Raw genomic sequence first — 121,896 nt, forward strand, 5'->3', positions numbered from 1 at the left:
CTTTCGCACTGCATGGCTGTGCTCTCGCACTGCCCTACTTCGCCGTGCTTGCGCACTACTATGGCCGGGCTTTCGCCCTGCATGGCTGTGCTCTCGCACTGCCCTACTTTGCTGTGCTTGCACACTGCTATGGCCGGGCTTTTGCCATGCTTGGCCATGCTCTCGCACTGCCCTACTTCGCCATGCTTGCACACTCATGCCTCCCAATGGCAGAGGGTAAGCATCGATGCGAGTTACTTCATTCAATGCCCTAAAGTCTGTACTGTACCGGTATTTCAGCATCCCATCAGTTGTCTACTTCTTTACTAACACCACCGGCGCACTTCAAAGGCTTGTAGATGGAACAATTACACCTTTATCCAACACTAGCCGTCAGGCTCGCTTTGCTTGCCATATCCGTCTAGCCAGGGGGCTCCACCCCCTGGTCCCCCGACTGGATCGTCCAGGAATGAGATCAGCAGGCTCGCTTCGCTCGCCTGCATTTTTCATTTGAGCATTTTTATCATATGTTAGGACAATCCAGTCAGGGGTCCAGACTAAACGTCTGGCTAAATGGATATGGCGAGCGAAGCGAGCCTAACAGCTAATAATATAATATTCCCAGGATTGAAGTAGCAGTGCCCAATAATTTTTTCCGCGATAAATGCATTTAAATCTTCAACTTGGTGCCAACCTAACAAAGTAAACTCAACTTAATGCCAACCTGACAAAATTATTAATTTAGTTGCCAGTTAACAACTGTTTCGAAGAGGTACTCTATCTAGATTATAGTTCTATAGTAACATATGATATGGAAATTTCAATTATAATTAAGAGATTGGGAGAAGAAGAATATACATGATAAAAGACGAACTTTAAACCCTTAAAAATAACCCTTAAGAGTTGAAATATTGCCAAAAGATTTCTTAGTGCACCTCTAAAGGGCCAACTGAACATACCTACCAAATTTGAACGTGTTTGGTCCAGTAGATTTTTAGTTCTGTGAGTGAGTGAGTGAGTGAGTGAGTGAGTGAGTGAGTCAGTCAGTCAGTGAGTGAGTGCCATTTCGCTTTTATATATATAGATCTCTGCTAGGTGCTCTTCTATTACTGGTCTTAGGTGGTAGGGCACACGGTTGGGTCTCTTGGTGATAGGTTGTTCTGATGTGAGTGGGATTCGGTGTTCAACTGGTAGGTTGCAGCCATCTCAGCCAGGTTCTTCGAACACAGACAGGTGCTGTAGAAGCATTTTCCCTAGAAGTTGAGCTTCCTCACGAGGTAGGTGTTTTAACTTGTCCAGTACTTTCTTGGTCCTCAAGATCTTCTCGTTGTTCCTTTCTCTCAAGAGTGGCAATTCGTTTGTATTGACGGGTCTGTCAGGTCCTTGGTTTCTCAGGATTCGCCTGTGTGATGGGTTCGGCTGAGCCCACACACTGGTCACAGTAGATTATCTGAGGTGTGGTAGTTGCATTGATCACGCTCATCACCGTCTGTTCTTTTTGAGGACTACTGATGCTTCTTCCCAGTTGCAAACCAGAAAGATGTGCTCTGGGTTCAATCATAGCATTATTGCTCATGATTCTCCCTTGTAGACAAACTTTTATCAACATTTCAGATCTCACTGGTACCAGTGTTTCACTTACAGTTCTCACTTCCACTTCTTTGTTAGGGTGTGTTAACTGTAGCATGTTGAATTTTGCTTCACATCTTTTTCGACTTTTCTGTTCTCTTTCTGTTTTTTTTGGTTCCTCCCTCAACAGCATGCAAGTGTCTCTGGTTACTACTTCACGAATTTTGTTTCTCTGGATGTTCTGTGTCAGGTTTGTCATCAACTATTTCTTTCTGTGACTCCTTTGTTGTTGCTTGATCAATGTCCTTTGTGCTGGTATTCTTTTCCCTGTTACATTGACCATGAACTCTTGGGATCTCCATTTTCACTGGAGGAAACTCCACCTGGACCCCAACATCATGGAAAGCTGATGTTTGGGTACCACTTTCTTTTGTGGTCCTAGGTGAAGTACTTCACGGGGCAAGTTTCTCTTCCATGGCAGTCACGATTTCTCCTGAAATCGTTGGTTGGGCCATTTCCATATGGTCGCCACCTGCCTGCTTCTGAAGGTCATCACCCCTGTTTCTGCATCTATCACAGCCGAAAGTCACCTCAGTAGATCCATGCCTATCAATCCATCACCAGCCACTTCTATGTTGGCAACAACAAATTCATGCCTCAGATACAATCCTGATACCTGACACAACAGCTTCTGCACTCCAAGGATCCTCACGGCCTCACCTGTAACTCCCCTAGCATGCACGCCTCCTGCTGCTAGGTTTGTTGCTGATACTGCTTGCTTCAGTACACAAATTTCGGCACCAGTGTCAACTAGTAACTTCTTCTTCACTCCCATGAGGTTAACATAGATATACAGTCCCCTCTGGACTGCATCAACACTGGGCACAATCTTAATTTGATTTTCTAGTTCTATTGGCTGGCCCTGGAGGCGCCATCCAGCCCATTCTCGTTTGGGGACAGAGGTTGCTGATGAACTTTCGTTGTCAAGTTGTGATCTCCTTGTTGACAGGTCACCCTCCTGGGAGTTGTTTTCTGATCAGGACAGCTGAACGTTTGATGATCTGGGTCGCCACAAATGATGCAGAATGTTGGTCCAGATTGATCTCTCCGATGACTGTCTTGTTGTAAGCAATTGTTTCTCATCCCTTGTGTGTGTGCTTGACTATGATCCTCCTTTCCCCAATGAGTATTATTGGCTTGTTGTAGACGACATTCTCAAATGAAATGCCCTTTCTTTCCTCAGTAGAAACATCCTTGCTGATTATTTCTTCTGGTGGTTGTAGCCTGAGTAGTGGACGTCCTAGGCAAATGGTTCTCTTGTGAAGTTGGTTTTGGCCGATTAGCAGGTTGTACAGTGAATACATCAGTTGGTTGACTCACAGTTGCTTGTTCCACCCTTTTGGCTACTTGAATTGCTGATTCTAAATCCACTGGTGGATGTATTATAAGTGTGGTTGCAGCTGGGCCCTGCAAGCCTCTCAGGTAGGCAGCTAGAATGGTTCTGTCTAGCTGCATTCGAGCCCACACAGCTCCAGCTGGATCGACTGGTATGGGTATAGCTTTATACCCCAGTACACGACAACGATCAGCAAATGCACGAGGGCCTTCTCCAAGTTGTTGTTTCAAATTTCCCAATTCTAGCAGTGAGTCTTGTGGATTGATCGCCTTTCCAAATCGCTGAAGTAGCACTTGCTCTAGATCAGCAAATGTTGTGTTGGCTGCTTCCAGCTCAGTAGGGTATTTGTGCCGATTGAGCATCAATTTAACACCAAGGTCAAGGTCAAGGTCAAGGTCGAATTCAAGGTCAAATTCAAGGTCAAGGTCAAATTCAAATTCAAGGTCGAATTCAAGGTCGAGGTCGAATTCAAGGTCAAGGTCAGGTCAAGGTTGAGAGATGCTATCTCAACCACCGCCCCCCAACCACTGAATTCTCTGTTGGAATGAGCCCAGTATTTATAGTAATTTTATCCAGTTCCACAAACATGTTTGAACAGGTCTGTGAAAATCTAGAGAACTGATAACAGACATGTTTGAACAGGTCTGTGAGAAATGATAACATACATGTTTGAACAGGTCTGTGAAAATTGAGAGAATTGATAACAGACATGTTTGAACAGGTCTGTGAAAATTGAGAGAATTGATAACAGACATGTTTGAACAGATCTGTGGAAATTAATTGATAATGTTATACAGAACAGGATTGAGGTCAAATTTAAGGTCAAATTCAAGGTCAAGGTCGAATTCAAGGTCAAGGTCAAATTCAAGGTCAATGTAAAATTCAAGGTCACATTCAAGGTTAAGGTCGAATTCAAGGTCAAGGTCAAATTCAAGGTCAAGGTCAGGTCAAGGTCAAGGTTGAGAGATGTTATCTCAACCACCACCCCGCCCCAACTGAATTCTCTGTTGGAATGAGCTCTGTATTTATAGGCCAGGGAGGAGATGTTTACAGCAAGAATTTCTATTAAACACTGAGGAAAATATTTTTATTAGGGGGGGCGTGGCCTAATTCAATTCCCCCCCCCCCTAAGAGGTGTGGTTTAATTCAATCCCCCCCAGGGGGTGTGGCCTAATTCAATTGTTCCACTTTATATAATAATATGATTAAAACCAATTGATTTATTTATAATTTAATTATTTAACAACTATTTACATCAGTATTCTATTCAATTATTTAACAATAATTATGTTTATCATAATTATATTTGTGTAATATTGGATTTTCAAGTTACAGAAAAATTTCTCTAATCACTGGGATATGAACACAAGACTCCAGATTAGAGTTTGCAACGCTATCAACTACATCACTATTATTTGCTTGGGGAAATGTTGATCAAAACGAACTCATAAATTTGCTTCACAAGAATAGATAATAAGTTACAACTTCACCAAAATTAGTAATTATCATTATGTTGTGATAGATTACCAAGAGCTACTTTGAGTAATGTAGATATTTTAAATTAATCTCCCAATAAGGCATTGTGAATTTGATATTGTTTTCATTATTTTCAAATCTTCATTCTTGGCCCAACCAATTGCTTGTTATTGCATTGCTTGTTATTAATAGTTTGCAGTTATTGGATAATATTTTCATTGTCCAATTATTTATAAAATGATTTAAAGTGATGGATTTAGTGATAGCAAACTTATGAGTTTGTTTTGATCAACATGTTCTCAAGCAAGTTTTTGTGGTCCGATGCAGCTTATCAATTTGAAGCTCCAGGTTCGAGTCCCCACAGTATAAATAGTTTTTTGACTCTTTGAAACAACTTCTGAATTTCATTGAACAGTTGAACAAAACTACTCATCAAAATTCAAACTGAACTTATAGATTTTCTTGGTAAGAAAGAACTAACAGTTGATCTTTATAACCTTAGATTTCAGTAGGGAAAAATGTTTGTTTTATAATTGTATTATAATTTTGTAAATTACTATGACTAATTAAGATCAGTACTTTTTTTACAAGTTTTTTATTAATTTGAAAATGAATTTCAACCAAAATTTGTATTCTTGATTGGATTACAAATCTGAGAATTTTCCAGTTCCAGTTGATAATACATTTCAGAAGGAATAGAGGACTTACCTAGGTGTAAAAATTCTCTTAAACACTCTTATCGGTTGAATTCATACCAAAATTTGAATTTATTTGTTGAAGAGGGTGGAGTAAGTTTGAATCAGTTAAATACATCCATCGTTTCATATTATTTAGATCAGCATTCTGTGGTATAAAAATATTTTTGCTAAACTCAACTATATTCTGTAATATAATTCTTCAGCCTCTTGTTTTCTACTCAAATGACATCCAAATTTATCAACACTCATGCTTGTCCTATTAACATAGGTTCCAAAAATTGAGGTACCCTAATTTCAAGTTTTTAAGGAGTCCAAAAACATGATTTCTGGGTGTTGGTCTGTGAACTATTCATAATTAACCGATTGACTTGAGGTCCTTATACTATGAGGATCTGACAATAGAAATTCAATTCAAGATGGCGGATAATGACTAAAAAACCATGTTTTTCACGGTTTTCTCTAATTATTTTCTCCAAATTAATACCCTGAATAAGCCCTATCAACTGTCATGAGTCTCATTTCTGGGAAAATTGCAGGAGCTCTTGAGAAAAATGGACTTTGTAACCTACTTCTTGTGCATGATATAGGTAGGTAGAGTAGTTTATTCAAAATAACACATCATGGTCCTGTCACATGACACCCTCTAGTCTTTATCAACATCCAAATCCTGCTCCAACTAGTCTGTATGACATTATTGCTCCCTCACCACTGCAGGAGTGAGTGAGTGAGTCTGTATGACATTATTTCTTCCCCTCTCACCACAAAAATGTTCCACTGTAGGGGTGAGTGAGAGCCAAATGTAGACAGTCTAAGTAAACTTGAGTATAAAGCTGAGCTAATACATACCTCTCTTGTAGGCATTCATGCGAAAGTGGGGCTCACATCCTCTTGCACTGAGTTCATTTCTAAATAAATGATACTTGACTTTTAGAATTGAGTCTCAAATTTATCTTATCGAGAATTGGATAGGCATCACACAAGGTTGCAATAATTTTCTGTACTTTATAATTTATAATACAAACATCGATATCAATCAGATACAGAAAGTAACTCTTTCTTTGTTCCTACCGAGTGTATATTTTAAAACATCTAGATTGATTCTGATTTTATAATACAAATCTATGTTTGGGTTCTCTCTGGACACATACAATGCTTCCTGGTTCTCAAACCGATTTTTATTCCTATGTTTGATTGCAATTCTGTCCCTTCTTGTAGCTCTTCTAATCTTTGACTCACCTTTAATTTCCAACATTTTACTGCTCCACTTGTTTTTGTGTCTTCCATACATCTATTCAAGTGATTCTATTCTAGGAAATGAAGCTTGTCATACCATTAAGTGTAACTAGTAGTTCTGTGAACAGTAGACCTCACACAGTTTTCTCATCCATAAGTATCTGTTCTAGTTGAATCACAATTTACTCTAAAAAACTGTTATTTGTTTTCTCTAAGATCAAAAACTCACTTATGTTGATAAACTAAGTTCAATTTTAAATTTGTATCCCATATGATTAATGAATAATTCACTTGTCAGCTGATTGATTATGAATAATTCTATAGTCTGATTGATCCTATCTTCAAAGTAGATGATATAGTGATATCATAGTATGGAGGAATTCCTTTTCTTTTCATATTATCCTTAGAATGGAAAAATTCAAAAAGAAACCTTGTGTATACATCAATGCGCAGTTGAAAAATGAATATTTCTGCCAATTCTCATCGTATTCTATCAACTTGATCGCGTTACATACAGACAGACAAAAGCAAATCGAGTTGAAACATTGACCTCACTACGTTCGGTCAATTACACAAATGTCCTCTCCCCTTTTTCATTACTGAAAGGGATTACACTCTCATGAGCGTTTCTATAGCTTTGTATGCTTTAATAAAAACATTTTTATGGCACCCCTTTACAAAGTAAACGTTTTTCCTTCCCCAGAACTAGGAATTTTCCAGTCACATTATACACCCCACTAGGATCAGTGTGAATGGTTCAAGTTCCTCTCTCAAATTCTGCAAGTTGCTTATGTATGGCTTCCAAAAACTCTACTTTTCATCCAGTTCACTTCTTGGCAGATAGGGGACATCTCTACAATAGAGTATAGCTTAAAGACCACGTTTGCCCTTTTTCTTAAGACTTGTGGCTCAAAGGGCAGGGCGACCGGGGCGGTCGCCCCGGGCGCCGTGGCGTATAAGAATTACCACCCCGGCGCAAGTACCTTTATTTCACCTTCACGTTAAAAGTCTTATCAACCCATTTCTATGTATCACTTATTCATGTGAAGTGGTATATAAACAATAAAAACTTACTAAACTTAAATACATAGCATAGGCTTTTCCTGAAAAAGAGTATTCTTATACATATCTATCTGCAGTGTTCGTATTAATAGACTATTGTAGCCTATATTGTTCATTCAACAAAATTCCAGACCTTTTATTTTTCAGGCTGAATCCTATTTACTTTTAAATATTTCTAAATTTAAAATACTTTTTACACAGCCTTTGTTCCAAGTATAGTATGGTGATTTATTACCTATATGAAGATCATAAATATACATTTGGAGAAATACAGGGATAATTGATAATTCCAAATATTTTTTACAACTACACATCTACCTACCTACCTACATAAGTACCTACCTACCTACCTACGTACCTACCTACCTGCCTACCTACGTACCTACCTACCTACCTACCTGGCTTACCTACCTAGCTTGCAATGCTACATTGATGGAAGGAGCAGCTGAGGAAGGAGCACTTCTATCTTCTGTATTCAACAAGAATGGCTATCAAATAATCGTTTCTGCTTCCAAGAAGAATATAACAACAAAGCTGTTGGGATTGACTTGGGTTAATAGTAATGTGAATTTATGTCAAATCACAAGCTGTAAACAAGCAGTTAAGTAGACTTTCCAGATACAAGATTATGGGAAACTTTTACCTCTGATGCAGCCAAATGTACATGTTTAGCAACTGATCCTATTCTGTATAGCTTGAATTATTTCCAATTTATTCTGTGTCTTCAGCTAAAACTGACAGATTATCTAAAAAATAATTGTTATTCATCTCACGTAAAAATAATTGAAGATATTGCTCTTTGATGGCATCTCCTACATAGAAATTTCTCGGGAGTAAATTTAGAATATATATTATAGTAAGTACATAATTGTTCTAATTCCACAGAAGCTATGTTTTCTCTTTTTTTCACTTCCTTTACTGAAGAATAAAATTCATTTATTATATTTGTTTGGTCTCCTACTGGGGTAATAGCAAGAAATCGTATGGAGTGCAAGACCCGCAAGATAGAAAGAAAATAATTTCCTATGCATTTAGTTTCAATTTACTACCTACCAATTTCGATGATGCATCCATCAGTTTCTCATGAATGTGGTGAGACCAAGTCAAACACAGTTTTCTCCACAATATACAAAGTTACCCTTTCGTTCATGTATATTGGACGATGCTTTGAAGAGAGATTAATAGAGGTATTGGATATAACTACTATTCAGGCATACTGAATATATAAGTGTTTTCAAACACTCTGCATCAATTTTCATTTATTCTGGGTATAACTTAGCTGTAAAGAATCATGAAATATATTGGACAGTATGACTGAATGTTTAGAGGTGAAGCTTGCCTATAGAAACTTTGTGTAGACAATATAAGAGATGTTTGGTTTCTCGTGATGCAAGAATAGATTATTAATCATCAGATAATGGATAATGGATAATGATGGAATTGATAGTTTATTACTGCTTATGGAGAATTCTGATATTAAGTACTGATCACATCGTTTCTGCAAGACTCCCTTCACCACAGACAATCTCTATAAAAAATTATAATAGGTGATACTATTAGTAGGGATGAGTCAACTGAATGGTGTGTCAATAGCACTGTCACTATTGGGTCTAATTTCGTTGGTTCTGGGAAGAAAGATACCTGTCTTAGATAGGATAAAACATTCGAAATCATATAAATATTGCAATGAATTTTTGTTTTTCCAGTATAAGAATGATTTTTCTAGTTGTTTGAGCATAATAAGGGAATAGCAAGTTTACTATCTCAAAAATATTGATTTTATTGTATTACACTTGAGTCATGATGTCAAATATATTCCGTGAACCAGGAATGCTATCAACTTGTAACTTATGTCAAAAAATAAAAAAAATGATGTAAGTTATATTTGGAATGTGCATTAATTTTTTTTTCTGCTGATACAAAAAAAGCGTGACTGAAAGGCTCAACCTAGATGAGTTGGGTCTTGTAGAAACAGGTAACTTGATACCACAAGTCAGGACCGCCTAAGGTTAATGCGCCCAGGAAGCAGAAACGATTATTTGATAGCCATTCTTGTTGAATACAGAAGATAGAAGTGCTCCTTCCTCAGCTGCTCCTTCCATCAATGTAGCAATTGCAAGCTAGGTAGGTAAGCCAGGTAGGTAGGTAGGTAGGTACGTAGGTAGGCAGGTAGGTAGGTACGTAGGTAGGTAGGTAGGTACTTATGTAGGTAGGTAGGTAGATGTGTAGTTGTAAAAAATATTTGGAATTATCAATTATCCCTGTATTTCTCCAAATGTATATTTATGATCTTCATATAGGTAATAAATCACCATACTATACTTGGAACAAAGGCTGTGTAAAAAGTATTTTAAATTTAGAAATATTTAAAAGTAAATAGGATTCAGCCTGAAAAATAAAAGGTCTGGAATTTTGTTGAATGAACAATATAGGCTACAATAGTCTATTAATACGAACACTGCAGATAGATATGTAGGCATAAGAATACTCTTTTTCAGGAAAAGCCTATGCTATGTATTTAAGTTTAGTAAGTTTTTATTGTTTATATACCACTTCACATGAATAAGTGATACATAGAAATGGGTTGATAAGACTTTTAACGTGAAGGTGAAATAAAGGTACTTGCTCCGGGGTGGTAATTCTTATACGCCACGGCGCCCGGGGCGACCGCCCCGGTCGCCCTGCCCTTTGAGCCACAAGTCTTAAGAAAAAGAGCAAACGTGGTCTTTAAGCTATACCCTATTGTAGAGATGTCCCCTATCTGCCAAGAAGTGAACTGGATGAAAAGTAGAGTTTTTGGAAGCCATACATAAGCAACTTGCAGAATTTGAGAGAGGAACTTGAACCATTCACACTGATCCTAGTGGGGTGTATAATGTGACTGGAAAATTCCTAGTTCTGGGGAAGGAAAAACGTTTACTTTGTAAAGGGGTGCCATAAAAATGTTTTTATTAAAGCATACAAAGCTATAGAAACGCTCATGAGAGTGTAATCCCTTACAGTGATGAAAAAGGGGAGAGGACATTTGTGTAATTGACCGAACGTAGTGAGGTCAATGTTTCAACTCGATTTGCTTTTGTCTGTCTGTATGTAACGCGATCAAGTTGATAGAATTCGATGAGAATTGGCAGAAATATTCATTTTTCAACTGCGCATTGATGTATACACAAGGTTTCTTTTTGAAATTTTGCATTCTAAGGATAATATGAAAAGAAAAGGAATTCCTCCATACTATGATATCACTATATCATCTACTTTGAAGATAGGATCAATCAGACTATAGAATTATTCATAATCAATCAGCTGACAAGTGAATTATTCATTAATCATATGGGATACAAATTTAAAATTGAACTTAGTTTATCAACATAAGTGAGTTTTTGATCTTAGAGAAAACAAATAACAGTTTTTAAGAGTAAATTGTGATTCAACTAGAACAGATACTTATGGATGAGAAAACTGTGTGAGGTCTACTGTTCACAGAACTACTAGTTACACTTAATGGTATGACAAGCTTCATTTCCTAGAATAGAATCACTTGAATAGATGTATGGAAGACACAAAAAGAAGTGGAGCAGTAAAATGTTGGAAATTAAAGGTGAGTCAAAGATTAGAAGAGCTACAAGAAGGGACAGAATTGCAATCAAACATAGGAATAAAAATCGGTTTGAGAACCAGGAAGCATTGTATGTGTCCAGAGAGAACCCAAACATAGATTTGTATAATAAAATCAGAATCAAGCTAGATGTTTTAAAATATACACTCGGTAGGAACAAAGAAAGAGTTACTTTCTGTATCTGATTGATATCGATGTTTGTATTATAAATTATAAAGTACAGAAAATTATTGCAACCTTGTGTGATGCCTATCCAATTCTCGATAAGATAAATTTGAGACTCAATTCTAAAAGTCAAGTATCATTTATTTAGAAATGAACTCAGTGCAAGAGGATGTGAGCCCCACTTTCGCATGAATGCCTACAAGAGAGGTATGTATTAGCTCAGCTTTATACTCAAGTTTACTTAGACTGTCTACATTTGGCTCTCACTCACCCCTACAGTGGAACATTTTTGTGGTGAGAGGGGAAGAAATAATGTCATACAGACTCACTCACTCACTCCTGCAGTGGTGAGGGAGCAATAATGTCATACAGACTAGTTGGAGCAGGATTTGGATGTTGATAAAGACTAGAGGGTGTCATGTGACAGGACCATGATGTGTTATTTTGAATAAACTACTCTACCTACCTATATCATGCACAAGAAGTAGGTTACAAAGTCCATTTTTCTCAAGAGCTCCTGCAATTTTCCCAGAAATGAGACTCATGACAGTTGATAGGGCTTATTCAGGGTATTAATTTGGAGAAAATAATTAGAGAAAACCGTGAAAAACATGGTTTTTTAGTCATTATCCGCCATCTTGAATTGAATTTCTATTGTCAGATCCTCATAGTATAAGGACCTCAAGTCAATCGGTTAATTATGAATAGTTCACAGACCAACACCCAGAAATCATGTTTTTGGACTCCTTAAAAACTTGAAATTAGGGTACCTCAATTTTTGGAACCTATGTTAATAGGACAAGCATGAGTGTTGATAAATTTGGATGTCATTTGAGTAGAAAACAAGAGGCTGAAGAATTATATTACAGAATATAGTTGAGTTTAGCAAAAATATTTTTATACCACAGAATGCTGATCTAAATAATATGAAACGATGGATGTATTTAACTGATTCAAACTTACTCCACCCTCTTCAACAAATAAATTCAAATTTTGGTATGAATTCAACCGATAAGAGTGTTTAAGAGAATTTTTACACCTAGGTAAGTCCTCTATTCCTTCTGAAATGTATTATCAACTGGAACTGGAAAATTCTCAGATTTGTAATCCAATCAAGAATACAAATTTTTGGTTGAAATTCATTTTCAAATTAATAAAAAACTTGTAAAAAAAGTACTGATCTTAATTAGTCATAGTAGTTTACAAAATTATAATACAATTATAAAACAAACATTTTTCCCTACTGAAATCTAAGGTTATAAAGATCAACTGTTAGTTCTTTCTTACCAAGAAAATCAATAAGTTCAGTTTGAATTTTGATGAGTAGTTTTGTTCAACTGTTCAATGAAATTCAGAAGTTGTTTCAAAGAGTCAAAAAACTATTTATACTGTGGGGACTCGAACCTGGAGCTTCAAATTGATAAGCTGCATCAGACCACAAAAACTTGCTTGAGAACATGTTGATCAAAACAAACTCATAAGTTTGCTATCACTAAATCCATCACTTTAAATCATTTTATAAATAATTGGATTGAACTTACAATGAAAATATTATCCAATAACTGCAAACTATTAATAACAAGCAATGCAATAACAAGCAATTGGTTGGGCCAAGAATGAAGATTTGAAAATAATGAAAACAATATCAAATTCACAATGCCTTATTGGGAGATTAATTTAAAATATCTACATTACTCAAAGTAGCTCTTGGTAATCTATCACAACATAATGATAATTACTAATTTTGGTGAAGTTGTAACTTATTATCTATTCTTGTGAAGCAAATTTATGAGTTCGTTTTGATCAACATTTCCCCAAGCAAATAATAGTGATGTAGTTGATAGCGTTGCAAACTCTAATCTGGAGTCTTGTGTTCATATCCCAGTGATTAGAGAAATTTTTCTGTAACTTGAAAATCCAATATTACACAAATATAATTATGATAAACATAATTATTGTTAAATAATTGAATAGAATACTGATGTAAATAGTTGTTAAATAATTAAATTATAAATAAATCAATTGGTTTTAATCATATTATTATATAAAGTGGAACAATTGAATTAGGCCACACCCCCTGGGGGGGATTGAATTAAACCACACCTCTTAGGGGGGGGGGGAATTGAATTAGGCCACGCCCCCCCTAATAAAAATATTTTCCTCAGTGTTTAATAGAAATTCTTGCTGTAAACATCTCCTCCCTGGCCTATAAATACAGAGCTCATTCCAACAGAGAATTCAGTTGGGGCGGGGTGGTGGTTGAGATAACATCTCTCAACCTTGGTTGGGGGGCGGTGGTTGAGATAGCATCTCTCAACCTTGACCTGACCTTGACCTTGAATTCGACCTCGACCTTGAATTCGACCTTGACCTTGAATTTGAATTTGACCTTGACCTTGAATTTGACCTTGAATTCGACCTTGACCTTGGTGTTAAATTGATGCTCAATCAGCACAAATACCCTACTCAGCTCTGGATGCGATTCTAAGCAGGCAGCTGCTAAACCTGACACTTTTGTACGACAAAGCAGTTGTTGGTCTTCATCATCCCATCCACCAATTCAAGCTGCTAGCTCAAAACCTTGGAGGAATTGCTCAACAGACTGACTCCCAGCTGCACCTGAGAAGGGCTTCACAGTGGATGCAAAACCTAGATCCTTCCTTCTACCAGGAACTGGTGCAGCAGGAGTGACTGCTACTGCTGGTGCTGTAGGAGTTGGTTGATGATAGGGAGCTGAGAGTCCCAGTTCAGGAAGAAGGGTATGATTCACCTCCAATCGCGGTAATCGAGTTGGGGGAGCAGCCCGAACGGTTTCTAATTCAGCAATGACTGCATCCCTCTCCTTCTCTGCTGCTTTGGCTCGATTGAGTAGTTGTTGGATCCTGGCTTCCATCATCCTTCGTGTCTGATCTCTAATTGCTTCCAGGGACTGCTCATGTTCCCGGGCCACATCAGCTGCTGCTTGAGAGATCTATGATCTTGGAGCACCTGCCTCATCATGGTCGTCATCACTGAGACCCATCTTAGTCACCGAGAGACGTTAATCTGCGTAGGTAGATCCCGTAGGCGTTCTTGCAGCCTACCCCACACCTGACACCAATGTAATCAGCTGGGGTCGATGACTCCCAGAATTCTATTCTCTTCTGGTGGGGTTGGACTGTGCAGGACGCTGGTTGAATACAGTGAGGACGACCAGAAGATTTTAACACCGATTTATACCACAGAATCAAATAAGAGCAAGTGACAACCCGACAATATGAAAATATAAGTGTTCCTAAATCTCAACACAAAATATGGCAACAATATTATTAACTATTCTATCCCACAAAATTAAAGAGGAACAAGTGGCAACATGACAACCTCAAAATAAGAAAATAGTACGGTATTCTTAAATCTAAACACATATTATGGCAACAATAGTATCACCGATTTTATTCCACAAAATTAAAGAGGAACAAGTGGCAACACGATAAACTCAAAATAAAAATATTCTCAAATCTAAACAGAAAATACTAAGATCAATCTCGGGGCATTGGCCGTGCAGTATAGGACATATCAACGGTCTCGAAAATTGTAAAATGGTTGGCGAGTGGCTTTCCAACAATAATAGGTAATCTCTGAGCTTCGGACAACTCAATAGACTAGAGAAATGAATAAATTCAAAATAGTAATAAATTAAGTCTATAATAAAATCAACTTTATAATCAAAACTCCAGTTACTAGTGAAGTTCACTCAAACAAAACAAAATGGAAGATTAAAGACAAAGTTCGTAATTGAATTAATCATATAAATTAATGATTAAAGTTGAAGCCATTAAAATTAATAATTTAATGGGACACAAGTAAGGTAATCAAACCAATAACTAATTATTTCAGCTCAATAATTCAATCTGACACAAATAAATCAATAAATATTGGTCAAAAGAACTATGAATTTTGTGCATTTAGAAAGAAAAATAAATCTAGTTATGATATGATATTAGTATAAACAACAGTACCGGTACAAGGTTAAACTAGTAGTTTATGTAATAAATACTGAATGAATTTTTATGTAATAAAACTAGTAGCTCGAATGAATAAAGATTGGTCAATCAGAACTATGAATTTCGTGGGATCAGAAAGCAAAATAAATCTAATACACGTAGCAAATAAGATGATATTAGTATGAACAACATAAGGTTAAACAAGTAGCCCTTCCTGAGCGCTCTCTCCCCCAAAGGGCGAATAGGATCAATAATAATATTATTATATAATATAATATCAATAATAATACTCGATTAAGTTCAAAGTAGTAAATATACTGTGACAACAATCTTCTCAGGGAGTATCGGTATTACCTATCAAAATTAAAGTTTGTTTGTATTAATTGTTGACTGTCAGTAGACCGGGTTGTAAGGCCGATCTGCAAAGTAGTGGACTGTGTGAAAGTGTATAGATGAGATCTATATCTGATCTAGGCACTGACAGCTTTTCATTATTTGCTATGAGCGGATTTACAAACCTTGAATGTGTAGATCCGAAAAAATACCTCTGGTTTACTGTGCGTCTGAGCACAAGTAAAATGCACAAAAGTAGTGCAATAATGATGACTAATAATTAAAGAATAATAGATAATAAGTTTCTTATTATCCGTATGTAATGCTGATATTTGAATGTAACTATTGGAATGCTTAAAATTAATGTAGTTGTAATGAAAATAAAAAGAATTAGTAATGCACTCAAGTAGTTTATTGTACCTAGACTTTTTGCTAGTACGTTTAAGAATACTGATACAATGTTTCAAAACGATGTTACCTCTGTGAGCGCAAAAGATTGAGTAAAATACAAAGATAAGTTGGGATATCAATGTTAATGTTGAAATACACAAAAGAGTATATTGATGCTGAAACTAATAATAGAACAATAATGACAATGAGTACAAAATTTAGCAATGTTTAAAAATGAATACTTGAAAAAAGATCTTAAAGGTAAGAAAAAACAGAAATTATATGAATATGAACAATTACCTAATTTCACAACAAATGAAAACTAGGAATTCAGTTTAGGTAGAATCCAATCGTACCTGAAGCTTTCAAGCTGTTGACTATGTAACACTGAAAGAGGACAAATATAGCAACTTGGCTATAATGTAAGCAGAAGGAGCAGAAAGTCTGTCCAGAACTGAAGGTTCGATTAATAATTAAAAATAGAAAAGGTTGAAAAATACCAAATACAATATTGAAAGGAGACAAAGCTCAGCATATTGTATTACATAAGCGGGCTGGGAAATGACAGCTTAACGCATGTCAAGTTACATGGGGAATATTACTATATGTAGAACACATAAGTAATAATAATAATAGAAGATAAAAAATTGAATGATTGATCGTATTTAAATAGTTATTATTTAGGAATAAAAGTTAATCAGGAACAAAATTGATGGGATGAAGACTACCAGTAAACACAGTGCCTCTGAGAGGGTAAGTACAAAAATGTGAATAATAGAATAAGACTTCCCTGAATAATTAATGATGTGTTGCCAAAGTGATAGGCCTACGGTGACTCAAAATCCGAGGATGGAACTTGACTCCTGTCAAGTACATTGTAGTTGCAGACAGCTGCTGGGCTAATAGAAGTTGAACGATGAAGATATCTTGATTATATCCTGATAAACGATGACCGATGCGGAAGAGAACTTGATTTGAGTACGTTGAGATATTGAAAGTTGAGACTGTTCCAATATTAAAATTGATAATGAATATAACGACGAATGGGCACTTCACAAATTGAATGAGTTTCACTGGTTGAATGTTAATTGGAAAAAAGGTTCCACCATGAGTTAAGTAGAATAAATGTTTGAGGTTATGTCCTAAAGTTGATGTAATTGCAGTGAATAAATATTTGAAAAAAGAGATAAAATGTTCTTGACGAATGAAATCACTGGCATCAGTAAGAATTGAGATTGACAAAGTTCGACTAAATAACTGATGAGTAGCTAAGACTGAGTAGCTAAAAATGAGTAGCGGTTGACAATGAAAGGCAAACTGCACTTGCGCAAATTTCCTGAGTTGAAATATTGAATAAGGTAAGCTGCACTTGCACAAGACTTCCCAAGTTGAAAAATGTATCTCCTATGAGCATACAAGATGAATGAATGTAACCGCTAAAAAGTGTGTACTGATGCTCAGTAAAATTGAAGTGATAAATAATAAATCAAAAGTTCATATTGAGGATTGTTGAAAGTTCATGTGGAATTCATGTTGAAATTACTTACAGTTCATAATAATAATGTGATGAATAATTGAAAAACGTTGTACGCAGAAAGCATGGCGTGAATTGCAAAAAAGGACGCTTAGTAGAAAAGTCCCGAAAGGTAAGTTAAATTCATAGAAAATATGGTTGAAAAACGTTCACTGATGAAAAATGCGTTGAATGGTTCTTGAATAAGCACACAAACTAGGACATAATGAATGATGAAAATGGATAAAGTTTTCCAAAGATGGACGCGTTAAATTGAGATGTTACATCGTATGACTGTACAAAAGAAGTGACCCTTCTTGCTTGCTGGTTGAAGAAACAGGAACTGCCCAAAAAGCGGAAACATGACGTCCACGGCAGTCATGAGCACAAACTCTACGAATGAAGTGAACATATAAAATCGATATTAAGCGAACTGAAGGTGTTGAGGTTGAAGTGACTGTTGAAGTATACCAAAGGAGGTTCAAAAACAATGAAAATACAATTCAAAATACTTATAGACGAATATTAAACTAGAAAACATTGAAAGAAGCAGACGACAACTAGCGCTACTATCGATCAAGCGATCAATGAAACTGTGACGTCAGAGATCGCATGACACATGAGAAAGTTGTCGGCGGACTGTAGCAGCGGTAGATTCAAATGCTACAAAAACAAGATGGACGACCAAAAGACTGGCTAAAACATGAGACGAAATCTAACATAAAGCTCCCCCCTCGATGCAGGAACAAGTCTTGTCAACCAAGACGTAGCGAGTGCAAAAAAATGATGAGTACGAAAAAATACATATATGTTAGATGAGTCGAATAGAAATACACGAGCAATACGAATAATAGGTGGATAACATGATGAATAAATGCTAATACAAAAAGGACAAGTAGTGAAAGACTACCAAAATTAATCATCTTCAAGTGCTGGAAGCGGAGCGAGACTAGAGATTGCTCTCTTGAACCTACCATGTGCAGTCTGCACTGTAACAACACGAACTTTTCCATCGGCACCTGGATGGGTTTCAATGATGCGAGCTAACTTCCATGTGGAAGGAGCAGAATTGAGATCTTTCAGAAGAACCATGGTGTCAACTGTGAGATTGTCCGATTCAGTAAGCCATTTGTGCTTGCGTTGAAGTGTGACTAAGTACTCCTTAGACCATCTGTCCCAAAGTTCTTGAGTGATTTTTTGAAGAAGTTTCCAACGACACCTGTTATCGACATGGGTGGTGGGCGGGCAATGGAAAGGCAACGCAGTCAATGGGCGACCAACTAAGAAGTGACCTGGCGAGAGATACTGAAGATCTTGAGGGTCCTCTGTAAGAGGTACGAGTGGACGAGAGTTAAGGATAGCTTCAATTTGAGCTGCGAATGTAGTCATATCTTCAAAATTAAGAATATGATTGAATGTGACGACTTTGAAAATTTTCTTGAAGTTCTTGACAGCATTCTCCCATAGACCTCCAAAAGATGGGGCGCGAGGTGGAATGAAGTGCCACTTGATATTGAGAACCGACGTGTAGTTATGAATATCTTGTTGAGTTTTAGATGACTCAAAAAACTGATGTAGATCTTGTAGTTCATTGTTTGCACCTACAAACGTGGTTGCATTGTCCGAAAATATGGAGTGTGGAATACCACGACGTGATGAGAAGCGAATGAGTGCCGCAATAAAGGCTTTCGTTGTCAACTCTGAGACGACTTCTACGTGTACTGCTTTCGTGACCATGCAGACGAAGATAGCTAAATAAGCTTTTGAATATGTGCGTGATTTCTTGGAACCAACAAGTAATGAAAACGGTCCAGCATAATCTATGCCAGAGTTATAGAATGGAAAATCAGACTGTATTCTGACAGGAGGAAGTTGTCCCATGATTTGTTCCGAACGAAATTTGGCGAAGCGAAAACATAAATGGCAGGATTTCAAAACTGATTTGACTGTACGACGAGTAGATAGTATCCAATAACGCTGACGTAATGAAGTCATGGTGCTCTGAACTCCATCATGAGAAAGACGTCGATGATATGACATGATGAGCGCACGAGTGAAACGATGCTTAGAAGGCAAGATGATTTGATGTTTGTAGTCGTACGGCAAGTCCGATTGACTCAATCTGCCGCCAACTCTCAATAATGAGTCATTGTCAATGAATGGCGATAGCGCTTTCAAGGAACTAGATGGAAGCAATTCTCTGCCTTGATGGAGAAGACGAATCTCTTCTGAGAATGCTTCTGCTTGAACCGTGCGGATGATCGCAATTTCTGCTTCTTGAATTTCTTCTACTGTGAGTAGACCACATCTGCGCTGATCAGGATGATGACGTCGAGTGATGTTATGGATGAAACGACGAACGTATGCTGTTGAACGGGTGATGCGATGATAATCAGACAATTTATGAATGATATTGTTCAACACTGAAGTTGTGACTCTAGTGGCATGTGATGATATAGGACGGATGATTGCAACATTACAGGAGATGTCATTCCATGTAGCTTCTTGCTTGGACAACCAAGACGGGCCGTTCCACCAAAGTGAACTGTTGATGAGTGTTGTTGGAGTGCAGCCTCTCGAAATTAGGTCAGCAGGATTATGTTTCGTAGTGACATGTTTCCATGTAAAATCTGCTGTAAGATTCTGAATCGTAGAGACGCGAACCGAAACAAAGATATCTGCTCTGTTTGGCAAAGCCTTGAGCCAATCGCACACAACCTTGGAATCAGTCCACAAGATTACCCTGGAAAATTTGAGCTTGGAAGCACGAATTGTTTTCACAACTAATTTCGATGACAAATATGCTGCTTGGAGTTCCAAACGAGGAATTGTGAGCAATGGTTTTATGGACGCTACCTTGGACTTTGACGTAAGCAATCTAACTTGAACCCCGTCCGATGATGAGCTGCGAACATAAAGACAAGCACCAAATGCTGTTGCGCTGGCATCAGAAAATGCATGCAGTTCCAAATCGACCTCTGAAGAGGGTGGCAAAACACAACGTGGAATAGAAACATTCGCAATGTTTGGTAAATCATGAAGTATGGATAACCATTCTGTGAGAAGCTCAGATGGTAGCTTTTGGTCCCAATCAAGTTTATGGAGCCAAAGCTTTTGAAATAACAATTTGGGACGAATGACAATGGGTGAGATGAGTCCAAGCGGATCAAATATGCTAGAAATGCATGACAATAATTGACGTTTAGTGAAAGATGTTTGATGAACAACTTTTGAAATGTTGGATGAAATAGTGAGTTGATCAGCCGTAGAATTCCAAATGAGACCAAGTGCCTTAACAACACTGTCGTTTGAATCAGATAATGGTCGTGATGTAGCTGTCTCGATGAGATGAGCTGGGATCGTTGAAAGTAATTCTGACGAATTAGACAACCACTTCCTGAGTTCAAAATTTCCTTTATTAAGTGTAGTAAGCAATTGATGAGCCAACTCTATGGCTGATGAGAGTGAAGATGAACCACTGATAAGATCATCCACGTAAAAATCTTCCTTAATGGCTTGATGAACTGCTGATTGCAGTGAACATTCAACATCTGCTAAGTGATTGAGTGTGCGTGTAGCAAGGTATGGAGCTGAGGATGTGCCGTAAGTGACAGTATTCAAGTGATACTCTTGAATAGGTTGATTCTGATCAGATCTCCAAAAGATGCGTTGAAAATTTCTGTCATTTGGATGAACAAGAATCTGGCGGTACATTTTCGCTATATCAGCAATGAATGCGATACGATGCATACGAAATCTGAGCACTGTGTCAAACAACTCAGGCTGCACTGTTGGACCAATGTGAAGAACATCATTGAGTGATAATCCTGAAGTGGACTTCGCTGAAGCATCAAACACAACTCGAAGTTTGGTAGTCGTGGAATCTGGCTTGAAAACTGGATGATGAGGAATGTGATAATATGGATCATATGGAGATGAAGGTGGTGCAAGAGACATGTGACCTAAATCAATATATTCATCCATGAATTGTATATATTGTTTCTTGAGTTCAGGATGAGTATCAAGACGTTTCTCCAGCGAGTGAAAGCGAGTCAATGCTTGTCTGAAGGATTGACCTAACGAATGAAATGAATCCTTTTTCGGCAAGGCTACAGAAAATCTGCCATCATCTTGACGTTGAACATTCTCAATGTAGTGCTGCTCAATTTGTGCGTGTTCTGCTGGCGTGCTGGATTCAGTATCAATTTCTTCAATTCGCCAAAATTTTTCCAATTGCTTAGAGATGTCTGCGTTGGACACATGTTCAATGCTAGAAACGAAATTGGAAATGTGTTGATGGGTGACAGATGATTTATAAGCAGGAATGGAGCCCCAGACTATCCAACCTAACTTGGTATTCTGAAGAATACAGCTTTCGGACAGGCGAATTTGACCAGGTAAATGAAGCATGGCGTAGACATCAACGTTTAAGAGTATATCCACTCCTGAAATTCTGAAGAAGGTAGGATCGGCTAAAACAACATTGGGGGGAATATTGAAATCTGAAAAATTAAGTCCAGATGGTGGAACACTAGGAACAATTTTCTCTGTGACAATGCAATCAATGTGAGTTGACCAAGTTCGGTCAGGTGAGTGAATACTCAAAGATGACAAATTCAATAAGGTAGCATTACTGCCAGACACAGTGTGAACTGTGCTGCCAGTACAAATAGTGGGTAATTGAAGTTGAGTAGCTAATTGACGTGAAATAAAACAGCTGTCAGAGCCACTGTCGAGGAGTGCGCGGCAAATTACAGCTTGACCACTCTTGTCAAAGACGATCAGCTGGGCTGTAGGCATGATGCAAGTGCGTCTGCTATCAATGGATTTGATTTGTGGTGCGCTGTGGGCATAGCTGACTGTCTGATTGTGAGATTCAACCACATTTGTGGCAGGCTGCAAACTGGATTGAGATGAATCAAATTGACGACTTCCCTCAGAATTTGATGACTGAGGTCTAGAGGGAATTGAATTGACAACAACACTAGAAGTCGGCAACTGCTGGACAAGGCTAGTTGATATTTGCGGCGCAGGTGAAACCATGTGTGTCATTGGCACTGCTGAATTGGAGTTCATTGATGTTGGATGCACTGATGACATTTGCGATGGCTGGTTGTATTGATTATCATACCTTAATTGTTGTTGTGACTGATGAGGTATGTTATACTCACAGTACGGCATGCTCTGCGACAGATTTTTCACTGGATTGCGCGCATGGTTCGATGTTGTGACATAGTTGGACCTCTTAGGGACAGGACTTGACCCATGAAGTAGCGTGTGATGTCGTAAATTGCACGTCTTGCAGGAACCTTGACATTGGTGAGCTCGATCCCATGGCCGAATACAGTTGACACACAAGGATTTTTTCAATACAGCAGAGGTTCGCTCTGAAGTTGGAATTTTGAGAAGTTGATTACAATTGAAAATGTTGTGAGAGCCATTGCGACAAAAATAACACTCAGAAGTTGATGCTCTGTTGAAAACATTTGGTGAATTTGAAGTGTTGAAATTCATGATATTGGCTTTGGGCTGTGATGGTTGTCGACTGGTGCTAGGCTGGTTATTAGCCGGCGTATTGCGTTGCACTGATGTGTTGTTGAATGAGCTCGACATTGCTTGTGCGATTTTATGTTGCGACTCTAAAAAGTCCCAAAGGCAATCAATGGTAAGTTGAGATTTGGTAGAACAAAATCTCTCCCAATCTCTAATCGTAGCATTGTCAAATCGTGACACAGTGAGAAAAATAAAAATGAGATCTTTCACACTGATATTGAGCGCAAGGGCTTCAAGAGCAGAGATATTTGTCTTTTGATTGTCAATAAATAATCTCCACGATTGGGATGATCTACAGTCAAGTTTAGGAGGGTTGAGTATGGCTGAAATATGAGTTTCGGCAATCAATAATGAATTATCGTAACGTTGAGTCAAGAGTTCCCAGGCTAACTCAAAATCTCCAGAAGGAGAATTAGAAATTCTATTAAGTGCTTCTCCAGAAAGGACTTGACGCAGGTAATGAAATTTCAATGTATTATCAAGGTTACGGTTATTGATAACAAGACTTGTAAAGGTCGATTTGAAATTGAGCCAAGCGCTGAGACTACCGTCAAATTTTGGCAATGGAATGTCCGGTAGACGAGCGCTCACCATGTGAGGAGAATCAACGTGATTTGAGTGAGATGGGGAGCTGACTTCACTTACTCTTTTAGTTTTCAATTCATATTCATATATGGCATTGGAGAGTACAGAATTGACAGTACCAAAATTCTGGCGAATTTGGTGACACAATTCAATGTCAACAGGCAAACCTTTGTTGGAAAAATTTTCAGTAGTACTATGAAAATTTTTCTTAAGCATTAACATCTCTTGTTTGAGATCTTCAGCAAAAAAATAGTCATTACGATTTTGAATTTCTTTGATAACACCATCTTGAATTAATCGAATCAATTGCTGATTGATAGTGTCAAGATTGTTAGGAATGGTGGGAGACGGACATTGTCTGACCTCACCTTGAGAAACTTCACCTTCAAAGGTGACGAGCGAGTCGTTTGGATTCTCCATACTGAATTGTACAAAATATATAGACTTGAAAAAATTAATTAATATTTGAGTAATAAAACGATGTAACACAATAACTAGCGCAATAAGTACACAATGGTTGATTATAGAAATTGTCAATGAAACTAATCGGTTGATTGTTTGAAATAAATGAATGTCGTCAATGGTTTGTTGACTAATTGCGTAAAAATTAATGATAATTGCACAATGAAAATTGCTTGTCAAGATAGCACCAAATGCGTGGTAAGTATTAATATTTGCATGAATTCAATGCATTTAAAAATATTAAGTAAATTGATGAATAGATAAGTCTCTTGAAATAGCAAGAATTGATTAGTAATCCTAAAAAATTTATGACGCTCACAGAGAAAAGATATTACAAAAGGTATGTCGGTAAAATGAATTTACAGAGTTGATAAATGGTTCGGTCTTACAAATTGAATAGCCAGCGACTGATTCGGTCCCCAGATGAGTTGCCTTTAGACTTGGCAAGATGCGAGGTGCAGCAGTGTTCTGAATGCTTCTGTGCTTGGAATCGGCTCTCGCTCAGGTCTGGGTCCACGAACAGTTTACAGGTTGGCTGGTTCACTGCGCCGATACAACGTAGTGTACCTTTCTGGCCACAGTGCTGGTTCACCCTTCGATAACTGAAATATATACGAGTATTATCAGAATGATGTAAGACTAATGTATGCTAGAATGCAGTTGATAAACATGGACGATGACTGCTCTACCTGTATTGGGTATATTCAACTAACTACAGAGGACTTAAAAAGAATTAAGGTACCCAAAGAGAAACTTGAAAATTAGCAATCCAATAAAATAGTTACGAATCACCACAGGATGCCAGACGATCCGTGCCCGTACGAGGACCAAGAAATAATGTTGACTGTCAGTAGACCGGGTTGTAAGGCCGATCTGCAAAGTAGTGGACTGTGTGAAAGTGTATAGATGAGATCTATATCTGATCTAGGCACTGACAGCTTTTCATTATTTGCTATGAGCGGATTTACAAACCTTGAATGTGTAGATCCGAAAAAATACCTCTGGTTTACTGTGCGTCTGAGCACAAGTAAAATGCACAAAAGTAGTGCAATAATGATGACTAATAATTAAAGAATAATAGATAATAAGTTTCTTATTATCCGTATGTAATGCTGATATTTGAATGTAACTATTGGAATGCTTAAAATTAATGTAGTTGTAATTAAAATAAAAAGAATTAGGAATGCACTCAAGTAGTTTATTGTACCTAGACTTTTTGCTAGTACGTTTAAGAATACTGATACAATGTTTCAAAACGATGTTACCTCTGTGAGCGCAAAAGATTGAGTAAAATACAAAGATAAGTTGGGATATCAATGTTAATGTTGAAATACACAAAAGAGTATATTGATGCTGAAACTAATAATAGAACAATAATGACAATGAGTACAAAATTTAGCAATGTTTAAAAATGAATACTTGAAAAAAGATCTTAAAGGTAAGAAAAAACAGAAATTATATGAATATGAACAATTACCTAATTTCACAACAAATGAAAACTAGGAATTCAGTTTAGGTAGAATCCAATCGTACCTGAAGCTTTCAAGCTGTTGACTATGTAACACTGAAAGAGGACAAATATAGCAACTTGGCTATAATGTAAGCAGAAGGAGCAGAAAGTCTGTCCAGAACTGAAGGTTCGATTAATAATTAAAAATAGAAAAGGTTGAAAAATACCAAATACAATATTGAAAGGAGACAAAGCTCAGCATATTGTATTACATAAGCGGGCTGGGAAATGACAGCTTAACGCATGTCAAGTTACATGGGGAATATTACTATATGTAGAACACATAAGTAATAATAATAATAGAAGATAAAAAATTGAATGATTGATCGTATTTAAATAGTTATTATTTAGGAATAAAAGTTAATCAGGAACAAAATTGATGGGATGAAGACTACCAGTAAACACAGTGCCTCTGAGAGGGTAAGTACAAAAATGTGAATAATAGAATAAGACTTCCCTGAATAATTAATGATGTGTTGCCAAAGTGATAGGCCTACGGTGACTCAAAATCCGAGGATGGAACTTGACTCCTGTCAAGTACATTGTAGTTGCAGACAGCTGCTGGGCTAATAGAAGTTGAACGATGAAGATATCTTGATTATATCTTGATAAACGATGACCGATGCGGAAGAGAACTTGATTTGAGTACGTTGAGATATTGAAAGTTGAGACTGTTCCAATATTAAAATTGATAATGAATATAACGACGAATGGGCACTTCACAAATTGAATGAGTTTCACTGGTTGAATGTTAATTGGAAAAAAGGTTCCACCATGAGTTACGTAGAATAAATGTTTGAGGTTATGTCCTAAAGTTGATGTAATTGCAGTGAATAAATATTTAAAAAAAGAGATAAAATGTTCTTGACGAATGAAATCACTGGCATCAGTAAGAATTGAGATTGACAAAGTTCGACTAAATAACTGATGAGTAGCTAAGACTGAGTAGCTAAAAATGAGTAGCGGTTGACAATGAAAGGCAAACTGCACTTGCGCAAATTTCCTGAGTTGAAATATTGAATAAGGTAAGCTGCACTTGCACAAGACTTCCCAAGTTGAAAAATGTATCTCCTATGAGCATACAAGATGAATGAATGTAACCGCTAAAAAGTGTGTACTGATGCTCAGTAAAATTGAAGTGATAAATAATAAATCAAAAGTTCATATTGAGGATTGTTGAAAGTTCATGTGGAATTCATGTTGAAATTACTTACAGTTCATAATAATAATGTGATGAATAATTGAAAAACGTTGTACGCAGAAAGCATGGCGTGAATTGCAAAAAAGGACGCTTAGTAGAAAAGTCCCGAAAGGTAAGTTAAATTCATAGAAAATATGGTTGAAAAACGTTCACTGATGAAAAATGCGTTGAATGGTTCTTGAATAAGCACACAAACTAGGACATAATGAATGATGAAAATGGATAAAGTTTTCCAAAGATGGACGCGTTAAATTGAGATGTTACATCGTATGACTGTACAAAAGAAGTGACCCTTCTTGCTTGCTGGTTGAAGAAACAGGAACTGCCCAAAAAGCGGAAACATGACGTCCACGGCAGTCATGAGCACAAACTCTACGAATGAAGTGAACATATAAAATCGATATTAAGCGAACTGAAGGTGTTGAGGTTGAAGTGACTGTTGAAGTATACCAAAGGAGGTTCAAAAACAATGAAAATACAATTCAAAAATACTTATAGACGAATATTAAACTAGAAAACATTGAAAGAAGCAGACGACAACTAGCGCTACTATCGATCAAGCGATCAATGAAACTGTGACGTCAGAGATCGCATGACACATGAGAAAGTTGTCGGCGGACTGTAGCAGCGGTAGATTCAAATGCTACAAAAACAAGATGGACGACCAAAAGACTGGCTAAAACATGAGACGAAATCTAACAATTAATAATACTAATTCAATTTAATGATAATGAAGATAATGTCTATTCATTTATCAATCCGCTCTTTGCTTGACAAAGGACTACACACCAAGTCCCTAAATGAATCAATATCAAAGGTGAGACTTTACAAAATCCAACTAATGAATTAGCTTATGATTTAGAATGTCATCAACTACACAAAAGGAAAAAAATTTACTTATAATTTAGAGCATCATTAACATCACAAAATGGAAAGATAAATTAACTATCAATTTAGAACATCATTAACTACACAAAATGGGAAAATAAATTAACCTATGATTTAGGACGTCATTAACCACACAAGATGGAAAAATAAATCAACTATTAATAGAGAACATAATTAATTACACGAAATTGAAAAATGAATTAATTATTAATATAAGATGTCATTGACCACACAAAATGGAAATAGTTATTTGTGCAACTAGTGCGCAAAGTAACAGTTTGCTGCACCGAAAGAAACGTTTACGCCCGAGCCGTAGGCGAGGGTGGAATGGTTTGTTGAGTGCAGCAGAGGAACTTTGCGCATGTATTTCACATTAAATTTTTCCTACAGTTACCATTGAATATGAAAAGTGGGTAATTATGGGTAAAATTGCCTGAAATCCATCAAATGTTTTTCTGTGTAATTTTATTATTGATAAAAACCTTAATCCTAAAATCCTTAAGTCCTCAGTGTCCTTGGTTATAATATCTAATGAATAACGTGCTCGTTGTGCTTCGTTGCACCTCTGCTCACTATAGCAGCCCAGTCACTCTTACCAACTTCATTTTGATTTTGCTGCACTGTTGCTCCCATTGATATAGAGAATATATATTCTCTATATAAATATATATTCTCTATATATATTCTATATATATATATATTCTCTATATATATAGAGAATATATATTCTCTATATAAACTATATATATCAATGGTGTACCCAGTCATTATAGTTCCTTAGTTATCAATATTGCTATTTGAAACTCAATTCTAACCTCACCAACGAAAATTAGTGGAATGACTATCGAATAACTGATTATAATATGCTATTTATTCCAGCAATTTCTATTTTTGTTACTTTAAAACAAAACGCTCAAAGAAATTGCTTCTAAGTTTGTTGTAATATTGCAATAGCAATTTTTGGTTGGTACTCCTGAGTTGGCTGACATCAAGCAGCTGGGATAGATAAACAGTCATAGGTGTCGTACGGCTCTCTACGTTTCAATGTAAAATGTAGATTACGTTTACGTAGGTAATTACAAAAATGTAAGGTGTTGAGGGTTGTGATAGATGTAATGTGCTTTACTTCAAAATACTTTTTCAATTAGCAATGCTCAGTAAGAGCTAAGAAGTGTTGTGATCAATTTATTTTACTATGTAAAATGACAGTTACACGTTTAAGATGTGGCCAGATTACCATTCATACAATGGTTCTGTTCTAACAACTTTCAATTATTTTTCTTATCTTTAAACTCTACCTGCTAAAATGTTTGGTAAGAAAATACAGGTTGATGTGAAGAAATCTACTCAAAAAATCCAGGACCCAAAAAAGGATTCTCCAACTCGCTTTAAGCATTTGAGAATAGTGTTGGGTGAGTACAAACCAATACAATTTTACTTACTGTTTTAAACAGATTCTTCTTGCATATTTAAATCTTAAAATAGCACTACTATAACTTTCTTGTCAACTTTTTATGTTTACCGTTCTTATCTTTAAAATGGCTGTAATGTTAGGTATCAAATAGCTTATTAGCTTGGCCTACTTGAAAAGAAGGTATCTTATTTTAATGAATGTATGAGTAGGCTACATCAACTTGATGGTGAGAGAAGAACTTTTTTCAAAATGATTTTATTAATAATTCAAGGAGAACTTATAATGTAGGCTATCCAGTCCACATAATTAATAGCCTATGTCATTTATTACCGGTAAGTTTTGCCAGAGGTGATTCTTGTGTCGATTTAAAGTGAATGTGCTTCATGAGCATTTTCAATTTTAGACTTGAAAGACTGCCTAAGCTCCTCAAACGCACCCAATCTAATCTGCGTCACTGCTTTCCTACAGCTAAATCCAATTTGTGGAAATGCATAGGTCTAGAAATTATTCTGGTCGTTATAACGTCATAACAAATTTGTTGATGCCGATATCGTCAAAAATGCTGATTTCAATTCTCAAGTCAAAGTACAAATTATCAATACAAATAAAAATTACATAAGACAAATTTAAGTTCTTATAAATTGCATATTCAACAGTAGTTAGAAAATTAGGAGAGTAACTTGGTTAATTAAAATATTTCTTTCACAGTTTTTTTAACTGTTCAATTTAATTTTTCAATTCCTTTTCCAATTTAATCCAATGTTCTATTTTTAAGAGGCTTATTAATTTGCATCATCAAATATATTAAATTATTATATAATCCTAGTATTTTTATCAAATATTTTAAAGGATCTTGAGCCAAATTTTGTTAAAGATTTGATTTACTGTTAGAGCCGAGGACCTATTACGTATCAGATTACAAAATGTTTAAAGAAATATGATCTACATACTAGAGCCTTATTATACAGTGCCTATACAGAGCCTTATTACACAGATAGTAAGACTAGTTATGATCTATTGTTCGGAAACCATTTCCATTTCAAAGAAACAAGTAAGGTAAGGAAAATGGATGAGAAGTTGCGATGAATGTGTGGGGGGGGTTACAAGAAGAGTTCAGATAAGAAATGATCAAATTAGGGACACAATGAAGGTTGGTCCACTAGGTAAGGAGATAGATCCAGGAAGCGAGGATAACGTGGTTTGGTCATGTTCAGAGATGTGATGAGGAATATGTAGAAAGGAGAGTGCAGGATTTTGTTATGGATGGCGCGAGGGGACGAGGAAGAACAAGGTTTAGATGGAAGGATAGAATTAGGGATGATTCAAGGATAAGGGAAGATACTAGTGATAGGACAGGGTGCAGTGGAAGAATACAACATTACGGGATTGCTGACTCGATCGAAATTGGAAAAAGCATAGTGTGCCTGCACTTTTTAAAGGTGATAAAGAAGATAATTTTGAATAGAATTTAGAAATAGGCCGACACATCTAGAAAATACCTGAGTCTATACCTAATTCATGCAGGTGAACGGGCTAGAGTCAAGAAAACTTCAATTAATCTTGCCATGCCTGATTTAATAGGTTTATACTATAGAATAACACTACAATTTGAAATAATTGAAAAATACAAACAGCTTCAATAAACATTGGCAACTAAAATCGAACAACAGAAACAACAATTTCATGTTACTTTGTTGACATTCTTCATCTGATTCGGGGGCGCATTACTATCCCCTTTTAGATAGCAATACGTCACAAAACCAAACAATATCAGTCATCAAATAACAAGTTAATTTCAACATAAAATTACTCAAGAAAGAAAAGCCCGTTGAACCCAAGTTTCGTCGGTAGTAACCCATATAACCCATTTCATAATAATTTTGAATCCCCACTTTTGATTGACATTCTCGAATGAACCTTTGTTTCACTACACTGCACTTTCGTTGGTCTGTACGTTGCTTTATCGTCGGGGTTACAGTACCTTGTTTTTGGCGGTGAACTTTTACCGGTTGAATTTGGCTTGACGGCGACGTCCTCTTACGTCCCTAGACCTGTCGTCTGAACGGGTGCCTTGAAGCGGTGTTACATAAAGTTGCGGAACCAAAGGGGTGGTAGTACAAGAAGTTGGTTTGAGGACACACATGAACCACTGTAGATAAATGTATTACAGCATTAATTTCTAACTCTTCCTACAATTCATCAAAAGCTAAAACAGGAGTTTATTCAATTATTTAATTTAGATTTTATCTTGACGTTCTGATTTCATTCTCAAAATTGAATTAAAACGGATTTACTTGCCAGAGTGTCATTAATATACAATGCAACTTTATGAAAACACTCGTAATAAATTAATATAATGCTTTTAGAAAAATGAATACTTCATTAATTATGATTTTAACTTTTATATAAATTGATAAAATACTCTTAGGAAAGGAATAATTCAGATTGAAATGATGCTAACTTATATGATATTTTTCGTTTGGTTTGCAAAATCAAATATAATTTTTCATATAGTAGCTCGACTAGTATTGTTGGAAAGTTGTGCGCTAGCCAACATTTATTAATATTAATTTCATGGAAAAGAAAAACTTTATTCTTTGTCTATTAAGATTTCTATCATAAAAATTTACTAAATTATTCGAAAGCCTTAATGACATAAGAAAACAGAGTCTGAAAAAATATAAAATTATAAAATGTCATAAACTCAATATGAACATAATCTTAAAAATTTCATTCCAATTTAAAGGCTATCTTCCTGACTTTCAGCAATACTCTACGATAATATATTTCCAGAAACAATAACTCAAATGTAACGTAACTGAAAACTTTCTATACTTCTTTAGAAAAAAAAAATTATAATTATCTTCCATCACTAATAAAATCAAAAGGATTATTCTCAATCAATATTATTAACTTGAAAAATAACAGGCTTAATTAATTCAATACTCTTATGGAAGTTTCAATCAATTAAATTCCCTAAATTATATTTTAACCTTATTTTACGTACCTTAGCGGTTATTTGAAGAAACAATTATTCGTACATGAAGAAGAAACACAATTAAACCTTTCAGGACATGGCACTACTAGAAAATTTAAACTTTAATAAAAATAAAACTAGCTCCTACATTAACTAATGAAATAAACTTATAAACCTGCCCAAATAGGGCGAAACATAATGACTACATCTTTACTCTTGTAGTGCTCCTAGCAAAGTGTCCTCCGAAACGTAATCTGGTCTCGCGGTTGGGGAATCCCCCCACTACTGTATTTAGAAACAGGTCTCCTATTGGGCGAAGGGAATCAATTTGACCAATCGTCGCGTGGCTTCTAGAGCCTTTGGACCAAATAGTAACTGCAAAATCGGTAGTTTGTTATAATTTCATTGCTTGCTGTTTTCCAACTTATCGCACTCTATGTGGCGACATGAAGGCTAAGTTTTAGAGATAATTCCATAATCTACATTCCTCGACGACTCGGAGCCACAATTTTTAAATATCTATCATGGGAAACTCGAAGTCATGGCCGTTCATAATAGAGAGAGAAAATAATTTATTTCGCTAACTCACTTACAATAATGGCTCTAGTCTATTGCGTATTAAATTTACTATTATAACTTGGGAAAAGGGCTGAATTAAAAGGAGTGCTCGGCACAATAGTCCGAAAAGGTGGATAAATCCATAAGTTTTTAACCGATTAGATGGGTCGCTAATCCGGACACCGATGGGACACCAGCATTGGTGTCCCAGCTTGCTGGGATCATTATTGCTTCACATGAAAAAAATTGTGATTTTTAAATGTGGCATTGATGAAATTTCTTCATAGAAATAGTACAGTACTTTTTAATTAACCTTCTATCTCCTAAAGGAAATTAATTAATAAGATTCAAAATCTTTTCTCAATCGTATCTTAACTTAGTCTATTTCTTCTTCTTCTTTGGCTGTGCCTTATCCAATTTGAATGGGGTCGGCATTCCTTCCTCTTAGTCTGCCTCTCCACAAAGCCCTATCCAATGCTTCCTCTCTCCTCCAACCACTCTCCCGCAAGTCAGCCGCTATTCTATCTCCCCACCTCATCCTAGGTCTACTTCGTCCTCTCACACCATCCAAAACCAAATCCTGCACTCTTCGTCCAACATAATCCTCCTCCCGTCGCTGTACATGCCCAAACCACCTCATCCTTGTCTCCTGCATTTTCTTTCCCAGTGGTCCAACTTTTACAGTGCCACTGATCAATTCATTTCTTATTTTATCTCTTCTTGTAACCCCACACATCCATCTTAACATTCTCATCTCAGTCACTTCCATCTTTCGTTCCTGTTTCTTTGAAATGGGCCATGTTTCTGTTCCATAAAGCATAGCTGGCCTCACAACTGATCTATACACTTTTCCCTTCATTTGACAATCCACTCTCTTATCACAAAGAACACCACTCATTTTTCTCCAGTTCATCCATCAATTTCATCCACAATTTATTCTATGCTGTATTTCCACATCAAGCCCTCCATCTCTCTGTACACTTGAACCCAGGTACTTGAAACTTGCAACTGGTTGGAGTTGTTTTCCTTGAAGCTCTAAGGGTAGCCCATCATTGTTTCCCAATACCATGCACTCTGTTTTTGATCGGCTAATTTTCAGTCCCCTTCCCTCCAAAGTCTTCCTCCAGCTTTCCAGCCTTTCTTCCAATTTAGTCTATTTGATCCTTTCAAATTTTAAAACTGACAAATCAATGATAATTATTGTTCGTTTTGATTGTTCTCTGAATGATTGTCAGGTCTTCAGTATAAAATAAATTCAAATTCTATTCTTGTCCGTCTTTATTTGCAGAACATGTTGACGTCGAAGAGGGAAAACAACTTTTCGAAACCAACTACAGCCACATTTATTACATTTTCTACGATAATTTCATCAGCGCAGAAACAAATCTCAAACAAAAAGGTAAGCTAATTAAAAATAAAAATATAAATCTGAGTAAATTATTTCGTCACGATATGTTTCGGCTACTAATGCCACTATCAAGTGATTGGAAATAAATAAAAGACAGTAAGCTAATTATTTTCTCATCTTGAACTGCAATACTTTCAAGTTGAAGTTTCTTATTGTTTATGTAACTATTTTCCGATTCCGATGATTTTCTCACGCCAATTATTATTAAAGTCCAAATAATAATTTATTATCTATTGTGTACAATACTCAGATTTCTATGAGGTATATTTCAACCTTGGAAATTTTTCCCAGTACATCAGCTAATCGTGAAGTTGCATTTTTCCAGAAGAAACCACTAATTCCATTTAGTAGTGAGATTTTTTTGAAAATTCTATGGTAGGCTAGTAGAAAGCGGTTGGCTCCCGGAAAAAATTGCTTCCCGGAATCCACCTAAATCTGTATTTCCACTCATTCCACGTCATCCTTTCGATTAGATACTTACAAACCTTGAGACTTTGTGGAAAAATTGTAAAGAGTAAGAATCGTCACAATAAATGTTTTCCTAATTCATAAACCTATCCCCACTTCTCATCAAACACTTCAGTGATTTATAGTAGGTACCTTAGTTTTCATTGGCTAGTAACTTATTCTTTGAATTGTATAAATACCAGGTGGTTAGAAACCCATCTAAAAGAGGACTAATGTGTTCCTGAAGCTCTCTCTACCAATATACTCCAAACAAATATAACAAATGCATCGAAGTATTATATTTGATGAGCTTATTTTTCATAACCGCGGTGTTGACTCACTAATCTTGCTGCAGGAAGACTCAAATATTATAAACTATGTTTTCCAAGACTGGAAACTATTCCTATCATACAGTTTGGTTATATTAATATGTATTGTCATTCATGATTTTCCACCAAAGTCTAGTTAATAAATCAGGAATAATTTTATGTATTCTCCTCGATCCTCCGTATTTTGTAAACCCTTCAAAGTTACCCCGCGCTGTTCATATGGTTTATATCATTTTATGCTCGATATCAAGTATACCATCATCTGACTGTTTCTTATTCTGTAAAAATCTAGATCCTTATGTTTTAATTATATTCCTAGATCAAGGAAAAGAAACGAAGATACTGTCTAAAATTTCTCTCTCATCTCTCGTCTATTAATATACACACGCGCTCGCACCTACACGCACATGTGTTTCTTCTTCTTTGTGAAATTATAATGCAGTCGTTTTATCTTTCTATCTTTCCGCTCCACGCAATTAAACCGCTCTAGTTTCTAATCACATTCTTCTATCTCTTAATATGTTCTTCTTCCGTATCTAGAGGAAGTCTTCTCTGCGAAATCTCTGGGTCTTGCACGTAACATGTGTCTTTTTGTTTTATTGAAAGTCTAATTTTCAGTTTTCATTAATATATATATTTCAATGTGATCAACTTGCAGAAATTGTGAAGCTCTACAAAGTAAATAAGATTTAGTTGCAATTAGGACCAGTTGCACAAAACCATGTTAAATTTTAATCGTGATTAATTTCACGAGAACTAGTCAAAGAAGGCTATTTCGAAAAGAAAGATTTTTGATTGGTTCTCGTGGAATTAATCACGATTTAACCGGCTTTTGTGCAACCGACACTTAGTGTTGGAAAGACTGATACAATATGTACTAGCAATATATTATCATCTGCGAATTTGATTGATAACATATTTTTCTAAATCAAGAATGTTAACTGAATGCTGTTAAATTTCTTCTATCCACTTATTAATCATTATATTCTCTTGCAGAACTACCATTTCATTTGGGTAAGTTGTTATCTTTCTGTCGGCCTGCTAGTTGGGACATTAATTGCAGGTCTATTTCAGCTTAAATAATATGTTTTTGAGCATATTTTTATTGATATATCAATTCAAGTTATGTTTGTTGGCCTGTAATCTGGTTATATGCATGAGCTAATTTGAGTTTTCAGTTCATTTATTAATCAGAATCATCGACATGAATTACAATTGTTCCAGTTGTGGGACTCCATTTTGTTTTCGTTTTGCATGTAGAAGCAAGCTTCATCATGAACAGAGATGAAAATAGAGCATGCTAACCTTCCACAAAAAAGGATAGCATTATGTAATGCGATCATCAGTTGAATGCTATTTTGTTTCAAATGAAATTCTAGCTAAGGTATTGTCATTGTTGTCGTCCTAGCATCTTGTTAGAAATTCAAGATTTTAGTTTTTTAGAATGATTTATTTTGTTCTGCAATTATGTCGGGAAATCTCATGCTTGAAACCATGCATGAATATTTAGTTCTATTACCCTGCAGACATGCATCATGAATCACTTCCATCATTTTATAAAAACACATTTGAATCAGTTAAAGTTTTAGTTAGTGAGTTTGAGTTCTCTTAAAATGTATAGTATTTTTATCGATTGCCCCTAAAGGTCTCTTATTGAAATGTCAGTTAGGTCAATCATTCAACTATGACATTTATTCTACTTCTTTTAGTACTCATATTCCAGTAATAGTTATCAAATGTATATATGATCTAATAGTTATCAAATATATATGATCTAATAGTTATCAAATATATATGATCTACGATAATGTAGTTTGCCTTACTCAACTCATATGTGTCAAAAGTAGAAAATTGTAACAATGTTTCTATGATCTGAAAATTTAGTAATATGTATTGATATTGCGAACTTAACTAAGCATCGATATTCGAACTAAAAATAGGGTTTTAAGTTGTAAAAGTAAGTTTCGATTCCAAACATCACATAGGCCTACTTAATTGACCTTTATTATTTAAAGTATTTAGTTTCCAGAAGACAACAATAATTTGTCCCTTAATTCCTTGTTCAACTCTTTGTGCACTGATTATCAATTTAGATTCTATACTGCTGAACATGGTGAAATCACTGAGCCATATGAATTCAACCTTGATCTTGGGACACCTTGGAACGTTGTGTGCATTCATTATTCTATTTGCTATTATGTAGTCGTTGAACGTTAATTACTGTTGACATTTCCATTCTGATAAGTTTTATGACAGCATTTATATGAATGATTCATCGTGAAGCATTTTATCTGCGTATTCTGGGCTGATAACGAGATAATACCATAATGTGTTATAGGTAAAGATATTCTAATGAATACTTGAGCCAATTCAATTCTAATTACACATTTTTCTTTTGAATGTAAATTAAATATCAATCTTAATATTTTTTGATTTTGTTGAAATTGAAATAATATTTAGACTATTGATGATGTTCGAATAAGAATGGTTTGCGTGTTACAAGGTAAATTGTAATACAAATATATAAGGCTGGACGGTTTTATCTCACAACCCTATTAATTCCAAAATTCGATTCAAGGAAGGTCATTTCAGCATAACAAATATGGTACCTAACATATTAATAGCGAGCTCAAAAAAACTAGAAGAAAATTCTACTACAGTAGTATATCTAGTATTTAAAACTTTGTGGTAATCTCTGGAATTCAAACTTCAGATTTTATTCTAGTTTTAGATATTTCCTCAGTTTATTGCACTTCTTGCACATTTTATCCTTGGAACATACTCCCATCTAGTAAATGCAAATTATCATTTTGACAGTTTGTTCCATTGCAAGTGCTGTTGACGCGATCCATCTAGCCTAGACATTTCTGTTGTATTTCATATTAGCATCAGTCTCTTTTGTATTCTGCTTGTATAGTACCTTATCCTGTGATAGCTAGTTTTGAATAGCTAATGTCTACTTACCTCGAATTTTTTCGGTTTTTAGATTAACGCCTCGGTTGAATAATATTTTGCTTGTTTGACGTGCTCTTGAATTCAACAGAGATTCATTTCGTGTGAAATATCCTTCAATAGTATTAACTGGAAGTCAACTTCGTCATCTCTTATTAAAGCTTCTGATTCACATTAGATTGATAACGTCATAACTGTTCATAACGCTTAATAAAGAGGAAAGTAGGGATACTAAAAGTAGAAAAGGAAAGTAGTATATACTTTTTGTAGGATCTTCCTTTAGTTTCGCTCCGTACTAACTTAATAATTCATTGTACAGTTAATTCTATGATGCTGACACTTTTTCAGGATGTTGGAAAGTTATACTTATAAAGTTAGTGAGTTATAGATGGAATAATAGCACCAACATGATTTTTGTTCAATTTTATTACAATATATACTCAGTTACTCACTTACTCGCAGGGCCATCTATAACATATTTATTACAATGTAGTAAATTAAAATGTATCCATTTATTTATTGGATAAGGCAAACAAATACAATTTTCATAAATTATAGTTGAGAATTGCTAGATACATCAGGCATGGTTGAATGATTTAAGTCCGGTTGCACAACAGCCGGTTAAATTTTAACCGTGATTAATTTCACGAGAACCAATCAGAAAAGGCGTTTTTGAAAAGACGGTTTCTCTGATTGGTTCTCGTGGAATTAATCACGGTTAAAACTTAACCGTCTGTTGTGCAACCGGCACTTGGAGTTTGAGTACATTACAAAGTTATGAATAAGGATATACTAACAGTGAACCTCGCTTGAAATATTGAAGATATGAAGATTGCTTAGCATTCACTAGGAGGAATTGATATTATTGATTGCTTGGAGTATAATGGAAGATTTTAAGCTGAATATTAGCATTATTTTAAGCGTAAGGAATCGTATTCCTCTTGAGCAGTACATTTATCTACAACACATGAAAACATTTCCATGTAGCAACTCACAACATTTTTTGTCTAATGAGATTCATGATTAGACTGAGGGTGTCTGCGTCTGCTGAGTTGAAGCTCCACCTTAAATTTATATTCACCTAAAAAAATAAAAAAGGGTATTGTCAGGCAGGTCCACATAATAAATTATTTGGGCCAAAGTGATAATGAATGAAAATGAAATTCTTTATTCTCCAAAAAAGATTAACAATGCAATTATATTTGCATGTAAAAATAAAAATACATTTCATTGGAGGCTCATCTTATGGGCACATGCCAGTGAGAGAGGAGCGAGTTGTCTAGTAGCAACAATATACATAATCTTAAATTAAACTATTTATAGCTATGAAAAATATAACTAAATACAATAAAAAAATTGTTTAAGAGAGAATATACTAGAGTAACTAATAAAACAAAACTTATTGTGGAGAGAGGTATTATGACTATAGTGAGGTCCACGTTATAATGACAGTATTTGATCAACTTTGGTTTTGCTATCCTTGTCTATCATTCGACAAAGCCGGTGGTACTATCCTTTTCTAAGTCCACAACGATACCAGATATGTTTTTGACAGTGTTGAAATATAATTAATTAATGAAGAGAATAGGCATCGCTATTCTTCTATCTTTATCCACTGCCATTATAACGTGGACCTCACTATAAACAAATAAAATAAACCAAATCTGGAAAGAAGTTTCAAATCACTTCGTGCTTGTAACTTGTAGTAGTGTAAATTTTATTCAATTGCATTAGTGTTTCAAATTCAATTTATTTGCATCCAACCAAGGTCTATAAATACAGGTCATGACACTCGTGTTCCTTATGGAGCGGCCATTATGTGGGATCTTTATGGCGGTACCTTTGAAATATTCCAATTTTCTCATAACAAAATCATGCATTATGCTTTTTAAAAACAATATTCTAGTTCAGATAATATGTGAATTCAGGTTTTCAATCTTTTAATAATGAAATTTTAATAATTATCCATTTATTTATTATTAATACTTTTTCTTATTCTTGTAACTCAAAAGGCATTGGGACAAGACAGAAATATGCGAGGCCAATTTCAAAAAGAGTTTCAAGTTCCCGATCAATTAAATCTAAAAATCAACAATTCAGTTCCTAGTTGGAATCGAAATATTATTATTCTGTCGGAACAATTTATTTTACAATTCAAAGCCAAGCAATATCCCTTGAACAATATTAATAAATAAACAATAATTTTAATAACCTTGAACAATAATTTGAAAATTGGTGAACTAGTACCCCATAAAATGGCGATTTTGCAATGCATAAAGGGATTGTGTCATGACCTGTATTTATCGACCTTGCATCCATCAATACAAATTGAATAACAAGGCAAATGTGTTAAATTTAAAGTATATGTGTACTATACGAGGTAGATCTTCACCACAACATTTTCTGTTCAGCTATTATTTTATGTTCTTGGTCACTATTCTAAATTTTAATTTCTCAATTGAACGATGTTTTGCAGCTCACAAAGCGCACCGTGAAGAGCTGGAAGGCGTCCTCTATGTGCTAGACAGGATCCTCACCTTCTGTCCCGAGCTGTTGGCCAAACGATGGCAGTGTCACAGCTTGACGAGGCTCATCACCAAACTTCTGCATCCCGGAAATTCGTGGAAGTTACGTCGGGAAGCAATCAAGTGAGTTGAAATGTGACATTTTTTCAAAGATTATATCAAGTAAAATTATTCTTTTGAAAATACTTTATAAAGGAGAACATGTTCTCAAAATGGAATGGAATAAAATGAAAATATTCTTCATTAGGCAGAGTTAGGACTTTTAAGCCTACTCAACCTAGATTGCCAAATTTGTTTTGAAAACAGGTATTTAATCGTGAAGCTTTATTATAATTTTTAAAACGTTTTGTGACTGTTAGTATCACTGTAATACTAATGCCAGAATCAATAGGCTACATGGTGATAATGCCAGAATGAAACCTACCGAGACTGCAATGGATATGATGCAGAATTTCATCACTGGAGAAGAGAGGCCTACTTTTCAGTTTGCTGAAGTGACCAAGGATGATGTCCTGGATGCTCTGAATAGATTAAAATCATCTGACATTGTTGATATATAAGGCCTCACAAATAATCTACTTCGGAAATTGAGTGATTGCATAGCATGTCCTTTAGTTTATTGTATAAATAAATGCATAGAGCAAGGCGTTTTTCCTGATGCACTAAAACTATCGAGAGTGATACCTATTTATAAGAAAGGTGACAAGAATTGCCCTTCCAGTTACCGACCAATCTCATTAATTCCCATTTTTGCCAAAGTTTTTGAAATTATAATTCATAAGCAAATGTGTGAGTATTTAGAGAAACATAAAATTATATATAATGAAAAGTTTGGTTTTATTAAGAATAGGTCGACCACACAAGCTGTTGATTCACTCATCAATAAAATTCTTGAGGCTTTTGAGGATAAACGCTATTTTGGGACCTCTTCTTTTTATACTATATATAAATGATATTTCTTCTCTTGTACCTCAAAATAAGTTGACGCTATATGCTGACGATACATCTTTGATATTTGCGGACAGAAACTTGGAAGACCTAGAAATTGATTGTAATCTGGTGTGCAATAGAGTTGTTCAGTATTTTAATTCGCTCTCCCTGACAGTAAATTCAAAAAAAAGTAGTCTAATAAATTTTAGTCTGAGACACAGTGCGATTGAGCCACATTTGTTTATAGGAAATGATTGTATACGAAATACAGATTCTGTGAAATTACTTGGCCTAGAGCTAGATTTCAAGTTTGTGTGGGATGAGCATGTAAATGTAATAGTTAATAGAGTGAGTAGAGATCTTTTTGTGATAAGAAATATGGTAAAATTTGTACCATTATCTGTTTCAAAGATGGTTTACTTTGCATTGTTTCACTCCCATGTTGCTTATGGGATAGAGTTATGGGGAAGCACTGCAGATTTGCACTTCCAAAAAATATTTAAATTGCAAAAAAGAGCTATTCGCTATTTGGCTGGACTCAAATTTAATGAGTCATGTAGAGAGGCTTTCGTCTATTTGAACATTCTAACTCTACCCTCAATTTATATTTTCAAATTATTAGTCTTCACTCACGACCATATCTCAGATCTGGCCACAAACGCTGACATCCACAATCATAATACTAGAGGCAGAAATAAATTAGCTTTAAGACAGCACAGGCTTCAACTGTATGAGAAAATGCCTTCTTACATTGGTTCAAAGCTTTACAATAATTTACCAATTGAGCTGCAGTCCCTAACAAACAAGAATATATTCAAAAAGAAATTATACAGCTTTCTTGTTGCAAAAGCTTATTATAGTTTCAATGATTATTTCTGTAATACATGATTGAAGCATCTAGTAATAATAAATTTCTATGTCCTGCACTACTTTTAAAACCTACTTTATGTATCTGATGTCTTTGTACTGGTGCTTGTTTTATGTCCATTGATGTGATTATATTTTCAACAATTCCTCAAGGAATGACCTGTGACTAGACGATATTCAAATGTATATTGTATTATATGCTGTGTTGAATAAAGAGATTATCTTATCTTATCTTATCTTATCTTTGTTCAGGCCACCTTCTGTGACCTGAGCAAGGCTACGAAAGCGAAAACAGATAGTGTGTATTAAGGGATCAAGATCCAAGGTATCAGAAGTCAAGTATGGTGTACCACAGGGTTCCATGCTCGGGCCGCTGCTTTTTATACTAATGATAAATGACCTACCAAGCTTCGTAAAGAATCAGACAATATTGTATGCCGATGATACAACTTTTGTAAATGAGAGTAATGACATCCACAAACTTGAAACTTCGTCAGCAACATCTATGTCTAAAGCATCGGATTGGTTTAGAGCAAATGGGTTTCTACTGAATGAGAGCAAGACTCAGTCACTGCATTTTGGTTTGAGGGGAGCTACCTTGTTGAACTCTAAAAGTAGTAAATTTCTTGGTATTTTCCTGGATGAGAAGCTGACTTGGCGGCCACATATTGAATATTTGACTGGTAAACTCTCTAGAGTTATATATCTTTTACAAAACTTGAAAGAGCATATGACCTACATGTATTTTAGATCAGCTTACTATGCGTTTTTCCATAGTCTGCTATCATATGGAATTATTTTATGGGGAAACTGTAGTGATATACGGAGTGTGCTTGTTCTCCAAAAAAAAATCTGTTAGAATAATTTCTAGTGCACAATTCCTTGCCCATTGTAGACCGCTGTTCATGGACATGAAAATAATGACAGTAATAAATGTATATATTTTTAAGTTTATACTGTATACAATTGACAATATATCTCACCTTGAACGTAGGCAGGACATACATGAGCATTTCACTCGGCATCGTGAAATGATAAATGTACCTTTTAACCGACTGACGAAATCAACAAAGAGCTACGAAGTAATTGGGATCGAAAGCTACAATAAGCTATCAAGACAGGTAAAAGACTATCCCATCAGCGTTCTTAGACGTAAGCTTCAGGAGTGGCTGGTTGGACATCCCTTTTATGTTATTACTGAGTTCCTAGCTTTGAATGATGGTTCAATTCATTTCTAAGTTAAATGTATTGCGTATTTTATTATTGTAAAGTTCTGTTATTTATTGTTTACATTTTATATGTATATGTTGTATGTGTATGCAAGTAACGATTGTGACGTTGTCTATTGCTTTTTTTCAAAGTTTAATGACAATAAAAATATTATTATTATTATTATTAATAATAATTTACAAATTTCTGTACAAAATTTTATTATTAGTACACTAAGCGGCTGTCTTTCTATGAGTAGTATAAATTACGAAAATAATTAACAGGTTTAATACCAGTATCAGTAATCATTTACAAATTCCTGAACAACATTTTATAATTTTACACTTAGCGGCTGTCTTTCCATTAGTAGTATAAATGTACTAAAAGTAATTATCAGGTTTTGCATGACTATATAGCAAACACTATGTGCCGGTTGCACAGCAACCGGTTATATTTTAACCGTGATTGATTTAACTAGAACCAATCAGAGAAGGCCGTCTTTTCAAAAACGCCTTCTCTGATTGGTTCTTGTGAAATTAACCACGGGTAAAATTTAACCGGCTGTTGTGCAACCGGGCCTAATAGTCATTTACTGATCTGGATCAATCGGTCTCGTTCACTGCCGCGAGCCAATCAAAAGACAGGATTTTAACTTCTAACAAGATGGCGCAGTCACTTGACGTGTCTAGTTTTTTTGACATGTAAAAAGCATTGGTTGGATAGGCGTTTGATTGATAGTTTCCATTCTATATCTATTCTGTGCCTAGACCATCAGACCAATAGACCCATCTACCAACCAATAGATGGATTTGTTCTTTGATGATTTGGATCTAATTAATGTGAATTTGAATCATTAAATGTAGTTAGTATATGATTAAATCTTGAACAATTCATTTTTTTCATGATTAGATCTAGTATAAAATGAAGTCTTGAACAATGTGTATTGCAGATACTTGCTGCTATGGTACCAGGCTCTGGGCGAGAATGCACCCGAGTCAATTCATGCGCTGTTCGCCTCTCTGGTGCCTGGCTTCCCCTCCCCCTTCCCCCACCTCCCGGGCCTCACCGCTCTCAACAATCCCCCCTCCGCCACCATATTCCATGATGGCAGCCAAGGTAAGTCAATACTGATTCAACTATTTAAATAGTTAATAAATAATATTTTTCATGACTTGAATATTTCAACTGTAAATAATAATATTGCGAATTGTCTATGGGAATCATTAGCAGATAAAATTAACAGATAGATCAATTATAGATATTTATTATGGACGATTTTCAATAATATTATAATCGCTTCTGGAATGCATTTGTTGATTTATTTGAATAAAGAAAGGAAGACGTAACGAATCATTCTCACCCCTTGAGATGTATGTTTCCCATTTATCAAAAAACCTTGTTCGGGATTAATGCTAAAAGATTATTAGAGTCACTAAATCAATTTTAAGTTGCCTTGAGTCAATTTTTACGGAGTTTTAATTACATTTCAAAAACATAAAACCTGACATATAGAACCTGTAATCTTTGTTATGGCGCAAATTGCAAGTAAATTCGCTTTTTATTACGGTCACACGAGCTTTCATTAGCCTTTCAAATCTCTATCATAGATAGGGGTCATATTGTTTGTCTATTCATTTATCAAATCATCACCATAAAATGCAGAGTCGTCCATACTGATAAATAGTCTAAATGTTGGTTGATATTTAACGTTTTGAATTTCGTTATATTGTTGCCTCCAAATGAATCCTGAATGCGAGCATTGAAAACATGAGTATTGACTTGAGAATTTACTTGATATTTGTTAACTTGCAGGACCCGTGGCTCCAGTGGAACTGCAAGCAATATTCCCGCCACAATCGGGAGAAAAACAACCTGAAGATCCCATGAAATATTTCCTAGAAGCTCTTCTAGAATTCATGGTCACACAGGTAACTTACACTACCATATTATTAAACGTGTGGGTCACCATATTATTGGAATTAGATTAAACATTGAATTCATGGTCACACAGATATTTCATTGGAATTATTAGTTTTTATATTCGAACATATTTTCAACCATTTTAATTAATAGTGTTAATGATAATGCATTTATGATAATATGATTCAACTCGACCCACAAAAGGACAATGTTATACAATATTTATACATTTTCAAAGCTTCAATTAATTATTTGTTTCATTTTTTCCACAGGTCTCAAGAGTGGAATGGAGGGATAAATTTTTCAGACAGCAGAGATGTTTTAAATTTCTGTTTGATCGTTTCAAAGAATACTACCTCCCGCATATATTTCCGTCATTTTCTACTATAACCAGCCTTTACAAACCAGTTCTAGGTAAATGTGTCCGAAATGTATTCTTATTATTTTGTTTTAATGAATTTATAAAATGATTTTTCAATGAATAAAAAATTCTTGTTCTTGGAAATTATGAGCTTAAGAAGTCATGACTAAAGACTGATAGTAATGAACTCATCCATGATATTTCATCAAGTGTAATTATTTCATTCAACGTTTCCTTGAAAAATGAAAAATTATAGATTACTAAGCTTTGCGTTAAAAATTTCAAGTCAAATGTGAATACCAGAACTTACTATAGAGAGCTATTATGATATGGCTTCTTCAGTACTAATATAGCATTATATCTTCATAAAAGTTCGACATTATTGTGAGAAGAATAGTTTCGTTGTGTAATTTAGTCTATAAATAATTTGGAATTGATCAGTATATTCTATCATTTTATTTCTGCTGGAAGATTTCAGCATCTCAGGCTTTAAAAAAATGTATTCATGTTGTGTTATATTTGTTACAGATCTGCCCAATCTACGGTCTCAACCTCCCAGTGAGGATAAGAAACGGTTTACTTTGGATCCATTCATGAATTGCAGGGTGGCTGTTATAAAATGGGTCGCTAATTTTACTCATATTACAAAGACAAATAATAAGGAATTATTTCCTCTCTTTGGTCGCTCTGCTAGGTAATCAGTGGTTTCATTTTTAATTAATAATTTAGAGAACTAGATAATTAAGAATGAGTCACAGAAAACCTTTAAGCACTGAGTAGCTGAATTTTATTTCTGTTTATGGAGGGACGGGTTCAAGGATTCAAAGGTTCAAAGAACCTCACATGTCAACCGAAGCTTATTGTGTGTCTTATTTATGTTAGCTGGTATGCTTTTTAAAAGATTGGTTTCCATCCAATGACAAATAGTTCTTTATCAGTGAATATCAAACATAATGAAATTATTTCTGATATGTCTGATGAGTTTCTCTTTGTTTTTATTGCGGATGATGCCTACATCAGTTTTTATCTCGTGTTTGGGGAGATGACCAAACGCCCTCGCCTACAAGCGGGATTCGAACCCAGGACTAGTTAGTGCTAACAGACTGAAGGCTGCAATGTCTTAGTCGTCTCGGCTTACCTTGTCGGCATTTAATTTCATTCAACTCCCTCATGCCATACGCATGCTTGCTCATTTTGAAAGATATCTAGTAAGTTAAGCGGAGGCTTTCCATTCTGTATTGGATCAGTTGGGACCTTCCCGCAAGGGAGTCTCACCAACAGTCATACAAATATGTTATACAGGATGACCCAGAATGACGGGACTTTTAAAAACGCCATAAAACAAAAGTGGGAAGGGCAAAAATGATTTTATTCAAACTAATGTGAAGTTCAAGACTTGCCATTTGAGAATTATTAATAACATCTATCACTTTTTGACTATTACTTCATTTAAATTGCTTCCTTCTGAACTAATACATTGTTCAAATCTGTGTAGAGTTGTAGACGATTGCTCATTGATCGCTGCAATATCGCATTTTTTAGATTTTGGGACAATTTGGGATTTTTCAGATTTCATTTTGAATTTGTTTTAATTTTTAATTAATTCAAAATATTGATCAAATTGTGAGCGAAATCCACACTGCACGGCAATGAGTGAGTATTTATTGTTTGGTAACCTTGTAATCTCACGATTAGGTTGAGTTTCCTGGTCCCATGGATCTGTCCACCTGCGATTTTCTGTTTGTGGAGCTATCTTAAATGAAACATTTTCACAACTTGACCAATAACTGTGGTTGAATTATAACACACAATTCAGAATGAAATTAACAATATTCCAGTTGAAATGTTGCAGAAATCTCAACACAGATTTAAATAGTGTATTAATGCAGGAGGAAGCCATCTTAAAGAAGTAATTGTCAAAAAGTGATAGATGTTATTAATAATTCTCAAATGGCAAGTCTTGAACTTCACATTAGTTTAAATAAAATCATTTTTACCCTACCCACTTTTGTTTTATGGCGTTTTTAAAAGTTCCCGTTATTCTGGGTCACCCGGTATATACTTCGGTTCAACTTGGTTATTTTAATCCATATGATTGTAATTTATAGAATGTTATCTATTTTATAATGTATTTTATTTATTTATCAGCGTGACTCCGAGTGAGAGCGAGGGAGAACGATCTCCGTTGTCGGACCTGCGCCGTGTCAGTGTGGGTCAGGCGCCTTCTGCTCTGCTAACTGGATCCAGTGTCTCAGCTGATGATAACAGGGACAATGTGTCGCCATTCTCATCTCATGAACCTTCTCAAAGGTGTGTTTCAGTCTTTCTACAACCAGGCAATTTTGTACAATAGTGATAGAAAATTACTTGTAATTCTCTTCAATGTTTCTTTCCATTACGAACTGCTTGTTAATGATCACTTTCAAATACTTGAATTACAAAATAGCTTTCTGATTCTTAGTTTGCTCCACAAACGTGAGTGGAAGCCTTTAATCATAAAAATCAGACTGCTATTTCGTAATATGAGTATTTGAAAGTGATACTTGTAATTGCCACAATTGTGAACTTACAGGCTCTAAGAGAAAAACTAAGTACTTGGAATTGCCAAATCGCTTTTTCTAGGATTCACTATTAGTTTTAATAATTTTTGAATGAGTGGTTGTGATGGAGAAAGTGTAGTAAATGAGCTTCCTTAAAAATGATAACCTAGAAAGTTCATCGAAAGATCACCTGTTTGTTTGTTTCATACTGTAAACTTCACATTATCTCCAATAGTAGCCTATTGGCTACATCGAGATCTGGAGGTACTTGTTGTTCAGTGTTAACCTCTGCAAAACTATTTAGTACGTGATTGTCCATGGTTAAAAATAGGTGTATCCTTTTCGTTGATATCGATGAGTGCAGTACATGGACTTTTGTGTTCAAATTTCAAAATTAGTTTTTCTCAACTATCCTAGTTCACTGTTGGACATGTAGAATTTTGCCCCAGATGTCCAAAGAGTGTTCCCACCATAAAAGAAGAAAGACCATGAGGTTAGTTCTTTTAACTCGTACCTAAGAAATAAAAACAGAAACAAATAGAAAAGTCGATAAATCCAACTACCCTTATGCCGAATCAAGTTTTTGTTTCATCACAGTTATTCAGTTTCGTTGTCACAAAAGTCTTCAGTCTAGTTTGATGACATTTAGTAAGATTAAACATATTTTCTACAGTAGTTGTTAATTTAAGATGAATTATTTTCAACCTTGTTTCATGCTTATTCATTTTATTGCAGCGAGGATCCAAGTTTGACAGCATTCAACATTGTTCGCGAAGTGCTGTACGGCAGTCAGGAGAATGTCAACTTTGTTCATGAAATCTACAGGCAGGCATTCCTTTTGAACTTCGCCTATTCTCCCGCCATTCGCCGGGCGATCACTGTTTACAAGGATTGGATTCATATGAATGTGAGTAGTATTTAAAATAATGATTTATTCATTTATTAGAAAGAACAAATAATTCAATAGTCGGAAAAGAAAAAACAGGCTATTGCCCAAAACTTCTGAATTTTGTCTCAAATTGTCCAAATATTATGTAGGTTATGTCCATTTCAATACATTACATTATTATATTACATTTATTATCTTTTCTACTTGAAAAATCAATGACAGTGACTTCATGATAATTAACAAAGCTGTACAAGTTCAGTACTTGTACATTACTCATATTTAAGAATTAAAATTGTAATTATGGTGTTTTGGAGTGAAAATTAGATTCATAATTTTAGAAAAGTGGAAACAACCTTGATGTTTTGGAACATTTTTTCAATCAAAATTCGGAAGAGACAGTTTTGATCTCAGCCATTTGTCCTCTCGCGATTATATTGTATAATATTAGGATTTGTGGCTCTGTTAATAAATAAATATTGAGAAATTCATAACTCAACTTTTTATCTCTTCACTATAGTAAACGCAAATTAGAGAGGCAAGGTCTATAAATAGACCTTGGAGAGGCGAGTGATGGTGGCACCATCTCTGGCTGAAATTGGTAAATTTCAAGCAATAAGAAAAGTTGTCTGCTTTCTGTTTGTTTACATTTGAAATGTCATCATAATCTGAATTCTCATTAAAAAATCTGGTGTGGCGCACTCTCACAACTTTCCTTGCCGTTATGAAAATTGATTACCTGACGCTAGTGTTCACGCGCATCTCAAGTCTACTATTCAAAGATCTGAGCCAGCTGGTGACAGCAAATAACGCTGGAGACACACGAGGTCTGCTATCTCTTCATAGTGAATTATTTTATAGAATCAACAGTTGCCAACAGTTTGCAATTGAATAATCACATTTTCTCGAATTTCAAGCTTATTTTCAATTTTAGGTGAAAATGTTACTGAACATCAATTGTAGAGATTTTCATGCTCAATCTTTTCCAATTTAAATTGTATCTGAAGCCTGATAATTGGTAATTCATTGTAGAAAAACATCAATTGTAGAGATTTTCATGCTCAATCTTTTCCAATTTAAATTGTATCTGAAGCTTGATAATTATTGGGAATCTAAAATCGAACTTTGCATAGATGGGGCGGAGCTCCTGGAATTTTTACAGATATGGGACTAGTGGCAGTTGATAAAGCTTATCAATGACTATTTTAGGTATAAATTTGATCAAAATCATTGGAGTTGTTTTCGAGAAAATCGCGAAAAACCCTGTTTTTGACAACATTTTCGCCATTTTAGACGCCATCTTGAATTGTATTTGATCTAAATTGTTTGTGTCGGATCCTTATAGTGTAAATACCTTAAGTTCCAAATTTCAAGTTATTCCGTTCAGTATGAGATCGGAAACCGAGTTGTGAGCATTAACATTCGGCATAGCATAACAAGCCATAATCCACTTTTCATGAACAACATCATCAGCAACCTCCTGTCATTGTCACCAACAAACAAAACCATCTTATTTAGAATCATTTTTCGTCTCACTAACGTCTGTGAGACGATTCATCGTCTAAATTGCCTACTGCATATTCAATTTTTCCGTTAATTAATTATTAGAAAAGTTGTAATATATGTTAATATTGTGTATATTGAAAGTATGGGGACGATGGGGGGATGTAAAGGTACCTCCTTGAGAGACATTTATAAGTCCGGTGTCCCTGGAAATGTCTCTAGCACTTTCAATGAAAAAAATAATAGATGACATGGCTGAATCTTCACAATATACTGTACTTTCTAAATGGCCCTTCTCAATAATTTGAAAGTTGTATTCATGAGCGAGGTCTACTGTTCGCAGAACTACTAGTATGTTGTTACTATACTATAGTTTGTGTAAAATAACTTGAGACTTGGGCCTCCATCCGAAGTAATTCAGGGTTGCCAAATCGTGTAAAATTGCAAATTTCCAATTCAACGTAAGAATTGGATGTAGAATATCATCCCCGATATCCTAGTAGTGATAGAAAAGCTTCAGGATTGAAGGATTAAAAGGAAATTTAATTTTTATGATAAAATTGGAAACATCGCGAAGATTTGTTTTTATTTTGATTATCACTTCTCTCAGAATCATGAGGCGACTCATGAATCATAGAATGTCTCCTTTCTATTGGTGTGTAGATCCTTTTTATCCGACTTATAGTTATTTTTCAATTAATGATTATGTTCGTCAATGTCGAGATATTTTAAGCAGAAAACATGAGATTTTCGACATGCTAGAAACTTTTTTGTTTCAAAAGATAAGTAGGTGGTGAAAGCGAGAAAGTTTCCCACAAATAATTATTTTTCCAATTGTCAAACGTACTCGGAAGAGCGTTCGGATGGAGGGCCAAGTCTTAACTTATTTTGCACAAACTATAGAGAATCAATTCAACACAACGATTCCTCATATCTATCTTGTATATATCAAGTTATAACTGAGAATACAATTCAATCAAATCTTATAAATTATTTCACAAAGAAAAAATAATTAAGATAGATTGTAGATAATGAATCTGAAAGAGCTTTAAACTCTTCCTATCCACAATGCAATTCCCTTTAAACTCGATTTATTATTATCGAAAGACTGAAGGAAGGCTACAATGAAAATTTCTTGTTCAAATCATTAACTTTATAATATTACTGTATTCAATTAGTTATTTATGAACAAGCTACTACCTTGGATATTATCAATATTTTCAATCACATAAATAGGTCGGATAAAATAGAATCAAAATTTGAACATTTGTTGCAATACTAATGGAAACAAAATGGAGTCTATACAGTGACGTAATAGAACCAGCCAATCACAATCGTTTTGGGAGTGTTCTTGTTCTCGTCACCTAAAGGAAACTCGCACGAGAATAGTCGACGTTGTAATAGGCTTCCTCCAATAGAATTTTTGAGGGGCTCTTCGACATCTTACAACTTTCTGCTACTCCACTAAGCATACTACTTTCCAAAATTGGATTGTGTTTATTTTTCTTTTGAAATTTATTTATTTATCTATTCAGTCATGTACAATTATTACACTTATGTGAGAAGGCATAACAGGCTTATGCCCAAAACTTTCCCTTCTCAAATTTATACTACATTCCAAATTGAATTGTAGGTTAAGCTACTATCACTTATTAAAATAACAATTTACACTTCAAAAAACGAACAAATCTTCAATCAATAATAGATATCATGAATAACTGAATTTCACCGAATTCTAATATTCTTCCGATTACAAATTTACTGAGACATTTTTACGAAATAGGCCTATGTTTTAATTGTAGAAAACATGCATCTATTAAATAAATCGACTTTGTGAAAATACCTACTTGAGGACTGAAAATTTTGTGTATTAATGAACTACAAGACTTGAGCTATTTCGGACAATGTCTTGGGAGAGGAATAGCACAAGGTTACCTTATTTTTCCTTTCCCTATCATTTTGATCATGTAATTATTGTATAAAATTAATGAATGAATAAAAAATTAGATTTTTAGAAAAAATAGATTTTGGAAGACATGCAACATGAATACTTTTCCAATTTGCATAAGTTGATGAAATTGTTAGCTGACAAGTCTAGTCAAAAAAATTTCAATAATTTATCTTGAATTAAATAGAACACGAATAAATTTCAAGAATCCTGTAAGAATTTCATCATATTCATTTAAGACATTTTATTATTTCTTTGAAGTTTTAAATACACTTAGCAACAACATCAAATTCATCAACAGTATCTCAACTTCACTTCGATGATGAGGTTTATCAATGAACCTGTTCTGGTACCCATCTCTTTCTCGGCTTCCCCACATCTCTTTCTCCAGTAGATCTTTAATAGTGAAGAGCTTCCAGAAGCATTCCTCCCGAAGAAATTATATTCAAATAGAAATTGGTTTTGTGGTCGCGCTTATAAGCTATCGATAAAATAAGTTGAGCTGTATGCGCCTGGTATTCCCGTTGTAAGGGTGACCACTTCAAGGGCTGAACTCCTACAAATACCATAGATTAGTAAATTGGTTCCCAGTGGTTCAGAACCCACCTAAAGCTGTAGGTTAATTATTTTATCATCTTTTATATCATTCATCAATCATCATGCAATCATTAATTCGTATTTCACACGCACAAGCCTAGAGCTCATGTGGGCATCATAGTCAGCAAACAGAAATAGAAATCCAAGATCTTGGGATGAATAAAATTTCAGTGCAGAATAATTTTTTTTATTTTTACATTTCAACAATAACAACAACATGAATTCATTTTCCAAGAATGTCCGTACATGTTTAATGAGTTTGATAAAATATGGTAACTAATGACTAGAAAAGCCAGGCTGAATCGTGAATCGAACCCGAAACTGTCAACAAGGTCGGTGTCAGGTGCTCCAAACCGTGACAATCACTTGAAGAATTTGAAATAGTCCTGTAACCATCCTCGGTGAATTGAGAATCTATATGCAAAATTTCAAGTTAACCAGTCCAGTATTTCAGACGTGATGATGCGTCATTCGTGAATTTCCTATCCAGTATGTGTATGAGTAAAGCCGATTTTTTCCTTTAGTATAGTTGAACCACTTTAGAAATCTCCATGATTCGATATCTCAGAAAAGTATGTAAGTATTGAGTTTAGTATTAGTTGAAAGTATTCAAGCGCTTGTTGTTGGAAGAGGTTCATATGTAGGTGAAGCCTCTCCTTGTTTCCGACAGAAGCAGCCTGTTTTGATGGGTTGTTGCAGAGGTTTAGAGGTATTGGACATCTTGATGAAGATTGTGTTGGTGGCTTGCACGCATTCGTAGTCTCCCATGGTTTTGTTCTCAGGCTCAGCACAGCTGGAAAAAGAGATGAATAAAAAATTAGAAGCAGAAATTTGACATGGTTTGTACCCAAATGAATAGAATGAATGAATGAAATAGAATGATTTCAAACCAAATCTGGAAAGCTAGTAGGATATTATCAGAGTTAATAAGACTTCCAAATTCAACTTTACAATGTCGAAAAAAGCTACTCTCTGCGGTATTCTTAAATGATTGCCAACGTAGGGCCATATTATGCTAACACAACGTTTAATGCTAAACCACTTTCACTTGTAGATATGGTTGCATTTATCATAAAGTGTTCCATACTGGGTTTAAACAAACGGCTGACATTTCTACGTTTGAACCGAGTTTCTACATACGAGCATCAGATTGTCACATTAACATAATGTAATGTGCTACAAGTTTGAACGATCAAGTGTTTCGATTCAGTTTGAACTTGTAACTGTGCAAATGTTTTTGAAATATTAAGCATTATTTGACTTGATCAAAAGATTATTATATATGAAGAAAAATAAAAATTGAAGTATTCAAAAAGGGTACTGAGATTTTTATTTTTCTTTATATTTATATTACAAGTATAATATCAGCCCTATACAGAAAAGAGACAAAAGATTATTCTTTGAAACATCTACACAACTCAGACATTGATTTTCGATCGTACGATATTTTGCTGTCCTTGTAAATTCTATTAGATTAAACAGATGATGTTTGCCAAGTTCTGTTTAATCTGATAGAATGGATGGCAAAATATCGTACGAACGAAAATCGATGTGTGTGTGTGTGTGTGTGTGTGTGTGTGTGTGTGTGTGTGTGTGTGTGTGTGTGCAGGGCTTAAGATGGCCACATTCAACAAAATGTAATGTGTTACAAGTTTGAACCATCAAGTGTTTCTATTTAGTTTGAGCTTGAAACTGTGCAAATGATTTTGAACTCTTGAGAACTATTTGACTTGATCAAGAGATTATTCTTTGAAGCACATTCTGTAGCCTACCGTGTTGGACCGGTCCTCTCTCATCGACATCATTACAATCAACCATTCACAAGTCTCAAGTTGTCATCATCCTCTTTGTTCTTAATATTTTAATCATACTTTTTTCTATCTCATCTCTAACTGAATATAAAATTGTTCCAAGTGGTTTTGACCAATCTACAATACAATTGGCCATATGAATAAAGTTGAGCATTTGCTTATACTTCTGAAATATGAAGCATTTGCTTCATTTTCTGTGAATGAACGTGAGCAAAACCTTTTGCTCATGCTCATCAAAAAAATAGTTTGAGCATTTGCTCAAAAGTAAAAGCTTATACTGAAAATTGAATGAATAAAGTAGAGCATTTTCTCAACTTTTGAAACAAATGCTTCAAAAAAGGTGAGTCTAGTGTAGACAGCTTTTCACCTTTTGCTCATAGTAAAAACTAATTCGTATGAGGAAGAGGAAACAATACCAGATACGATCACAACCAATAGTTGAGAACTGTAAAACTCTTTTTAGATTCAACCATGATATATCACCATTATTCCTACAAAAGAATAAATACAAAAGATTATTTGATTTTAACCTGATATAAAGATACCTCACAAAAGATAAGATCAGAAAATAGGAAATAGGCATTTAAGAAGATGAGAGTGTAGAAGATCATAAGAAGGCTATTGATATTATAAGAGTATGCTAAAGATTATTATAGAGATGACATTTTTTCACGCTATTATTTCAAAATTCTAAACTCAACTAACCTAAAACTCAATTCATAAATAGAAAACAGAGCAGACGACGCAAACACAAGCGGTGTCTCCTACTTGCATATTTAGCGCTTACGTGAGCTATAAAAACAAAGTAAGGGCACAAAGGCCATTCAGCTGATGAAAAATATTTAAAATACATGAGCATTTGCTACAGAGTTTAGGAGCATAAAGTAAGAGTATACGGTAAAGCTTATTCATATAAAAATGAGCAAATGCTTATGCTTCTACCTAATGCTTATGAGCAAAACCTTATGCTCCATGCTCTTGCTCATGAGCATTTGCTCTGGTTTTATTCATATGGGCCATTGTATTCTAGGTACCTTTGTTTTGACAATTTCAAGTCTTTTTCCACTATAGTAGTTTCCTTTAAGATATTTAAATATTACCTTTATACTAATCTAAATAACTTTATTCATTGTTTCAAAACAATGCTTTCTATAAAATAATCCTCAACATAAATCAAAACAGTGGCTTCTTACTCACCTGTATTCATTCACAATTATGCTGATGGATGTTCCTGTGATTCCAATTTCGGTGAGTTTTTCGGTGAACGGGCAAATGGTCCCGTTGCCAGTCAAATTGTACATGGCATACTCCAGAGTTTCGTTTACGCTTTCCGTCAGCTCTACGATCGACGAGTTCGCGGCTGGAAAACTGAAAATGATTGATGGACTCACAAGTAGGATTGATAGAAGAAAAGAGCTGACAGTAATTGGGAACATCGTTGTAACGGAAATATTAGTCACGAAATTACAGTGAGTTTTGGAAAAGTTAGTAAAGTTTGAGAAAGTTATTTCAGAAAAGGTAACACTGTAATGAATATGAAAGGTAGTGATTGGAAGGAAGCTACTCTCAGAATGATCCTCTGCAGAGCTCCCTCCAGTTTCGCAAACGCAATTTGTCATGTGACCTCAACAATACATTCCATCCCTCCTAGGTAAATACACCCCCGTAAGAATCCCACGTTTGTAGATTTGATTAAACCAAATCCGGGTACATTTTACAAACCTTATTTTCGGTTAGTGACACGTCAACTATCAACTCCCAGGAGTGGTGTATCATTGGGGAATATTTCCTGGTAATTCAAAAATAGTAATTAATAATAGTTATCTAAAATAGTATCAACTTCCCACCAGATCTGACCCTTGAAAGCAAATGTAAAACGTAAACAATGACTAAAAAACGTCATCAGATTGGTAATCTAGTATCTAGTTCCGTGGCTATCTGTCATTCGAATAAATTTATCAACATAAATGGCTTGAAAACTATAATATGCACGTGAAAACTCCTCCTCATTTTCCCAATTGGAGTGAAAGCAGTAGGTTTATCACAATAACCGTTTCCTAATCTATCAGTCAACTATCAGACCTTATCTATTTCCAGATCTATAATTTATTTATATCATCATACTCTACGATCAAACTGGGTTTTCATGTCTGGAACACTTCTCTAATAGCAACTATATGATTATATCTTTATTATAATAAATTAAATAGGATATGAACGTCATATATTTGACAAAATAGTAGTATTTTCATGTTATTCACGTCACATGATTATAACCATAGAGAAACAATAGCGTAAGTCTCATGCTATATCCATCGGAATTATATGATAATTTGCTAGATAAATTTGAAAACTTATTCCAGTAGGAGGCTTTCACGCAATCAAAGGATTGTATAATGATCATGTAACAAGTTGAGTCTCTCGAAAATTTGAGAGCATCAGTATATTCTAAGATAGTATGTACTCAAACATGGGAATTTTATATGATTCATTTTTTCAATTAAGATTCTGGGTCCTAGCGTAGAACGAATCGAACTAGAAATATCAGAAAGCAACAATCGACCAGAAAGAGCTTTCATAGAAAGTCAAAAGATCTGGTGTGGCGCACTTACACAACTTTCCTTGCGTAATGAAAATTGATCACCTGACGCTAGTGTTCACGCGCATCTCAAGTTTACTATTCAAAGATCTGAGCCAGCTGGTAACAGGACAATAACGCTGGAGACACACCAGGTCTTCTATCTCTTCATAGTGAATGATTTAATAGAATTAACAGTTGCCAACAGTTTGCAATTGAATAATCACATTTTCTCGAATTTCAAGCTTATTTTCAATTTCAGGTGAAAATGTTACTGAACATCAATTGTAGAGATTTTCATGCTCAATCTTTTCCAATTTAAATTGTATCTGAAGCCTGATAATTGGGAATCTCAAATCAAACTTTGCATAGATGGTGCAGTGCTCCTGAAATTTTTACAGATATGAGACTTATGGCAGTTGATAGAACTTATCAATGACTTTTCTAGGTATGAATTTGATCAAAATCGTTGGAGCCGTTTTTGAGAAAATCACGAAAAACCCTGTTTTTGACAACATTTTTGCCATTTTAGCCGCCATCTTGAATTGTATTTGATCGAAAATGTTCGTGTCGGATCCTTATAGTGTAGAGACCTTAAGTTCCAAATTTCAAGTAATTCCGTTCATTGGTAGGTGAGATATCGTGTACTCAGACATAAATTAAATTGTCAGTCAATTGTTAAAAATTTGACTGGTGACAGAGGTTTATTTATTTATTCATTTCTTTATTTATTCTTTTTATGTTATATATTTATTGTATAGATGTTTAGGTACTTCAGGAAATTATATTTTATTTGTTTTTTTAAGGTTTTATTATTATTATTTCTTTTTTGTTTTTTGCTATTGCTCTAATTCTGTTTGTGTGAAATTACAAAAAGACTTTTTTTTAGTTACCAAAATCAAGTGACTGTCTCGTTCATATTATAATGTACAATAACAATGGTGTAGAACTTCAATCACAGCTGTTAAGCTACTGAAGTTCTTTTCTTTTTTTTCCATCATGATACTGTTTCTTTATAATGATTGCATTGTAAAAATATATTGTAAAATATGTCAGTGTTGTGAATAAATTTCAATATCAATTTCAAAAAAAAATTTCAATTTCACATACACTCATACATACACACACACACACACACACACACACACACACACACACACACACACACACACACACACACACACACACACACACACACACACATACATACCAATACCCAAAACCCACTTTTTTGGACTAGGGGATCTTGAAACGTATAGAAATTTGGAAATTGGGGTACCTACCTTAATTTTTTCGGAAAGCAATACTTTCCTTACCTATGGTAATAGGGCAAGGAAAGTAAAAAACCGCAGACCAACCTCCATCCAGAAAGTTACCTTTTCGTATCTAGTGCAGTTATCTTTGAAGATTAGGCAATTTTTATTCTTTTCAATATGAAAGATCCTCGGATTTACAATAAGTTATGAGTAAATCTTGCCCACAATAAATATAAGTAGAAAATTGGCTCTCATTTTTTAGAATAGAAATTGTGCCGCTCTAAAATGTGCTGCATTGAATGAATGGTATCGATGGAATGATGAAGGAATGCTATCGTTCTATTTTTTGACGTTCTAAATCATACTGTATTTATTGACCGAGCGAAGTGAGGTCTAAGATTCAAGTCGACGGTTTGGCATTTCTCTTAATGTTTAAATGTTTGAATGTTTATTACTTTCCTTGCCCTATTACCATACGTAAGGAAAGTATTGCTTTCCGAAAAAAATTAAGGTATCCCAATTTCGTCGATTGCCCAAAACTGTCCCTTCTCAAATTTATACTACATTCCAAATTGAATCGTAGGTTAAGCTACTATCACTTATTAAAATAACAATTTACACTTCAAAAAACGAACAAATCTTCAATCAATAATAGATATCATGAATAACTGAATTTCACAGAATTCTAATATTCTTCCGATTACAAATTTACTGAGACATTTTTACGAAATAGGCCTATGTTTTAATTGTAGAAAACATGCATCTATTAAATAAATCGACTTTGTGAAAATACCTACTTGAGGACTGAAAATTTTGTGTATTAATGAACTACAAGACTTGAGCTATTTCGGACAATGTCTTGGGAGAGGAATAGCACAAGGTTACCTTATTTTTCCTTTCCCTATCATTTTGATCATGTAATTATTGTATAAAATTAATGAATGAATAAAAAATTAGATTTTTAGAAAAAATAGATTTTGGAAGACATGCAACATGAATACTTTTCCAATTTGCATAAGTTGATGAAATTGTTAGCTGACAAGTCTAGTCAAAAACATTTCAATAATTTATCTTGAATTAAATAGAACACGAATAAATTTCAAGAATCCTGTAAGAATTTCATCATATTCATTTAAGACATTTTATTATTTCTTTGAAGTTTTAAATACACTTAACAACAACATCAAATTCATCAACAGTATCTCAACTTCACTTCGATGATGAGGTTTATCAATGAACCTGTTCTGGTACCCATCTCTTTCTCGGCTTCCCCACATCTCTTTCTCCAGTAGATCTTTAATAGTGAAGAGCTTCCAGAAGCATTCCTCCCGAAGAAATTATATTCAAATAGAAATTGGTTTTGTGGTCGCGCTTATAAGCTATCGATAAAATAAGTTGAGCTGTATGCGCCTGGTATTCCCGTTGTAAGGGTTACCACTTCAAGGGCTGAACTCCTACAAATACCATAGATTAGTAAATTGGTTCCCAGTGGTTCAGAACCCACCTAAAGCTGTAGGTTAATTATTTTATCATCTTTTATATCATTCATCAATCATCATGCAATCATTAATTCGTATTTCACATGCACAAGCCTAGAGCTCATGTGGGCATCATAGTCAGCAAACAGAAATAGAAATCCAAGATCTTAGGATGAATAAATTTTCAGTGCAGAATAATTTTTTTTATTTTTACATTTCAACAATAACAACAACATGAATTCATTTTCCAAGAATGTCCGTACAAGTTTAATGAGTTTGATAAAATATGGTAACTAATGACTAGAAAAGACAGGCTGAATCGTGAATCGAACCCGAAACTGTCAACAAGGTCGGTGTCAGGTGCTCCAAACCGTGACAATCACTTGAAGAATTTGAAATAATCCTATAACCATCCTCGGTGAATTGAGAATCTATATGCAAAATTTCAAGTTAACCAGTCCAGTATTTCAGACGTGATGATGCGTCATTCGTGAATTACCTATCCCGTATGTGTATGAGAAAGCCGATTTTTTCCTTTAGTATAGTTGAACCACTTTAGAAATCTCCATGATTCGATATCTCAGAAAAGTATGCAAGTATTGAGTTTAGTATTAGTTGAAAATATTCAAGCGCTTGTTGTTGGAAGAGGTTCATTTGTAGGTGAAGCCTCTCCTTGTTTCCGACAGAAGCAGCCTGTTTTGATGGGTTGTTGCAGAGGTTTAGAGGTATTGGACATCTTGATGAAGATTGTGTTGGTGGCTTGCACGCATTCGTAGTATCCCATGGTTTTGTTCTCAGGCTCAGCACAGCTGGAAAAAAAAAGATGAATAAAAAATTAGAAGCAGAAATTTGACATGGTTTGTACCCAAATGAATAGAATGAATGAATGAAATAGAATGATTTCAAACCAAATCTGGAAAGCTAGTAGATTGAGAATATTATCAGAGTTAATAAGACTTCCAAATTCAACTTTACAATGTCGAAAAAAGCTACTCTCTGCGGTATTCTTAAATGATTGCCAACGTAGGGCCATATTATGCTAACACAACGTTTAACGCTAAACCACGTTCACTTGTAGATATTGTTGCATTTATCATAATGTGTTCAATACGGGGTTTAAACAAACGGCTGACATTTTTTCTACGTTTGAACCGAGTTTCTACATACGAGCATTAGATTGTCACATTAACATAATGTAATGTGCTACAAGTTTGAACGATCAAGTGTTTCGATTCAGTTTGAACTTGAAACTGTGCAAATGTTTTTGAAATATTAAGCATTATTTGACTTGATCAAAAGATTATTATATATAAAGAAAAAGAAAATTGAAGTATTCAAAAAAGGTACTGAGATTTTTATTTTTCTTTATATTTATATTACAAGTATAATATCAGCCCTATACAGAAAAGAGACAAAAGATTATTCTTTGAAACATCTACACAACTCAGACATTGATTTTCGATCGTACGATATTTTGCTGTCCTTGTAAATTCTATTAGATTAAACAGATGATGTTTGCCAAGTTCTGTTTAATCTGATAGAATGGATGGCAAAATATCGTACGAACGAAAATCGATGTGTGTGTGTGTGTGTGTGTGTGTGTGGTGTGTGTGTGTGTGTGTGTGTGTGTGTGTGGTGTGTGGTGTGTGTGTGTGTGTGTGTGTGTGTGTGTGTGTGTGTGGTGTGTGTGTGTGTGTGTGGTGTGTGTGTGCGTGTGTGTGTGTGTGTGTGTGTGTGTGTGTGTGTGTGTGTGTGTGTGTGTGTGTGTGTGTGTGTGCAGGGCTTAAGATGGCCACATTCAACACAAAATGTAATGTGTTACAAGTTTGAACCATCAAGTGTTTTTATTTAGTTTGAGCTTGAAACTGTGCAAATGATTTTGAATTCTTGAGAACTATTTGACTTGATCAAGAGATTATTCTTTGAAGCACATTCTGTAGCCTACCGTGTTGGACCGGTCCTCTCTCATCGACATCATTACAATCAACCACTCACAAGTCTCAAGTTGTCATCATCCTCTTAGTTCTTAATATTTTAATCATACTTTTTCCAACTCATCTCTAACTGCATCTAAAATTGTCCCAAGTGGTTTTGACCAATGTACAATACAATGTATTCTAGGTACCTTTGTTTTGACAATCTCAAGTATTTTTCCACTTAGTAGTTTATTTTAAAATATTTTAATATTACCTTTATACTAATCCAAATAACTTTATAAAATGTACAATACAATGTATTCTAGGTACCTTTGTTTTGACAATATTAAGTCTTTTTTCCACTATAGTAATTTCCTTTAAAATATTTAAATATTACCTTTATACTAATCCAAATAACTTTATTCAATGTACAATAAAATGTATTCTAGGTACCTTTACTTTACCCAACTTTATTCATTGTTTCAAAACAATGCTTTCTATAAAATAATCCTCAACATAAATCAAAACAGTGGATTCTTACTCACCTGTATTCATTCACAATTATGCTGATGGATGTTCCCGTGATTCCAATTTCGGTGTGTTTTTCGGTGAACGGGCAAATGGTCCCGTTGCCAGTCAAATTGTACATGGCATACTCCGTAGTTTCATTTACGCTTTCCGTCAGCTCTACGATCGACGAGTTCGCGGCTGGAAAACTGAAAATGATTGATGGACTCACAAGTAGGATTGATAGAAGAAAAGAGCTGACAGTAATTGGGAACATCGTTGTAACGGAAATATTAGTCACGAAATTACAGTGAGTTTTGGAAAAGTTAGTAAAGTTTGAGAAAGTTGTTTCAGAAAAGGTAACACTGTAATGAATATGAAAGGTAGTGATTGGAAGGAAGCTACTCTCAGAATGTTCCTCTGCAGAGCTCCCTCCAGTTTCGCAAACGCAATTTGTCATGTGACCTCAACAATACATTCCATCCCTCCTAGGTAAATACACCCCCGTAAGAATCCCACGTTTGTAGATTTGATTAAACCAAATCCGGGTACATTTTACAAACCTTATTTTCGGTTAGTGACACGTCAACTATCAACTCCCAGGAGTGGTGTATCATTGGGGAATATTTCCTGGTAATTAAAAAATAGTAATTAATAATAATTATCTAAAATAGTATCAACTTCCCACCACATCTTCTGACCCTTGAAAGCGAATGTAAAACGTAAACAATGACTAAAAAACGTCAACAGATTGGTAATCTAGTATCTAGCTCCGTGGTTATCTGTCATTCGAATAAATTCATCAACATAAATGGCTTGAAAACTATAATATACACGTGAACTCCTCCTCATTTTCCCAATTGGGGTGAAAGGAGTGGGTTTATCACAATAACCGTTTCCTAATCTATCAGTCAACTATCAGACCTTATCTATTTCCAGATCTATAATTTATTTATATCATCATACTCTACGATCAAACTGGGTTTTCATGCCTGGAACACTTCTCTAATAGCAACTATTATATTTTTATTATAATAAATTAAATAGGATATGAACGTCATATATTCGACAAAATAGTAGTATTATCATGTTATTCACGTCACTTGATTATAACCATAGAGAAACAATAGCGTAAAAAACTTACGCTGTTGTTTCTCTATGTTATAGCGTACGTCTCATGCTATATCCATCGGAATTATATGATAATTTGCTAGATATATTTGAAAACTTATTCCAATAGGAGGCTTTCACGCAATCAAAGGATTGTATAATGATCATGTAACAAGTTGAGTCTCTCGAAAATTTGAGAGCATCAGTATATTCTAAGATAGTATGTACTCAGACATGGGAATTTTATATGATTCATTTTTGCAATTAAGATTCTGGGTTCTAGCGTAGAACGAATCGAACTAGAAATATCAGAAAGCAACAATCGACCAGAGAGAACTGTCATAGAAAGTCAAAAGATCTGGTGTGGCGCACTTACACAACTTTCCTTGCCGTTATGAAAATTGATCACCTGACGCTAGTGTTCACGCGCATCTCAAGTTTACTATTCAAAGATCTGAGCCAGCTGGTTACAGGACAATAACGCTGGAGACACACCAGGTCTTCTATCTCTTCATAGTGAATGATTTAATAGAATCAGCAGTTTGCAATTGAATAATCACATTTTCTCGAATTTAAAGCTTATTTTCAATTTTAGGTGAAAATGTGACTGAACATTAATAATTGTAGAAATTTTCATGCTCAATCTTTTCCACTTGAAATTTTTTTGTTTAAAATGTATCTGAAACCTGATAATTGATAATCTGAAATCAAACTTTGCATAGATGGGACTTGTGGCTATTGATAGATCTCATCAATGACTATTTTAGGTATAAATTTGATCAAAATCGTTGAAGCCGTTTTTGAAAAAAATCTAGAAAACCCCTGTTTTTTGACTATATTTTCGCCATTTCGAAATGCATTTGATCAAAATTGTTCGTGTCGGATCCTTCAAGTGTAAGGACCTTAAGTTCCAAATTTCAAGTCATTCCGTTAATTGGGAGATGAGATATCGTGTACACAGACACACATACACACACACACATACAGACCAATACCCAAAAACTACTTTTTTCGACTCAGGGGACCTTGAAACGTATAGAAATATGGAAATTGGGGTACCTTAATTTGTTTCGGAAAGCAATACTTTCCTCACCTTTTCCTCATCTTGTCTAGGGTAAGGAAAGTAAAAATATGTTTATTCAAGATTTTTCAAATTCAGTCATACATTTATGTAAATTTTACATTTTCACATTTAAGTAAATAAATATACCAAAAATAAGAAACGATTAGCATGTTATCCAAAATACCAGCCAACGAATATTCCTCATTACAAATAAAATTCGAAACAGGAACTTCATCATAGCTGTAGTTGTGGCGGCCATTGTTGTTACAACTTTTGCCGACAGATAGCGCTGTCGGTGGAGAACTGTGATTACAAGCCAGCTTTTTCTATTTACTTTTTAGATTATGTTGTAACACATTGTTTGGTCACGTACGTTTTAAAAAAAAAATTTTTTGCAGTTTTTATAAAAATGTAGGTGGAGGAAAAATGTTGTGTAAATCACGAGTGAAAAATGTCTTTTCTCCCTCAGGAAAATTGTTGCCCTCGGCTTCGCCTCGTGCTTCAAACTTTTCCCTCAGGGAGAAAAAACAGTACTTTTCACTCTAGGTATACAAATAAATATTGTTCTTCTTTAAAACATAAATAAAACCTGATTTTAAAATTGCCATATGATTGTCAGATCTCCAATATTTAGAATAACACATGCAATTTAAAGCATGAAATTTACCAATTTCACTCAGAGATGGTGCCACCATCACCCGCCTCTCAAGGTTGCCTTTCCAATTTGCGTTTACTATAGTGAATGAAAAACATATTAATTCAAGTTTACTAAAGTCTTGAGCAATTTTCAATCATCCAAGTTCAATATAGCCTTTTATTATTTTTTCAAATTACATCAATGTATCCCGAGCACGGTGTAAATCTTTTCCAATTATACTGTGTCAGATTACCTTCAAATACTTGATTTTCATTCCTATGTTAGCTGAATTGTTATCAGTTCAAATTCAGACTGTATGATTGGCTATATTTATTTTGAATTTATTCAAATGATCTATGTTTCAGGTAGTTGAAGTTCCACCCTTCATGTTGGAACCATTGGACGGTCACAGGTCGGGTCCATCATCTTCTGAGTACAATAGCATGGAATCTTCAAGTCAGGTGGGTGATAATTTCTCAAAAAAAATTAACTTATGTCAAATCAATTTGTAACCAATTTTGTTATTTTTAGAATACCGAATGACAATTTTCTCTATCGTTACCCATCGGCTTTACATTCAGTCTTACTGTTTTTATTCATCCATTGAAACATAAAACAAAATTTCAGACATATTTCATTGCTGTAGATGATAACCTGTCAGTCATTTCTTAAACTTTAACTTTATTCAAATTGTTTCCATATTACACATATATGACAGTTACTACAAATTGAAGCAATCATTATACAATAATACCTTATCCTATACCAATATACCTTATTTGTTTCTTATTTTATTGAGGGAATATACCATCATGTATGTGGAAAGAAAAAATATATATAATAATGTGAACAATAACTGCTCACAAAGTGCTTCATGAAGTCCTTCTACGTGAGCAGGAGTTGAGGTTTAATCGGATAGAGGAGGAGAAAAAAGTATATACATACACACACACACACACACACACACACACACACACACACACACACACACACACACACACACACACACACACACACACACACACACACACCATCATCAAATAATTTTGACTTCTGTTACTGTTTTTGGTTATATTTAACCAAATGAAGCATTAGAATATTGTCTCATCATCATACATCTGCAGTTTACAAAATAGGACAAAATGTTCACAATTAATACAATTAATTTTTATCGATGCTTTATAGATTGATAGATAAAATTACTAATTCTTAGTTATTCTCAATCTTAAATCATTATTTGATTGTCAACGAATCGTCAATTCAAACTCATGATGAAACATTAAAATATTGTCTAATAATATCACGCATTTATTGAAAAGTTACATATATTATTTGTTTCAAGACCTATACTGTCATCTTCATTGACAGTCTGAGGATGAAACCATAGGTGTTGAAATGTTTTAATAACTTTTCAATAAATGTGTGATATTATTAGACAGTATTCTTGCATTCTATCATAAGTTTGAATAATTGATGATTCGTTGACAATTCAAATAATGAATAGCTAAGAATTAGTAATTTTATCTATCAATCTATAAAGAAGTAATTCTCTAGTATTTGTATTAATTGTGAACATTTTGTCCTATTTTGAAAACTAGAAATGTATGATGATGATGATGGAATTAAGACTTTAATAATTTTTCAGAGCACCAATATGAGTGACGAAGGGAGAGTATTAAGGTTGCGGAACGACTCCTACATTGGTGCGATACAAAAAGAAAATTTGTCGGTTCGGGCCGGCATGCAGGTTTGTAGACTACAATTTTTACTTCAATTTCATACCACTCATTCTCATTAATTTAATTCAATTATTTTAATTCAATTAAATTATCATTTACAGACTAAACTTGAAATTTAAACTATAAATTGAATAATACTCTTTTCTAAGGTTTGATTAACGATATATTTATTATTATTGTAATCTTTGAGTAAAAGATAATGTAGTTGATTATACATTAGAAGCTGTAACCAGATCTATTCTATTCAGATGTCTAAAATTGAATTGGTAGAACATTTATATAAACAATATTCTGTTGCACTTTACGTTGAATTAGTAACTTGATTCAATTGAAAAAACAATTTGAATTCAACTTAACATGTGTACATGTTTGTTTTCAACTGTCGCAAAATAATAAGTTGGTACAGGAACATATTTGAACAAAATTCTGTTGCACTTTACGTTGATTTTTGTAACTTGACAGATTTAATAAACCAATTTAATTCAACTTGGAGCCTACTAATTAATCAAATTTTGATTTCCTATCGTTTCAGAATGTGTTACAAGTATTCATCACTCATGCAGCCAACGTATTTCTGCTAGAAGTTAGTGCTGAATATCCGGTGCTTCTTGATGAGCAAGTGGATATCTGTAAACGAGTTCTCAACATTTATCGATACATGGTTATGCACACTCACATGGAGGCCAGAACTTGGTATGATCATTTTTATTCTTTTATAATTTATTGTACAAAAATGTATTCTATATTATACTATTTATAATGAACACATTTTTAACGTATTTTCCATTATCTATTTATTGTATATACTCTTATCATTTGCTGAATTCTTATTGATATATTGTGCCGAAAAGCTATAATATACCTGAACTTGTTTTGACAATTTCTTCTCGAAAACAATTTTCAATCCGAATAGCTATTGCTAATTACAATAATTAATTGTATTTGTTTTAATATTCTTCAAATGTTACCAAATTCAATTCATTTTTCCGTAATTGTTTTGTATTTATGTATCTTGACAATTATCTTTTTGCATTTTTTTCGCTTTTTGTAGCCTATTCAAATAGGATAACCCATCCTCGGGTAATGATACTCTTCGACGATTTTCAACGTAAACCTGTTTTTCATTTTTCTATAGAATGTTTTTGATTTGCAGGGAGCAGCTATTGCTTGTTTTACTAAGAATCACGTCCCTAATTTTAACGAAAACGCCTCCACGACGTAAAGAAGAGACTCTTGGTGGCCGATTAGCCCCTGCTATTTTCCAGGTTTGTTTTAAATTAGGTAGTTATTTTAAAAAAAGAATTTATCCTATTTAAATCAATTATGCCAGTAATAATATTGTAATATTATACGAATAGCATGAATTCGTAATTTCAATATAGCTATTCATTTCTGCAACTTTCTATTAACTTTATTCAAATTCTAAGTTTGAATTGGAATTGTAAGAAGTTGCTAAATAAATTTTGGTTTAGCTAAAGGAATCCACGCAAGTGATTGGACTTCCTTGCCGAGGGACCATACATTTTTATCACGTATGATCAAATTTAATGAAACCGTTCACTTTTGGCTTGAGAAGTTCTGTTCGTATTTCAAAATGTAAACTATGTTTCTGTGCTTGGGGGCTGAATTATTCAACAGCTTCATTAGTATGGGTTACCTTGTTTCTCGTATTACATCTGTATAGATCAATAATTTATTATTCTATTTATTTATTTGCAGATGATCTTAAAACTTGAATCAGTTTTCAGAATCCTATAGAATTTTTGCTGTGTGTACTAATACCGTAATACAATTCTCCATGGAATTTTCATTTTTCAGACGTTGATTGTTACTTGGATCAAAGCAAACCTGAATGTTGTGATCAGCTCTGATTTATGGGAGCGATTTCTGGATGTGTTGAGTTCATTGACTCAATGGGAGGAACTTATCAGGGAATGGGCGGTAAGTGATGACTGTCCTCATCTATTGTCTTATTTGCCTAGAATCTTTTTGCGTTATCGAATTTGAAACCCCATTTATTCTTATAGTCTTTTTTACTAAGATTACAGTTTTGCAAATTTTATCCTCTCATAATCAATCATCATAATCATAATCAATAATATCAATCAGTCCATCGTCATATTTCCTACCTGATATGATGAGAATAAACGACTTGTTGAAAAGTAAATTGAAAATCATCAAGACTAGGCTAGTACTAAACTGTTTGTATATGATTGACTTTTCTTAAAATCATAGAAATATGATTCAAGTAATCCGTTATACCATAGCCACCTCTAATACAAGGCCCAGGCCTACGATATTGCAACGTCGCAGTGTAGGCCTATAGTGAGGTCCACGTTATAATGACAGTGGATAAAGATAGAAGAATAGCGATGCCGATTCTCTGCATTAATTAATCATATTTCTACACTGTCAAAAACATAATTGGCACCATTGTGGACCTAGAAAAGGATAGAGCCACCGGCTTTGTCGAATGATAGACAAGGAAAGCAAAACCAAAGTTGATCAAATACTGTCATTATAACGTGGAACTCACTATAGAATCCAATACATGATTGGTGAAAAAGATTTAAAAAAATACCAGCTGATCTTTTTCACCAATCATGTATTAGATTCTAGGCCTACGCTGCGACATTGCAATATCGTAGGCCGGGGCCTTGTATTAGAGGTGGTTATGGTTATACGCAATTAATTTTCATTTAAAAAACAGTTTTAGAAACTCTTGTCAAATTACTTCAAAGTGGTTCAGTTTCTTAATATTTCCAATAAAATTTCAAGCAATTTGAAACTACTTTTAGTATATTTCAAGTCACATAATAGCATTTTAAAATAAATTGAAAGTCTTATTAAATCGCGTCAAATATTGAGAAACTGTTCAACTGTAGTGTAATTCTAGCAGATAATTTGAAGGAAAATCGATCATGTATAACGGCACACCTGAATCAAATTCCAATTTATATTTCTCAATATTCTCATTGAATTGAATTCAATTCAATTCAAATTCATTTTATTTCCAGAAAGTACATTTTACAATATATTCCCTGAAAATTACTCCCTCTAATATGGAACAAGTCCGTGTTTAGAGGAGGAATCATTACAACATTAGACACAATACAAGAAAGAAAATGTTGACTTTTTACTGCTGTAGTTTACAAGCATAAGCTATTCAAACATATTTACATACAACAATACTAACACATAAAACAATTGAAAGAAATATAATCTCAAATTCTTAGCCAATAATAATAGAAATAGATTCAATAAACAAAAACTGATTGCTTCCTTTCTTTTGTCATAGTTTGTTCTGGAAACATTACCGATGTACTCAATGCACTCATTTACACATTTTGAAAACAATAATTTCTACAATAGGCTATATAATTATTAACATGAGTAGAAGAATAAGAATCATTTCTCATAACATATGATCCTATGGTACTTATTCAGGATCAATACTAAACTGAATTCAAAAACAATGCCAATTCTGAGCTAATGTCAGTAGAAAAAAGGAATTTTTTAAGCTCTAACTTGAAGCATTACTGATTGATTTTTTGTCTTAATTCTGGCGGCCATTTATTGAATAATAGAAATGTTGGGCCAGATAATAGAAATGTTGCTACCCTGTGGTCGTTTCCCTTCTTACTGAATATACTGAATATATTCCAGTGAATCAAACTCCCATTTATATTTTTAAAACAGATAAGAAACTGTCTCTAGTTTGTTGTTAGAGTGACAGACATAACATGATGACAATGTCTTAAATCCGAAACTATTCTCTCTGGTTTCTTGTCAACACATCCATTGATATGACTGGCATTCCTATTTGTAAAATGTAAAATGTTGCAGAAAACACTTGAAACGCTGACGCGGGTCCTGGCCCGACACGTGTACAACCTAGAACTGACCGATCTGCCGCTGGACCGGCTGAGCGAGCAGAAGTCGAAGAAGCAGAAGCGCATTGGTTCGGTGATGCGTGGATCGCAGGGCAGCCAGGCTCGTAGGGAGAGCGAATCGCCCCAGCAAACCAAAATACAAACTGATGTGTCTGTTGGTGAGTATTCACACTGACTGATCATCAATAATGATGTTTTAGAAAAAAAAACATCAAGGTATGAATAGAATAGAATTCTTCATTTTTCGTAGAGAGCGAAGTTAGGGCGCTGTCGGCCCTCTCTTAAACTCAACTCTCTATTACATATTATAAGAATATAAAAAATACAAATAGTATGATTAAAAAACAATAGGTGCTCCTTATTCAAAATAATGACAAATTTTAAATTATTGAAAAGAAAGAGAAAAAATTACATTGAATATAATACATAACAATGCTGAATAATAGTATTTTGTGATACTTCATCTCTGTAGTAAAAAAAAGAAGATAAACTTATATACTTGAAATACAATACAGTACATAACAAATGAAGTGTTACACACTTCATTTCCTACTTACTATTACTATAATATAAATATCGAAGTGGATAAATAAATTACATTTTGATTTATTTAAATAGTAATAGTTTATTTAAAAAGATTCATAGAATCTTCCTTCAATCAACAAATTTCCATATTAATACATTCACAAACCAAGAAGATATATTCATCAATGCAATGCTGCTATAAGTCGCCACAGCCAGCCCCCCTCACTCAATCCATGACAGCCGCACTGAACCACGGCAACCGGGATCGCCACTCGATTGTCCTCACCTCCATTGGTAGCGAGTTCCACAGTCGGCAGGCAGTCACATTAAAAGACCTGTTATACACGACAGTGTAATGATAGTGGGAAATTCAATGAGTTCAATTGTTAGTTCTATCATATTACTTATATTTATTTGTTTTATTATATTACTGAAAATTGATGTATTATATTGGAAAAATATTACTTCCATAACAAAACATAAGGGTCCGGTTACATAGTCTACTAAATTTAACTACAATAAACAGTTAATCAATCGGATTATCTTCCGATTCGTCCACAAGCCTTTTCCATGCATCTCTGTCCTGTGCTCGCTGTCTCCACCTTCTCACGCCCAATGATTGAAGGTCTGCCTCCACGTCGTCCAATCATCAATTGCGTGGTCGGCCTCGTTTCATTTGCCCCCCTGGTTGCTGATACAGAGACATACGTGCTGTACGGGGTTCCAGCATCCGTTCCACATGGCTCAACTAACGGCTTCTAGCTCTCCTAATTTCTGTAAGAATACTCGGTTGCCCTTAACCTAGCTCCGCAGTGCAGGCTGGATGCTTGTCTGACTCGGACTAGGCGCTGAGACAGCAAATAATAGCAGCGTTGGTGGGAATGCGAGCGACCGCAGTAACATCTTCCACCCAGCAATGTTCGGCGTAGTTCCGCCTAGCGGACAGACGAAAGATCAATCCATTCGGTTATTTGATCCCTCCAGCCAGGCTCAGCCAAGCAGCCGAGTCAATAGAACAATGGAGTGGCGGTATTATTCGCGTTCATCAGCAGTTTTCTTTCTCACGATTATTTTGATTTTTGTGTTACCTATAATCAATAATAACTCCAGTCACCAGTAAAAAGTTTCCAGAAACGTGGTGTACTACCATATTAATGACTTTTCATGATGATTTTTAATTATTTAAAAACAATGTTGACATTCTGAGCCTTCAGGCTAAACTTGGATTCGCTGAGAAAGAATCGGCAATCAGAATTTCTCTATCACAAAAAAACCTAGCTGTTGATCTTCCGGCAACCGTTAACAGTCATTTTGCAATGCGGCCGAAACACTTCCAATCCAGACACCCATCTCAAATGACAACAATGCCAAGCTGTGAGAAACCATCCTGCACTGCGGCGCTAGGTTTACAGATTACAGAGTTCATTTTTTCTGACTCGCCTCTAGTACTGGCCCATAAATCATTCTAAGGATCTTCTAGGAACTTCACTTACCAGTGGTTTAATTCAATAATGCACGTCGATAGATAAAAACTACTTAAATCTAAACATTACAGAATCCATTCCTACTGTTTAATAAATGAATGATATTTCATTTTCAGATGTTTCCGATCCTGTGGCGAGCCGAGATTGTGAGAGATGTCTGCCTTTGAGAAGAAGTCTCAGTGAAAATAATTTAAATTTGGGTCATCGGAGACATCAGCATAAACATCACCATCAACACCATCATCATCATCAACATAGCAATCATCATCAAAATCATCACACCAATCATCCTCGAGCCAGTCATCATCAACATCACCACAGCAACCATCATCATACTCATCATTCCAATCAAAACATTCCAGGTAAATAAGCACGATTGTTGTATTCTGTTTTCGATTTGATAATTTGATAAATTGAGTTGAAAATTGTTGATAAATTGCAATGTAGTAGAACTGATATCTTTCACTCACTTTCATAAGTAGTTGAGATAAGGTAAGAATATCGGGGTACCGAGCTTCGCTCGTTATTTTTATTTATTGATAAACAGAATACAATTCTCTAAGATTATCGGATTGTGTATTTCACAGCTGGCTATACGTCATCTTATGAATTTCGGGGATGCGATATTTTTCACATACTCACTCGCTCACTCACTTTTTTGCTATCCACAGCTGTTTCAGCCAAGGATGAATTATCCTTTTAATGTCGTTCAGCGAGTTTTCCCAAGGATTAGACCTAGTGCAATCGAATCTTTATATCATAAACCTACTTTTTTTCCAAATTTCGTTCAATCGTTAGAGCCGTTTTCGAGATCCGTTAAACATGAATAACCAGATATAAAAATAGCCAGATATAAAAATAACCAGATATATAAATACAGAAATTGCTCGCTTAATATAATAGGATAAGATAATATTTTTATTCAACACAGTACATTTTACAATCTACAGAATAACGTCAAAACTATGTCAGGTCTTTTTTATAAGTAGCAATAATAAGGTGTTAATAAGTTCACAATAAACAAGCACACACAGAAGACAGTTATGAAAACTAGAGTACTTACAAACTACGCTACCTTCTACCACCTAAATTCTTCACACTGTAGTAGGCTTATGAAACAAGGAATTTATATACTTCACTCTTGAATATTCTGATATCTGACTAAGGACTGCAGCTCGGAATACAGGATTGCAGTTGACAACTATTAGATTTACTGTGTTGGCAAGCTTCTCTGCTCCTTGGGACAGGCTGGTCGAGTGGTTGAAACTGATGTGAAGTTGCTGGGTTATTCCTTGAATACCATAATAAGCTGGACAAGTCATATTGTCAATGTTTGCTCCAAGCTGTCCAGTGCGCTCTATCTTCTGCGAAAGTTGAAATCGGAAATTGGTGCCGGATACCTGCTTACTGTCTACTATGCCATGTTTCACAGCCATGTCTGTTATGGACTTCACCTGTGGGGTCACTCTGGACGACTTGGTGATGTGCTGCTTCTGCAGAAAAAGGCTGTGCGAGTGCTGACGGGCAGTGACTACATGGCTCATTGCAGACCACTCTTCAAGAGGCTAAAAATGCTTACTTTTGTAAATCAGTACATTCTTGAATGTCTGGTTCGCATCAGAAACAGAGCTAGGAGTGCTGATACTCGTGGTGAGATACATGACTATGGAACCCGTCAGACTCACCTTATCAGAATGCTAATATGTCGTTTAGCAAGGACTCAGAGGAGTTATCCTTTCATTGCCTTCAAGATGTTTAATAAGCTGCCAGAGTGGGTCAAGGATAGTGGAAGTGATAGACAGTTCCGAGCAGTTTTGAAATCACTCTTGGTGGAGCATCCTATTTTTATAGCCTGAGTGAATTTCTTGATAGTGAGATGACATTTTGAAACTTTTTTTTTGTGACATGTTTTATAAACCCTGACACAGTCTATCCAGCAGCGCTGGTCAATGACCTAGAATAAAACTAAACTAAACTAAACTATACATGGTGTAAGAGGTGTTGGAATCAATGTTCAAGAGGTTTCTATGAAACAGTTGATAGTTTTTATGAGGGGTGTTTTAAATTTAATAGAGCTCAGTTTTTCAGAAGTGTAAGGTGATATAATAAATAATAATGAATGAAGAAATTAATCAATCTATCAGATTTATTAAATAAAACTAAATTTATCACATTTACCAAGATGGTAATCTATATTTATCTATATAATTGAGATAAGATTTGGATTATACACATATGGGATAGGAAAGTCACGAAATTCACGGCTGATTAAGTTGAAATTTTAAATATTAATTCTTAATTTACCGTGGATGGTTAAATTTTCTGTTTGTCAAGTTTTCAATTAGACCCTTGCGGAGCTCGGGTCACCTGCTAGTATTTATTTATTTACATTTCATAATACACAAATCAAATACTTCATCAGAAAAGACCAACAGGCCTACCCCAAAACTTTTCCCTTTCCAAATTTTGGTAGAAGTAGGTTATGTTGCTTCACATGATAATAAAAATGACTGTAGGCCTAAAGAAGTTTCTAATTGAATTACATCTGTGTTGTTTATGCACTGTCATTGTATTGGATTGTCTTCAAAATTATATAAACAATTCCAAATCATACGTAGTTGGAGAAAACATAAATAGTTCTTCTCGATCGAATTACATATCCAATACTTATTACTCATTATTATATACTACACAGTATATATACTGTTCATTCTACAATACTGTTGGATACTTAATTTTCTGATTTCTAGAGAGCAAGATAAGTTCTGAGAATCTTATCCATTTTACCTTTTTCTGTCAATAGAAATAGAGCAAGAGGTGGCCAGAATATTGGCTGAACCATCAAGAATTCGACATCCCAGGAAGTCGAGGTCTATGGATTCTCTCAGTGACAGAAAAGGTTAGTTTATGAGTTAATATAATAATAATAATAATAAATCATTTTATTTGTACACGGTATAACCATACAAATGAGTTGAGCATAACAAATTCTAACAATGACTGAATTAAACCACATGAACAAAATGTTTGGCAATAGATCCAATTATAAATTTGCATACAACCACGAACAATGAAAGTCCCCTCATTACAATCAATAAACAATATTACTATAAATAATATAAAATATCTTTCCTATTCCTTAGTTTTAACGAATTGTACAATTATAGACAAATCACAGAATCACCAACTGGCAACAAGGTTCTGTTTGTTTTGACATTGAGAATTTTACTTGATTAAAGTAAGTAGTGATGAGACATCTGATGATTGAACTTAATGAGGCAATTAAAACTTGATTCTAAAATAATAGTATAGGGTTTCGTCAATAATTTGTATGTTATTCTAGAAACCCATGATGTGTGTCGATTGTATAACAACTAGAATCTGGTGACTTGTAACTAGTCATTAGCTCTACCTATACAAATAAGATTATACAGCTTGAAAATGACTTACAATTAGAGCCAAACCTCATGAAGCGTTTTTCAGTCGGCATGACTGGACAGGAAGCTCTCCGATTGGCTGTTTGGGTTGGCTCATCGAATGAGGTTCATGTCCTGTCGTGCCGACTGAATAAATGCCTTATGTGGCTTGGGCCGTAGCAATTGCAAGCTTTTATCAATCCGCCTTTAAGTAGCTCATCATATTAACCGCATTATCTTACCTATTATCATTTGAATCATACTTTTTTTAGCTATTAACGAATAAAATACATTTGAAATTTAAAATTATGTTATATGTTGTTGCAGCTCATTGTTCCACTGTGTACTGCGACTCAGAGCGACCATCACGATCCCCCTCCCCTGCTCCTTCGAGTGGCGTGGAGAGCAACTCCTTCAAAGAGTCTCCCATGCAGATCGATGTCCTTAGCACCGAAGGAACTAGCCTGGGTATGAGACCTCTGCATCAAATTTATTGTTCTCTGATTATTTTATGTGGCTTTACAGCTTTTATGACTTTAAAACAGCTATTAAATTGCTTCATTGAGAAGAATGTATAGTTTGATAATTTTATAATATCGGGGCACCGAGCTTCGCTCGTTATTGATAAACAGAACTCAATTCTTTAAAATGATTGGGGAAGGACTAACAGGCACAGCCAAAACTGTTTCTTCCCCAAATTTTGATTTATACACTATAAATATTCCAAAAAGTAGGTTATGTTCCATACACTTGAATTCAGGTCAAATTTTCAGTCCAATTATTTGAAAACATAAAAGTTCTAATTTAGATTGTTAACATACAAATTGAATAACAAAATAACACTCACTAATCACTTTAAACTGTAAAATAATGATTAACTTTGAATATTATGATATATACCATCTCATGTAAACAAATCAGATTATTTTGATCTAGTCAATTAAAATTTCTAGACTTCTCGCGAGATACGGTAAGCTAATTGATTATATAGCTGATCTCCCCCACACAGGCACACGCATCTTCTGTTATCGACAGACGACAAAATTATTATCTGTTTTACCAAGAATGAATTATCCTTTTCATGTCCTTCGGCGAGTTTTCCCAGGGATGAGACCTAGTGCAATCGAATTTTTATATCATAAACCTACTATGTTCCAATTTTTGTGAAAATCGTTAGAGCCGTTTTCGAGATCCGTTGAACATAAATAACCAGATATAAATATAAATAACCAGATATAAAAATACAGAAATTGCTCGCTTAATATAATAGGATAAGTGGAAACATTATTGTAGCAATAATTTCGAGTTCCTGAACTCGAAGTGTATTTTTCACTATTGAGTAACATTTTTCTCAAAATTTAAAATATCTGAGATATAAAAATCATGAATGTAAATTTGAAATTTTTCTGAAACAATCAAATTGACCTTTTTTCAATTTCATCGATCATTTTTTTAGTTTTACGGAAAGTGCTATCAGTTTAATGCGAGACTGTTGATATATTCACGTGGAATTAATATGCTATTTATCCTGTACATTCATTATGGATTAGGGTCCAGCCTGTTGCTTGATAAGTGAAATCATTGCTGATGAATCGTTGAGTAAATATGTAATATGAATGGCCCATATGAATAAAACCAGAGCAAATGCTCATGAGCAAGAGCATGGAGCATAAGGTTTTGCTCATGAACATTAGGTAGAAGCATAAGCATCAGGTAGAAGCATAAGCATTAGGTAGAAGCATAAGCATTTGCTCATTTTTATATGAATAAGCTTTACCTTATACTCTTACCGTATGCTCCTGAACTCTAGAGCAAATGCTCACGTATTTTAAAGAGTTTTCATCAGCTGATTCGCCTTTGTGGCCTTACTTTGTTTTTATAGCACACGTAAGCGCTAAAAATGCAAGTAGGGAGACACCGCTTGTGTTTGCGTCGTCAGCTCTGTTTTCTATTTATGAATTGAGTTTTAGGTTAGTTGAGTTTCGAATTTTGAAATAATAGCGTGAAATAATGATGATATATATCATGGTTGAACCTAAAAAGAGTTTTATAGTTCTCAACTCTTAGTTGTGATCGTATCTGGTTTAGTTTCCTCTTCCTCATACGAATTAGTTGAGCCATTTTACTATGAGCAAAAGGTGGATAAGCTGCTCTAGACTAGACTCACCTTTTTTGAAGCGTTTGCTTCAAAAGTTGAGCAAATGCTCTAGTTTACTCATACAATTTTGAGTATAAGCTTTTACTTTTGAGCAAATGCTCAAACTATTTTTTGATGAGCACGTTTATTCATAGAAAATGAAGCAAATGCTCCATATTTTAGAAGTATAAGCAAATGCTCAACTTTATTCATATGGCCCAATGTTTGATTGCAGAAGTGGGTGAAGGCGGTGGGGGCGGCTGGGGTGGAGCGGTTGCAGGGGGCGGGGGGCAGCGGTCGGTGATGTCGGGTGGGGGTGTGAAGGGGTGGCTGCCTGACGTGGCAGTGGTGCTGTGGCGACGTATGCTCGGTTCGCTCGGCGACATCAACCAGCTGCAAGACCCCGCCCTCCACACTCAGGTCTTTCACTACCTCGTCGAGTTGTTCGACACGCTGCATAAGGTTAGCTATCAACTCGTCTCAACTAATACAGTCACTAAAGTATTAAGTCGGATTCTATAGTTTAAAGGAAACGATTAACAGTATAAAGACATGGATTAATAGTGTGAAGGAAAGGACCCATCAGTATCAGAGATCGGTTCTGGTACAAAGAGAATTCAAACTCTTTTTATGTAATGCATAAATATCGGGGGACCGAGCTTTGCTCTGGAGTGTAAAAGCATAGAAAATCTGTTACGAAAGATTGAATTTATAGTTTATATTTATTTATTAATTTTCTCAGTCGTACAATTAGTTTTACAGTTATATGAAGAGGCACAACAGGCTTATGCCCAAAACTGTCCCTTTCCAAATTTATACTACAGTCCAAATCAAAATCTAAGTTAAGCTACTATCACTCATCAAAATAACAATTTATTGACACTTCAAAAAACAAACACATCATCAAATTACAAATAGATATACTATGAATTCGATTTAAAATGATATACTATGTTTGCTACAATGTTTGTTAATATACTATGTACTATTCTACACCAGTAGCATCTAGTTACTATTTTGGACTTCCTGAAGTAAACATGTTTTCTAAAAAAATAAAAATAAACGAAAATACGTTTTTCTTGCTGAATTTTTCTTCTTGTGAGATCAGCTGGATGACACATGCACTCGTTCACTCACTTCCACGGTATCGACAGACGACAAAATTTCCAGCTGTTTTTCCAAGGACGTATTTATCCTTCTAATGTCCTTCAGCGAGTTATCCCAGGGTTGAGACCTAGTGCAATCGAATTTTCATATCATAAACCTACTTTATTCCAAATTTCGTGAGAATCGTTAGATCCGTTTTAGAGATCCGGTCACATACATATATATAAACATATAGCTCAGATCGACTAGATTTCAATTTGTCCAAGTGAAAAGTTAGGAACATAATCTAAAAGGTTCTGTTTAATAATGTTTTAAAGGTAAAATGAAAGGTTAGGAAGGCTAGGCATTTGCTTTTAAATTGCAATATGTTGGTATTATTCGAAATGCTTCTACAATTTCAGATAATAAACACCAATAACGAAAAGTTATTTGATCTGGTGTTTCTAGCACATTTGAAATACGAGACAATATAAATGTCACCCGACTGTACCTCTTCTTAAAAAAAGTAAATGGTATAATTTTATCACATGATAACCATCAGTGATACAATATCTACAGACAAGATTAAAGCTGGGATCCCACATATCAGTATTAGGGAACGTGTCCAGTAGTGAGAATAGTTCCCATATGTTCAGCCCGGCCGAGCGATTATAAATAGTCCCAGTAGAATTCATGGGAAGAATATTTTCACTGAACTCTGATACTAAGGCCCGGTTGCACAATAGCCGGTTAAATTTTAACCGTGATTAATTCCACGAGAACCTATCAGAGAAGCTGTCTTTCCAAAACGCCTTCTCTGATTGGTTTTGGTGAATTAATCACGGTTAAAATTTAACCGGCTGTTGTGCAACCGGGCCTGAGACTGTTCAATCATTGCTTCCAATGTTGCTGAAAGGTTATATCTCAGTGCTTAGTGACGAAGGACATAGGTACTTCAATGTTTGGCAACCTATGTACGATACATAGTTATTTGTACATAGTACAATAAAGGTAGTTATTAAGATTTTTATTCCTTTGTTTCAAACATAAGAACATTCCTGATTGATTATTTTTGTTTTCTGATTTATAAACATTTAAATTGATTTCTGTTTGCAGATTCGATTGAATCAAGGTGTATCTCACGATGGACAAGGAACCCCGCCGTTGCCTGAACTAGTGCCTCCCCTCACCATTATTGCACCTTGGTGCTTTCAGGTAATATATTAAAAATGTATATCAGTTTTCACATGAATATGAGTAAATATTACTAATCTATTTCACTATCCATGACGAACTGCAAGAAATAATCAGTTTTGAACTATTATCGACGACACTACAGTCTAATTTTTGAATATTAGTTATTAAAACTAGTATTCACATGTGGACCGCTTTCGGATTTTTTAAATCCATTTTAAATTTCAACAATTGTTGAATTAATAATCATAAAACATCTATATAGTAAGAGAGAGAGTAGGGTTGTGTTTGTTCGCATCAAAACATGTCAACTTGTGGATTGCATACCGGAAAAACGGGAATGATTTAGATCTCCAAATTTTGCACATAGATTCTAAAAATATCAATCACGTGCACCTCGAAGCCCAAATTACAATTTTCCTTCTAGATTTTTCAGAATAAATTTTCAAATTTCATTCATTCTACATGAAGTTCCAATCGGCATACATTGTTGTAGGCCTAAAATGTGTTTTTATAAGGAGCTTATAATGTTGCTACAAGACATTCATTTTCGAACGGAGTCCGTAGCTTAATGGTAGGGCACTCGCTTTCGGAGCGAGGGTTTCTCGGTTCGAAACCCGATTCTTCCAACTTTTTTTTGTTCTTAATTTTTTCCTCGAAACGTATTATAAATTATTTTTTGAAGGAATTTGTTTTCATTACAATTGAACTTGGATTTCATCAAATAATTATTTAATGTAAAATTTTGCCACCAGTAAAAATGAACATAGATTTCATGTTGTATCATTGAAGTTCATAAAAAAAACATGAATAGATCTCAATAAAATTAGTCATAATTTATATTCTTCAGTTATAATATCAGACACAAACTCGGAGTGAAACGAATATTGTTGGTATTTTGTTTTGAATTGGGGAAACAAAAGGCTGCCTGATTAAAATTGAGGAGGATCTAATCGATACTAGAATAAAAAAAAATAAAATAAATTCGTATGGCTTTTGTTGGTGGGGAGTTCCTTGCGGGAATGTTCCACCGCCTGAATATATAATTTAAGCCGTCAATGGGCCTTACGACTGTCATACTTCAGCCGGGACCGACAATTTAACGTGCCCATCCGATAACACGGGAGTGATCTGTTTAAAAAACTTTTGGCTCTCAGTGGGGTTTGAACCCGGGATCTCTATGCTGCTACGCAAGCACTCTATCCACTAGACCACGGATTACTCCACGGATACTAGAATAATTGATGTATTGAAAAAAATCAATATGATACTAAGAGATTTTCAAGTATTATGTCTTCTTCACTTATCTATACTGTAATGAAGGAAAGAACTAGCTTATACATAAGGAATAGGAAAATTATGTTTGACGCATCATCACTTCTAAACTACTCAACTGATTAATTAGAAATTTTGAATATAGATTCTTAATTAATCGAGGATGGTTATAGGCCTATTTTCAATTCTCCAAAATTTCATCACGTCAAGTTTCCAATTTGTCATGCTTCCAGTTGTTGTATAGAAACAGCTGAACATTTCTTTCAAAAGGGAGATTAGATGATAGGCATGATTGGGGATCCTATTCGAATAAAAATAACTGATTTTCTGTCGCATCAAAATTCTTGGAACCGCCATTTTGAATTCAACTTCATTTATTTTTTAAATTGGAAGGTAGTCATTTGATACATGATTTCGATACTGAATTTTAAGAGAAAATGAATGGTGAAAACCGCACATCGATTTCTCAAACCGTTCAAAAGCTATTCTAATTCAAAGATACTGATAAATCATCCATCATCGATTAGGCCAGTTTCTTTATAACATTAAAATATATTATTTAAAAAGATTATTTTTACCATGTATTTTTGTACAATAAACTATTTGATTTGATGAATAAAGCTATGAGTTTTCCTTCCATAGAAAACCAGTTTTTTTGAATCTGAAATGTTTGTGTTGCAGGCTTTAACATTGCCAGACAATTTCCACCGTGGAAAGCTGTGCGCCTATCGGCTTCTCTGTCAGATGACGTTGATGAATCACGATGTGGCTCTACCTGCGGGCCACTTGACACAGTTCTACAAAGTACTGCATTATGGACTCATCTCTGGTGAACAGGTAATTATTACCACTGATCCAAACTAAAGAATCTTCGTTTTCCGCGATTGTAAATAATTATCTCTTCCAGAGTTAACAGTTTTATACAGGTACGCTAATTATTATTAGCACTGATCCACACTGGAAATCTTTGTTTTCAGCAATTGTAAATAATTATATCTTCCAGAGTTAACAGTTTCATAGGTAATTATTAGCACTGATCCAAACTAGAAATCCTCGTTTTCAGCTATAGTAAATAATTATCTCTTCCAGAGTTAACAGTTTCACATTTATCGTCACGACACCCACAATGGCCGTTTTCACACTTACCGGTTGTCGCCCATTTATCTTCACAACATCCAGAATGTTCTCCGATTTGCTAATTCTCACCAACAGCCAATCGAAGAAAATTCTGGATGTCGTGACACGATGCATGTCGGTCGACAATCAGTAAGTGTGAAAACAGCCATTCGATGATAGCTTACGGTCTGAGTAATATTAAAACGATCTGAGTAATATACATTTATTTGTATAAGAGAAATTGAGAAAATGAGCATGAGTTTCTTTTTTTGCGGATGATGCGCACATGAGCTTTTTGCTTGTGCGTGGGTGAATTATGAGATGATCAAACGTCCATGCCTATATCGATGGGATTCGGCGGGATTCGAACCCGCGTCCAGGTAGCACTAGCAGAATGAAGGGTGCAACGCCTTAGTCAACTCGGCTATCTATTATCATAGATATTTTGTACCATTACCCTATTTATTGTGAAAAAAAAACAAGTGAGGAGCCAACTGCTATTTTTTCGAAGCTTCCATTATTGTTAGGCCTTCATCTTCTAGCAGTAGGTCTACTCAAGTCACTTGATCTGTTAATATGTCGTTTCATTAAATGACATATATTTTTTAATAGTTATTTGTATATCTAGAGTGAAAAGTACGACTTTTTCTCCCTGAGGGGAAAGTTTGAAGCCCGAGGCGAAGCCGAGGGCAACAATTTTCCTGAGGGAGAAAAAGTATTTTTCACTCGTGATGTACACAACATTTTCCTCCACCTACATTTTTTTATAGAAACTGCAAATAAAATCATTTTAATAACTTACGTATTGGTGACAATGTTTCCTAACAACATAACCTAAAATCTAAAACCTAAAAACCGGCCATCTGGATCTGATTGGCACTGCCGATTGCGCTATCTAGCAAAAGTTGTAACAATTATATCAGCTGGGTGTCTACCAAAAATGGCTGACTCCAGATCACGCGGTTCAGATTTGAATTGCAGATCAAAAATATTATTGTTGGCTGGTATTCTGAATAGAATAAGATATTTTAAAAATTGTATAAATTTTTATCGTCTACTAATATTAAGAATATAATATCATACAAACATATATTTCATGAGTTGATCAAATTTCTGGTTGTGGTATTGAATTCAGTTGACTCAATGACAGACACCTCTTTATGCTTTCTCATCTGAGCTTAGGCCTTCTAACCTATTATAATGTAAGTTTTTAAAATAGAGATGCTTCCCATGTTATTTAAATGGAGTCACTTTTACTCCCTAGGGAGTTTTTCTGTTTTTTACTACCGAGAGCGAAAAAGTGACACTTTAGTATTATGTTTCAGGGAGTAAAGTAAGTACTTTAGCCAGTAGGTGCAGGAAAATTATATTTTCTCTTACGTATTCGTTTCACTTGAAGTTTGATAATATTGATCAAATTTTGAAATTGTTTGAAAGCTTGGAAGTGAACGTTTTTTAATATGTTTGTTACAGAGTGTAGTAAACACGCTGGTTCGCTTCTGTGGTCCGAGATTTCTATCGCTTCAGCTACCTGGTTTTTCTCTGCTATTGTTGGATTTTATTCACGCTGCGAATTCAGTTGTCTCATCGTCCGATCTGCGTGCTGTAAGTGAAATACAAAATAACTTCCTAGTAATAGAAATAGAAATTGTTTTATTGACATAAGACACTTTTTGAAAAATGCGTGGTCAACGTCATATATATACAAAATTTTAAGCAAACAAAATACAGTTTTGGAGAAAAACAGCACAATCAGTACTACTTGATCGCAATGTTTGAAAAACTCTGGTTCTATAGTAGTTGATTTTTAATGTAATGAAAATGATCTGTTCCAATCAATGTGATTTCTGTTCAAATAATGTTGATCGGATTAATAAATTAAAATCAATATATAATACTTATCAATATCAGTATTATTCAAAACTTTTCGTTGGATTTATTATCTTTCTCTGTCAATTAATTTTGTTATCGGCTCCACAAAGTATTATGCTAATGAGGAATGCTTTTGATTATTTTATATTTTGTAAATTATTGACTGTCGGAGAAAGGCATTAATTAAAGAACTATTGAGTTCAATAATAAATTCGGTAACCTACATTTATTCCTTCAGTTATTCACCATTATCAGACAAGTTTGTGACTTAGTATGGGTACGCATACTTAGGTGATATTTATAAGGGTAACGCATAATAGGGTTCCAATTGGCACTGAACTCAAATAAATATCTTGTCTATCTCAATGGCAATATTGGCTGCAATGTTGACTAGAGATAATTTATTCTACATTCTAAATTTTCATTTTTCTCCCCATCTGTATTCTAAATTCAATCTGATGATTATGTATAAATTAAATATGTTCGATGAACCAAATGTATTGCAATGAATCGTTCATTGTGAGACTTGTAACGTTCATTTTCAGACTCCCCGAACAGAAGCCATGTCGATATTGGGATCGATGCTCTGCTTCCCGCAGTCCCTCTGTCAAATGCCCATGCTGCAGCCAAACCACAGAGAGCTCATCGTTCACACCTGTCTTGACATCAAGGTTTGTTCGTTTGTTTGTCTGTTTGCTTGATCGGTTGTTTGTTTGAATCGTATGTGTGTTCCGAATTCCTCCATCTATTTATTTACTTGAACACTGTGTGTAACTCTCTCATGTAATTTGATGTTTTTAATGATTCGTAAATATTTAGGATTGAAAGTAAAGGTCTGCTGTCTCCGACTATTTGTTGATCAGTATTTTTTCCTTTCTAATTAATAGCCTTGCATTGTAATCTGTAATTGGAAATATTGATTTAAAATAATAGTCCTATGGTGTAATCATTGCAGAAATTAATTTTCTACTAATTACCATATTTACTTGAGTACCTCAGTCTCAACGTAATTAATTAATTAATTAATCATGGTAAAATTTAACCGGGCCTATAACTTTGTTATTGATGTCATTAAACTGTATTCTATATTTTGTTCTGTATTATCTATCACTTTATCACATTATTCAATAATCGGATAAAAATAATTATTTAACCGAAAAATACAATTTAATTCACATGCTTTTACCTCACATTGATTTCAGGACCACGTTGTGAATATCCTGCTTCGTTGCGGCAAGACGGAAACGGCAGGAGTAGCCAGATGTGTCGCTCTTTCCAGTCTCGGAATATTTCTCTATCAGGAGTTCTGCACCGGCTCAACGCATCCGAAAATCAAAGAAGCCATCAATACGCTGCTCCTTGCACTCAGGGTGAGATTTCATTACTGTTTCTATTTTTTGCTTCAATCAAATTTGAGGTATTATAACAAATTATCTGAACACACCAAACATTAAACATTGAAAAATCAGTAAGGCTGTGACATTTAGTCAAAGTAGTTTCCAATTGATTCGTATTTTTTCTGTTTTCCAACGGATTCCTATTTTTCGCATATCTGTTGCTGGACTTTGAAAGTAGATGAAGGGTTCTAGTGTGTGATCTAGATATCAACAAATATTATTTCGACTGATTTTCCTTGTATGAATATTTTGATTGTCCAGTCAGGTAACTTAATCACACTTAGTGCCGGTTGCACGAAAGCCGGTTAAATTTTAATTCCACGAGAACCAATAAGAGAATCCGTCTTATTAAAAAAAGCCTTCTCTGGTTGGTTCTCGTGAAATTAATCACTATTAAAATTGAACCGGCTTTTGTGCAACCGGCACTTAGACTAATGCCGGAACAGTGATTTGTTCGTATCCCGCAAAGTACATCCATTTGGAATCAGGTCATCATCTCATTTCATTACCCAATCACTAGTACCAATCACTAGATACAGGGAATGATTCAAAATTATATTCTTGTAGAAACTATTTAAAAAATAATTAAGCTGGTTAATCCTGGAAAACAGCAATGGAAATTCGTGTTTCTATTCCATTCTTCTATTCAACATGTAAATAAATATGTGACAATTTTTTTTCTTATAGGATGTGAATTCGAAAAATTTCTAGTTATTTTTAGCTATTTTTATGTTCTCTTACCTCAGAAACGACATCCTATGTTGAATTATTTTTATTTAATCATGGAAAATCCATCTCAAGAAATAATTATTTCTGTTTTCGTTGCTGATCATAAATAATGTGCTGCTGTGATAATAATGTCTTTTGCTTACTATTTTTGAATTTTATTAATGATTCGTTTTTCCGTTTTGACTGATCATGGTTTTTATATTATTTTTTCTTTCTCATCAATTATTCTGTATTCTCTCTTAATTTTGCTTTGTATGCTTTGTTGAGGTTTCATTCATTCATTTTATTTTTCGCTTTTAGAAGCGTGGTGGAAGTTTTGAATACTTTGGTGCTGGTTTCAAGGTATCTTTTGTTTGTATTTTGTTCCACTAATTTTGCATTCAGCATGACATCAAACCCATCAACTCACGTTGCTCTAATTGTAAAACACTAGAACTATAATATATACAGTATATATAGAACTATAAAAACAATATAAAAACCTTTTATACAAGTTTGTATGACAAGTTAATAATTTTCAAGTTATTTTAACTTGAAAATGACCTATGGTCGAAACTAGTCGTTGAAATATTTTAAAGTTTTTAATAAAAGGGTACTCAATGTTTTTTTATATTGTTTTTAATTGAATCAAGTAGCCCATATAAGCGAAGTGATTTTATATAGAACTATATATACCGTATGACAAAAGACTTACCAATTATACTGTACGTTAGCATGCAGGACAGCAAGTATAAATAATTATCTTCATTATGTTCCATCGAAGTTGTAAGATGCCTCTCTTCAATAACCTTTTTTCATAAGATATATGGTTCATTTTGATCTTTCAGACTAGATGAACCAAATGCATGTTGTTATTGTTGCTTGAAACAATTAAAGCACTTGAGGCATAACTCGGATGACAACTTACACGTGGGTTGAGTGGAAAAAGAGGCTCATATTCCACAACCTCGCACACAACAATTTAATCTGTTGAATTAAAAATAAATTCGTTATAAATACACGACTGAGCATGTTTATTTATTTATGTATTGGATAGAGCAAACAATAAAATAGTCGGAAAAGAAAAAGCAGGCTATTGCCCAAAACTTCTTCAATTTCCTAATTTTGTCTCAAATTGTGCAAATACTATTTAGGTTATGTCCATTTCAATTTCTTCACCTAATCATCAATCTGGCACTACAAATCAGAATAAAACAAACAATTTTAAACTTAGGTAAAACTTTCAAAAAACATTAAACAAACTTCAAATTCACAAAATAATTATATAAAAACACAACATAAATTTTGAGCTCAAAAATATTATAGACTTCAAGTTACACATAGATCAATGTTGATCAATGTTTCACTAAATACCTATTACTGCTATGGGAAACATGTAAGCGAACTTACGCCTGTGTAGATATGAGATATGCTTGAACATTTTCCTAACGCTTCTATACTCACTGTTAGTGATGGTTCTTCAAGGCCATTTGGTGAAATGATTTGGTTTATATCTTCTAACTCAGTATTCGATTTCCGCATTGCTTTTTTCAGTTCTTTAAATGTAGATAAATAAAGTGATAATGTTATGAATAAAGTGAGGATGTTTTGATAATTTTTTAATTTAAATTTATATCGTTTTCCAATAAATTTCCTCTTCAATTTCGTATTCGATTTCCGCATTGCTTTTTTCAGTTCTTTAAATGTAGATAAATAAAGTGATAATGTTATGAATAAAGTGAGGATGTTTTGATAATTTTTTAATTTAAATAGGCGTTTTCATATCAACTTATAAGTATCTGTAGTAGACCAATATTTTTTTTTTTAATTATTATTCATTATTCATCAACATGTACATGTGCATCAGGAACAGCGTCAATATGCAAACAAACATAAACTGAGTTGACCATATGATACCATTGATTTCATTGACCATAATTGGTAATGCACCAGTTATGCCTCCTTTCTTGACGTTGCATATAATTTATGGTCCATTTAATGATAAAAATCTTCTGTAATCTAGATAAACCCAAGTTTTTGTACTAAGTTGACTATAAACTGAAAGTAATAATATTGTGAATTTATTTTTTACAGTTCAATCACAAAGTGGTTGCTCAGGTGGCCTCAGATATCTTACTGCTGCTTTGTGATCATTCCAACTTTCTCCTTCGCAATTATCCAGAAATTCCTCCCAGGATTGTTGAGGTAACTACTTATTTTCATAAACTTGATGCTCCAGAAATAAGAAATTATCATGCCAAGCAAAATGTTGACTATTACTTTCCTACCTTTATCTCTGATTTTCATTCTCTAACAAGTTACTACTAGAGATTCCATTTTCTCAAAAAAAAAAAATGTTTTTTAATACAAATATTTTATGAGTTTATTTCAAAAACGGTATCTATTACCTTCAAGTACAAAACCTACTAATTGTTTTTTCTTTTAGGTCATTATCACTGATTAAATAATTAAAATTCCTAATAGATTCTCTCAATATTTCTCAATTTCAATGATTTCTTCAAAACTATGCTTACTAAAACAAATCCAAGAAAATAGAAAGGTAGTCTAAAAATGTAGTCTCAACCAATCTTCAGTGCTACCAATCAATGCTATTAGCTTCTATCTTAAACAAATACTGTACAACCTAAAAAAGTCTTAGAAAACCAACTACAGTTTTAAAGATTAACAAAATACTGTCGCATATTAGATTATTGTATAGTGTTATTCAATTGTTAGCTAACTTGAATGACCTATACTGTTATTAGGTCGTATATTAAATTATTGTAGGTCTATAGAATGATTTAATTGTGAGTCAATCTTTTAATGGTCTATGTTGTTATTAGGTGACATGTCAAATTATTGTATAGCTTAATTCAATAATTATTATGAGCTAGCCTGAATTTTCTTTATTGTTATTAGGTCACATATTTAATTATTGTATAGCTTAATTCAATGATTATTGTGAGTGAATCTGAATGCTGTATTTCGTTGTCAGGTTGTAGCAGGAACTTTATCGCACCTGATGCCCATCGGAGAAGCCGACAAACGTCTGCTGACGTCATTAGTCTTTTGCTTGAGCGAGTGGACAATGCGGCTGCCTCCCAAGGCCCTCTTCACGTCGACTCACACCAATTCGTGCCTATTGCATTCCGTTTTTAAGGTTATTTTATACTTGTTTATGATGATCGTTTTAAAACCTCAAATAAGTTGATTAGAGTAAGTGAATCAAAACATGTATTAGAAAGCATAATAGCCCGCGTAGTTGGACAAGGCGACAATAATTTAGAGTTATTTCTACAAAGAGTATATTGTATGATGGGATATAATGTAAACATGTATAAACATATAAACATCTATTAGAAAACATAATAGCCCGCGTAGCTTGACAAGACGACAATAATATTTATAGTTATTTGCACAAAGAGTATAATTATATATGATGATCAAGAGGTCAAGCAATCAAAAGATCAAAAGGTTGGGAAGCGGTCATAAATGGAAAATCTGACAAATTATCAGGTTACTTGAACTCTCGGATAATTAGTACATGCAATCTTTTTTTGCTTTTGAACTAATTATTCAATTCTCTTTTCATCGAAACGAGCTGCTTTGGGTATACTAATAATATTTTACACTGTATGAATTTGAAACGAGATTTCAGCTGAGTAAAGCTGGATTTCCACACAACAGTGACAGTGAAAATATAAGTTTTAATGTGATTATTCATACTCGATCGGGCGGGTTGAATGGGAACAGTCCAATTAGAATTCGTGGGAATCATATTGTCACTGTCACTGTTGTGTGGAATCCAGCTTAAAAATTATTTTTATCATACATTTTACATCAAGCAATACTTTGAAACTGGGCGAAAGCATAGAGAAGCTTAAGCTAATAGATTTCTTATGAGACGTCGTGACGGATCTGCTACTTCTAGCCAGTCGTCCACGAAGTTATGTTACTTCAAGATATGGGGCGCTAGTCTCACCGTATAAAAAATTATCGCCAAGTTAACGATTGAGGACAGAGGACATCATTTTGAACCGTTGTTAGTGTTAAACCGCTCTATCGATTGGCGAATCTGAGAAACCTCTTGAACTCACGCTAGATGAGTAAAATGTATATTGAATGTAAACGACTTGATATTGACAAAACCACTAGATATTGACAAGACTAGTCACGTTTAGTTCAGAATTAAGTTCAGAATTAAGGTGAGAGAGGAGTTGTTACAGGTTTGTCCTTATTCCAGTGAGGAATTCTTTTTGCATTATGGAATGCAAGATTATAATTGACAAATCCTTATACTCCTTTCATAGGCTGTCAGTGGGATGAAAAAAATAAATAATAATAAAAAAAAGGAAAATAGTAGCTCCCACATTCCACATGCGATAGTGGTTCGTCTACAACCGGCCTAAAGGTATGCGCACACCGATGCGTACAAATTCGTTGCGGAATTTTCAAGAATTCAGACTGCGGTGTCCAAACGAAGTTTTCGTTGCGAAATATTCGCAACGCTGCGCTGGGGCACGCACACTGGGAAGTGAAATAATCGCAATGTGGAGCGCGGGAATATTCGAGTTGTCCCAACCAAACAGTTCAGCATTTTTATCATCTAAAATTTATGGTACTACTGTAGGCTACTTCATCTCAATTTACTGAAGTTCATCATGATATCATCAGAAGCCCTACTATTACTTGCTGTGGTGGCAGACTCTGAAAAAGATGAAAGGCCAAAAAATGTGGGTGCATGCCATTAATAAAGATAGACTTCAATTTGGAGAATACCATACTATTTATTTATTTATTTATCACATTTCCAACGGTATACACCAATTTCAAAAGAATACAATAGTAACAAGATAAACAAAAATAACAAGACAAATATAAATATAAATATGAGATACATAACATAAAATTAGTAACTTAGCAATCATTCAGAAGTATAACAACTAATAACAGTAATATGAATGAAATATACAAATATGCATTAGAAACTATCAGCGCAAATTCAACAACTTGAAGCAATTGCAAACAAAATATTGTACCACAATTGAGGAAGGATAGAGAGCTATCCTTATATTTTTAAAATCTGCATGACTTAGATCATACAATATTGGATATATTAATATCCAATATATATTATATATTATCAATATTTTATATTTTATTATCTAAAATAATAAACAATAGAATAATTGTTCTGTGTTCGCTGTTTTCCTACTTGTGGTCGTGCAATCGTTACTGTTTACAAGGCATACGACACTAGTGTAGTTCCAGAACTCGCCACAAAATTCGCAACGCCAAAAAGCGCTGCAAATGCTGCATGTAGCAAAAGTTGCGAATATTTTGCAACGCATTGGTTTGCGGCAGCTCATACACTAGTGCTCTTTGAGCACTGGTCTACCTTGAAATAACTAGGATCTATCGCTCCGTATTTCTACCAAATTTTCAGTTTTAAATGTGGAAGAAGTATAAATTTATTGAGTTGAAGTGAATTGTTAAATTCTTGTGTGACTGCTGAGTTAAAGACAAACCGTAAACTGTGAGTATACACTGTTGATGATCCGGTGAATGTCGCGAACTTTTTCGAGTGAAGTTGTCGAATTTCGGCCATTTGCTAGTTGCTGGTGTTTGCTTGCTTGCAGTATGAAACGTGAACAATTATTAGGAACTGAATCCGGCAAGTGATGATAGTTAGGTGATAGCTAATCAAGCCGATTTCATCACAGATAACAAGATAGCATGATAACGTAGTCAGATAACAGGAGTGAAGAGGAGTTCTTATCTCCATCTGTCAAAGACTCTAAACTTTACAGCTTGGCTCGTTTCTTCTGTATCTTGTTCGCAACAACCTGTTGATTCCACGAGTAGCCTACTCTTATCGTATTTCTATCATTGTTTACATTGAATCAATTTCGCGGATAATGAATGACAGCATTCCTATCCCTTTTAAAACTTCAAAGAACAGACCTGGTATGATTTATAAAGGACACCGGTATAGAAAAACGTTTTGTTCAACAGTTAATAATTTTATAACGTGGAGATGCCTGGTAAAAGAGTGCGCAGCTTCCATGAAAACTGATGAGAATCGAGTAGTCGAGGTATCTGGTTCACACAATCACAACATCAGTGATGCAACGTGCTCTTCTACCCCGTTATCAACCCCAATTGTTACTGAAGTGGGTGAAAATAACAAAGACGTGAATAAATCATTGTCATCACTCTTCGATAATTCTGATCTTCTAGAATCTTCATCTGACAAACTCTCTCGCTTGGAGAGTGAGAATAGACTATTGAAAAATCGTCTTCACGAGTTACAAATTGAACGCGACGCTGCACTTGACAGATCTATCGAACTTGATTTAAAACTATTACAACATTCCGATTCATCTAGAGAGGTAGATTCACAAACAATTTCTCAAAGGCCGAATACTACTACTGCGGTTGTTTCACAAACTGATCTCATTGTAACATCAGACTCTAGTGTAATTTTATCAGATAGGAGAGTAATAAATAATGAACTCTTTGGTGATGCTTCTATTGGCAAATTTGTTGATTTAAATAAAATAGATGTAATTAACAAGACATTGAAGGAAGATATTGAGAGCTTATCTGAACGAATTAGGACTATGTCGATTTCAATTGAAGCCTTAGAAGCTGATAATCAGGCTTTAAGAAATGATTTATTTAATGAGAAAAATGAATCAAATAGATTTAGAATTCTCTATGATGAATTGCTCTGTAAATCAATAGCGTGTAATCCAACAACTTTTCAAGCTCGAAATTTAGAGAGTGGAGGTCAGGTAACAGATCACAATTCTACTTTAGATTACAATTATTGTCAACATGATTGTAATAGTATACCTAATTTGTCCAAACTTGAAAACAAGAGTTTCAAAAGGAGAGTTAAACTTTTTATGGATAGTCAAGGAAGGAGTGTGGTTGATATTATGATGCGTAAAAAGGGTGATAATTGTAATGTTATGGGTACTATTAAGCCAGGAGCTTGTTTCATGGATGTGACTAGAGAGTCTGTGAAGGATTGCTCTGTTTTGGGTTCTCAGGATGCAGCCGTGTTTCTGGCTGGGGGAAACGATATCGCAAAAAATGAAGCCAAATCTTTTATATCAGCACTACGCAGGAAACTCATAGAAATGAGACACACGAGAGTATTTGTTTTGATGTTCCTCATAGGCACGATCTCCCCAGCTGGTCATGCGTGAATAAATCTGTGGCGTGGGCGAATTCTGAGCTGCGAAAAATCTGTATGAATTTCACCAACGTTACAGTTTTGGAGTTGAGTGGGCTCGGAAAACGTTTCCATACACGTCATGGGCACCATTTAAATAAGCTGGGGAAACACTATATTGCATCCAACATCTTGAAAGAGCTTTATAAAGAGGTCGATTCTGTTATGAGTGAGCCTATACCATTAAAAAACTAGTCGATTCAGCCGAGATTGATAGTAACCAATGTCGGCTGGATTTTAGGATTAATGAGGGAACATCTGCACAAAGAAATCCTGCGCCGGTATTTAAGGTTTTAAAATTTATTCACCAAAACATAAGATCATTGTACAACAAATTAGATAGGTTAGAAATATTCATTGACTCAGAGAAGCCAGATTTTCTTATTTTAACTGAGCATGGTCTAAGAGATAGCGAGATAGATTGTACCAACGTGAATAGTATGCGACTTATTGACAGTTATTGTAGAGTAAATAAGAATATGGGAGGTGTTTGTATATATTATAGTGGAATACATTGTGTTGATCAGCAACCATTAGAAATTTTTAAAGTTAATGTTAATCAATATTGTATAGAGGGTTGCATTGAACTAGCCTGTTGTAGATTCAATTTAAACAAGCAAACACACATTCTTCTGGGTGTCTACCGGCCACCAAATGGTGATTTAAACTTGTTCTTTAAAAATTTTACCAATGTCATGGAGATATTATTGGAAAACATTGGTATCAGATTTATTTGCGTGGGTGATTTCAATGTTGATTTTTTGTCAGACTCCCCTCAACGTAAGGCTTTCTTCAGCATAATGAGTCAATTTAGTTTAAATTATAACATTAAGGTTCCAACCAGGATAACAACTCATAGTAGAACGGCAATAGATAACATAATTACCAGTGATACATTAACAAACATAAAAGTAGATGTAATACATTCATGGCTTTCCGACCACACCGCTCAATCCATAGAAGTGTCATTGGGTCAACGTTCTCACAAACAAAAAATCTCTCACAATGACACTATTACTTTTCGGAATTGCAGTACGGATAATATGAACAGTTTGGAGGCATCTCTGGCAGGTGTAGACTGGAATTTCAGCTATGTCAATGTAAAAGATACTAATTTGAAGTATAAGATTTTTTATAATATTTTCCTTCATTTCTATAATATGCATTGTCCCTTAGTAACCAAAACATTGTCAAAAACTAAAAACTTGAAACAAAACTGGATTACAAAAGAAATTGAACAAACAAGAATTCTACTTAAAATCGCAACATGTAGGGCACAATCAGTTGCTAATTTTGACACTTCACTTATAAACAAAGTCAAAAAACACTATGACCGATTAGTAGTAGATGCAAAGAAAGAATTCTATGGCAACAAAATAAAGTATGCAACAAACAAATCTAAATCAAGTTGGAAGCTAATAAATCAATTTAGAGGGAAAGATTGCAATAGAAATAATGTACACATAGCACTCAATATTGAAAATAAACACATCACTGACCATCTAGAGATTGCTTCTACATTCAATACATTTTTCGCATCCGTGGCTGAAAGAGCTGGTGCTGTCTTAAAGGGATCTCATGAGTTATCAGGTGAAGAACTCGAAGATAATAACTCAGAAACATCACCAAATAAATTTGTTTTACATCCCACCCATGAAGGTGAAATATTAGAAATAATAAAAAATCTGAAGTCAAAATCTAGTGTAGGTTATGATGATGTTTCTATTAAGATTTTAAAGCATTGCAGGAGAGCAATAGTTTATCCACTGGTTTGCATAATTAATTCTATGTTTGAATATGGAATTTTCCCGGATCTTTTAAAAATAGCAAAAGTTCTTCCACTTTTCAAGAATGGTGACAAATTTGACATAAACAATTATAGACCCATATCAATATTGACAGCTCTCTCGAAAGTATTTGAAACAATTATTCTCATAAGACTTGTAGCATACTTGAAGGAACATGATCTTATATCTCCACATCAACATGGCTTTGTAAAGGATAGGTCGACTAGTACCGCTCTTATAGAATTTTTTGAAGGTGTGATACACGATCTAGAAGGCGGTAACTACACAACAGGTGTCATGATTGATCTTTCCAAAGCTTTCGACTGCATGAATCACAAGCTACTTCTGAAGAAGTTAGTAAGTCTAGGGATATGCGGTAAAGAAAATAAATTGGTGGAGTCGTATCTAACTGATCGTTACCAGTTTGTTTCCATCCATAGTGATCGTCATGGTATTGCATCATCAGATCTAGTTAAAATGACATCAGGAGTGCCTCAAGGATCTATTTTGGGACCTCTTCTCTTTATTCTGTACATAAATGATATTTCTCTTGCAGTTCCACAAAATAAACTTACATTATATGCAGATGACACCTCCTTAATTTTTTCCGATTGCAATTTAGAAGAACTTGAGAAAAAATGTAACCTACTATCTAACAGTTTAGCTCAATATTTTAATTCTATTTCCCTCTCAGTAAATTCAAAGAAAAGTCGACTCATAGATTTCAGCCTCAGACAAAATCATATAGAACCTAAATTATACATTGGCTGTGATCCTGTAGAAAATACAGACTCTGTTAATTTACTTGGTCTAGAGATAGATTCAAAATTTTTATGGGATTTGCACATTGAAAAACTAATTAATTCTGTGAGTAAGGGGCTGTTTGTTTTGAGAAATATGGTGAGATTAGTGCCCGTATCAGTCTCAAAAATGGTTTATTTTGCCTTATTTTATTCACATGTGTCATATGGTATAGAGTTGTGGGGTGGTTGTGCTAATATACACTTCCAAAAAATATTCAGGCTTCAAAAAAGAGCAATACGTTACCTGGCTGGCCTCAGTTTCAATGATTCGTGTAGAGATGCTTTTGTAGACTTGAAAATTCTAACACTCCCATCAGTTTACATATATAAACTCTTGATTTTCACACATAGAAACATTTCCACATTCAAAACACAGGCTGATTCACATAACTACAACACAAGGGGGAAAAATAGACTAGCCATACAACAACACAGATTGAAAATCTATGAGAAACTACCAACCTATCTAGGAGCAAAGTTACATAATAAATTACCCCCTGAATTGCAAACCTTGTCTGACATTAAAAAATTCAAGAGAGATTTGTACACTCTTCTCATTTCCAAGGCGGTGTATAGCTTGGAAGAATTTAACAGTTTTATGTCTTGACTAGTTTATAATTAAAAGTAGGCTAAATACTGTGTAGTCTAGAGTTTTAAGAATTGTTGACATTTTGTAATATGTATTTGTATTGCTGCTTGTGACGATATTCAACTGTATAATGTTCACATTTGCTGTGTTGAATAAAGAAATATTATTATTATTATTATTATTATTATTATATTATTATTATTATTATTATTATTATTATATTATTATTATTATTATTATATTATTATTATTATTATTATTATTACACCGCAATGGTATTAAATTTCCGCACGGCAAGTTCTCAGAATTGAATTTGCACCGCAACAAAACTTCGCAATATATTCGCGTCGGTGCGCGCCTGCTATTATGCGGAGTCAGGACTTTCTAGTCTTCTCTACCACTCAACCTTGAACTTCATTTTTATATTTATATCTGATTTATAATCAAGCTCATATCTCATATTAGTTATGATATTATTTTCAATTTTTATTGTCAAATATCGTAATATTTGTTGTGAAAGCTTGTTGTTTTGTAACGATTGGTTTGATGTTGATTGCACCAGGTTTTGACTGACTTGAGCGAGGAGAACAGGGGCAAGCGAGGGGGCAGCGGCCACAGAGGGGTGGGGGGTTCGTTCCACCCCGACCTGGTGCAGGAGTTCAACCCCAACCTGGAGCTGGACAACCTGAAGCAGGAGGACCCCAGTCCGTCGGTGGCCCGCCGCTTCCAAGGCATGTCGCCTCACCTCAACTCCACCGGCCATTCCATTCAGCTCGCTTCTAAAATGGTAACATAACTCCTTCTCTCATCATTTGTGTTTGTTTTGGGTCTGCTTTTATGAATTCATCAAGTCGTAAACCTTGATTCTTTCAGTTTGTTTGTTTTTGAAGCTTTCCAGAGACTCTAATCAGAGTATAGGAATTGTCAAAAACTTATAATACAAATACATACAGTATTACAAAAAAAAATAAAAAATCACACAAAGGAACCCTCTCTACACGCAAACTCTTCTGTGGTATAGAATACTCCAAGCATCAAAAAACTTTTCAACTCTTTCTCAAAAACATCGACATCTTCACAATTTTTCAAGTGAGTAGGAAGCTTTCTAATAAATTTAAGGCCCATATATGTAGGTTTTTTCTCAAAAAGAGCTGTTCTGTGATACAGTGAAGCATAGTCTCCTCTATTTCTAGTATTGTATCCATGCGAATCAGCATTTCTAGTCATTGTCTTTCTTCTAACATGCATAATCACATCATATATATAAATAGAGGGAACGGTTAGTATGCCTAATTCTTTAAAGTGGTTCCTATAGGACTCTAAAGGCATAATACCTTTGATTGCTCTAACAGCTTTTTTTGGAGTTTGAACACCCTCTCCAGATTCTGGCACGACCCACCCCACACAATAATGGCATAGCGGATGTGTGACATTATGAGTGAGTGGTAGACTGCCATTGTGAGTTTGGTATCATTCAATCTTCTTATTTGTCGGAGTGCAAAGACTCCAGATGCAACCCTCCCACAGAGCTGATCAGTATAGCAATCCCAAGAGAGATGCTGATCCAGAGCAACCCCTAGGAATTTCACGAAATGAGGCTGGTTAACATTATTTTCATTTATCTGTACATTAATAAGTTGATTTATCCTGGAATTATTTCTATGTGTAAACTGTAAAAATGGGATTTTGATTAACTTATTTCTAGTTTGAGTTGAGAGAGGTACTGGGCTATGGCATTAATAATGTTCATGAAAGATTCTATTTCTAACACACTTTTCAGACTTATTTACCAAAATTTACAAAAATCTTATGAATTATTCAAAATTATTATATATTGTTTCCTTTTGAATTGTTTAACATTGTTGTGTATTGTTTTATCATGAATTGTATTGTGTTATTTAGAATTAGAATCTTAAATCTATGAAATTCAGTTTAGTTGTTGAATGTAAGATTTGTTTGTGTAATAATAATGTTATCGAGTGACCTGGCTGGCTCAGGTCTGGTGTCAGAGTTTTCAGGTCGCAACTGATCAATTTCAGATCCTCTGACATGACCTAACGACTGCGTTATCTGTGTTATAGCTGTTCGTGACTAGAACGGGCCTGCTGATGTCGATGGTGGAGTTGCCGACGCTGGAGGTGCCTGGTGGCGGTGTGACGGCTGGATTGGTAACCGCCCCCTCCCAGGTCCGCGTCCTGCTCCGTGACCTGGCCGGAAAGTCGTGTTGGGACGCCTCTATACTCTACTGCACTCCTGAACAGCAGAAGCAATCTGGTCGGTCAGACTCAACCAATCCACTTGTTTTCATGATATTGTTGAAATGTAACTAATAACATTAAACAAGCCACAATATGGATATAACCGTAGAGAAAAGAAGCGCAAGAAGATATCCTATGGTATAGGGCGTTTATGTTCCAAATTTCACTAATTCTATTGTTATCGAAATGTCACTTATAATAACATTATACAAGCCAGAATATGGATATAAACGTAGATAAAAGATATCATAAAAGACATCCTATGGTATAGGGCGTTTATGTTCCAAGCCGACTTATGTTAACTCAAGCCGATAGTTCTTTTTCGTGGAGCTATGTGACGTTGTTAGTCTCTCATACTGTGCCGTTCTTACATTGTCACCCGGCCAAAACAGTAATAATAGATAGTAGTCGACAGCACGGTATATAGAAGAAGACGGTAGGTGTCACGCGCATGTTTGTGCTAATTTCCGGTGTAGCTGACGTCATTTTATATCCAATCATCTGTTTTTAACGAATAAGTTCCATAAATTGCCAATAGGTGTTGGAAAACCTCGGTTGGTGGCGATGACGTAATATAGCTTGCTGGTCACTGCGCACACATTTCATGGCCCCTACTGTTTTCATCTAAATACCGTGGTCGACAGTAATCGGCTCGAGTTAACAAGAAATCGGTTTGAAATTTGGACCTATAAACGACCTATACCATGGGATATATTATTTAGCTATCTATTCTCTATGATATAACGTACAATATTTTCACATTTTGAAAGTCTCTTTTCTGTAGAATTACTAGTAGGCCTACTCTTAAATTTTGTATGTTATTGAAAGTATGTTTTCTAATTCGTTTTCGAGAGGGACCTATTTGCAATAAATGAACAATATGTAGGGAGGGATCTACAATTATTATCAATTGACAAAAAAAGAGTTAAAATAGGTTAGATATAGTTGGTTTTGAATTAATCTTATAGTAGAAGGGGATTATATGCTTTGGTCACCATTCTATCTATCCTGCAAAAAGCTTTTTCAAGCTCTTTATGAAGCCAATCTTGGTATTTGGACGTATGAAAGCAGATGTTTATGAAACAAGGAGTTCTTGCAGGCCTTCTTTTAAAGAAAAGAAGTTGCTGTATATATTTGATGTAGGAAGCTTCGTTATGAAGAAAACCATGCGAATCATCCCCATAATACATGGTTTAGAGGTTTTGTATACCCACCCAATAGACTGCTAGAGAGTGGCCCGTTTTATATGGAAATGAAACTATTCAATGCACTCTCAATTAATATTAGAAAAATTGAGAGCTTGTAGGAATTCAAAATAACACTTAGAAAATTTCTTATTGAATTATGTCCATGCAAACTGACAGATTTCCTTGAGTGATGATTTTTACTCCATGTATGTTATGTTCATTTGTAAGATGGTCTGTTGTTTATGTATATTGTTTATATTTGTAATATTACTTTGACCTTGACCTGTCTTATACTGCAGGAGCGCTGCGTCCTTGTTGCAGTTCCATATTACGAACAAGAAAAAAAGGATAACCATTAAAATTGTGTGATTTGGAGGGACTTTACATCGTGTAATAAATGTTTTGGATGCAAGAATGACGTTGAGCGTTGTTTCCTAAATTATGATTTCATTATGTATTGGAATTTTATAAAATATTTTGTGACGTAGCCTGATGTATTACTGTATCACCAGGCTAAATAAATTGATTGATTGATATTTTTCAGAGGAGAACAGTATAGTCAACAAAGTGAACCACCAAAGATTTGAAGAGTCGATGTTGAACTCGTGCATTGTTACCAACCTGCCGCAGCACACGCTCAGGCATCGGCCACCGCACGTGTTGCCAACCTGCGAAAACTCCGCCGAAGATCTCGACAATTTGGATGATGTATGTATACTTGAAAATGTATATCTAAACAGCTTTATAACGTCTATGCAGTTCCACATGATGAATTAGAAGAGTTTATTAAAAATACGAATGATACGAAGTGTTATTGGATGGGCACGTAAAGCTGTCGGACCCGGCTGAAGTATGACAGTAGTAAGGCCTTGACGTGTTAAATGATATATTCAGGCGAGGTGGAACTTCCGTTAGGAACTACCCACCAATAAAAGCCATACGAATATTATTATTAAGAAGAAGAGAAAGAAAGAAATTAGGCCTAAGAATGGTGAAAACCGAACATCAATATCTCAAACCGTTTAAAAGTTATTCACATTATTTGTAGATACTAATAAATCATACAAAAATAACAGTTTTAGCTAGAGTTAGCGGACTCAACCTGCGCTATCTGCTATCTCGCCTGCTATTTTTTTTCAGACGTACTACTATAGCATTGAGTTAACACAGACTTAGCAAATAGCAGGAGTTAGCGAATAGCTCGACTTAGCCAGCTAACTCCAACATTGTGAATACCCCTAATGAAATACCTTGAAAATTTAAATTTTTGATTTTAAGTTTTTCAAGTAGCCTATCATTAAAAACTTACGGTAACGGTAACATCTACAGTACGCGTCCTGTAGCTTTGCCTCCGTGACTTTGAAACGGCAAACATAGGCAAGGTATGGTTCTCGGGGTAATTCACGGATTTGATTTGCAAAAACATCATCAGGCTTTAGAGACCCTACCTAGATCCCTAGATGGAGGAAGCTCCGTAAAGGGCCTCCTCAAAGGAAGCTCTCTACACATAAAGATTCTTCATGAATGAGAGAGTTGCAACGTATCACCAACAATGGAAAGAGCATGTTGAACGTAGCTGATGGGCTGTGTTGTGCTAAAAGGACGTAACCCCAAAAAGCTCCTAGTGCATCTTTTCGAATGCAACACGTTGCTTTTGAGAAGATACAAAAGAGCATCTGTTGCTTATGGAAAGATACATTTTAAAAAATGTTCGATGTTTTTGAAGGGTAGTATTGTAGTCCAGTGGCCCTCCGCCAATAGGCGAAGCTAGAGGACCCGAACTGTACTCATATCTTTAACACTTTAAACAGTAAATTTTGATGTGCAGTATTTTTAATGTGTTATACTTTGTTCACAACTATTACTTCCATCTTAATATTTTATGAGTTCAAAATTTATTTCAGCTTTTAAAACTATTCATTATTGTCAGGATTAATTCACAATTAATAGCATTTATTTCAGATATACTTACCATTGTTTGAATAAAAAGATTCCATTTTAAATTATTAGCTCAAGATTTAGAAAAAGTTAAGTCTCTACTCCTACTGGCGAACAAGTGTTTCACTTATGCCAGTAGCTCTTCACCTCCAGCCGTATTTTACAGATAGATGATATAGATATTTGGAATAATAATTATTGTTTTTTTCTGATTGTCACATCTTTGTACTGTTTTTGTGTTTTGGTGAAATGAATTGAATTGAACTTGTCTGTTAATGTGACAGCTACTGCAGTACATCGGCGAAACAAGTCCCGAATGTCTGGAGAACCTTGACACTCCGCGCAACATGCCGGCGGCGGCACTCAATCCCGTGCTGGAGGAGGAAGCGATGCGCGCACTGCTGAGTCAGCGGTTCGTCGAGGCCGACCACGTGACGCGCGCGGCGTACGCGGGTGGCGAGGCTGTGCGCGCCACATGCGCGCCACGCGCCACGTATGCGCCGCCCCAGGCGCCATTCCACCACTGTCGACTGCTGTTTTCGCAACTCGGCCTCGCCGGCTGGGAGCGGCGCAACCATCTCTACCTGCTCGACAAGAGTGACAAACTGCTCAGGGAGCTCAAGCATCTCGACAAACTCGTAAGTCTACATTCATTCATTTTCATAAAAATTGAAAATAAAATTACCCTGTTTTCAATGCTATTTCATTTCCCACCTCATGTTTCGACTGTTAATGCCATTCTCGTTTCAATCAATCTCGCATTTACTATAATGTATTTCATTCGGTTTTTAAATCAACCGAAATCAGATTAATCTCCGTTAAACCTAAATTGTGCATATGGGCTTGAAATATCACCTTACAATCTCCGTCCCTCAACCATTATCTTTGAATCACACAATGCAGTTCTATCCATTTGTAGAAGAAACTGTCTTCTTATATTGTGTATAAGCTTATAAATGTGAAACCTGCTCAGTTTATAACCGATAATTTAAATGGAAGAATTCTGAAGGATAGATTTATGGATAGCTTCTTCACATCCTAGGATAAGTGATTTCTTGTAACTATTCTAACTAGGATAAGTTCATAATCATTCAAAAATGTCTGCTTATTTTTTTTATTTTTTATTTTATCATCTCGTATTTTCTTACTTTTATGTTTTTTATTTTATTTTCATTCTTTGTAAATTTCGTCAAATTGAGATGTTTATAGGAATCCACCGCTTTTATTTCATTTTAGAAATAATTGTATTTTAGTAACATTCGGCCCCTGCGCTCACGTTTAACCTTTTCAGGGACCTTTCGTATTTAGTATTATTACTATTTTACTTATTTGTTAATTGTCAATTGTATTTATATATAGACATGTATGCATATTGTTTTGAAGGAAAAATAAACGATTGATTGAAACAATTTGCACCATCTAAGTTTAAATGGAGATTGACCAGCTATTAGTTTAAACCCGGAATGAAACACTTTATAATAGATTCTGGTGAATCTAGATTAGCGTTAAAAGTAGGTTGTGCATATAGCCCTATTGTTCAATAGCAATTTAAGGGACTTTGCACCATCTCAGTTTATACAAGTGTTTGGCGAACGGTTGTTTTTCCGTATGGTTCCAATTGATAACATAGAAGTCAATACCATCTACAATAATTATTATATTAAGTTGATAAAAAGGTGTATGAATAAATATATTTATGTTCATTCCATTTTTATTTATAAATTTATAAACTATACAATAAACACAGTAATAAGGAAATTAGCAAAATGAAACACCAGGGTGGCCAATAACGACAGGACAAGTGTGTTAACATGTGTGTACATACATGCTCGTCATACATTGTTGTTAGGTATTTGTATCTATGATTTTTTTGTTTATTTTTCTTTGCTGCTTTATTTGAGGTTAAATTATTTTTGTATCAATATAATTTGTAATTCTTCATTGGTTTATTTATTGTTATTGGTAGTTTATTTTATGTTTTAGGCTGCTGTCAAACAGCTGTTTTTTGTCAAAGTCTTTCCCTGATGACACATCATGCACAACGAGCATGTGTGTACACACATGTTCAACACACTTGTCCTGTCGTTAGTGGCCACCCTCAGGAACTACTTTCCCAAAAGAGCAAGCCCGATTTATTTGTGTAAATAGATTTTATTTTCGTTTGGTAGGAATGGGAGGCAAATATAATTAGCTACAAGACTACTGAATTTGTGTAGGTTGACGTTGTCTGTGTGACATTGTGAAAATATACATTATTTTTGTATGAATAAATTAATGAAATGTGCTGTATGTTTGGTAGGAGTGCAGAGAAACGCACAAGGTGGCAGTGATCTACGTGGCCGAGGGCCAGGAGGACCGCAACTCGATCCTGTCGAACGCGGGTGGCAGCCAGGCCTACGAGGAGTTCGTGTCAGGCTTGGGCTGGGAGGTGGAGCTGGAGGCGCACACCGGCTTCATGGGCGGACTGCAGGCCAACAAGTCGACCGGCGTCACGGCGCCCTATCACGCCACCTCGCTCACCGAGACCATTTTCCACGTCGCCACCCGGATGCCGTCCGCCAGTCAGGAGGCTCTCCTGCTAAAGGTACGGTCACATAATACTTACAGAAAGTAACTTCCTATCTAACCAATGCATTCTTCATGGCACCAAGACCTTGAGTGCACCAAGACCGCGCCATCTTGGTAGAAATTGAAATTACCGTCAATTTAAAAGCACATTTTTTGAATGAATGAATGAATTTTATTTGCCAAAAACAAAATACAAAAAACTTTACAAAAAATAAATATAAGTACTGTATATCCTACTGCACTTAACTAAAATACATACATAAAAATTGAGAAAATGTTAATTTATTTAATTAGAAATAATAACGAAAATCACATTGAATAGATCAATTTGAACTGAAGCATTGAAGCATTTATACTTTTGTTCTCAAATTTTCAAAAACACTATAATATCACATTAAATAGATTCAATTTAAATTTATAAGTTGAATTCAATAATGTTTTTAATAGTATACTGTATAATGATGATTATTAATTCAGTGAAAAACAGTTATGATACAAGCAACTTTTTGACAAGGCGACAAAGTTAAACAGCTGATCTAATAACTTGAAACCAAAGAACTGCTAAATCATTGTCACTCTAGGCGGTACTGGCTAGGTTGACTTTCTTTCAAAATGGCGGATTTTGGTGACACGATTTTGGCCGAGTTTCCATGCTGTATGTGTTCTGTGGTACATTACCCAAAACCGAGTCAATCAGTATAGACTGGTATATCAGCCGGCCCTCACTTTGACTATCTGTTATAAACACAACAATATAATTTGAAGTACAAATGAAAAAATGAAATAGAAACAACACATATCGACTTCACTTACAGTTAGAGTCCCGTAGCTCTGCCTCCGTGACTTTTAAGGCACCGGCATATAGGCAAGGTATGGTTCGTGGGGTAATATTCACGGCTTTGCAAAAGCGTCAGACTTCAGAGACCCTAGATGTAGGAAGCTCCCTTCAGAGCTTCCTTAAAGGAGCTCCCTACATACAGAGATTCTTCATGAATGAGAGAGTTGCAATGTATTACTAACAATGGAAAGAGCATGTTGAACTAATGTCAGCTGATAGGCTGTGTTGTGCTAAAAGTACGTAACTCCGAAAAGCTCCTTGTGTATCTTTTCGGATGCAACACGTTGCTTTTGAGAAGATACAAAAGAACGTCTGTGCTTATGGAAAGATACATTTTCAAAAATGTTGGATGTTTTTGAACGGGTAGTATTGTAGTTTAATGGCCCTCCGCCGATAGGCAAAGCTACAGGACCCGGACTGTAATTTGAAGTACAAATAAAAAGTAAGAAAATATGAAATAGAAACAACACATATCGACTTGACTTATGCGTATGTTGAATGTATCAACATTTCATGATTTATTTTGAACAGTTGACTCGACAAATATGGTACTTGACATCACACTCACTTAGGACTCGAGAGTCCTAAATTTGACATTCTGTGTAGTAAGAAAATAATAATTTCATCAATTTTAATTTCATCTCTTCTTTTTCTGTTGAAATTGTTAGTCTTGACAGTCTTTAATTTTTGTCATCTTGAAGTTATGCTTAAAACACTTTTCGGTCAAGTTCTTTATTTCGTTGAACATTGGTCATGAATCATGGCAGAAGTTAGTGTGACAAGAAAAACATTACAAGCTGCTGGTTAAAAACTTATTAAACTGCTAAACAGAAGCTGATTTTGATGCCTAAATTATACCTTCACTTTCATCCCTCTGCTGTAAGAAAAATATATTAAAATTCTATTAGATAAAAATAGTGATTTTTCTTGTTTTAAATACGTGTAACGCATGCTCTTGAACTTTATGGTTGAACTATTAGTTCAACTGTGATAAACTGTGTTACGTTTTCATCAAGAAGTAGCTCAAGCTTTTCTCCCAAATGAATTCAGTAGAGTTTAGTCAAATATTATAAATAGTTATCTTCCAAGTTGTTGCATCCAGTCCTATTGTACCTCAAGTTTCTAAACGTACTTTTCAAGGTTTTTCGCAAATCTTAAGTTTATGAATGACATATTCAAATTCAAGATTTCAGATTCTATATTTTATCATTGTCTGAGGATTCAGATTCTAATTTCTCAGATTTTCAGTTTTTGAATGAAATTAATGACATACTCAAATTCAAGATTTCAGATTATAAATTCTCATTGTCTTATAATTCAGATTTCTTCGATTTTAAGACCTTGAATGAAACTATAAATGACATATTAAGAATCAAGATTTCAGATTCTAAATTCTCATAATTCAGATTCCAATTTATCAGATTTTGAAATCTTGAATAAAATTATAAATGACATACTGTATAACATCACAGACATGTACAATGACTTAAGGAGACATCAAGATTATTGAAATAAAATCCATGGTAAAGTGAAATAAGGATTGTTTTTGCAGACGAAGCATTTGGGGAACGACGAAGTGCACATAGTGTGGTCAGAGCACACGAGGGATTACCGACGCGGTATACTGCCGACAGAATTCTGCGATGTGCTGATTGTCATCTACCCGCTGCCTCACTCCAATCGGCTTTACAGAGTACAAGTGTCTAGGAAACCTGAGGTAACTATGATCTCAAATATTATTTGTCTAAAATTATTCAATCACTATTCAGAGATCATTGTTTGTTTCATCCTCATTCACAAATTTGGTGGATTTACTTATCACGGATGGATTTTCATGATGGATCATTGCTATCGTATACAATTTAATTAAATCACTTTTTGCTATTAAAAGGAACGATTAGAAGTCAGAAATCAGAATTCTGACTGCTAGTCGTTCCTTTTAATAGCAAAAAGTGATTTAATAATAAGCAGTTCGTGATGGAAAACAACATTGAAGAACAATTTAATTCTGTAATAGAATTATAGTATTTAATAATAATTTTTAATAAGAGAATTCATATGTTAAGGGCCAAGAAGCCTATAGTAAGCGGAAATAATGATGAATACTAGACTAGAGTAAGAAAGAATATGGGCCAAGCCAAGCGTTTTACAGGCCTTTCAAGACGGCGTTTTTAGGGTCAACAGGGCAGGAAGCTTTCAGATTGGCTGGTTATCAGCTGATTGGGTTGGCGTTCGGGAATCAGCTGATAGTCAGCCTATCGTAGAGCTTCCTGCCCTGCCGACTCTAAAAACGCCGTCTGAAAAGGCCTGTAAAAACGCTTTGCTTGGCCCTTATTCTTTCATACTGTACCTATTCCACTTTCTTTAGTCTAGTATTTTACTTTCTCCAGTATTCTTTTTTTCTCCAGTCTAGTTCAGTATTCTTACATGATTATCTTTTTCTCTAGTCTTATATTCTTCTTTATTTCTCTAATCTAGTATGATTTCTTTCTCAAATTTAGTATACAGATGGAAATAAATTGGAAGTTGCATTTGTTCAAATGCTAATTAATTAATAATTATTATTAAACGAATTTCCAATTAAATGCTGTAAATCATCCCGAAGACTTCTGCCACTGCAAATATTGACAAAAGGGTGAACAGCTAGATGGAAATTCTATAAGCGCTACTATACAAAAATTCCCGGACTGACAAATAATTTTTGTATAGTAGCGCTTATCGAATTTCCATCTAGCTGTTCACCCTGTTGTCAACATTTGCAGTAGCAGAAGTCTTCGGGATGATTTACAGCATTTAATTGGAAATTCGTTTAATAATAATTATTCAAGCTTTGTAGTTTTCTTCTTTCTTTCTTACGCTAGTGTAGTTTTCTGCTGTAGAATTTCGGTGAATTCACTTATCACATGTGCATTTTTATAATCGATCAGTACATAACAACATTAAATCAATCTATTATTACTTGTAATCCATGTTTTTATTTTTGTTTTATGATTTTCAGGTGCCTTATTTCGGTCCTTTATTCAATGAAGCAATAGTTGGGCACCAGGTTCTGCCCGGCTTGATAAGAGCCACTGCAATTAGCGCTTCTCGCGCTAAACGAAGTATTATGGCTTTCCACCAACAGTAGTGAGTATTCTATTCAATATTCCATACAATTTTCAATATTTCTATTGTACCTATTAGAACTATTACCATTATCGTGTGCTGTGTTTTATAGTTTTGTGATAATTATGGGTTTCGGAAAAATAAGTTTGAATTCAATATGCTGTTGTGATCTGATGGTCTTGATTTGAAGTTCAGTTTACTTTTCAGTGATTGTCTCATGAGGGTGTAATGATTTTACCAGTTCAAAAAAGATCAGTCAGATATTTACAGAGACCTTTAATTCAACGACTAAAAAACTTGAACTTCAATATAATGTTATAATATAATAATATGATTATGATTCTGTTGATCTCTTTTAGCAACTATTAATCAGGTTGTTAGAAATTGAAAATTTATAGATTCATTCATTTCAAATCGCTTCCTACGATGGACGAAGGGCAAGTCATGAATATATAAGTTTTTATTCTTGAACAAGCCTCACTGGGAAATTGGGAATTCACATAATCACAGCGGACTGTCCAGGAGATAGTCTTTCAAAGCGCTTTTGAAAGGTTTTGCACCCGGTTTCACAAAAGTCTGTTAACTTTTAATCCCGATTATATACACGAGAATCAATTAGAGAAGCCTTCTTCTCAGAAAATCCTTCTCTGATTGGTTCTCGTGGAAGTTGTTCATGATTAAAATTTAACAGGCTTTTGAGCAACTGGGCCCTGGTTTTTCTATCCATTGATGTGGCTGAGTTATATACAGTGATTCAATTAGCAGTTACTTGACAGTGTATTAAGCTTCTTCCCTTATTTTTTTATTATTTTTGAAATGTGTACTGATTACATTACAAATATATAAAAATACTGATTAATATGCTAATTGTTTTTTGCTACTTCACAAATTGAATTTTCAATCAATACTTATATTGACATTACATATCATTATAGTGGGATATCATAATGAGGACTAATTTGCAACTTTTGTATGTATATGATAATAATTACTTACTTATTATGCATAGATTTTGTAAATGAACTCCTCTGGTTGCAATTCATTGACAATCAGAGAAATTATTATTATTCTTTGAAAGTATATTCTGTGGCCTAATAAATGTGAATGTTCTGGATGTATGTTTGAAAAACCAACTTCAATTTCTAGTTATGAGGAGAGGTCTAGAACGTTGGAGACTATAGTGAGGAATCATAAGAATGCAACTACGTTTGAGGAATTCGCAGCACAAGTCTACTCGCCTGTTCAGACGCCATCACCGTTTGGAATTAGCACCACTAGAGCCTCAGGTATTTCATATCATGACTTTATACTTTCATCTATTTGATCATTATTACTTGTTAGTTTTGAACCTAACAACTGATAAATTAGATTTATACTTTCTTAAAACATACCATATTGTACACATTGAAATAGAAATGGTGCTTAAAATTAATACACAACTTGGAGTGAGTTTTGAACCTTACATAAAATAAAACAAGTTTACAATTTAGGCATCGTCAGTTTAACAATATTTTTATTTTTAAAATAATTGAGTTAATTTGTCACATTTATAAAATCAACAATTTAGATACTCATCTGGTTAGTCTAACACTTGGTGTTACCAAAAGTCATATCTATGTATCGTATAAAATTTATGAACAGTATCATTGGAAGTAAACTAATTTAAATTTTTCTTGACATAAATCAAGTTTTGATTTTTAGAATTGTAAAATAAGTTCTACAGGATACATCGTTTTTAATATTACAAAATTGTTCTGATAGCTCGTTTTTGCCAAATGAAAGCTTTTTTCATTTAAGAAAAAGATGTTAATAAGATTTATACCTACTCAAAATATAGCCTACCATACTACTGTACAAGTTGTTATAGAAATGTGGCCTAACACATAAGTTGAAGAGATTTTAAACAATTCAGTATTTTAAAATATATATGAGAATATACCTCAATCCCGGACCACACCTGTCATGCAGTGTTCCGATCCTACTCATGTCCAATATTTCTGTGGGGTGGTGGTGGGGCAGATTACAAGAAGGACATGCATATTTTCTTACCTCACATAAAACATACATCGCTTTAATATAAGTGAAAGTGTAAAAAGGTTCGTATGGCTTTTGTTGGTGGGGAGTCCCTTGCGGGAAGGTCTCAACTCCTGAATGTATAATTTAATCCGTCAATGGGCCTTACGACTTTCATACTTCAGCCGGGACCGACAGTTTAACGTGCCCATCCGATAACAATGGAGTGATCTGCTTAAAAAACTTTTGGTATTGAGAGGGTTTGAACCCGGGATCTCTATGCTGCTACGCAAGCACTCTATCCACTAGACCACGGATCACTCCAGTGAAAGTGTAAATTTTTTTAGTGAGAAAACTTGAAGAACCCAATATTATAACCTAATAAACCTGAGTGTAAATAGAACATGACATTGGGCAATAAGGCTAGACAGAACATCCAAAAGCCAATAGAGCCATCTCTCTGCCAATAAAAGCCATAAGAATAAATAAATATAATATAATAATAACATCTACTATTTTGACTCTCTAATAAATTTAACTTGCTATTTTAACGTTCTTGAGTACTGACTTGATAGAGTTTTAATGAACTATATTTAATAAACAATAAAGAACGTTCACCTCGACCTCCTTATAAAAGTGCAAAAACTAACAATTAAAATCATCAAGCAGAAGCCACATCGTTATCCGTCAGACCAGCTCTACAATGAGTTTGGTGTGATGGACGCAAGACAATTCTACTCTCTAGAAATTAGTGGCAGACTACACGTTTTCATTTTTTTTCTCTCATTTGATTTTCATTTTTCATCCCACCTATGAAAGGGGTATACGGATTTGTCAATTATATTCTAAGTCGTCAACCTTTGCATTTCATAATGCAAAAAGAATTCCTCACTGGAATAAGGACAAACCTGCAACAACTCCTCCCTCACCTTAATTCTAAACTTCTCACATGTCATACTAAATCCCAGAAAGCTTTCAAACAGAAACCACTGTCACAACACAAGAAATAGAAGCCTACTTATCACGAATGTGGCTAGGAATGCATCATACCAACGACACTTCAACCATCTATAGTGTGATCCAAGTTATAATGGCAGTGGATAAAGACAGGAGAACAGAGTTGCCGATTCTCTGTCTTAATTATATTTCTACATTGTCAAAAACAGATTTGGCATCGTTGCCGAGCTAGAAAATGATAGTACTACCTGCTTTGTGGAATGATAGGCAAATATAGCAAAATCAAAGTTAATCAACTACTGTCATTATAACGTGGACTTCCTTATAGCAGCAAAACTCCACAATTTACTTCCTGTACACATCATGATAAAAGAAAACTAAAAAAAAAAATTAAATGCGCCGTTAAAAACTGAATCACAACAACTGGAAGACATAATATTGAAAATATAATTTCGAACAATATGTGAGCTCATTTACCTAATGTATTTGCACCACCACTCTAAATTTAATGTATTACTACTATACCTGCTCTAGTACATGGGTTTCCCATAGTTGAGTAGGTTAATTTCCGAAAAAAATCAATTTATTTATATTTTTAGTAAATTTCATATATTGTATTTTTGAATATTATGAACATTTTATTGATTAGATTGCTTGTTTGTAAATTAATGGAAATAAAATTTATCATTTTTTTAAGATTTCAATAAAGTCTTTAGAGATTTTTGATGAACTAGTTTGTGTGTAGAAATGCTTACATATAAAGTATAACCAACTAGTGTATCATATATCAAAATAGAAAAAATGAGAAATTGATTGACTTGTTTTGTTAGGTGTTAGTATGCGCAGCGTGGAAACGGGCAGTGGCGCATGCGCAGTGAACACATCTTCGTCCACTCTGGCTGCGGCTCTCATCGACTCGCACACGCACACACACCACAATCTCAGGAATCGGCTCGCCTCAGACATTTCCCGGCTCAAAGGTCAGTAACGCTCTTCATTTCAATGTTAATAATATTTTAATAAATAATAATATTCACTAAAATAAATATTAATTCATTCAATCAATCAATCAAATCATTTATTGTCTCACAACATTAAAATGTTACAACAACGTCATTAATAAAACAGAAACCATCAGTTTAAAAATCTATTACAAATAAATCTTCAACTTTATACTGTATAAACATTCATTGATTAGTAATTTTTTAAATATTTACAGTAACTATTAAAGCTCATTCTTTTGATATTTTCAGAAAAGCGTTATAAAGTTTTATTGACATGTATTGCCAGTTTTTTAGAACTTGTAAATTGACAATACTCGACTCTTATATTATTCCTATTTCTAGTGTTATGTTGGTGTATACTAGAGTTAACATCATATTTATTTTCAGTTTTCTTCACTGAAATCAAGCTTGACAATACATACAAAGATGGCAGTGTTAATAGTCCAAGTTCAATAAATAATAATGATTTGCATGGAGTACGAGGAGCCTTGTGGCAAATTATTCTTACTGCTTTCTTTTGACATTTAAAGAAGATGCCAGTAGTTGAGTCATTTCCCCACAGTTGGATACCATGTAGCAAAAGGATAAAAAATTACAATATCGGAATGAAAAAACTGTTCTGTTCCTAAATTTTGTCCTATAAAATGTTCAAAGTAGGTTAAACTTTACATCACAACAATTTTCACTTCAAAAATGAATAACTGGAATACACTATATTTCTGATTTAAAATTTTGATAGATTGATAGAAAAGCTAAATGATAAATTTTAAGCACAAACTCTTGAAATATTGATAATCTTGAAAAATGTCGAGCCTACAATTCAAACATCTTCACTACGATGCATTTTCCTGTGTATATATAATTCAGATTGAAACTCAAGGAAAAAATGAAACCCAAGTTCACATTTAAACTTAAGTTTATTTATTTAACATCAATGACAAAACAACTTAATCATAAAATGATTGGAAACGAAAAAACAGGCCTATAGCCCTTACTATTCCATTCCCAAAATTTGATTGCATATTAGTCTAAAAGAGGTTATGATTCTTCAGCAGTTTTAAACACATCCATTTTGATCCCAAGTTTATAATAAAACTCGAGTTTACAATAAAACTCAAGTTTACAATAAAACTCGAGTTTACCATAAATTCAAGTTCACAATAAAACTCAAAACTCAATTTATGGTAGCATTGTCCCTGTAATCCCTACACGAGTAAAGGTGGATTCCCACATATCAGTATCAGTGTTAATGTCCGGAACAGAGAAATAGTGAAACTATTATTTTATTGGTTCCAATGTGACTAATTCTACTCTGCCCGACACCAAGCGAGAATGAATAGTCAGTCCTACTAGAACTTATGATAATAATATTTTCACTGTTCGAAACACGTACAGTGATACTGATGTGTCAGAATGCCTCATCCACACTATCGCCCAATGCGTACAAATGACGACGAGCGCGAGAGTGTGGATGGTTGCTTTGCCTTTGCCTGTGCTCGCCTTCACTGGCCTAGCTTGCCATCGATCCGATTTTTGTGGCGAGTGGCCAGCCGAGCATCCACAAATGGTCACATTGCAGTGTTGATGGCAAGACCAATGTGGCCAAACTTACCAGCGAATTTTAGTGATATTGTGTGTGGACCAGGCATAACAGATATCTGACTGTCTGAAAATTTATATGGCTGTTATTCATATTTTCTTTTTGTCTTCGGTCTATTTGTATTGACACTGTTCGTATGATATGAATGACATATTTTCAATTCTAATTAATCTTCATATTTTTCCAAATATTCAGAAAAGATTGTGGCTAAAGGAGGAGTTGCGTGAATTCCATGGTTAATATTTTATAGGAGTGTGAATTGCGTTGACACTCAATTTTAAACTGCAATGTCATATAAAAGTTTGTTACAGAGATAGTTTTGGGTTGAGACTATTATTGCTAGAACCCTGATCATTGAAATTGAAACTGAAATTATGTTTATTCGTCTATTTAAAAAGTACAAACAATATACATATACAAAACTTGTAGAAGGTTCCTCACATGGACAAAGCCCGTGTGCGAGTAAAATTGATCCCTGTCAATGCTAGAACGGTCTGAATTTGCACATTAAAAATTGAATAATCTTCTAGTCTAACTTGCCCATTAAAATTGTAAAATAAGCCCTCGGATTTCTACATTTTGGACTTACAGAGTCCAGGACTAAAAAAAGCCCTCAGACTTAAAAAGTCCCTTGGAAAAATCTTTCTGAGTCACGGACTTATCTTCTAAACTCCAGGATCTATCAAGTCCTAGAGCTATTTTGAGTCCAGGACTTGAAACAGTAAACATAGAGGAATATTGTTGTAATATTGACAATTGTGTTGAATTAATCGATCCTGGAGTTTAGAAGTTAAATCCGTGACTCAGAAAGACTTTTCCAAGGGTTTTTTTCAAATCCGAGGGCTTTTTTTTTAGTACTTTTTCAGCTCGAAAACCGGCCCTAAGCGGACCAGAGTGAATTTTGTCATCCTAAGAAATCATCCTTGTATGATTGAATTTTTCCTAACAAGATATTGTTGAAAACATTTTCATTATTTAAATAATATCATCTATCCAATTATGGATTAATATGTTGAATTGTTTCTAACTCGAGTGTGGCATGCAACTATTGTGGCATCACAAAAATCTGAAATTGCAAGTTGGCATGTCGTTTAAAACTGGCACTGTGTTATCTTGCTAGGAAAGCGAAAGCACCTGGCTGTGTTTCATGACATATCAGGCGGTGTTACATCGGCAGGGTGTATCAGAACGAAGCCTTACTAAAAATATGGTACAACAATAATTTTCTCTGACCAAATTAATTGCACGAGCACTAGTTTGGTTGACCACTTACTTATTCGATGTACTTATTCTATTCAGGTAGTTAATATTTATGTTGTTATTCATTCTAGATTTCGTATAGCACATTTGAATTTCAACGTAATTCAACTGAATTTCATGAATTCATTATTCATCTCAATAGGGAAACTTGAGAATTCAATTTCCTATAATTATTTCTTGCACCCTTATTTTTGTTTTCTCTTAAACAGACTAGTTTCAGTCATTCAAGCGTCAAAAACATTTTTTGACAGTAGTCGAGTCTAAAAGAAAGCAAAAATGGGGGTAATAGTAATAATTATAGGTTTTTGAATTCAATTAATTTGTTAGATTAACACAATTGATTTAAAGGAATGTATATTATTTGTAATATTATAATGTATAAATTTAGAAGTTGTTTGGTAATCTTGATATTGATATGTATTATATAACAATCGATACTCTGTCATCAGTTTATTTTCATGAATCACGATTTGATCATTAGTACTTGCAATATTATCACTTTGATTAATGCACTGTCAATAAAATAACCGTAGTAACCGAAGTAGTCCTGACGATTTGTGGTTAACACTTTCATAATGATCTTCATTAAACAAGAAGTATTACTCAATTTTTCATCACAGAATATGCAATGTAAAATTTGGAAATTCATCTAAAAAATTAAATAAATAATCAAATTGAACATTTCTATCTATATAAGTTACTTATAGATGATTCAAAATTACGAAAATCACGTTTGAAGGTGGAATTTCAATCTAGATTAGTCAAAATTTTGAAAGAAGGGGTTGCATGTTGTTGCTATAATCTATACTAGTTAGCTATATCTATTATTCACTCCCGGTTTACATTTAAGTTTTTCAGTCTAGAACAATCTTGTAATCTAGTTGATCCCATATTATAGAAAATGGAAAAACTGAACATGTTATTCTTGATATGTATGGCGTTAGGAATTGATATAATACATGCATAAAAACACTACTAGCTCCTCTACATTTATGTACAATTAAAGCTGGAATTTATTGCATAATACCATATAGAAGAGGTAGCATAAAGTAGTTCAGCATAGGTAGTTTATGCTCCAAATTACAAGCCAATTTTGTGTTAACGCAAGCAGACTACTGTCGACTATTGTCTATTATTTATGTATTGGTGGGGTGTGGGTGTAAGAACGGCACTGTATGAGCGATTACCAGCGTCACATAGCTTCACTAAAAACAACTACTAGGACTATCGGCTTGAGTTTGAGCAGGAAAAGATGTCAAAAGAGGTGAAGAAGGAGAAAATGTCGAAGAGGAAGTTGAAGAAGCAACATAAAAAATTTCAAATATAAATAAGGTTTTAATTTGCAATATAAACTCCCTATACCATGGGATATCTTCTTATGCTGTATTTTCACTATGATAATACTGTTCCTACTCTCTGTAACATTTCTATTAATATAGCTATTAGTATTGATAATCTTATTATTTAGATATTCTAAAAGTATTATAGGTTATATAAATTATTATAATTTTTTATTCACACTTTACAGTGCAGTGTAACATTACAAAACAAATGCCTTGCTTCAAAATAACTTTAAACACATTTTTTGGCTTGATTGAAAAGTGTTTATAGGAGCGAATCCATCTTCTTAATACCCCCTAGGCCCCCTGGAACCTATATTGTTACAAAACCAGCACTGATCATAATCGGGTGTAATTTATGTGTGCGATATCTCAAATCTGCGATTATTTAAACTTTTCCTTATTTGAGTTTATTATCTACAATGCCGAAACATTTCAAATAATATTAACATATTGCCATTCAAAAGCCAAAACCTAACCTTCCTAAATTTTCCATTTACCTTGATAACCTATTCGAACAGAACCTTTTAGCTTCGTACACTAGACAAATTGAAATCTCGCAGATCTGAGGTACTCCCTCATAATCTACCCTTTGTCAGAGGCCTTGAAATAGATCAGGTGCGACCTGAAAACTCTGACACCAGACCTGAGCCAGCCAGGTCACTTGATATTATTATTATTTACGTATGAAAAATTTCCTTTTACTGTGTTGTATAGCCATTCTGTTAGACTATCAATTTAAACTTTCCACTTCAAAATTGTTTGTTTTTGTTTGATTAAAAACTTTCTTTTAGGTTATGTTATACTATTGCTAAATAATCCTTCTATCCATTGTTTCACTATCAATTAAAACTTTTCACTTCAAAAGTGAAGTTTTTGTTTAATTAAAAACTTCCTTTTAGGTTATGTTACTATTGCATAATGATCCTAGTCAGTTTAAATTGGTAAATTTTGTCTGTATTGTGTACTTATATTGTGGACTGTGATTTTGTGTGCAGGTCAGGAAGGAGGCGGTAACCGCGTGTGGTTCGCGGCGGGCGAAGCGGGTGACGCGGGCATTTCGCCGCGTCCGCTCAAAAAGCTGGCCTTGAAAGCGGGCAGTCGACGCGCGCCCCAGCCGCAGCAGGTACCCCCCTCCACACCCCCCGACAGTCCCACCTCGCGACGCTCCAAATAGCTTTCCTCACCGCTCACCTATTCATTCATTACGTTTTGTCGATACACATTATTTATACATTACATTTTGTTGATACACGCATTATAATGCAACCTTATTCATAGTTCTGCAATTGAATTATTGTTAAACTGCACCCCAAGGGTGGAGGATAGATTTATTTAGTGTATGTATTTTAGTAGTACTGCTCTGTTAAGCGAACCCCCCCTATCTGAAACATTTCTTATTTTCTAATACCGCATCCACATGTTGGTCCAATAAAGGCCAATGTTGACTAGCGCCAGTGTGTGTGGATCCGTGGTTTGCCAGCGCTTGCCATCATTGGGCTACGTTGGATAACCGGTCTGGCCAACATGTGGTAGTATTGATAGCGTCTTAGTAAATCCATTTTAGAATTTTAAGACTCGGTAACATTAAGTAAATCGGGGCAGCATTGACCGTGTACTGCAGCAGCTGCCAGCGGGTCTCGTCTAGCCGACAAGACGAATCCCTCAAGCTAAGGGTACCTAAGTCGTCTACAGACGATTCCGAGTCCCAACATTGAACTCCCCATAGTTTAAAACACAGTGTTTTACTTGATTGTGTCGATTGAATAAAAGCTAGAATCTAGTGGCTAGCAACTATAGTGAGGTCCACGTTATAATGACAGTGTTTGATTATCGATGGTATTGCTATCCTTGTCTATCGTTCAACAAAGCGGATAGCGCTATCTCTTTTTCGCTTCGCTCTGTTGCCAGATCGTCTTTTAACAATGTCAAATTAATAATTAATTGACAAAATATTTTATCTTAGTTATGAAAATTCATTACGAAATTATTGAAAAATATAATTTCTTGCTTAATATAATATAATTCATTATTTAAACTAGTAGTTCTGTGAACAGTAGACCTCACACAGTATTCTCATCCACAAGTACCTGATTGAAACTATATACCTTATGGAAATACAGCAATAGACTGGCTTCTCCACACATCTGTGTAATCACTTGTCAGCTGATTTATGATGAATAATTCTATAGCCTGATTTTTACTCTAATATTGGCGTATGAAGGAGGCTCCTTTTTCCTTTTATATTAGCCTTGAAATGCAAAATTTCCAAAAACCTTGTATATACGTCGACGCGCAATTAAAAAAGGAACAAACCTGTCAAATTTCATGAAAATCTATTACCGCGTTTCGCCGTAAATGCGCAACATATAAACATTTAAACATTTTAAGAGAAATGCCAAACCGTCGACTTGAATCTTAGACCTCATTTCGCTCGGTCAACGAGAATGAACCGTTAATATTACATCAATAAACCTGTATCAGCTACCGTATATAGAAGGCATTGACAAGACAGAGGATCGGCAACGTTTTTCTCCTATCTTTCTCCACTGCCATTATAACGTGCACCTCACTATAGCAACTAGTCATCAGTTTTAGCTATAATTGCTAAAACTCAGTTGAATAATCAAGTGCTACTTATCTAAGCATTAGTTGAGAGTTTCCTACAATTCTTAGACAAATAATGCTTATCTGTATTATCTGATTATATGTGCTGTGGAGTCGAATCCTAAAATGTCCTTAAAAATGACTAAGAACCAACAATTGCTGGCTTTTACTCAATCAACCTATTTATTGGTTACACTAAATTCTGAATAAAACAAGTTGATACTTGGATAAATATTCGCGTTGCCAATTTGTGCAGAATATGATTGAATATATTCAATTAGGCAACGTAGTCGATCCATTCGAACAACGCAGGGTTGTTCCATTCAATATTATATTATATTACGTTTAATGAAAATCTACGATTATATAGGAATTCTGAGGAAATGAAACCGATCAGAGACCAGCTGTCAATGCTCAGATACAGATAAACAAATGATGAGAACTGAGCTGGACGCCTGTAAGCTGATCATACAAGGTGCTGTTGACGAAAAAGTCATGCTCAGGCAAAATATTGAGGCTCTACACAGTAAAAATGAAAAGAGGCAGTCAGACCATCCATTCACTGAAGAAGAAGATTAGAGACTTTCAACAAACATCTAATAAATTGATCAAATGAAACTAGATGAATGATGAAATAATTTTTATGTTGGAATGACAAAATTGTACTCTGGATAAAATATTGAAAATAAACTGTTACAAGTGATAAACAAACTATGCCGGTTGAAAACATCACAGGTGGCAATATATGATTCGCCACAATTACATGAAGGTACAGGTATAGTGGCATTTCTACTTTCCTTGCCCTATTACCATAGGTAAGGAAAGTATTGCTTTCCGAAAAAAATTAAGGTACCCCAATTTCTAAATTTCTATTCGTTTCAAGGTTCCATGAGTCCAAAAAAGTGTTTTTTGGGTATTGGTCTGTGTGTGTGTGTGTGTGTGTGTGTGTATGAGAGTATGTGCGGCTGTGTACACGATATCTCATCTCCCAATTAACGGAATGACTTGAAATTTGGAACTTGAGGTCCTTACACTATAAGGATCCGACACGAACATTTTCGATCAAATGCAATTCAAGATGGCGGCTAAAATGGCGAAAATGTTGTCAAAAACCGGGTTTTTCGCGATTTTCTAGAAAATGGCTCCGACGATTTTGATCAATTTCATACCTAAAATAGTCATTAATAAGCTATATCAACTGCCACAAGTCTCATATCTGTAAAAATTTCAGGAGCTCCGCCCCATCTATGCAAAGTTTGATTTTGCATTCCCAATTATCAGGCTTCAGATACAATTTAAACAAAAAATTTCAAGTGGAAAAGATTGAGCATAAAAATCTCTACAATTATTAATGTCCAGTATCATTTTCACCTAAAATTGAAAATAAGCTCGAAGTTCGAGAAAATGTGATTATTTAATTCAAAACTGTTGGCAAGTGTTGATTCTATTAAATCATTCACTATGAAGAGAAAGCAGACTTCATGTGTCTGCAGCGTTATTGTCCTGTCACCAGCTGGCTTAGATCTTTGAATAGTAGACTTGAGATGCGCGTTAACACTAGCGTCAGTTGATCAATTTTCAAAACGGCAAGGAAAGTTGTGTGAGTGCGCCCCACCAG

At 34.7% G+C, this 121,896-nt stretch overlaps 2 protein-coding genes across 2 annotated transcripts; one reads left to right on the plus strand and one right to left on the minus strand.

Moving 5' to 3' along the window:
* Window positions 1-18,328: 18,328 nt before the first annotated feature.
* Window positions 18,329-19,150, minus strand: LOC111056048. The gene has a single exon (XM_022343369.2). The coding sequence runs from the start codon at window positions 19,148-19,150 to the stop codon at window positions 18,329-18,331; it is 822 nt and encodes a 273-aa protein (XP_022199061.2).
* A 9,459-nt stretch (window positions 19,151-28,609) lies between these two features.
* LOC111044006 (ral GTPase-activating protein subunit alpha-1) lies at window positions 28,610-119,541 on the plus strand. Its single transcript, XM_039427085.1, has 37 exons — window positions 28,610-29,024; window positions 33,850-33,960; window positions 35,742-35,759; window positions 40,174-40,345; window positions 44,178-44,344; window positions 45,041-45,156; window positions 45,421-45,562; window positions 46,038-46,203; window positions 47,658-47,819; window positions 48,785-48,956; window positions 65,705-65,800; window positions 66,985-67,086; window positions 67,611-67,771; window positions 68,232-68,343; window positions 68,897-69,019; window positions 70,925-71,129; window positions 73,097-73,342; window positions 75,784-75,879; window positions 76,724-76,864; window positions 78,769-78,995; window positions 80,736-80,834; window positions 82,770-82,925; window positions 84,678-84,809; window positions 85,622-85,747; window positions 86,279-86,446; window positions 89,276-89,386; window positions 90,177-90,341; window positions 98,166-98,393; window positions 99,685-99,877; window positions 101,593-101,756; window positions 103,271-103,624; window positions 105,286-105,570; window positions 107,945-108,109; window positions 109,391-109,518; window positions 110,644-110,783; window positions 113,298-113,447; window positions 118,670-119,541. Exons 1-37 carry the CDS (start codon window positions 28,919-28,921, stop codon window positions 118,846-118,848), a joined length of 5,784 nt encoding a protein of 1,927 aa, XP_039283019.1. The 5' UTR covers window positions 28,610-28,918; the 3' UTR covers window positions 118,849-119,541.
* Window positions 119,542-121,896: the final 2,355 nt, after the last annotated feature.

This window comes from Nilaparvata lugens, chromosome 4 (genome assembly GCF_014356525.2).
Source record: "Nilaparvata lugens isolate BPH chromosome 4, ASM1435652v1, whole genome shotgun sequence".
In the NCBI taxonomy this organism is placed as follows: Eukaryota; Metazoa; Arthropoda; class Insecta; order Hemiptera; family Delphacidae; genus Nilaparvata; species Nilaparvata lugens.

Coding starts and splice junctions, on each gene's coding strand:
- LOC111056048 (XM_022343369.2), bottom strand. CDS start 19,150: ATGGTCACGAAAGCAGTACACGTAGAAGTCGTCTCAGAGTTGACAACG.
- LOC111044006 (XM_039427085.1), top strand. CDS start 28,919: ATGTTTGGTAAGAAAATACAGGTTGATGTGAAGAAATCTACTCAAAAA. Junction 67,772..68,231: donor CACATGGAGGCCAGAACTTG/GTATGATCATTT, acceptor TTTGATTTGCAG/GGAGCAGCTATTGCTTGTTT. Junction 76,865..78,768: donor CACCGAAGGAACTAGCCTGG/GTATGAGACCTC, acceptor GTTTGATTGCAG/AAGTGGGTGAAGGCGGTGGG.